The sequence below is a fragment of the Phoenix dactylifera genome, chromosome 2, assembly GCF_051530095.1.
Source record: "Phoenix dactylifera cultivar Ajwa chromosome 2, Ajwa_hap1_PhDact_Kaust_v1.1, whole genome shotgun sequence".
NCBI classification, from domain to species: Eukaryota; Viridiplantae; Streptophyta; class Magnoliopsida; order Arecales; family Arecaceae; genus Phoenix; species Phoenix dactylifera.
Genome location: NC_143191.1, coordinates 30,110,941 through 30,255,119, shown reverse-complemented (window position 1 = coordinate 30,255,119; position 144,179 = coordinate 30,110,941). Strand labels below are relative to the sequence as shown.

Below are 144,179 nucleotides of genomic sequence, written 5' to 3'. Positions count from 1 at the left end.
CCGTAAATCCTGGTTCGTTGTAAAGGATGGCTGTCGACCTTGCGCACTTATTATTTGTTTGAAAAGATTAATATTGGAAAACTGATAGATGAATCGATGGCTTCCGTGGGCATCATTAATTAATCAGACATTTCCAAGCCATTTGAATGTTTTGAGATCTTACAAAATTCCTATTAGTTAAATGAAGTTGCAACATTCATCACGCTGCATCTTTTAACTTGCAGATAGCAATATGAGGATGACCGATATTTTGTCGTGGTAGATCTCCACCTTTAATGGGGAAAGTGTTATGGATCGATTTCATAGTGCAACTCTCAAGATTTTTGAGAGAAAAAAAAAAATCTAGCTTCACGAAATCTCTTAAGTAAAATTTTCCAACCTTACAGACAGCAATCGTCAAGCAAGCCTTGTGTCTCAAGAAGCCTAGTGTCTGATCATATTCAACCTAACTAGTTGGCTGGATGTTGTTATTTGAGTTTTGCCAACGATGTCAGGCTACTTGTTATATAAACAAAAATGTATCCACACAAACAGCGTCCTATTTATAAAAAGACTAAGGACCCAACTTTGATGTAATACTATCATTTTGGACATGTGTATTGCTTAGCTACTTGTATTTTCTATCCTCTACAAACACTCCTTTCTCAGAGGGGAATCTGTGAAAAGTGCTTTGACAAAGTTCTCCATCTGCCTAAGGAAACAGGGTGTCAGGGCCGGCAAAATATTCAACCAAAAGAGATTTGTATAAGCCTAACTTTCAACTTTGGAATGAACCTCCAACTGTAAAATTTTGTTTTAAAAAAAAATCTAATAGACAAGTGAAAAAAAAAAATTAAGTGGCTCATATTAAACCACTAGATCATTGTACCTAGAGTGTCTTCCTTGGCAAATGAAATCCACTCATTCAGAACTAATATTTAAAAAAAGAAAAGAAAAAGAAAAAGAGAAAGACAATCATTTATCTTGAGTAGAAGATTGTGATAGACAACTCTGTAGCCAAGCTTCAAAAACCTACTTTTGAGTTATGTTTCAGTTGGGCCTGTGGAGTTTCAATTTCAGCAGTTTTGCTTCAAGGTTCAGAGTTTTGGTCAACAAATTCAAATAAAAAAACAATTAAAAGAATCAAAGAAAAATGAAAAGAAGCCAAGAAAAAATACTAAAGAACATTTTATTCTGTTTTATGAGTTCCTTATTCGTATAGTTTCAGTAGTTCAAAGCTGGAGTCAGTACTACAGACAGGTGAAAATCATAAACTGTACCGATGTATTAAACTGTGAGAATGTAAATTATGTACATATTGAAATTCAGCTGTTTAGCGTTTCTGAAGCTTCTAATGCTTACTGTATAGAAGTCTTTTTCTTCATTCTGGAGAAAATGCATATAGATCTTGCATTTGGCATCTCTGACATTATATAGATAAAGATAGGTATTATTTTCTTGCCATAGATATTATTTTCTTGCTATTTGTTTCTCCCAGAGACATGTATATACTAATAAGGGAGCACTACACTTTGAGTGGAACCCAAGAAAAACTGTAATATCTAAAATATAAATTTACTATTTTAAGTGTTAAATAAGCCATGCACATCCAAAATTCTTGATGTAATCCTTAACAACTAGCATGATGGACAACTAAGGACGCCTGACAAACTCTTATCATTTTTGCTAAGACAACAATGATACAAGTTCTTCTATCATCTTATTGTAAGTTCAATAAAAATTTAGTAAAAAAATTCATAATTTATTTACATTCACATATACCTTACGGTACATTAAGGGCCTGTTTGGATTAATCCCATGTGATCCAATGATGAAGCTGGGAGAGAGTGCGATATAAAAGGGCTGGGTCTTTTTTTTTCCCAGTGAGAATAGGATGACATCCATGCACACTCCCTCCTCTCCTGCTTTGTTCCATCCTTCACCATCATGCTATCTCCTGGCCGCATCCCATCGGATTGCACGGAATTAACCCAAATGGGCCCTAAGAATGTTAACTTACTGAAATAGTTCTAAATGCAATTATATAAGTAGTTGAATCAAAGAAAGCTTGATTTTTTTCTTCTTAGTTTGGCTCCAGCATGATCACCTAGGCTCCAAGCAACCGCCTGGGTTAGCAAGTGTATTGCCTGGGGTTGCCTAGGCTATGTGACAACTACAAGCTTGAGTTAGCTGGTATCTATAAGAGGGTGAAGGAGTGTCCTAGGTAAGACGTAGACTTGCCCTTTTGCAACCATGTCAAACTAATAGCACATTCATTTTAAATAAATATCAGAGCTCCTCTCTCTGGAACCGCAATGAATTTTGTGGGGTTCTCATAATTTCCTACAAGGATTTCAGACCTGCAGTACACTCATTATTGTAACAAGAGTCAACTTCCACTATCAGGCTTTTACAAGTTATACCCTAGCAAGCATGATACCTTAATGATTCTTGTACCGATTCATCTTAGAGTAATGGAGAATCTAGATGATAAAGATCATTACAAAAATGAAATAGCATTGCAGACCATCTCTCCTCCTTATTGCATGACGTTATACTATTTATAACAAAAATGCTAGTGTTAAATTTAACAGCAACGAGAATCCTAATTTACTCTCTTAACCTCTGGAGAAGATTGCCTCTACAACCTCTTTGATCCTGTTGAACAAAAAGAAAGTGAAAGCTGAGGAAATCAAAAGGTCATTCCTTCCAAGCTTAGCTGCATATGGACAAGCTTAGAAGATGGCCACATTGCAATGAAAAAATAAATTATAATGGCTAATTGAAAAAAATTAAAAATTTGGAGCCAAAGTGTTTCTTGTCCAAACTTGAAGCAGTGTCGATGTAACAAGTGTACCAAGTGTCGCTGTAATGAAAAAAATCCTAATTTGCAACAAAAAAACACCCCATTTCAGTGATGTTGCTTGTGTACCAAGTGTTGGCTAGGAATGCCTATTTAATGTTCCAACAAATAGTGCTACGCAAGACGAACACCCAAAAACTAACTAGATGGATATTAATGTACTTTGCGAGCTGAATCTATGTCCTTTGCAACAATAGGGAAACAAGTCTAATATGATGGCAATTCTGGGTCAGCAAAATACTGAATTAATGCCATTACAAGACCATATTGAAAAGATAAATTCTACTAAGTACAAATAAAATTCAGTTTCATGTAAATTTAAAATATCTACAAGCAGTCAGGAAGTTCAGATGGTAAAGTTCTTATATATGCAACAGATGATGAAGTGCAAACTGTGGAGTGATTGATTAAAACCCCTATTTGATTTTGATGAGCTCAAAGCATTTGAGTATATCTTATGTTTACTAATGAATTCAATTGAGTGTTTCAGTGAAAATCTTGTCTAAAGTGTTTCTAGACTTGGTTCATAATATTTTGGATAAGTTAAGAAGTCAGTTTGAACCAAAGTCTGAGACTCGAGTCGACTCCAGGATATTACGAGTCGACTCCAAGCGTATCAGAATCACTGGCACGGGCTCGAGTCGACTCCAGACCAGTACGAGTCGACTCCGATTGAGAACAGACAGACGAACAGAAAGCATCAACTCAAAACCTGTCAGCGAGTCGACTCCTGAAGTGCGCGAGTCGACTCCGATGCCTACCGAGTCGACTCCGGAGTAATATGAGTCGACTCCAAGAAGCTACAGGCAGAAAAGTTAGAGAGCATTTTTTCGACCCTGAGATTCGAGTCGACTCCTGTGGAACGCGAGTCGACTCCGATGGTTGGCAGGTCGACTCCAAAGAAAGTGAGAGTCGACTCTCAGTGGAACACAAGGCAAAAGTCAGAGAACCGTTTTCGGACTCTGAGATTCGAGTCGACTCCCGCAATACGCGAGTCGACTCCAAGACAGCGCGACCCAAAAAGACAGAAGATCAATTTGTTGTCTCTGAGAGCCGAGTCGACTCCCAGACAGCTCGAGTCGACTCCAAGGCAGCGGTACACCAAAAAGGCAGAAGACTAAGTTTCGGAAACTGAGAGCTGAGTCGACTCCGGAGAAGTTCGAGTCGACTCCAAGACTGGACGAGCCAAAAGACAGAAGATCGGGAGTTCGGGCTCTGAGCGCCGAGTCGACTCCCAGGATTGTCGAGTCGACTCGAGCGGACCAAATTGAAAAGTTGATCTACGGATTTCATGGGAGGAGCCGACTCCGAAAATGCCAAGTCAGCTCCAGAAGTTGGCGAGTCGACTCCGGGTCAAGACGAGTCGACTCCCAGTCGAAGAGGCTACTTTAATTCAAATCCGGAACAGTTGCCGAGTCGACTCCAGAAAAGCATGAGTCGACTCCCGCTACAGCCGAGTCGACTCCTGATCGCGCGAGTCGACTCCAACCCCAACGGACATATTGTCAGGTTGTGCAGAGTGTGCAGAACGGGCAGAAAAAGGTGTCTAACGGCTAGTTTCCGTGGGGGATGGCTTAAATAGCCACAGAGGACTGTAGCAAGGCAGAGAACTACCATTCCATTCAAAGAGATCAAGCTTTCATTCTCTGCAAGTTGGTTTTCAACGAAAAGAGGGAAGAGCGGCATTAACTCCATCCAACTTCCTCTTCCCAGCATTTAAAGAAGACTCCTCCTGCATTCAAGTCGACCAGACATTCAAGAGGAGACCCGAAGTTCAAGAAGTCCTACTCAACTCCAACTCAAACGTGTTTGAGGGCTTCTAACCTCTCTTCAGTTTATATTGTTATTTATCTGCTTTTGAGAAGCTTTGTTTTTCTGTTTGTCCTTTTTCTTTACATCTTATCTTTGCTTGGTTCAATCGGGGGATTGAATCAAGGGTGTAGAGGTTAGTTGGTGAGCCTAGGTTAAAACCAACGTGTAAGGGTTCGATTGTGATTCCGGAAAAACAATCGGGGTGGTTCTAGTCGGTGAGCCTGGGAAAACCGACCGAGTTCGTTGTGAGCTCGTAAAACAACAAGTTAGGTTGTGAGCTTGTAAAACAACCGGCTGTAATCCAAGGGGTTATAGTGAATTCCCAAGTAAGACTTGGGGAGTGGACGTAGGAGCAAGGGTTAGCTCCGAACCACTATAAAACTTTGTGTTTGTGATTGGTTGTCTCTTTCTATTTCTCTCATTTCATTCACAGCACATAGTAACGAATTAATCATCACGCTAAAGCATTAATTAGTCATCCACAAACGTTTCAAATAGCTAAATTATTTTAAAACCCAATTCACCCCCCCTCTTGGGTTGTCTATCTGGCCAACAAGTGGTATCAGAGCCTAAACTCTTCTACCCTAAGAGTCAAAGATCAAAATGACAACCCCATTTGGATCTTCCCACATCGAGGGTCAGTCCACCCAAAGACCCCCTTTCTTTAATGGATCCGACTACTCATATTGGAAGGTTAGAATGAGAATATTTATCCAAGCCCAAGATTATGAGATGTGGACCATTATAGTGAATGGACCATACATCCCATCCATCTATGTAGAGGGTGTCAATGTACCCAAACTAGAAAAGGATTGGGATGACCATGACTTTAGGAAGGCACAACTCAATGCGAAAGCAATGAATGTGCTTTATTGTTCACTAGATAGGAATGAATTCAATAGAGTCTCCACTTGCAATTCAGCAAAAGAGATTTGGGACAGACTTGAAGTGACCCATGAGGGCACAAATCAAGTCAAAGAATCCAAAATAAATATATTAGTTCATAAGTATGAACTATTTAAGATGGATTCAAATGAAACAATCACTAGCATGTTCACTAGGTTTACTGACATTGTCAATGGCCTAAAAAGCCTTGGCAAAAACTATACTAACAGTGATCTTGTCAGGAAAATTCTTCGCTGTCTACCAAGATCATGGGAAGCCAAGGTGACGGCAATCCAAGAAGCCAAGGACTTGAACAAGCTTCCACTTGAAGAGCTCCTTGGATCCCTAATGACTCACGAGCTAACCATGAAGCAACACAACGAAGAGGAGTCCTCCCATAAGAAAAAGGTAATAGCTCTTAAATCTACATCATCTAACAAGGACTTGTCTTGCAGTAGCAGCAGTGAAGAAGAGGATCATGAGGGAGATGATGATGAGGCTCTTCTAGTGCGCAAGTTCAGAAAATTCATCAACAATAAAACGTCCTTTCATCAAAGGAGAAGCCCCTCAAATTCCTACCGCAAGGATAAAGGTAAGAAAAGGGAAAGTGAGGGGATTGGGTGTTATGAGTGCAAGAAACCGGGGCACATCCGAGCTGAGTGTCCCTTACTAAAGAAGGGGAGCAAATACAAGAAGAAGAAAGCTCTCGTCACCACCCTATCGGACTCCGACTCATCATCATCATCATCGGATGATGAACAAGAAGAAAAGGCCAATTTCTGCTTCATGGCCAATGAAAATGAGGTAACGTCCGAATCGCATCTAGATTTTACATTTGATGAATTGTATGATGCATTTAATGAACTAATGATTGAATATAAGGCCATAAATCTTAAGAATAAAGAGCTAAAGATAGCTAATCAATCATACCTACATAAATATGATAAATTAGTTAAGGATAAGGACTCTATCACCAAAGAAAATTTAGAACTTAAGACAAGCAATCAACTCTTAACTCAAAAGACTAATACCTTGAGTAAAGATAATGAAAAATTAACTAAGAAAATTTCAGAACTTAAAAACAATAAACAAATCTTAAACGAGAATCTCATAAAAGATTTAAACATTCTAAAAACCGAAAAACAAACTCTAACTAAAGAACTTGAAAAGTACAAACCTTTGGTTGAAAAGTTTACATATAGTTCTGAAAAATTGAATATGATACTTAATAGTCAACGAGCAGTATTTAATAGAGCGGGTTTAGGGTATAAACCAAAAAATAAGCAAAAACTTCTTAGTAACTTCTTTGTTAAAGCTGGGGAAAGTAAAACTAAGAAAATAACCTGTTTTTGTTGTGGAACCTTAGGACATAAAGCAAATGTGTGCGATTATAGAAAAGGTAAAACTAAAAGAAAAATTAAAAGGGTATAGGTTCCAAAAGGAACCAACATGACTAACCATGAAGGACCCAAGAAAACTTGGGTACCTAAGATTATATGATCTGCTTGTGTAGGAGTGTCTTGCAGCCAAGGTCAACAAAAATTGCTGGTACTTGGATAGTGGCTGCTCAAGACACATGACGGGTGACAAGGATCAATTCTTCACCCTTGAAGCTAAGAAGGGAGGTGCTGTGACTTTTGGAGACAACAACCAAGGTCACATCATTGGTATTGGTAAAGTTCAAATTACCCCTTCTACTTTTATTGATAATGTTAGATATGTTGATGGTCTTAAGCATAATTTATTAAGCATTAGTCAATTATGTGATAGAGGCTATAATGTTATGTTTAAACCATCACTATGCATCATAACAAACCCAAACGACAATAGTTTAGTTTTTAAAGGAATAAGACGTGGGAATGTGTATGTTGTAGATCTTGAGGATCTTGCCAAACACAACCCATGCTTAGTTGTTAATGAAACTAAGGACAATGATGCTAGTTGGTTATGGCACCGTAAGTTAGGTCATGCAAGCATGGACACAATATCCAAACTAGTTAAAAGAGATTCTGTGATAGGTTTGCCAAAATTAAAGTTTGAAAAGAATAAAATTTGTGAAGCATGTCAATTTGGCAAACAATCAAGGAACTCCTTTAAATCTATAAATTGTGTCTCAACTTCTAGACCTCTAGAACTACTACACATGGACCTATTCGGACCAACTAGAACCACAAGCCTAGGTGGAAATAAATATGGTCTAGTTATTGTAGATGATTATTCTAGATACACATGGGTCATGTTCTTAGCTCATAAGGATCAAGCATTTTCTGTTTTCAAGAAATTCCATAAGGAAGTAACCAATGCTAGAGATACCTCAGTAATAGCTATTAGAAGTGACCATGGTACCGAATTTGAAAATCAGTTATTTGATGAGTTTTGTAGTAAAAAGGGGATAACTCATAATTTCTCTGCACCTAGAACACCACAACAAAATGGAGTTGTGGAGAGGAAAAATAGAACTCTAGAAGAAATGGCTAGAACTATGTTATGTGAAAGTAACCTCCCTAAGTACTTTTGGGGAGAAGCCATTAACACTTCTTGTCATATATTAAATAGAGTTTTATTGAGACCCATTATAAAGAAAACACCTTATGAACTTTGGAAAAACAGAAAACCAAAGGTAAATTACTTTCATGTTTTTGGATGTAGGTGTTTTGTTCATAATAATGGGAAAGACAATCTAGGAAAATTTGATTCTAAATCTGATGAGAGCATATTCTTAGGATACTCTACAACTAGTAAAGCCTATAGAGTCTTTAATAAAAGAACCCTAGTTATAGAAGAATCCATACATGTTGTTTTTGATGACTCGAGTGATATCTCCTCTAGTAAGAGAGTTAATTTTGATGATGATACGGAAATTCTTGAAGAAAAGATTGATGAGATGACATTACAAGATAACAATCAAAAATTAATTGAAGATGCATCATCAAGCCAAGAGACTATAGTAGATCATGGGCTAACTAAAGCTTGGAGGTATGCTCACGGGCATCCTAAGGAATTAATTCTAGATGATCCGTCTCAACCTATTAGGACTAGAGCATCCCTTAGGAACTTAAACACTCATCTAGCTTTCGTTTCACATTTTGAGCCCAAACACATAGAAGAAGCTGAAAAAGATGTAAATTGGATAAATGCAATGCAAGAAGAATTAAACCAATTTACTAGAAACAAGGTATGGAATCTAGTCGAAAGACCATCAGAATATCCAATTATAGGTACCAAATGGATTTATAAAAATAAACTTGATGAAAATGGAATTGTAATAAGGAATAAGGCTAGACTAGTAGCAAAGGGCTATAATCAAGAAGAAGGCATAGATTTTGATGAAACCTTTGCCCCTGTAGCTAGACTTGAGGCTATTAGATTATTATTAGCATATGCATGTTCTAAGGACTTCAAACTATTTCAAATGGATGTAAAAAGTGCATTTTTAAATGGGTATATTAATGAGGAGGTATATGTAGAACAACCTCCTGGTTTTGAAAATCATCAATACCCTAATCATGTATATAAATTGAACAAAGCACTCTATGGTTTGAAACAAGCACCTAGAGCATGGTATGAGAGGCTTAGCAAATTCCTATTAGAACATGAATTCTCTAGGGATAATGTAGATACAACACTGTTTCTGAAAAGGCAAAACAAAGATATGTTATTAGTACAGATTTATGTTGATGATATTATTTTCGGTGCTACTAACAATCGCCTCTGCGAAGAATTTGCTGATTTGATGCAGAGTGAATTTGAGATGAGCATGATGGGAGAGCTGAACTACTTCCTCGGGCTTCAAATCAAACAGTCCGAAGGAGGCATCTTCATCAATCAAGCCAAATATATCAAGGAGATGCTCAAGAAGTTTGATATGGAGGGAAACAAGTCAATCAGCACCCCCATGAGCTCATCATGTAAATTAGACCAAGATGAATCAGGTAAATCTGTAGATCAGAAACTATATAGAGGTATGATAGGATCTTTACTGTATCTTACTGCAAGTAGGCCCGATATCATGTTTAGTGTTTGCATGTGTGCAAGATATCAGTCTAATCCTAAGGAATCACATCTAATTGCAGTTAAGAGAATCTTTAAATACCTAATAGGAACTAAGAACATAGGTTTATGGTATTCTAAAGAATCTAGTCTGAACTTAATAGGATATACAGATTCAGACTTTGCTGGATGTAAACTTGATAGAAAAAGCACCAGCGAGTCATGTCAATTCCTAGGAGAAAACCTAATCTCATGGTTTAGCAAGAAACAAAACTCGGTTGCATTATCTACTGCTGAAGCTGAATATGTTGCAGCCGGGAGTTGTTGTGCTCAAATCTTATGGATCAAACAACAATTAGAAGATTATGGCATTAAACAAGATAAAATACCCATTAATTGTGATAATACAAGTGCCATTAATCTAACTAAAAATCCAATTCAGCATTCAAGAACTAAACATATTGAGATAAGACATCACTTCATAAGAGATCATGTACTGAATGGTGATGTGACACTACAATTTGTTTGCACTGATGATCAATTAGCTGACATTTTTACAAAACCCCTAAGTGAAGAGAGATTTAGTGTGCTTAGGAGGGGATTAGGAGTGATTGATCCATCCTAGTGGTATTTTCCACTAGTTCACTGATTTTGATGATTAGATTTTAGCTAATATAGAGTTTCTTTTCAATGATCATCAAATCAGGGCCTAATTTAGTGTTTTTCCCTCATTCGGCACAAATATAGCATGATTTTAAGGTGCGTGCCAGGGTTCGAGACGACTCGAGCATGTTTCAGAGTCGGCTCGTAAGGGGGAGTCGACTCGCGCATTCACGGGAGTCGACTCGAGAACGATGGCAGCAGAGGGGGAGTCGACTCGCATACAGTCGGGAGTCGACTCGAGGTAAACAGGCGCATAAGGAGAGTCGACTCGCGCATATTTTGGAGTCGACTCGAGGTCGAGTCGACTCGCGACTCAGTGGAGTCGACTCGCAGTCGGAATCCGACTTTTTAACCCTAACTCCATCGTTTAGAAAACACTTATTTTCACCGCCGCCACTGTTCAAAACCCTAGAGCCGACTCCTAGATCGTCTCCGGCCGCCCCTAGGTCTTTTTCCGTCGATCTTTCATAGTCCATTAGGTTTCTCATCCCATTCTAGGTCAACCATGCCTCGCAAAGCCACTGTCCCAAGCCGGAAGAGGCCCCATTCCGCGACCGGTGCCGAGCGGCGTTCCAAGGCTTGGAACGACCCCGTGAGGCCACAACCTCCGGCTCGTTCCCCGCCGAGGGCCGTTCCCTCGAGGCCGTGTGCCGGGAAGGCGGTCTCCACCGGGAGATACGTCGATTTCGACTATCTCTCCCGGGAGGGCTTCACTATAGGAGATAGACTTAGGGCCCAGGGTTTAGAGTACTTTTGTTCCCTAGACCTCCCCACATATCCTGGCCTGATTAGAGAGTTCTATGGTACTGTCCATAGGGGGGATGGGGGAATAGAGGGAACCGTAGCCGGTGTCCCACTGTTTATTTCCGAGGATTTCATAGCCCAAATCCTCCACCTTCCACAGTTAGGGGTGGCTCCCACACACCCCGAAGATAGGACTGAGGCCCTTACGGCCATTCTAGGGCATCCACCCCAGTCCCCTTTAGATGAGGTGTCCGCCAGCTCACTTTCAGTTGAGATGCGGCTCCTCTTGAGCATCATTTCTCGGTCTTTGTTCCCAAAGACCGGACGGTTCGACTTTGTGTCTGAGAGGGACCTAGCCCTCATGTACTACTTTCTCCAGGATACCCCCATAAACTTTCCCAAGATGATATATAGATACCTATGTGAGCCACTAGATAGACCTAGGCTCACCCTCCCCTATGGCATGTTGTTCACCCTTATCTTTAGGGAGGCCGAGATCCCTATTCCTGAGGGGGAACCCTCTCGCGCATTGCGATGGACAGATCGCATGCGTCCGGGGACCCTACATAGGATGGGGTTTCGGAAGGTAGAGGGGACCTGGGTTAGGAAGTCTACCACCTCCATACATACCACCAGACATTCCCCTAGTCCTGAGCCAGATTCTGACTATCCTGACTTTTCCTCCACTTCTGCTCCTACCACCTCAGTCGGACACTCCTCCTCAGCTCCACCACCCATGGAGGTCCGGATCGCTCCTGAGCAGCTCCTGGAGTTGCGGCAGGAGATTGTCCGAGACCTGCGAGATGATCTGCTTAGGGAGCTCCGAGGTTCAGTGCCTGCTCTCTCTCCTGCACCCACATCTTCTGAGTTGGTCCCTTCCTTGACAGCCGTGACAGACATGACGGCCCATGTACGGGAAGAGATCTACAATGTCCGGAGCTTGATCCAGGCCCAGTTCTCCAGTATGAGCGAGGTCACGAGCACCACTCGGACGATGCGCGATGACATCCGGAAGGACATGAGCACCACTACTCAGGGGGCCGAGCGCTTGTCGAATGTGCTCATCGACAAGCTGGACGCACTTCAGAAGTCGGTGACCGAGCTCTCCACTACACATAGCAGGGCCACTTCGTCCATTATCTCTCAGCTCGGGCATGTTACAGATGCGGTCACCCTCCTCATGGAGCAGAGCAGATTGAGAGGAGGAGCCACATCCTCGAGAGGAGGAGACACATCCTCGAGAGGAGGAGCTACATCCTCGAGAGGAGGAGTTACATCCTCGAGGAGACCTTAGCTGTTTTTGTGTTGACATGTATTGTTTTGCTTTACTTATTGTATTCTCAAATGTATTTACATACAAATCAATACAATGAGTAGCCATATTTTCTGCAATTCTGTGCCATTTGATCTATGATTGATTGTGTGTTCTGATTACCTCCTTTTTGATACGATGACAAAAAGGGGGAGAAATATTTAATAGATATGTAAATGGAATCAACATAAAAGGAATCAAAATGAAAATTAAAACATAATTTGTTCTTAGTGGATTTGGTACCTCGAGGCTCATTATCTCTCTGTTGGGGCTCCTAATGGAGTAATCTCCAGAATCTATTCAAGGGATATTCGGAGATTAGTTGAATCCAACTCAAGAACAAATTGACAGATTTTTCCTCTAAAAACCAAAAATTCATTTCAAAAACTTCAATGCATTAAAAAGAAATTCAGAGAATCAAAACAAAGTAGAATGCATATGTTGAGGGGGAGAATCTGAATTTTTAAGAAAACTAAATCATTAATTATATATAAGCCAAACAATTGATTGCATAATATGAAGGCTTATATAATTCCAAATGAAAGGGGGAGCTTTAACTCCAAAATTTATTGCTTCACACCTTTCAAGCTTGGATATATTAAATTACCAGACATTTGAATTCATTTATGGATTTTATTTCCTTGTTTATTGAGCAATTCACTTTACATATACTCAAAGTTTTGTCATCATCAAAAAGGGGGAGATTGTGGAGTGATTGATTAAAACCCCTATTTGATTTTGATGAGCTCAAAGCATTTGAGTATATCTTATGTTTACTAATGAATTCAATTGAGTGTTTCAGTGAAAATCTTGTCTAAAGTGTTTCTAGACTTGGTTCATAATATTTTGGATAAGTTAAGAAATCAGTTTGAACCAAAGTCTGAGACTCGAGTCGACTCCAGGATATTACGAGTCGACTCCAAGCGTATCAGAATCACTGGCACGAGCTCGAGTCGACTCCAGACCAGTACGAGTCGACTCCGACTGAGAACAGACAGACGAACAGAAAGCATCAACTCAAAACCTGTCAGCGAGTCGACTCCTGAAGTGCGCGAGTCGACTCCGATGCCTACCGAGTCGACTCCGGAGTAATATGAGTCGACTCCAAGAAGCTACAGGCAAAAAAGTCAGAGAGCGTTTTTTCGACCCTGAGATTCGAGTCGACTCCTGTGGAACGCGAGTCGACTCCGATGGTTGGCAGGTCGACTCCAAAGAAAGTGAGAGTCGACTCTCAGTGGAACACAAGGCAAAAGTCAGAGAACCGTTTTCGGACTCTGAGATTCGAGTCGACTCCCGCAATACGCGAGTCGACTCCAAGACAGTGCGACCCAAAAAGACAGAAGATCAATTTGTTGTCTCTGAGAGCCGAGTCGACTCCCAGACAGCTCGAGTCGACTCCAAGGCAGCGGTACACCAAAAAGGCAGAAGACTAAGTTTCGGAAACTGAGAGCCGAGTCGACTCCAGGGAAGTTCGAGTCGACTCCAAGACTGGACGAGCCAAAAGACAGAAGATCGGGAGTTCGGACTCTGAGCGCCGAGTCGACTCCAGAAAAGCATGAGTCGACTCCTGCTACAGCCGAGTCGACTCCTGATCGCGCGAGTCGACTCCAACCCCAACGGACATATTGTCAGGTTGTGCAGAGTGTGCAGAACGGGCAGAAAAAGGTGTCTAACGGCTAGTTTCCGTGGGGGATGGCTTAAATAGCCACAGAGGACTGTAGCAAGGCAGAGAACTACCATTCCATTCAAAGAGATCAAGCTTTCATTCTCTGCAAGTTGGTTTTCAACGAAAAGAGGGAAGAGCGGCATTAACTCCATCCAACTTCCTCTTCCCAGCATTTAAAGAAGACTCCTCCTGCATTCAAGTCGACCAGACATTCAAGAGGAGACCCGAAGTTCAAGAAGTCCTACTCAACTCCAACTCAAACGTGTTTGAGGGCTTCTAACCTCTCTTCAGTTTATATTGTTATTTATCTGCTTTTGAGAAGCTTTGTTTTTCTGTTTGTCCTTTTTCTTTACATCTTATCTTTGCTTGGTTCAATCGGGGGATTGAATCAAGGGTGTAGAGGTTAGTTGGTGAGCCTAGGTTAAAATCAACGTGTAAGGGTTCGATTGTGATCCCGGAAAAACAATCGGGGTGGTTCTAGTCGGTGAGCCTGGAAAAACCGACCGAGTTCGTTGTGAGCTCGTAAAACAACAAGTTAGGTTGTGAGCTTGTAAAACAACCGGCTGTAATCCAAGGGGTTATAGTGAATTCCCAAGTAAGACTTGGGGAGTGGACGTAGGAGCAAGGGTTAGCTCCGAACCACTATAAAACTTTGTGTTTGTGATTGGTTGTCTCTTTCTATTTCTCTCATTTCATTCACAGCACATAGTAACGAATTAATCATTACGCTAAAGCATTAATTAGTCATCCACAAACGTTTCAAATAGCTAAATTATTTTAAAACCCAATTCACCCCCCCTCTTGGGTTGTCTATCTGGGCAACACAAACCCTGATTGGCACAACAGCTCTCTATAGAAGTAAAGCATCCCATGCAGCATAATATAACTCATTTGCAACTCTTGTGGATGGCAAACAAGCATCCTGCACTAATTGTTCACAATTAAATTTATGCACATCAAAATAAAGTTGATTGGTAAAAAGGTCAAAGAATAAAGTCTGAATTACATTAAACATAATAACAGTACACGAGATAGGCATAGAGTAATAATATGTGGACACTAAATCAACTCGGTGTTCTTATGGTGAATATAACTAGTGGAAATCACTGTAAAGATAGACGCAAAGATCTGTTTTCTTTATATATGAATGAATGCAGGTTTAAGTTCATGCCAACAAGTTCTTTTTAAGTTTGCAATGCCACAGTGATCTTGAAGAAGGAACATATTGACACAGCAAAGAAAACAGTGCTAGAACAGAATTGTCGTGTCCACAAATTGCTCATGGATATATAAAGGTTATTAACAAAAAGGAAAAAGGAAAAAGGAAAAAGACAAACCTATGAACATATGATGGAGCAGCAGTTATCTATTAAACATTTTACCCAGCATGTTAATATAATAAATTTGAAATCTGCATAGTCACAAACCACAATTTAATCCTAATGATAGTGGATGGAGATATGGATAATTGCATTTATAGGAAAAGAAGTGTCAAATAAATGCGCGAGAAGCACTACTAGAATTTCGTGTGATCACTGCATGATCATGTAATTGTCACAGATTTAATCTGAAAGTCAGAAAATTAATTTTTTTCTGAAAAATTGTATGACAAATATGAGGGTGCATAGCCTTGGGTAACACTTAAGAAGATGACAATATAGAACTCATGCTGGATATGGTACAGCTACACTGAGAATTACAGCATAAAAGCAGCTTAGCAACGTAATTCTCAATCATGAATTATGACATGCCAATTCTTAACCAGTCAACAACAAGCAGGTAGAAGTTTTAGTGTCAGAATGTCAAACAACAGAACATGGGTTATTTGAGTATAAGAATCCCCAGCCCAAGAGCCAAGACACCATGAATCCGAAAGAATAAGGTGAAGGCCCCATTATAACATCCATGACAAACACATTCCTCATGATTTCTTGGACTATAACAGAGTTTTCTAATTTTAATCCAACATGGATGAAATGTAATTTAGGCAATTTAGTTTAATATTTATTTTTATTTTTTTTAAAATTTATTGCTTTTGCATGTTTTAAGTCTTACTGTAAGTAGGATTTGTCCAATCCCTCGGACAAGGCATCCGTCAACAGAGTGAGTTTGGTTCAAGATTATTAAGCCAGACACAAGCTCAGATTGATCATAATTTGAACTGAGCTTGAGTATGGCCTGATTCACTCGAGCTTGGGTTGATGAGACCCCTAGGCAGCTACCTCCATGCCTTCAAGCATGCATGTTTTGAAAGCAAAATACCTGTATTCTTGGTCATTCCATTCCCTTCTTTTGTCCCTTTTAACAATTTGACTACTAATAGCACTTACCTATTTTGCATCAAGACAGCCTCACACCACAAACAAATATCAATGGTCATATCCTTGGTTCTTACTTTACATGTTCTATATGTACATCAACTTTCACGAATCATTTTTCACTTGATCAGCTCACTGATTACAGATACATTTATCTGTTTGACTCTTCTTCTTTTTCTTCCTCCCAGGAGACTGATTAGGACACCATAGACATGGAAGCTTTTACTAAAAAGGAAGCTAAAAATGAACAAGTAAGCTTATGTTAAACAACATCGGAGTGCACCTCCCAAAATCAAAAAGTACATAGCTAAAGAAAAAGGTCACATCAAATGCACTGTGACCTGATAAATCACTATAAAGAGTATGCTATAAAATTTATTTGCTGTATGAAACTAACGATGACATACTTACAACCTATACAGCAAGAATATTTTAATAAACTTAGCAGTTCGAAACCCTGTAAAAGATAATGAGCTATAATCCAGGGTAAAACCTAGCAATACTTTACCATCCATATTTTCCCCAATAATAGATATAAAAATCTGAACAAAATATAACTAAATAGATCTTGAAGAGAACTTGTACAAAATATTATGACACTTGGACTACAAATGTAAAATATGTGTTACCATTCCGATTCCAAGGAGAAATGGGATTTACGCTCCAATCCTCCAAAATCCAATCCCTGCTCTCCTGCAATATTCAAATTTCATTCTGATAATTCTGATTATGGTCACGAACCAGATGCATTGGAGGATATAGCCATTCCGATTTCCATTCCAATCATTCTGATTCTGGTCGCGAACTAAATGCATCTTTAGAAGAAATGCCAATTCGTGGGATGTAAAGATCCATGCACTGTCAATGAGAGGAACAAAGGATGTGAATAAATGTCAAATATGGGTTTGCGTACAGATTAAAACCAAGATAATGCTATCAAAAGAGTAACCACAGTAGGTCAGCCGCTAGCGAAGGGTAATTAAAAGATTTGCTTTTCCCAAGTGGTATTCGAAAACTAAGAACGTATGTATTGAGGAAACTTACCTCCATTGCCTCCAATGCCCGATGGAGCTTTATTTCACCCATATCTCCAACGGTGGACCTAGACCTTACCGTAACTCTGTCATTCTCTGGTTCAAACTGGACAGAACTTTCTATACTTTTTGCAAGCACCTTTTGCAGCTTTAAAATTTAAACAGGAAAAAAAAAACTAAATTTCAACAAATTCAGGGAGACTTTAACTGAACCAACAAGAAATAAGTCGATAAAATGCAAACTCAATTTCTCCATGTCGATGCATCATTCTGACTACCAAAAAAAGGGAAAGAAAGGACTTTGAAGGTAAGTGTGAGAAATTGGAAGGAACCATGAAATCTTTTATACCTCATTGAAGCACTCCATCCACTCTTTCCTCAAGAACCCAAAGACTGCCGTTTCTTGCTCTCCGCTCCCACCCACCGTCCCGGAAACCAACAGTCCCACCTTCAAATCCTGCACGGCTTCGGACGCCCCACCAAACTCCCGAACCTGAGATCCTCCCTCGCGAACAGCAGCCTCTCCAGCAGCAGAGAAATGTTCCGCACCAGGGCGAGCGCCTCCCGCCGCTTGCTCCGGATCTCCGTGGAGATGTCCCGGATCTCGTGGTCGAGGAGGCGGTGGGAGAGGAGGCGGAGCGTCAGAGAGGGCGGCGGATGCCCTGGGAGCAGCGGGAGAAGATGTCGGCAAAATCTTGGCGGTGGAAGAGGACGTAGTCGCGGACCCTGTTCCTTGATGTGGAGGGATCGGATCTGGAGGCGGTCGATAAGGAGGCGGAGGTCGGGGGCGGAGAGTGGGGAAGACTCGTCGAGTTCCTGGGTCGAGAGGAGATCCCTCACGTCGATGGAGCGCAGGAGGACGTCCATGGTCCATCTCTTCTTCTTCGACCTTTCTTTCCTTCTTGTTTCTCTCTCGCTCGTTTCTTGAATTCTTGGTTGGAGATAGCGGAAAGAGGAGCCGAGCGTTGAAGGAGATCGCACCTCTCCGCCTTTTTACGCTGCATCGGCGGTTGGAGTTTTCGGCTTTGTGTCGCGGGATGCAAGTGTCGATGGTCCCATAACGGTTAATAAAAGAACGCCACCCTGGAGATATTGGCTTCGGCCAGTCCATCCTTCAATAATTTTTTTAAAAAAATCATAAATATTTTTCTAAAAATTTAAAATTATATAAATATTTTTTTAATATTTATATTTATTTTTTTTATAAAATACTGTTTTTTAACGCCCCTTTTTTTAATATCATTAATAAAAACCATATTTATTTAATTAAAAACAAAATAAAATTTTTAAATTATTTTTCTATCACGATCGTTTTATAAATATTTTTTTAGTTATTTTAATTTAAAATCGTTAAGTTTTTAACGGCTCTAAATAGCATGGGTACACATGCAAAAATAAGAATAAAAAAATACACTTGCAAACAATTATTTTATGAGGTATATATGCAAATATTAATTTTGGAAGAATATTTATGCAAAATTTGATATATAGAAGAGTATTTATGCAAAAAATAAAAATAATTTAAACTTTTTATCATGAATCGTATTAGAGTCGGGCCTGATATCGTGGTTATGCTTATAATTTTTAAATGGACATAGCAACAAATATTCTTTTTTTTGAAAAATAATGTGTTATTGCAATATATTGCTCGGGCTGAAGAAGGAGTCTAGCTTTCTTTCACAAAGGATATCACGTGATGGTACCTAATTAACGTCCCGAAGGAGGAAATCATTAAATTTTATAATATATGTGCATTCTTTGACTTCTTGGTGCACTGCACTGCATTAGTTAAAACTAATAATTAACAAAAAAGTAGGTGAGAAAAATAATTTGTTGACAAAATGATAATTTTTTAATAATTATACAATTTATCATACACGATGTTAATAATATACAAATAAATTATGATTTATAATAAACAGAATGTGTTTATTGGATGCTAGACATTTATCATAGATATACATCCATCAATTGTACTTGCTAAGTTGGCTGGTGCATCTTTTTTTCTCTCTCCATATTTGTTGCTTTTAAATCAATGATCACTATCATCGTCTAAATTTACTTTATTCGATAATTTAACCTTTTTTTTCTCTAGGAAAGACCTACTATTAGAATAAACATACATTTTTCAAGATTAAAAATAAATATTGATATTTTTTATTTACAAAGCTAATGAATGTACTTAAGACCATCTAAAAAAAGATATGTTATTGCTTACTATGCATCTAGTTAAAGTTATTTTTCTATACGTATTTTATGATAGCTGCAATAACTGTAAGGTGGGATAGTTTTGCAACTTAGATTATGTTTGGAGGTTTTAGATCTAAATTTCATAATTACATTTATTTAAAAAATTAATATTTTAAATTTTAAATATGATTTTTTAAGAAATGTTTGTTGTTAAAGATGGAAAGCTCGAAATGGAAAAATTCAAAGGCAGCTAAGAGAGAAAAATGTTAATTTGAAAATTTGAAAAGAATTTATTATTTCTTTTTTTTCAAAATATAAAATAAATATCTTAAACTTTCAAAGGCCATTTTGATTACTCCTCAACTTTGCTATCATCATCATCTTCAATTATTTTTTTTTTCTTTGACATCTTTCACCTTTTTAAAGTTCAAAACATTAGATAATAAGAGAGATAAAAATACTCTACCAAAAAAAAGAGATATAAAATAAATGATTTAAATAAAGAATACCGATATTTTATTTTCTTTGGTTTTGACTAATTTCTGATTATATATATATATATATGAAGAGAAAAACTAAGATCATTTTGTCACAAAATTTGGTAGATATAATATAAAATAGTATGCTTATCACTCATTTAGTAATATAATATATAGACTTTCTTTTAATGCAATTACAAGATTAACAAGCTCTTCATGCATTTTATTTTTTCCTTGTGCCACATCCACTCCTCAATTAAGCCAAATGCTTAAACTAATATGTTGTCAACTGACAAGTTGGGAGATCTTTGTTTGGCTCCATATCAAGGGAATCAACATATAGGTTGCATTATTTCCAACTATTAACTTTGATTTCTTGGCACCCATCTCTCCATTGTCAAGAGAACTTTGTGCAGAAAGCAAAAAATTTGGGAGAATGATCTTATTTCATTGAATGAAGAACAGCTTGTAAATAGCCTTACAAAATAACTGAAAAACAAAAAAATGCAGCCCACGTTTAACAAACCTAAAGACGTAGTAAATTACTAAGGAATAGGTCAAATGACAACACATGCCTTAACAATAGGGAAAGTAAAACAGAACAAATAACAAACTGAACAATAAACAATACTCTAATAACTTTAACAATCCTCCCTTAAACTGAATGCTTTAGTAATCAGTTTACACATGGATCTGAGCAAACACCCAATAAGTCACGTATCTTCAAGAATGCATCAAGCTTTAAAGGTTTAGTCATTATATCTACAAACTGTTCTTGAGTATGACAATGAACCATCTTCACAACTCCATCTTTTGTGAGCTCACGAAGAAAATGAAAATGAACATCAATATGTTTGCTGCGACCATGCATCATGGGATTCTTAGAAAGCTTAATTGCAGAACTGTTATCATAGAAAACTGTTATGGAATCATGTTGAGCATAGCTGAGACTTTCCAATATCCTTCTTAACCATATTGTTTGACAGGCACATGAAGTTGGAGCAATGAACTCGGCTTCAGTAGTGGACAAGGTGACTACAGGTTGCTTCTTTGAGGACCAAGACATTGCTCTTGAGCTCAACATAAATACATAACTTGAAGTACTTTTCCTATCATCCAAGTCCCCAGCATAATCACTATCTGTGTAGGCAATCAATTCCTCTTGTCCTCCCTTCTTGTAGAACACACCAAAATCAATGGTTCCCTTCAAATATCTTAGTAATCTCTTTGCAGCTTGCAAATGAAGTTCTGTAGGGCAGTCCATGAATCTGCTGATGAGGCTCATCACAAACATGACATCTGGTCGAGTAGCAGTCAAGTACATAAGACTTTCCACAATCTGCTTATAGAAAGTACTGTCTATCCTCACTCCACCTGCATCTTTCATAAGCTTGAAACCAGGAACCATAGGATTATAAACCGGATTACATTTGTCCATGTTAAACCTCTCCAACACTTCTTGTGCATATATTTTTTTACTGATAAAGATGCCATCTGCTCTTTGCATCACTTCAATACCAAGAAAATATCTCATTTTTTCTAGATCAGTCATATCAACCTCAAGCATCATGGACATTTTAAATTCAGCAAACATAAACTCATCATTTTCAATAAATATAAGATCATCAACATAAAGACACACAATCAAGATCTTACCTCCATTTCCAGTTTTGATGAATAAAGTATGTTCATGTTTGCATTTTTCAAAACCTTCTTTCACAAAATAGAACTCTATACGACTATACCAAGCTCAAGGGGCTTGTTTAAGTCCATACAAAGCCTTTTTCAATTTGTACACCTTCTGTTCATTCCCTTTCTGTTCATAGCCAGGAGGTTGTTCTACAAAAACTTCTTCACTTAGTTCACCATGTAAGAAGGCTGATTTTACATCTAACTGATAGATTGTCCACTCCTTTAAAGCCGCAAGAGAAATAATCAGGCTAATTATATCCAACCGAGCTACAAGTGCAAAAACCTCAGTATAATCCACCCCATGTTCTTGAGTATATCCCTTTGCTACCAATCGAGCCTTGTGTTTATCCATCTCTCCATTCACATTGAGTTTAGTCTTGTAAACCCATTTTACTCCAACCTTCTTTCCTTCAATAGGTAAGTCTGTCAATTCCCATGTATCATTCCTCTCTATAGTTTCTATCTTTGCATCCATCGCTTTTCTCCATTTTGCACTCTTCATAGCCTCTTTAAATGAGATAGGATCACAGCCTGCAAACATAGCTAGATGTGCAGTGTCTTCTTCCCCAGAGAGACCTTCTCCACTCTCATGGTCTCTCCTCCAAATGGGTGCCCTTCTGACTCTTGCTTCACTGGAACTAGGTGGATCCTCATTTGACTCATCCAAATCATCACCCTCCACATCTGCTATTGTGTTATCATGATGATCAGCTTCGTTGTTTCCTTCGGTATGTCCTCCATCATTATCATCTGTGATTGCTTCAGTGTCACTTTCTCCCCAGTCAAGATCAGCTAGAATGACTCCTTTGTGACTCTTGTCCCATTCCCCACTATTTTCTTCTTCAAATATCACATCTCTGCTTACTATTATCTTCTGTGTGACTGGATCATATAATCTATTTGCCTTCTATTCCTCGCTAAAAAATACATTTCACACTCTTATTATCAAGCTTAGTCCTCTTACTATCAGGAATATGAACATGCTCAATGCAACCAAACACCTTGAAATGATCCACTGATGGTTTAGATCCACTCCAAGCTTATTCTGGAGTCATGTTTTTTACTGCAAGAGTTGGACTTCTATTTAGAACATAGATAGTCCAATTGACTGCTTTAGGCTAGAAAGTTTTTGGAATCTTCTTCTCTGAAAGCATGCTTCGAACCATATTCATAATGGTTTGATTTTTCCTCTCCGCAACACTGTTCTGTTGAGGAGCATATGCAGCTGTCAATTGTCTACGAATGCCATTTTCTTTACAAAAATCTGTAAACTCATGTGATGTGAATTCTTCTCCACGATCAGTGCGAAGACATTGCAAATACGAACCAATTTCTTCCTCAACACGATTCTTATAATTCTTGAAAGTGACAAAAGCTTCTGACTTCTCTACCAGGAAATAAACCCAAGTTTTGCGGCTAAAATCATCAATAAAAGTAATAAGGTACCTTTTCTTGCTGTTTGAAGCGGGGTTAATTGGTCCACATATGTCAACATGGACCAATTGTAAGATTTGAGAAGCCCTCCATGTGCTCTTCTTTGGAAAAGAATCTCTTCGTTGTTTTCCTTTTAAGCGGTCTTCACATACCTTCGAAGGAGGTTTAAAAAGTGGCAGTTGTGGCAGTCCATTCACCATTTTTTTTTGTTGGAGAATGTTCAAGCCATTGAAGCTTAAATGTCCATATCTGCAATGCTAAAGTTGAGCTTGATCTTCTGTAAGAGAATTCAAACAGATCTCTTCTTCTTTTGGTTGTATCTGAAAGTGAATCCTAGGTTCTTCGGTGTTAAGCATGCTGATTTTTTTTTTTTTTAAAAACCATGGCTGAACCTGATCGGGTTGCCTACGTACCCCTTCATAAGGGGGATCAAGCCATATGTAATTCTTTTTAAGTTTTAAAATGCAGCGGAAAAATCGAATCAAACAATTTAATTCATGCATGCTTACAAGATCAAATCTAGAAATCAGCACCTTAAGAACACATAGGATTATGCCGGAATCGTTTAAACAATTATGCTAAAACTTTCATGCATGATTAACTATCAGATCTGAAACTTAAGAACTCTATTCCGATTAATCTCCGAATATCCATCGAATGGATTCTGGAGATAACTCCGTGAGGAGCCCCAAAGGAGGGTAAAACCTCGGGGAATCAGACCTAGACCCTGACTCCAAAATAAAATATTGATGTGGGATTAATACCTTTTATGATGGAAGAAACTTATGGATCTGATCCTTGACTTCGCAGCCACGCACACGAATGGCCTCTATGAGAAGTACACGCGAAGCCCTAGGTAGATCGTCTTCCGCGGGAGTGCTAGCTCGCGCAGGAACGCAGCAATGGCTGAAGCTTTCTCTTTCTAAACACTCAACCTTTGATTGTTCTTCAAGGAGATGGAGGATGGACGTGAGGAAGAAGGAGAAGAAGGGATGGAGGCCCTCAGGGAATTTTTTCAGAATTTTTTGAAACCTCTAAATATGGTATATTTTGAACCCAAGGCATGGGGGTCTTTTATAGCCAAAAGATCCCCCCACGTATCACACCTAATTTAGCCAATTAATTTGGCTGATAAAATTCCCAAAAAATTCTGGTGGTTTGACAGCTAAGAGGAGATAAACATATCCAAATTTCGTGCATTTTGGATCCCTAAAAGGTAGGAATTCATGCGTCCAAAGTTCAGCCGCAGACCACCCTATTTCATGCACCATGCAATCCCTACAAATTAGGAAATTCATCTAAATCTTTCTAGAAAGATTTAAGGCTCCATTTTTATAGGAATTATAGCCCCACGCCTCCTCTCTTCTCACGCCAATTTTTGGCCAAAAATAAAGAGGATAGGCGTAGAAAATATTGAGAATAAATTAAGGTGTCATTCTTCTCCAAGAAGATAAGGATGGGTTCCTAAAATTTAGGGATTCTTCTCCTTATCCAATTCTGATTATTTGGACTCATAATCCTCATCAAATAAGGTCTTCTAATTGATTTGGATCAAGCCCAATCCAATTGGGTCAAGTCCCATCAATTGGGTCAAGCTCAATCTACTAGGGTTGAACCCAATCCAATTAGGTCAAACCCTGATGCAGCCCAAATTGAATCATATTCAATTTGGCTCAACCTAAGCTTAATTACTCAATCAAATTGAGTTCATTAGCAATCTAATTGCTAATTAATCCTCAAATAATTCAATAATTATTTTAATGCAACTTTTGCTTAGGATAATTTGTCAATCGAATTGACCAAATTACCCCTGAATGATTCTTAATCATCAATCAGCCATTTGATCAACCTAGAAACTTCTATGCGTGTGACCTCATAGGTTCGAACCTAAGCCGGTAGTATAGGAACGTCTTCCTATACTAATCGATGTGACCATCTAGCAATGGTACCCGACGTCCGGATAGGCCGAATATATGCGAAGCAAATATTCTGGAACCCTGGACTATGGTTACTGTATAATTCAATCCCTTTGACTCCTAATGCCAGGATGACTTAGAGCTCACTGTCAACCCTATAATTAGTACATCCATTATGTGATTAACTTTAGATATCCCGTGACTCCTCACTGAGATTATCCTGGCCAAGGTTTTGCTAAATTAATCACAAGACATTATCTCCTGTTTGCAGGAGGGGTCAATTCCATCTCGACTCACAACTGACTACGCAAGCACTTGACTGCACCCAGTGACCTTCCGTCACTGAATAAAAAATTCAGGTAGTCCGGTACCAAAGTACAGTGAGTTGCTTGCTAGTCACAGGTTGCGATCTCAGGTCAGAGGGCCAAACTTATACCCATATCCACTCGGAACATCTCTCGACAGTAGAGCGTTCCGGAATTGGTCACATTCAGTGAAATGTACTCCTACACTTCACCTGTATGGCATACCAGTGTCTCCACACTCCTTGGTTAAGAGGACAACCAACGTATATGTCACACAACGACCTAATCTCGATAATGTTGTCGTCCTAGTAACAACATATCATTTGGTCGCGAACAAGTTTAAGGACTCAAAGATAAATCCTCCTTTATCATAACATAAGTCCTAAGGACTTCATCATATAAGAGTTCATTTGAAGATGAAATGATGAATAATGCCAAATAATACTTTATTAATTTGTCAATTTATTTACAAAATTCAATCATCAATATGCTGACGATTGACATTTAGGATACAATTCCCAACAGTATCTTATAGAGCAAGATGAACATTCTGTTTGAGGACATTGTAGTCACCATAATTAAACCTCTCTCAGGATGATAAATCTTACCCTTCCCATGTTGTATGAGAATTGTAAGTCCCTTTTCTTGTAGCTGTCCAACACTAAGTAGGTTATTTGTCAATCCAGGGACAGAGAACACCTCAATGATGGTCTGCATAATTCCATTCACCAGCATCTATATATTGCCTTTTCCTATCACAGCCATGCTTGAGTTATCTCCCAACTTCACAGAAGTGCTAAAACTTTCATCTAGCTTGCTGAAAAACTTCTTCTTGCCACACACATGATTGCTGCATCCTGAGTCAATAAACCATAATTCTTCTTTGCTAGCTTCCTTGACATCCTCATAGGCCATTAACAATATCTCTTCACTGACCTCAGTATAGTGTGCTTTCTCTGTCTCCTTGCTTGGACATTCATCCAGAAAATGTCCAAGCTTGTGGCAGTTATAGCACTCAATGGTAGACTTATCAAAGCTTTGTCTACTCCTACCTCGTCCTCGTCCCCGTCCTCTAAATCCGCCACGACCTCGTCCTCTTCCTCCTGATTGATCTTCATAAGTAACCTTCAAAGCTTGTTCTTTCACAACATGGCTATTCATACGATGTTCATGTACTAGAAGACTGCTCTGTAGCTCATCAATGGATAAGTTGTCTAGATCATTAGACTCCTCAATAGAGCACACAACATAGTCAAATTTTGGAGTCAGAGATCTTAGAATCTTTTCAACGACCACAACATCCGTCATCTTCTCCCCATGATTCCTCATCTTGTTTGCTACAGTAAGAGTTCGAGCAAAGTATTCATTCACAGATTCTCCTACCTTCATGTTGAGAACCTCAAATTCCTTTCGAAGTGCTTGTCGTTGTGCATGCTGCACTCTTGCGGTCCCCTGATACTTCTGCTTTAAGGAGCCCCAAATACTCTTCGCTGTATCCTTGTTCAAAATTGTTTCCAGAACTGATCGATCAATGGCTTGGAATAGATAACTCTTAACCTTCAAATCTTTCAGTTTGGCATCTTCAATTGCCTTCCTTTGTCCTTCAGAGGGTTCTACTTCTCCAGCTGTAGGAATCCCTTGTTCTATCAAGCTCCAATATTTCTTAGAGCGAAGAAAATTCTCCATGAGCATACACAATGATCATAGTGTCCATCAAGCTTTGGAATTGCTGGTTCGACAAAACTAATTTCACTTGCCATTTCCTTGCTGCTACACACTTAGAAGACTGCTGCTTCTCAGGTTTCGTTCAGACCCAGTTGTTGTGCTCTGATACCAAAATATCAAGAGAACTTTGTGCGGAAAGCAAGAAATTTGGAAGAATGATCTTATTCCATTGAATGAAGAACAGCTTGTAAATAGCCTTACAAAATAACTGAAAAACAAAGAAATGCAGCCCACGTTTAACAAACCTAAAGATGTGGTAAATTACTAAGAAATAGGTCAAATGACAACACATCCCTTAACAATAGGGAAAGTAAAACAAAACAAATAACAAACTGAACAGTAAACAATACTCTAATAACTTTAACATCCATAATCCAACATATTGCTTAGAAAAGGGCTTTAACTTTAATAATTTGGTCTCCCCCTTACTCAATATGTCTAAAGAAATAGAATATATTAATGATAGCATTAGCAGACATCTTGCTTCCATTGGCAATAGCCTTTTTCTTTCCCATCATATCATAGTTGCACACCATTAAACTTTCTTTGAATATGGACCAAATCAAAATTGCGAAACTTGAGTTAAAAACCTTGGACACATCAAAGGATGAAATAGCTCAATTCAAACTACAATGGTATAAAAGTGCAGCATAATTCTTGTTCACTTTACATCTACAAAATATGGATCTTTGAAATTTTCATCTAAGCACCATATGATTTTAATAATAAGGACTAGTAGCAAGAATAGGAAACCAGTAAATTTACATAGAAAATCACTACGGAAAAATACATGCTCTTAAACTAGTTCAAACATTTTTTTTTAAAAAAAAGGAAAAGAAGGATCAAAAGAGCGTATAAATTTCTAAAATGGGTGATGAAGAGATTATTTTCGAACCTATTTTGGAAACTTCTCCAACACCATTGAAATTTGGTCCATGCAACAAAAAATATTACCATTCAACTTATCAAATATAGGCTTGGCCTTTAAATGGCTATATAACAAAATTAAATGGAGACAAACCCATCTTTTTGTTTCGCTAAATGATGGAAACAATAATTTTAATGAGCTGCCCATTCTCCTAACATGAGAGACAGATTCTAGCACAGTCATGCTCACTTACGCTATGCACTTATACAACTCTAAATCACTCACATGCTTCATGTATTTCATAAACAAAACTTGACGCTTGGCTATATACATTATTCCGTTGATATGAACTCCTTTCTTAGACAGAGGATATTAACTTAATATATGGTTAAAAGAAATGCAAATCATAATTAAATGATAATTTTTTTAAAAAAAAATGGAACCATATGATTCAAAGTTGAAGCAATAATAAACAAAATATTCATAAAATCATGCTTTCTAAAAAATCACGGCACTAGTTAAAAGTGCATTCTACTTTTCATAATATGAATTATGATAGATTTTTAAAGTGAAAAAGACGTCGAGTCATTTTCTGACCAATTCAATTATGTTGAGTGATCCGTCTCTATCCTCCACGACTCATTTAGGCTAGGTGGGATGTTTCTAGCCTCAACCATCTTAGAAATATCCTGGGAAACTTGCTTCTTCATACACTCAACATGAAGGAACTACTCTGAGAATGAAGCAAATGTAGATGGCACGGTAAAACAAGAAGAAAAAACTCACCACAAGCAACTTTACTGCCACTGCATATCATATTTGGCTCGACAAATACATGCGCCCATCAATGGGAGAGGGTGAACGCTTGGGTGCCCACTTAAGTGCGCACACCAAGTATAGATTTATTTGGATTTGGATCATTCATAGAATTTCAAAAAATAAAAGAGCTAGTTTCCAAAACCAAATTGGAAAGGCAACCCTTCCCAAATCTTCAATACATACCTGACACTCTGTGGATAAGCTCACATCCATCCTCAAACATGGAAATTTAACATTAAGAATGATAACAGAAGATTTACCGAAAGCTACGTGGTAAAAATCAAGTTGTTACGTATCCATATCCATTTGATACTTGGCAAATGCAAATTCGACTTCACCCATAGATCGGGTACCAAAAAAAAAAATTTATATTTATTTTAAATAAATATAGATACACATGGGATGTTAAAACTATGGAAGTAGATATAGATAGAAGTGAGATAGCTAAATTTTATGTTCATAAAATAAAAAATATCATTGGATTGAAGATAAATTAAGTTAGTAATAAGTTAATATGCTAATTTATTATTTTTAAACGTTTATGAGTGTGATATAAAAGCATATAGAATTATGAAAAAAATTAGATATTCCATATGAATATAGATAAGATAGTTTGAATCCATATGTGGACTCATTTTTCTTTAATCGATATGGATATAGATATATATAGCAACGGGATGCTTAAATATATTTTTTTGTATTCGGATAAATTTAAACATAAAAATAGACCTAGATAGTTATTATTCAGTCCATCCCAAAATTGCTAATATGTTTCAGTAAAAACATATGGCATTACACGCTACATATTCAGACATTACGTATCGAACACCACAAGAAACGTGTGAACGTGGAATAATGAACCAGGCCCCGGACAAGAAGTGGGGAAATTTTCCTCGTGGCAAATGTCCATTTCTCCAATGCCTCACCGCCCGCTGGAAATAAAGCTTTATTAAGTTCGTCCACCGCTTCCATTCAACCACCAAAAAGCCAAAAAGAAGCTGAAAAGGAGCGAAGGGATCGCTTGATCGTCTCGCTATCGGTTAATCCGAGCGAAGAAGGAAGAAAAGAAGAGATGGCGGGGGTGGCGTCTTGGAACCCCTTGGCCCTGAAAGCCCCTCCGGCGGCGGCGGGACCCCTGAAAACCCCTCCGGCGGTGGCGGTCCCGCCGCACCGCCACCACCCTTCCATCCACCCCGCCTCCATCGGCGCCCCGTCGCCCCTTTTCCTGGAAGCCCCGATCTTGAGGAGCGCAGGGCGGCCACCGCTCGCCGCGGTGTCCTTCCGGCTCCGGGCGATGGCGGACGACGACGAGTGGGGCGAGGAGAGAGGGGAGGAGGAGGCGGCGGGTGGAGTGGCGGTGGCGGAGGAGGGGAAGGTGGAGCCGAGCGAGGTCGGAGAGCTGAAGCGGAAGCTCATGGATTTGCTGCGCGGGACGGACCGAGGGCTGGAGGCGTCGAGCGAGACGCGGGCGGAGATCGTGGAGCTTATCACCCAGCTGGAGGCCAAGAACCCCACACCTGCCCCCACCGAGGCCCTCACCCTCCTCAACGGCAAATGGATCCTCACGTACGACCCCATATCTAAATCCAACCCTCCCCTTTACATGTAAAATAGTTTGCTCTGACGGAAAAATGGGAGAATTGAATTGATTGCAGGTATACTTCGTTCTCGCAGCTGTTCCCGCTGTTGGGGTCGGGGAGGCTGCCGGAGCTGGTGAAGGTGGAGGAGATATCGCAAACGATCGACTCTGAGAACTTTACAGTGCAGAATTCGGTACAATTTGCAGGGCCACTTGCCACCACCTCTGTCACCACCAATGCTAAGTTCGAAGTCCGAAGCCCCAAGCGCGTGCAGGTGATGACCGACAATCTCCTAAGGAAATCATCTCTGATTACTATCTTTCACTAACTGCTGCTCTGTCTTCTGTGTAATTCTTGGGCTATTCCTAGTTTATTCAATCAAACACCAAGTAAATGATTCATGACTTTATTCCTATTGGACATACAGATAGTTTTAGTGCTTTCTTGGGCTGCAAATGAATTCAAGTTGTTCATGAGCACCTCAGGCTGACCTTGATAACATGTCTGTTCAAATTAGGGATACTCCTGCGCTTAATAACAGTATGGTTCAAGCTTGCTCAATTAAGAAACGAAACAAGCTTCTTGCTTTAGCTGATCGTGGCTTGAGGTGGCTAGATCTTCAACACATCTCTGATACAAAATGATGGTACTTGAACGATCTAAAGCTCCGATCAGCTCTGGTTGTTTCCCACCTTATGCCACACACCATATCTTGTACTTTGTTCCCTCAAGCTAGGAGCAATAGTGCCAGAGTTAAGCTATCGTGGCTTTGTTTAATTTTGTTGGATGGTATAGGCTGTGGGATGGTTATATGAGTCACCTATCCAAGTCAACTTCACTCAGGTTTTGACATGATGTTTATTAGTATGTGGATCACTCATTCAAGTCTAGTTGCTAGGTTTAACAAGTTGGCCTATCCTCAAAGAGGAGGGGGAAAAGAGGATGGTCAATAACTCTTTCAACTTCATTTTTTCAGTAATAACCACATTGCACTATAGTTTTTTTCTGAGGTGATGAGGTGGCTTTCCTTAATAGTGTTCTAATTATTTTTGACATGTTTTTCTGGCACAGATATTAGTGATTCATATCCATCTAATTATAGGAAACCATATCCTGTTGATGAATCAGTATATTATAATGAGTAATGATTACTTTGTAGTAAATCAAGTATTTTCTTGTTTATAGCTCAACTCCCATTGTATAGAGGCATCCAGAGTTTAAGAAGATCAACTAAATAGAACACCTGATGGGCGAATTGCTAGTATGGACAAATAATTGGAACACTGTCATTAGAAATCATGATCAGATTGGGCACCTACTTTGTGGAGGATCACAATGCTAACATCTAGTGGACTTCAAATTGTTAAACAATAAGAGGTGAATGAGAAAATAGGCTCCAAAGTGACCCACTTGGAAGGTTGCTTCTTAGAAGAGGTGTGTCTCTTCAAAAGAGTTGCATCAAAAGAGATACATCTATTCATTTGTATGGATGCATCTTTTTATTTAAAAGACATGACTATTCGTAGGGATGTATCTATTCATTTGAATAGAAAAGACATGTCTCTTCACTTGATGTCTGTTTTGGAAAGTTACCATGAATTCTATAAATAGGGCCCTCCTCCAACCATTTGAAAACTGAATTTTTCAATTCATTTAGTTCTCTCATTCTAGAGTTCTTAGAGAGCATTAGTGAGTTCATTCAAAGAGAGTACAAAAAGTCGGTATTTTGGTTTGCCGTACAAACAAATTGGTGTGCTTCTTTTGTTTGTGAAGATCATTGTATCCTAGGAGGCAGACACTCAAGAGATCCAAAGCACCTGTATGGAGGGTGAAATCTGCCTTAAGGACATAGTGTCAAACACTAGCCTTGATCTTACATAGTTGTGATAAATCTTCATTTGAGGTCATTTTTATTTATTCATCTATTTAATATTCAATTTATTTTACAAATTTACAATACACATAAACAACAATCTTAAAACAGACTTTCCCACTTTGTATATTGTGTATATTGTGATTTTGTGTTTATTTAATTTCTTGCAAATAGTTTTATATATACACTTTATAATTCTGTTTGCAAAATTTGTTCATTGTTGGTTTGCATTTATTTGACAAACTAAATTTTGATATTACTTATTCTAATTTGTGATTATTGATTTATTTAGTAATTTGAGATGGCTTTAAGTTCAAGCAATATGGTGCCTACCGCCATTCCTATTGCCTCACATGTGAGCCATGGAGAGAATTCCGAAAAGTTCAATGGGAATGATTTCAAGAGATGGCAACAAAAAATATTGTTTTATCTCATTACGTTGAATCTTGTGAAGATTCTTCGTGAAGAGGCTCCTATTCTTACTGAGGGTGAAGAGAATGCTCAAACTGTAGCTGCTGTAGAAGGATGGAAGCATTTTGATTTTCTATGCAAAAACTACATTCTGAATGGATTGGACAACACATTATATAATGTGTATAGTCCTCTCAAGTCGGCAAAGGAACTATAGGAATCATTGGACAAAAAGTACAAAATGGAAGATGCCGGAGCAAAATTCATTGTGGGCAAATTCCTGGACTACAAGATGGTCGACTCCAAGGATGTCATAAGCCAAGTTCAAGATCTCCAAGTGATCATCCATGACATTCATGCTGAAGGGATGGTACTGAGTCTTTTCAAGTGGCTGCAATTATTGAAAAATTATCACCACTTTGGAAGGATTTCAAAAATTATCTCAAGCATAAGCGCAAGGAGATAAAACTTGAAGACTTGATTGTTAGATTGAGAATTGAGGAAGACAACCAAAATTCTGAGAAAAAGGTTGGAAACCATTCCATGGAGTCCAAGGCTCATGTGGTGGAAGAGGGACAAATGACCAACAAAAGAAAAAGAAAGAATAATGATCAACAAGATGCCAAGAGTGGCAATGCAAAGAGGTTCAAGGGAAATTGTTATGTGTGCAACAAACCTTGCCATCGTGCTAAGGATTGTCGCCACCGAAAGGCACAAGAGAATTTCAAAAAGAAGTTTTCATAAGCTAATATAATCGAGGTGGACAAGCTAGCTTCGAATGTTGCAGAATTAAGTTTTTCTGCTGTCATTTCTGAAGCAAATTTGGTTTCCAATACCAAGACATAGTGGGTGGACACTGGGGCTACTCGACACATATGTTCCGACAAGAACATGTTCACCTCCTATGAAATAGTTAGTGGTAAAAAACTATTCATGGGTAATTCTGCTACTTCAAAAGTTGAAGGCAAAGGCAAGGTTATATTGAAGATGACTTTGGAAAAAGAACTCTCTCTAAATGAAATGCTGCACGTGCTTGATATCAGAAAGAACCTCGTATCTGGGTCATTGTTGAGTAAAAATGGCTTTAAGTTGGTTTTTGAGTCTGACAAATTTGTACTCACTAAGGGTGGGATTTATTTAGGCAAAGGGTACATGAGTGAAGGGCTCTTTAAGATGAGTATAATGATTGTTGTACCATCTATTAATAATAAGAATTTATCTTCTGCTTATATTGTTGAGTCCTCAAATGTGTGGCATGGTATATTAGGACATGTTAACTTTGATCCTATGCGTAGGTTGGTAGGTTTAGACTTATTGTCTAAATTTGATATTGATACTGTCATAAATGTGAGACTTGTATAGAATCAAAATTAACAAGATCCTCTTTTCATTCAATTGAAAGAAGTACCGGACCTCTAAAATTGATACATACTGACATATGTGATTTGAAAAATATTCCAGAGGAGGAAAAAAATATTTTATTACTTTTATTGATGATTGCACAAGGTACTGCTATGTGTATTTGCTTAGAAGCAAAGATGAGGCATTGGATATGTTTGTCCAATACAAGGATGAAGTTGAAAATCAACTTAGCAAAAGGATTAAGACAATTAGAAGTGATAGAGGTGGTGAATATGATTCACCGCTTAATAAGTTCTGTCAAGAACATGGCATTATTCACCAAACTACTGCGCCTTATTCATCTCAGCAAAACGGTGTTGCTGAAAGAAATAATAGAACTCTAAAAGAGATGATGAATGCTATGTTGATAAGTTCAGGATTACCTCAGAACTTGTGGGGGGAAGCTTTGCTTTCTGCAAGTTACATACTCAACAAGTTACCCCATAAGAAAACAAACAAAACCCCTTATGAAGCATGGAAAGGTAGAAGACCTTCCTACAAATATTTAAAAGTATGGGGGTGTTTGGCTAAGGTAATGGTTCCTACTCCCAACAAGAGCAAAATAGGACCTAAAACTGTTGATTACATATTTATTGGATATGCAAATAACAGCAGTGCATATAGATTTCTTGTGTATAAATCTGATAATTTTAAAATACATGTCAATATAATTATTGAATCTAAAAATGCATTATTTTTTGAGAATATTTTTTCATGCAAAAATACAAGTGATACAAGTTATCATAAAAGAACTTATGATGCTGCGACTAGTGAAATGGATCATGAGTCCACAGAGATTGAAAGAGGCAATGAAATTTGACGCAATAAGAGGGCAAAGACTGCAAAGTCATTTGGTCCTGATTTTCTAATATATTTGTTAGAAAATGAGCCTCAAAGCTTCAAGAAAGCGATGTACACTCCTGAAGCTCCTTTTTGGAAAGAAGCTATTAATAGTGAAATTGAATCCATTAGGCAAAATCACATCTGGGAATTGGTAAATCTTTCACCGGGAAGTAAACCTTTGGGTAGTAAATGGATTTTCAAAATGAAAATGAAAGTTGATGGATCAATTGATAAATACAAAGCTAGACTTGTAGCAAAGAGTTATAAGCAAAAGGAAGGTATTGATTATTTTGATACATACTCGTCTGTTACGAGGATGACATCCATTCGTATGCTAATTGCTATTGCGACATTGTATAACCTTGAAATACGTCCAATGGATGTTAAAATAGTTTTCCTAAATGGTGATTTAAATGAGGAGATTTATATGGAACAACCTGAAGGGACCATTGTTCCGGGACAAGAGAAAAAAGTGTGCAAACTTGTTAAATCCCTATATGGATTAAAACAAGCATCGAAGCAATGACATGAGAAATTTGACAAACATATGATCACAAATGGATTTAAAATCAATGAATGTGATAAATGTGTTTATGTCAAAAATGATGGCCAAGCCTATGTTATTGTTTGTCTCTATGTGGATAATATGATCATTTTGGGTAGTAATAATGAAATCATTAAAACTACCAAGAGAATGCTATCCAGTAAATTGACATGAAGAATTTAGGTATTTCAGATGTTATATTAGGAATTAAGCTTTCTAAAACATCTGATGGACTTGTATTATCTCAATCTCACTATATTGAGAAAATACTTGAAAAGTTCAACAAAGAAGATAACAATATAGCTAGAACACCTGTTGATATAAATCTTTATTTAGCCAAAAATACTGGAGAGTGCATTTCTCAAGTGGAATACTCTCGTATAATTGGTAGTCTAATGTATGTCATGAACTGCACTAGACCCGATATAGCATACTCAGTTAGCAAATTGAGTAGATATACGAGTAATCCTAGAGCTGATCATTGGAAGGCAATCATTAAAGTGCTTAGATATTTGAAATACACTCTCAACTTTGTTTTGCACTATACAAGATATCCAGCTATACTTGAGGGATACAGTGACACAAATTGGATATCTGATACCAAAAATACAAAATCCACAAGTGGTTATGTATTTACACTTGGTGGTGGTGTTGTGTCTTGGAAATCCTCTAAGCAAACTTGTATTGCAAGATCCACAATGAAATCTGAATTTATTGCTTTAGATAAAGCAGGAGAAGAAGGAAAGTGGCTTCGTCATTTTCTAGAGGATATTCCAATATGGCCAAAACCTGTGCCAGCAATATATATACATTGCGATAGCCAATCGGCAATAGGAAGGGAACAGAGTAATATGTATAATGGTAAGTTTCGACATATCCGTCGAAGACATAATACCATAAGGCAATTGCTCTCAAATGGAATTATATCCATAGACTACATAAAGTCTAAAGAGAATCTTGCGGATCTGCTTACTAAAGGTTTAACTAGAGAGCAAGTAAATTACACATTGAGGGGAATGGGATTAAAGTCTATAATTAAAGAGTCATTATAATGGCAATCCAACCGAGATGACTGAAGATCCCAAGATCTAGGTTCAAAGGGACAACTGAATTATGTGTGGCTTAACGTGAGCACTAGGGAGACAAAATCTCCAACCCATTTCTAAGATTAACTAGTGTTGCTTGTAGTGTTTATACGGGTAAGCTTTACTTTTAATGAACTCTTATATCTTGAAAATTCAAGTGGGATATAGCAGGATATTCCTAATAAGAGTCACCTCTATGAGTGTGAAGGGGCGCTTCTATAAGAATTTTTATAAGGCTGAATTTTCTAGAGCACTCATGAATACCAGGAGTTGTTTAGGGCCAAAATGAATACAATCATGAGAATCAACTATGCTAGAAAAGAGACTGTGTGAAGTCTATTCGATCCGATTTACTTAATCAGCTGAATAGTTCAAGACATCATGTTCACTATTTAGCCAGTTTATCCGATAATCTTTAACTAGAGAATGTTTAAGGCCAAAAGCTACCTATCTCGATGCAGAATCTTTTCGCAATGTACTCTTTTAAGTATCTGCATTGTCATTTATATACATTTAGCCAATTTTCTATTCATGTGGGGGATTGTTAAATAATAAGAGGTGAATGAGAAAATAGGCTCCAAAGTGACCCACTTGAAAGGTTGCTTCTTAGAAGAGGTGTGTTTCTTCAAAATAGTTGCATCAAAAGAGATGCATCTATTTATTTGTATGGATGCATCTTTTCATTGGAAAGACATGAACTCTATAAATAGAGCCTTCCTCCAACCATTTGAAAACCGAATTTATTCGTAGGGATGTATCTATTCATTTGAAAAGAAAAGACATGTCTCTTCACTTGGTGTTTGTTCTGGAAAGTCACCATGAACTCTATAAATAGAGCCTTCCTCCAACCATTTGAAAACCGAATTTTTCAATTCATTTAGTTCTCTCATTCTAGAGTTCTTAGAGAGCATTAGTGAGTTCATTCAAAGAGAGTACAAAAACTCAATTTTTGGTTCGCCGTACAAACAAAGTGGTGTGCTCCTTTTGTTTGTGAAGATTATTGTATCCTGGGAGGCAGACACTCAAGAGATCCAAAGCACCTGTGTGGAGGGCGAAATCTGCCTTAAGGACATAGTGTCAAACACTAGCCTTGATCATACATAGTTATGATAAATCTTCATTTGAGGTCAGCTTTATTTATTCATCTATTTATTATTCAATTTATTTTACAAATTTACAATGCACAAAAACAACACAAATTTCCCACATCAGTTGTGAGGTTTTGTTTTTTCTGATTCCACTGGATTTTTATGCTTTAGTTCTATGTAAATCATCTGGATTACCGAAAAACAAAAGAGATCATGCTCCGATGACCAATTAGAGGTTGCTGTTGTGTAAACAAAACCTGAGAGTCACAAGCAAGTACCATTTGAGTTGGAACTGGTGCTTCAACTTATTTTGGTAGAAAATTATAAAGATTTATCTTATAATGTTTTATGTTATTGTGAATCGAAATAGTGAGAGGATGCTGGAGAAGAGAGACTTTTCTTCAACTCCCCCCCTCCACACAGGCACACTCTTTTGTTTTCTGTGCGCACGCATGCATTTGCATCTGCACGCTTGCTGATGCTCATATTTGCCTATATATGAAACTTTTGGTATGGAAAATGAATAACCCTTTTTTCTTTGGAGTTAGGACAATAAAGAATGCTGGTATAAACACAATAGATGCTGATATTCCAGAAAAGCAACTAAAATATGCAAGTACAATCATCGAGTACAATAGCAATTACAAATTACTAGCTTTTGCTTCTGTATCATTTCTGATAAGGTATCTTAAACATTCAGCAACAGTAATCCTATGATAATGGATAACTGGTATTCTTTCCAGATAAAATTTGAGGAAGGCATTATTGGCACTCCACAGCTAACAGACTCCATCGTTATACCCGAAAAGGTGGAGTTCCTGGGACAGAATATTGACCTCTCTCCTTTCAAGGGTGTGATCACTTCAGTCCAGGATGCAGCATCATCAGTGGCTAGAACAATCTCTGGACAACCGCCATTGAAGATCCCAATCAACAACAACAATGCACAGTCCTGGTTGCTAACCACCTACCTCGATGAGGAGCTTAGAGTCTCAAGAGGTGATGGTGGCAGCGTCTACGTTCTCGTCAAGGAAGGTAGCTCGCTTTTGAACTAGAGGCACTCCTACCATTTTAGCTTCCTCAGAAAAGAGAGATGTCCTCAAGCCATGTTCATGGTGCATGAGCATACTGTATTTTGGTAGAATATAGTTATTAGGAGCCGTGCTCCTTTCCCTTGTGTGCGTGCTTTGATAGTAAAGTATTATACAATGAAATCTTAAGAATTTCTTGGTGAATAAAGGGGAAAAACTTATGAGCATTTCTATCCGAACTACTGATCATTTTTGAGAATTTCATGCCCTTCATTTTGTGTCACATGTATCTTGCTTTGTCGTGAGTCCGTCTTAAAATTATACTAGAATATATCATACGCATATGGATGAGAAAGTACAGGGTGGCGACACTTTACATCATAGGAAAAAAAACATAAGCATCCCCACCAAAATCCAAACCAGCACAAATTCACAGCATCACCCCTCAATAAAGGCAAACATCACATTGTAAAAGGAGTCTTTTTAGTTGATTTGTTTCAACTTGTATCTTTGTTATTATAATAAAAACTCTTGGTGTAGAACTCTTACTCCCTTCTAACTCCATCTTCAAAAAAATTACTGAGCTGCCATGTTACTCTCCTCATCTGCTTTAAGAGTATGTTAATGCTTAATTTTTTATTTCCTTTATATTTTCCCTTCACAGCTAGGTGCAACGCATGTGCCTAAAACTAGTTCTCTCATAATTGAGGAGCAAGAAGATATGATTCTTCTTCTTCTTCTTCTTCTTCTTCTTTTAAGCACAAGGGACCGAGGCCCCCATTCACATTCTCAAGTAGCAGAATCAGCAAAGAAGAAGCGGGGAAGCTTGACGTCCAGATTCTATTATGGGTTGAATGCAAGCTACTCCGGCAACCAAACCAGTGACTTGGTTCCCTTCCTGAAGGATGTGAGATACTTGACAATAAAGAAGACCGTTCCACAAGCTTCATAAATCTGGCAGGTAGGGATAGCAGCAATCAGAATATCTGACGGTATTCCGGGTAGTCCCTGTTGATATCTCCCGTTCATCCCACGCCCTATTTAAATGCTGTATAGGATAGATCAGACCTGCCCATGCTGCTGTAAGCTGTGTGTTAGGAACCAAAGTATGAGAGCCATTTTATTTAATATCAACTAGAAACTAAAGCATCTGCATCATGATAAAAATTTGATGGAGATAAGAGGATGGAAAAGGAAAAGGAAAAGGACATGCTTCTTTTTCCATGACCAAGAGAAAAAGCAAATGCACGAGGAGGGGCAAAGGACATGAGCTTGGCATGTTTCTGGTTTTCAGAGATTTCTTGGTGATGATAAAGGGAGACGATATGCCACCCGGCTTTTATTACTTGAAGAAAGTTTATTTACAGGAGAGAATATACAAGGGGTGGCATCTAAGCTGTTCTTTGAAAAAGCTGTTTACAGATCAGCATGGTCTAAATTGTGAGAACAGAGTGAAGAAACAGAACCAGCAAAAATAAAAACAGAAGCTATGGAAAGAAGAGAGTGCTCGATTCGAGTGCAAATCGAAATTAGATGTCAATCTTCTTCTCTATTTGGAAGCATCATCTGAAATTAGACGTCCGCCAGAATTGTGTTTACCATCTCGATTTCCGGCCAGACTGTGGTGTTGGCCAGGCGAAGCTAGTTGTTATTGGAGTTTTAATTAAAAAAAATTTAAATTATTTTATTTCTAAATCTTTAGATGTTTTAAATGCTTTAAAATATCTTTTTGTAAGGTGCCTCTATTTTCGAAATATTATGTATCTTCGGAACTATTGCATCTATTCGGTCTTCGGATAGAATCTATAAATACACTTCTACGGGATTAATTAAAAACCAAAAATAGAAACAGAAGCTACGGAAAGAACAGAGTGCTCGATTCAAGTGCGAACTAAGGTAGCAGGAACCTGCAGATAGCACTAACCGGACTCTCAATCTTCTCTATTTGGAAGCATCATCTGAAATTAGATGTCAGCCAGGATTGTGTTTACCATCTCGATTTCTGTCCAGACTGTGGTGTAGGCCGGGCGATGCTGGTCGTTATTGGAATTTTAATTCAAAAAAATTAAATTATTTTATTTCTTAATCTTTAGATGTTCTAAATGCTTTAAAATATTTTTTTTGTAAGGCGTCTCTATTTTCGAAATATTATGTATCTTCGGAACTATTGCATTTATTCGGTCTTCGGATAGAATCTATAAATACACTCCTACGGGATTAATTAAAAACCAATTCGATTTTTTTTCTCACTAGTACTCTGCCTACAGAGAGCTTTTCCATCCTTCAGCCTTCTGCTTTCTATTTTTTTTTATTTTTTAGACATCTGAAAGAGTTGGTCGAGTCAAATCTCCACAGTGATCGTGCTCGTTCGAGAAGAATCGGACTGAGCCGGATTGTTGTACCTTGGAGACGAGATCATTGTAAACCTGTATGTAGGAGGCGAATCATATTTTTAAGATAGTGTATATCACACGACTCGATCCAGGCAAGCACTTTTCAATCTTCTGATTTTATTGTTCTAGGTTATTTCTTTATAATACTTATATAAATAAAGATACAGCAATTTTTAGGTAAAATAAATTTCCAATGGTTGCGGTAAAGGATTGACCTTTGAGGAGGCTTAAACCAATCCCAACAATGGAAGCAATAGATGCATATTTGTTTAGAAATATCCTAGAATTTCTCTCTTTACAACAACAAGCCCCAAGTAAAAGAGTAGCGATTACCACCGAGGTGGTAGCACGGTTGGAACGGCGCTAAAATTTTACCGGAGTGGCCCAGGTTTGAAACGCGCGGGCATCGATAAAATGCGGGGACCGAATGCCTCCCACCTAGTTTGCCCAGTGGAGTCGCCATCTGATCTGTTAGTACTTAAGTGGTGCTGGTGTGACGTACTCACACGTGAAAGGGGCTGCCACATTGGTGGGGCTCCCCCGCGGGTGGAGAGGATATTCAAGAGAGAGGGGGCCCAGTGAGGGTTGCTATGCGGGTAAGATTTTCCTCACCCCTCTCTTTCCTTTTTCTAAGCAAAAAAAAGCAGCGATAAGCATGTGAATGATAGGTTGATGATCTTTAGGAAATAGGAAATAAGTGCACTGTCCAATCGAGAACGAGAGATTCAAACTTGGCAGGGGGTACATTTTGACATGAGCTTATAATAGTCCAGGTTTCCTTGGAGTTGGGGCAGGTGATGAAAAGATGATCTACCGATTACCCGGCTGCATTATAGAACATAGATTTTTTTCCCTTTTTTTTTCGAAGGTTGTATCTAGAACTTATTTTTCAGACAAAACCCAAGGAAGTCTTTGATCTTTGGCGGCACATACATACTCCATAGAGATTTGGCGAAGGCATAGTTAATACCCCTTTTTCTGATTGTGAATTGATAAGGTGAAGCCGAGGAGAAATTACTTCTGCTTATTTTTTCAATAATCCGATCATTCTCCAAATCTAAGGAGATGTCAGCTAAGAGTTTGTCCAATTCTACAAATTCTTCATGGGCTATTTGTGAGGCCAAGAAGGGAAGGTGGAACTGAAAAAATAGGCTACTGTACTGGATTTTCCCCAATTCAGACTGTATAATATGCGAATTAGTGACTTCACCGAAGCTTCATAGAGCCAATTTAAAGATTTCTTCATGACTTGCTATATTTGGATGTAATCAGTCAAATAACTAATTGAGTGTGATTATATTCTTCTACTGCATCCAAGTCCAAAAATGATAAAATATTTGAGGGTTAAATTAGTGCTAGCCATTTTTGGTACATACTTTTGTGTGTAATCAAAAACATAATAAATGCATCACTATAAGGAAAGAGGATCGTCGAAATATAAAACAATAAAAACAAATATATTTTAATGAACTGAGTTTGATTGATGTAGTGCGCTAAAATGAATGTCGATATAATATCATCGAAGCCAGTACTTAAAATATTGCCTTATATGCTTGTGGAATATAGATTTTGTAGGAAACTTGATTGCTACTTTAGATTCAAGTATTGATTAACATAGTGTAACAATCATTTTCCTACTTTTTATAAAATTTATACAAATTATATTTCCTTAAAAATATAAATAATAATATTTAAAAAAATCGTGCCGCAAGCGACTCTAAATCTAAAGTGGAGTCATCATCTAGAAAATAAATCTTAGTAAAATTTGAGGGAAAGATGGACAAGAATTAAATAAGGACCTATGTTGAGGGAGAGGAAAGGGTGTATAGGAATCTATAAATTCAAGTTACTAACTCTATAAATTAATATTTTGTCATTATTTTTGGATGTATTTATTAGGTGAGTCTGTATGAATTACATTATAAAAGTTAGAGATGATATCTGTAATTTAGTTATTTATATATAAAAATTTTAAATAAAAAATTTTTTTTTTTTATTGGAGGACTTTTTTTTTAATGGTTATAGCCTTTTATTTCAACAATTGTTTAACTTTAGTTTTAGAGAATTTCACTTAAATTTTGGCTTCAGTTTTTTTTGCTAACCATGTTGAATCCATTCTAGAAATATGGTGCATGTAAGAGTGAATGTAATTATGTAAGGGTACTTTCTAGAAAAGAAATCGGATAGCTTAGCAGGAGGGTACCAAATATCCTCAATGGCTGTATTTAAGAAAATAGGCTTGGGCTAACAGATGTGGAGAGATCTAAGTGTGCGTGTGGGTGCACAGGTCTAATAAGGAAACTCAGAGACTTGTTAAGGTTAACCTGTAAACTCAATATGACGTATTACGGGCATGCATAGATGATCTAGGGGATACTTATGGGTCTAGTTAGTGGGTAACTAGAATGGGTTTAGTTAAGATTTTTGGGTGCAAAGGATAGGATTTAGATCAAGTTTTGACTTAGATTAGGAACTTCTAATGAGTGGATAATTAGAATATGTTTGAAATGGATTTTGGGGGTGTTAATGACAAGATTTAGAACGGTATCAACTTAAATCAGGAACTCTATTACTAGGTTAGAAAAATTTATCCTAAAAAAGGCTAAACATAAAAAATCATGTTTTATGAGTTATGGATCACGGGCATCAAAAGAGAGAAATCTTTACTCCTCTCTCTCTCTCTCTCATTTAACTTCTTTGTAATTTAGTAGTGACTAAAAATGATATAGTTATATTTTGAATTCTTGAGAGCACTGCTCCAAGATGTAAATAAAAATTCTTAATTAGTTAGGGGTGCAAGTGGGTCAGGTCGGACCGGGCCATGAGTGACTCCGACCTAATCTTGTTCTTTGTTCGGATCCTAATGTTGGATCTAGACCCGGTTCTTTGTTTGAGTTGGATCCTAAACTTTTTGACCTAAGGGTCAGATCCATATATAACCCTGTCCCAATCCAAAAAATTTGGATCCAGCTCGGGTCTGGGTCGGGTTCGAGTTGGATTCCTATACTTGTATTATCTGTACTTTGTTTCTTTTGTAATGAATGAGAACTATAAAAAGTAGGTCACACGGGACTGTACAAGTGACAGTGTCTAAGCATCAAGGGTTGATGCCATTACAAACTAGCCTAATAATAATAGGCTCAACCTTATTAGCTTCAAAAAAAAAAATTTATTCGTGTATGTCATACTTTTTTTTTGAGTAGAAAATAATTGTCTATGCTAATCCTTTTTACTCGGTAACGATATCCCTTAAATTTGTTAGAATACATCTATTATTATTTTTTCTAAACATATTACTCGAAAAGCATACATGAGCCAAAATAAGGAATATAGTTTTGATAATGATATATGACAAAGTTCAACTGCTACAAAGGACTAATCATGAACCCATCTTCTTATGCATGAAAAATTAACTCTATTTTGCCTTCATTAGTTTGCACTTCCTTCATAGGGGAACAATGTTCTCATTTAATATAACCAATGTAAACCTTAATATAAAATTCATGCCATTCGATAGTATACAAAAGTCAATCTCTTCCTCAAACATAAAAAAACATTAGAAAAATAAAGAGTTAGAGACCCTTAAGCACCACTATGAGCCCTAATGGCGTACCGGATTCGAGTCAGGTCGGATCAGAATTTAGTAAACTCATGCCTGATCCAAAAAATGGAATGGGTTATTTTAGAACCCGACCCAACCCCATTGGTTCTTTAAATTAGGTTGGATCAGATCTAAGTAGGTCGGGCTAGGTCAGCTCACAGGTCACCCGACCCATTTGCGGCCTTATAATTAGCGTGAAATGAATTATATTTTTGCTACTATATCTTTTCTGCTATTATATCTATCAATTTAATTATAACCATTCATCATGATTTTCTTTAATTTATAAGTATCTATTGGTTACTATAACTTAGTGCTTCTTCCTAAACCTCATTATCTTTCTAGTCCCAGCTTTGCTCCTTGCCATCTCCTTATCATCCTCCCGGCTCTCTTCTTCTTCTCTCATCTCTTCGCCAGGGCCCCACCGACACCTCTCCATGTCTCTATTTCACTATTTGCCCCCCTTGCTATGAAATAATGCGGTTGTTAGATATTCCTTCCTATCTCATTACATTCTCTTTCCCAGTAGATGATTTTCTTGTGATTGCATGAGCAAGAATCACCCTAGAAAGAAAGTGATTGGAGCTGCTTACATTGCTTATCATATTTGGATGAATTGAAATGGTTATGCCTTTAAAGAAAAAAAATCTGTTGCCGACACTCATTCTTATGTGAGCACTGATGCAGGCTTCAGAGACATGCATGTTGATTAATGGAGGATCGAAGATTGCTGGGAAAATCTGGAATTTTATGTAGGTTTTGTGCTACCTCAGAGGATCTTTTTCACATTGGAGCCCCCATCCTCTAATTATCTGAAAATCAACTTTGATGGTAATATTGAGGAAAGAAGCAAATGTGGTGGAGCTAGATTTGTGATTAGAGATCTAAGCTCCTCATTTGTCGTAGCAAGAGGGTTCCACCTTTACGATATTTTTATTCTTGTTGCTACACTAAGAAGGACATGAGGGGGGATCTGATATACAACCACAGTTCTTTAGACTAATTGCATAATTCTGGAGGAAAACTCTAATATGATTAAGAATTTAATAGATTTTCAGGCGACTCAAATTTTTAAGAAGCCGAATGGTGCTATGGATTAGGTGGCCTCTTATACACACAATCTAGACATGCTATGAAGGAATTTGTCTACTATATCCATTCGTCTTTGGGATATTTTGTTCACGGACTCCCCAACCGTGTATGTATATATATATATATATATATATATATATATATATATATATATATATATATATATATATATATATATATATATATATATATATATATATATATATAGAGAGAGAGAGAGAGAGAGAGAGAGAGAGAGAGAGAGAGAGAGAGAGAGAGAGTAAATACATCATTAATCACCGCCGTCCATGCATAGAGAATGCAGCATCCCTCGTAATAACAACGACCTCATTATGCACGGATCCACGTCCATTCCCTGTGCTATCAAAAATCAAAACAATAAACTCGGACTGATTCGTCTGATCCGCACGTTCTGTTAATCTGGGACGTCCAGAACATAGCGCATCATTAGCCCTATAACAAAACGGCGGAACGATTCCCAACCCCTCTGTAATATTTCGCCTAAAACTCCACTTACCCCTCGTCATCGCCTGCCACGTACCCTAAATCGTCCTTCTAACACCTGATTTTTGTTGTCCCGACGGAAGGCTAGTAGTCACGTCTCCGATGGCTGGTCTTGGTGCTACTACTGCCGTTCGATTGTGGAGCCTCGGGAGAGTCCTCCAAAAGGCGGTTATTGGTGAATATATATATATATATATATATATATATATATATATATATATATATATATATATATATATATATATATATATATATATTACATTTTATAATGTATATATATATATATATGTATGTATGTATGTATGTATGTATGTATTCGATTTGTTTTACCAAATCAGGAAACCCCAATTTGCCACGTGGCGCCCTTCGAATAAAGAAGCCCTAATTTTCCTTGAATTCTAATATCTATAAATCCCCGTATAAGGACGTCACCAGAATTGTGGGCTCTTAGCTAGCTTTCGTTTCCCTCCCTTTGTTCCCTCCCTCCTCCGTCGCGGAGACCGAGAGATAGAAACAGAGAGAGCAAGGGAGCCGTAGAGGCCTTCTTCTTCTCCTTCGTCTCCTTCTTCTTGTTCTCTTCCGAAGGCGTCAGAGGATTCGATTTTTTCTCTCTCTGAGGTATTCTTTTATTTTAGCTCTTTCTCGTAGAACTTATGGCCGTTTGGATGAGACGTTTGATGCTTTTCCTTTTTATGAATCTTTTCAGTTTTCTTCCCTCGATCGATTTCGTTATAGTTTTTACTGTATTGATGGTGTAGATGGTTTTGTTCCGCGGTTTTGAAGCCATCGACGAGCCTCGCAGGATCGATTTTGTTTTCTCCTTTCTTTTCGTAAGGATTTCTTATTCATACGCTCCATTTTTTGCTTTATTTTTCTGTTTGATGATTAGGTCTTGGATTGCAAGTTTTCTTCCTTTGATCGCTGTGGTTTTCGCCATCCACATTGTTTGGCTTTTGCTCTTTTTTCTGTTTCTTTTTTGGATTGAAAGGGAGGTTAAGACCACCGTCTTTTTTAAGTTCAGAGTTTTCTGGCGGTTTGGACGCGTCGTTGTTATCCTATGCGCCTAGTGATATGTAAAGCTTGATATATGGATTTTTCTCTGTTTCTATCGTTTCTCTTGTTTTCCTTGGTGTCAGATGTATAGAGTCTAGATTCTCGTTTGCACGGTAGGGATTCGTTGTGGTTTTGGTCATGGAAATAACTATCTTTATGCGGATTTACTTCTATTTTATAGGGTGTTAGGTGGGTAGAGGCTCGACGATTTCTGGTTTGAACGTAGGGGCTCGTGGTGTTTTTGGATGATGCGTAGAACTTAGATGATTTCTGGTTTACACGAATGGTTTTGGTTATGGAAAAGCTATTTGTATGCTGATTTACTTCTGTTTTACGTTTGTAGATGAATAGAGCTTAGATCATTTCTGGTTTGCGCGCAGGGATCGTAGTGGTCTTGGTCATGGAAAGGCTATTTGTATGCTGATTTACTTTTGTTGAGTGTTAGATGCATAGAGCTTAGATGATTTCTGGTTTGCACATAGAGATACATGGCGGTTTTGGTTCCTTCTGTCTTACAGTCTGTTGAGTTGTTGTATGATTGAATTTTTTCGATCTAAAGCTTTAGAGATATACAGATCTATGTAATGTCGTTACTGGTTTTGGTTTTATTTTTGTCAATGTTCTTTTATGTCCGATGTCATCTTATTGCATGCAGTGATTATTAGTGTTTTCTTTAGAAAAGCTATTTAATGCTGGTTCAGCCCTGTCTTTCTTGTGTTTTCAATTCCTTCTAGACAGCGATCCTTTGATTTAACTGGATAGATAAATACATAAAGATTTTATGCATTTAATTGTGTTGTTTTATTTTATATTTCCTTTTCCTTTAGATTGTCTATATTTGCCTCAGTTGTTTTGTTAATTTTATCAGGTATGGTGGGAGTGATAATATAATCTGGTGTTTCAATGTTATCTTGTGGTATGCTTACTACCAGGGTTGTGATTTTGAAAACACTCTTGTGGCTCACTGCTCTATTTTCTAAAAATCTTGTAGCATGGCTTCATCTAAGGATGAAGTTGGGAAAGAAGGCTTGCCCCCTTTGCCACCAGGCATACCACCACATGTTGCCCCAATAAAGGCTGAACCTTCTCCAAGACCAGAACATCTGAAGCGCTCTCCGATGGCTAGGCGTGGTTTTGGCTCTGATGGACGGCACATCCAGTTGCTCTCGAATCATTTCAGTGTTAGATTTACTGCCCAAGATGCAGTTTTCTACCATTATAGCGTATGTCTGATATGCATCTATTTCTTTTCAAGCACTGCAGGTTCTTCTTCAGCTAAGTATGGTTGTACTTGTTTCCTAATCTTTGTAGGCTACTATCAAATCTGAAGATAAGCATGCTGTAGTGGCTAAGGGGATGGGACGAAAAATCATGGATAAGCTTTATCAGACTTACAGTTCTGAGCTTGCTGGGAAGGAGTTTGCTTATGATGGAGAGAAGAGCTTGTTTACCATTGGCCCTCTTCCTCAGAACAATTTCGAGTTCACAGTTGTCCTAGAAGAATCATCAGTGAGGTACATAGTTTAATTATTACTGCTACATTTCAGGTTTATTTATTAAACTGCTAGATCTTCTGATGATTGATTAGGGTGTTCTATTGATGAGGATTGCTTTTATCTCGTTATGTAGATGGTTGCTCTTCTAGTAATTTAAATGTGTTAATTCTCGTGCTGCCACATTGGCCGAGTGTGCATTATACTATAAACATTTGCATTGCATAGTCATTATTAATGAAAATTGCTGAATTTGGTGATAACATGGTAAATAATTAGATAAGCAAGAACTTTAATGTTGACTAAATACAGAAAAAAAACGTGGCTATGGTGCGCACTTCTAGTTAAGGCTGTGGTTGGCTGCGAACCAACCAGGCATGCTGCATTGTGCTAGAGGTCTACATGTAGTTAAGGACATGAAGAGAGAATTGTCGTTGAATGAGATGTTTCCAGATGATTCATTATTTTTTTCCCTTTCTTCCTTTTCTTTTATAGTAGGGTTGCTGGTGTAAGTTCAGGTAATGCTAGCCCAAGTGAAGGTGATCGGAAGCGATCAAAGCGTTTACACCTTGCAAAGAAGTTTAACGTAGAAATAAGTTATGCTGCTAAGATTCCCTTGAACTCCATTGCATTTGCTCTTAGAGGAAGCCAGTTGGAACACACCCAGGATGCTTTGAGAGTTCTAGACATCATACTAAGACAACAACAGGCAAACAGGTGCGCATTCACACACACACACACACACACACACATATATATATGTATGTTTCAGCTTAGCACTATTTGTGTTTTAGCTTTGTTCATGCTTGACATCTTTAAATTTTTAAAATTCTACTTGTCTGTTTACAGGGGTTGCCTCCTGGTCAGGCAATCTTTTTTCAGCGGTGAACATACAAACTTCTGTGACTTGGGTGGCGGCGTAGTTGGCTGTCGAGGTTTCCACTCAAGCTTTCGTACCACTCTATGTGGTTTGTCATTAAACATGGGTATGGTTTCTCCAAATGAAGTTTCACTACAGTTATATATTCAAATATTTGGTTTCTAATTCAGTTTGTTGCTTTGCTTCGCCCAGATGTTTCCACTACGATGATTATGAAACCTGGTCCAGTCGTGGACTTTTTGCTGGCCAACCAGGGCAATAAGGATCCTCGTCAAATTGACTGGGTGAAGGTATGCAAGTTCTCATCATGTAACAGTCTATTTCTATTGTTGATTGATGCATATGATTTCTCAAATGGCTAAGTCATGTTTCAATAATGGAGGTTTTGATCACACGTTCCCTCAAACTTTACAGGCTAAACGGATGCTGAAAAATATGAGGATCAAGACTAGACACAATAACTTGGAATTTAAGATTACAGGGATAAGTGAGATGCCATGCAACCAGCAATAGTATGTCTTTAGTTTTATTGTTGTCACCCGTCTGCCTCTTCATATCGTACTGTAATCATTCATTGTTTCTTCTAATGGTCATCCTCCCCGTCCGCCATTTGTAAGATATTAAAAATTTTAAATTTTTTCTTTTCTTGCACGTAGCTTTCCAATGAAAGTCAGAGGTGGCAGTGGAGAAGATGAGATCGTGGAGGTTACTGTGTATGATTACTTTGTCAACAGCCGCAAGATTGAGTTGACATGGTCAGCCCATGTGCCCTGCCTTAATGTGGGAAAACCAAAGCGCCCTATTTACCTTCCTGTCGAGGTTTGCAAGATGATTGCCTATTCATGTTGCTTCACCAAGTTTACATGGGAGCTCTGTTCTGAACTTCAACTGTCACATAAAAAAAATATTTATTTCAGCTTTGTCATCTTGTGTCGCTGCAACGTTATACTAAGGCACTGTCTGGTCAACAAAGAGCTTCCCTAGTGGAAAAATCAAGACAGAAGCCTCACGAACGAATCAGAGTAGTAACTGATGTGGGTTTATATTAGGACTTCTTAAAATCATATTGTTGCTATTCTAGAGTTGTCATGAATACTAACCATTCCAAGTGTGATAGGCTGTGCAAAACAATCGGTATGATGAAGACATGTTGCTGTCTTCTTGTGGTATACATATTGAGAAGAAACTCACCCAGTTGGATGGCCGTGTTCTTTCTGCACCAACAGTGATAATCGACATTTTCTTACTGTTCTTTTCTAATTACTTCTTCTATTGCTTTTGATTTACATTATAGTTCATGGTTTTGATTTTTTTGAATTTTCAACTAGTTATGGACCTCATTATCTTGTTATCTTACCACAGTTGAAGGTTGGTAGCGCAGAAGACTGTGTCCCTCGCAATGGGCGATGGAATTTTAACAACAAGGTTAGGGACCTCATAGCTTTCACCATGTTTTGCAGTTACTGAAAGCGACTCTTACGTTCCTTCTTGTCTCCTTTTCAGAGGCTTTGGGCTCCCATAAAGATTGAGCATTGGGCAATTGTGAATTTTTCAGCACGTTGTGATATGAGTCATCTTTCTCGGGAACTGATAAACTGTGGAAAGAACAAAGGAATTGTAAGTTATCTCATTGAGTTAATTATAATCATATTTAAATCTGGGTCCCTGGTTGAAGATAAATGGCTTCTGCAGCTTATTAATCGTCCATTCACTTTAATTGAAGAGCACCGTCAATGGATAAGATCCGGACCTGTGATAAGAGTTGAACGGATGATTGAACAGATAAAGGCAAGGCTTCCTGGTCCCCCTGAATTTCTTCTATGTGTCTTGCCAGAGAGAAAGAATTCTGATATCTATGGTGAGTGAATACATTCTTACCTTTTCTATTTTGCTTGTTTATTCATTTGTTTATTTCTATATTAACCATGTGATATATTGTTTGACTGCTGCGAAGGGCCATGGAAGAAAAAAAATCTTCATGAGTTGGGTATAGTTACTCAATGTGTTGCTCCTACTAGAATCAATGACCAGTATGTGACGAATCTCCTTCTGAAAATTAATTCTAAGGTATATGAGATTAATGTTCTATGTGTAATGTTAGCTTTTGTTGGTTTATATTTTTCCTATTATGAAGTATTTTTTCATTTCTGACTTCATTGGTGGTTCCTTTTTTAATTTTCCTTTCCTTATTTTGTCGTTCTCAGCTTGGTGGCACCAACACTATATTAGCTGTTGAACATAGAAATTGTATCCCCTTAATAAATGAGATCCCTACCATGATTTTGGGGATGGATGTTTCTCATGGATCTCCTGGAAGATCTGATATTCCATCCATAGCAGCAGTAAGTAATGTGTGAACTTTCCTATGTTGATACCATAGTGATACCATTTAGTGCTATTGTAGGTTAGTAATGGTTCCACATTTGCTTTAGCATATACCCCTTTTTTTATTTGGGAAATTTCTAGGTGGTTGGGTCTAGATATTGGCCGCTGATATCAAGATATAGAGCATCTGTAAGAACACAGTCTCCTAAGGTGGAATTGATTGATTCTCTTTACAAGCCACAAGCAAATGGACAAGATGATGGAATATTGAGGTGATGTCTTTGCAACCACTTAGAAAGATGCTATTTATTCTTTGATATAGTTTATCTTTGCCTACAATTGATGTGAATCTCAGAACAAATCATGGCTTTATTTTTGCATAACATTTTAAGCAGGGAACTATGAGACGAAATAAGTAGTTTCAGAAGATAACCAACATCTTTTTTTTAAGTAATTTTTTTTTTCAGTTGCAATTTAGCGGGACACATCATTGAGTTTTCCCTTATAATTAAGTTACCAATTCCAGTTTATTTTGCTTAACAAACTTAGTTCTTGAAAAATCAGGGAGCTGTTGGTAGACTTCTATCAAACTAGTGGTTGCAGGAAACCTTCTCAGATAATCATTTTCAGGTATTGTATACAATTTGGCTAACAGCAAGCTATTTCATTTTTTCAATATTCTATTAAACAAATATTTACGATTGATAGATCATTCAGTCCGATGCGAAGGTCCACTTTTCACTGATCAATTGGGAGGGTCTTGACTCCCAGGGCCCAGGTTGAGGGGATGTTTGCTTGTTCTATGCTTTCTGTTTGCAGTGGCTTGTCTTGTTTGATTCTGATCACCATGCTTGAATGTCTTGGTCGCATGTAATCCCCCTTAAGTATATTGAGCACAAATTTGCCTGAATTTCTAAGATAGTCATTCCACTTATTTTGGTGAATGATTTGTTTACCCTAAACTAGGATCACAACTGGATAAAGTTTCCTGTTTGCAACTGGATAAAGTTTCCTGTTCTTTATCCAGTTACAACCCTAAAATGACAGGGTCCAATTCTAACTGAATTCATTTGTATCACTCTTGGATTAAAAAAATATGATCTGTTTCGTTATTGGATTGTACATGGAACATGAGACCTGACCTGAATCTGAACCAATCTGAAACTAATATAATATGTTTCCTCACCCTCCCTGACTCTCCTCCAATTTAAAAAACTAATATGCTATAAGTTTTATGTGATTAGTCACTAAATCGTACTCTTGTATGATAACTTCCTTGTGGTTACGATAACTTCTTGAAATTGATTTTTATGGTATTTCTCTGAATCAATGCAAACTCAGAAAGATTTTTCTAGAACTTGCTTACATATGTGAAGTAAAATAGTTGAAATTCAGAAATTATGTATCATTTCATTCATAAAGACTTATGTCATTTGGTGAAAAGGATTTGTTATCAAAATACTAAATTTTTGGTTGCCCATCTAATGCATATTTTGTTTGTCATTTTTTCATAATTTTCTTTTGAATTCATTTTTTATAATCTCAAGAATTCTTAATAGTTACGAAATTGTTCAACCATCAAAATTCTGCATAATGTTATTAAAATTGCCAAATATATTAATATATTCTAAAAGAATATCTATCTGTTGCTTCAATTTTTGGATGTTCTATGGCTATATTATATGTTTGGTTAGATCTCCAACACTCAAATTGAAGCTGCCAAAACTGGCAAAATGAAAATCCATTTGGTCTGGTTGAAATTGAAACTGAGACCAAGATTTTGACACTTGGTCAGAACAATATTCTTTTCAGCCAACCCACATCCTAATCTGTTGTTAGGATATGAGCTGATATAGGTCCATATGTTATTAGACATGCTGGTGGTAAAGCATGGTATGGTACAATACCAAAGAGGCAAAGATGCTAATAGTTTTGACTTGCAGATGGTTGCAGTGGTACATTGGTTTAGATTTATTTGTATAGCAAATGATATAGTCATTGATGTGAATTTTAAGCAACTCTTATGAGAAATACGGTGGGAATTCCACCAGCATGGTTTGAACCCAGAGCTTCTTACTTAAGAAAACTCTTAAGGTAGGAGTTCCAACTACCGGGCCTAAGTCATGTTGGCATGTGGGTTGCTCTTATGGTCGAACATAAAGTTGAAGAATGCCATTTTACCAGTTGGATACCTTAAAACACTACATTTTTTGGAAACTTGCTCTCTTTTTTTTCTCCTTTCGCTGCCTAGCATGTTTGAATATTTGGCTGATCATGCATTGTTATTTTTTCAATAAAGGAAACTTTTCTTTGTTAAAGAAGAAATTTCCTATCTGAATTACTGATCTCTTGTTAGCTTAGTTTAGCTGCCTTTCTGTCTGATTGTCCTGTAGGGGCCCATGTTATTAAATACATATAGAGTCTTGTGCTTTGGCTGACCTCACATGCAAGTAGTATGCTTCAGCTGACAAATTAAGCTGAATACTGATTATTATCAGTTGAAAAGAAAATTTAATTTCTTTCTGGTCCATTTTCTCTGTTTGTATGCTTATGTTCCTGTACCTTATGCATTTATGGAAAATTAAAATTTAGTCTTATCTTTAAAAAATTCCAGGTGGATATTATATGATATGCTAATGACGCTTTTTTTGTGATCCATGCTTTGTAGGATTTACTTCATCTCATCTTTGAAAGTTTTTAATTCATTGGAATTTAATTTTGCAGGGATGGTGTGAGTGAATCTCAGTTCAATCAGGTTTTAAACATTGAGCTTGACCAATTTATCAAGGTGATGACATGTTCTTTCATATTTAGACATAGTTCTTTGGTTGACTAGAAAAAAATTATATATATTTGTTTGCTTAAATTCTTGTTAGGTTTATGAGCATTTAGGTGAGACTACACTTCCAAAGTTTACAGTGATTGTGGCACAAAAGAACCACCACACAAAACTTTTTCAGGCTGGTGGCTCTGAAAATGTTCCACCTGGTCTGCCTTCTGACCTATTCTTCTAATGTTACCTGAGAAGCATAGTTGCAACATGGCATCTTGTTATTTCTGTTAACTTTTGGTTATGGTGACAGGAACTGTTGTGGATACAAAGGTTGTACATCCGAGGAATTATGATTTCTACATGTGTGCTCATGCTGGAATGATTGTAAGTTTCCTTGTTTATGGATTGAATTTACGCAATTCTGGTGGGACAAATACACAAGTAGTGTGGATTTTTGGCGATGGGCAAAGAAACTTTTATGTTTCCCTCACTTTGTGATATATATACTTATCGTGATTACTTATAAATTGGTTGGTTCGTTATTCTCATAACAGGGAACCTCAAGACCAACCCATTACAACATCTTGCTTGATGAGATTGGCTTTTCAGCTGATGATCTGCAGAAGCTAGTTCATGCACTTTCCTATGTGTAGGTCCTCGATCTCAAATGCTCTTCCATGATATAATACGAAGTCGGCTAGTCGAGTATCTAATCATGATTAATTTCTCCTTTGCAGCTATCAGAGGAGTACCACAGCTGTATCTATCGGTAAGCTGGACTGATTCTCCTCTTTTTCTCCCTCCCCCCAACCCTCTCCAATTATTTGGTTCTTTATTTCCTTTGCATCAGTTACGATCACAAAGTTGCTTACACATGGTGCCATACTTTTTCCAGTGGCTCCTATCTGCTATGCACATTTGGCGGCAGCACAGATGTCCCAGTTCCTGAAGTTCGAGGACTTCTCAGAGACCTCTTCTGGACAAGGTCCAGTCACTGCATCTCAACAGCCTGCCATTCCAGAACTTCCACAATTGCATCCCAATGTGCGCAACTCCATGTTCTTTTGCTAAGGTGATGAGCACTACTGTATTGTGGTTTTTTCGTTATACGTGCACTTATAAGATGGTGGAGTAATTTCCTTGAACAGTTTGTGTAGGTTGCTCGTGATACTGGAATTTTATTTTGGTAAATAGCCGAGTTACAGGTTTGCCATCTGCCTTTAAATTTTGACTTGCAGACAACTTGGATTTGAGTGCCGGCATCTAATGGGTTTCAAACTGAACTTTATATTTTGCTACATTCAGCAAATATTTCCAATGGGTGATTTGTTTGATTAATCGTGGCACTTAGTTTAATGGACTATCTTACAGGCACCTTTTTGTTTTTGGTATAATACCCAAGCTTCTTTATTGTTGTATGAGCGATATGAAAGTGACACAATATTTGATCAATGCTCGAATCTTCTAGATTGTTTTCGAATGTATTTTATGTTAGTACTTGAGTATGGCCATTTAAATTCATTTTGCTCATTCTAACCTGATTGAGAACGGGGATGTTAAAGCAATAGCTATCTGCTTTGCTCTTTAGTTGTTCTGCTTTGCCATCTTTTCTTGATCTAAATGACCAACAGCATCTCTCCTTCTTGGATTGTAAATATTCAAACGCTGGATGGCTGCTATTTTAAGCCCTGCTGCGTCAAATGAACTTGAATGAGATTAAAGGGTCAGTAAGAGCAAATTTATCACAATTGGATTTCCAACAAATATCATAGCCAACGAGTGTTGTAATTAACGCTAAATCCCTTCCGTGGCATGATTGGGGCATACAGAAATGCTCTCCCTGTATTTGCTTGCTTTTGTGATGAGTATTGTATGCGGGAAAAAAAATGCTGTTCCATGCTTTGAAATTCCTTTCTTTTGGAAAGCCGTATATGATGCCGAGTTGCTCGTGCACAAAGATAATAGTGGGGCGCCTGTGTCTGGACTCACAGATCTCCGGTGCAAAAGATTGCAATGCTGAATGCAGTATGTGGGAACTGTTTGATCTTTTTGGTGCTTTATAAAGTCATCATTACCTGTGATATAACTCTTAGCACGTACTATGACCCCGATGATGATAGGGGTAATTTTCTGGTTATCCTTGCCGGTGATTACTGATTAATCGACCCAAGGCCCCCCTATTTGTGTAGCTCGAGGGACCATTCCCCATCCTCTATATCCTCCCTACCCTACTACTAGCCCGGGCACCGGACAAATCGAGCCACTGCTCATGGAACTGAAGCAAGGGCTGGCGCCTTGTGCAGTCGAACCTTGTCCTGGGCCCCATTCTTTATTCCCGAAGATGTGTGGGTTGGAATATAGCCTTGCTTGCCTCTTGGTGTACAGCAGGTGGATGTTTGATCCCACCCTGGGATCATCGGTCTGGCTAGAGCTAGATGTCGGCGCACGTAGAATCTTTATTTTTGAGGCTCGATAACAAAATATCAAGAAATTAGTACCTATGTGGAAGATGAGTTACGAAGAGGGTTCTGATACGATGAAACATAATAAAATTATATTATTATAAAATTTTAACTTTTGATCTTAGAATATTTACAGTATTGGCAAGCTGATAGGCTAAATGGATAAGAGAGAGATCTATATTTCCCCTGGTCTGATGCTAAGCAAAACTGAAGCCGAAGAGCTTCGCAGGCCTTACGGTGAAGGGAGTCCGCTGTAAGGGGATAGCTGGCCGTGTTCCGACTATAGTCCTTTTCGTTTCAAAACTCATCTTTCCTTAATTGGGTGGTTCGCGCGCGCCCAAACGAGCACCGGCCGCAAAAGTGAGGAACCATCCGTGCCCTGCCATGTCAGCTTGCAGTTCAATTCTCCGGGTCGGTGTTTGAGGTCGGTTTCTGCTCGTCAGGGATTAACAACTGAAACGATGCTATGGTTCATTGCCACCCTTCAACATTTCATCTACGCATAAAGAAGCCGTACCCTGTATCAATTTCGCCGGGCAGTAAATACTTGTTTCTTGTTTATGTGGTTTATTAACTTCAAAAGTAGCTGTATGGTTTCTTCCTTTTTTTTTGGGGAAATATATGTGAAATCACCCATTAGATTTGGCGGTTTTATATGCCCTGTACGAAGCAGTTAGGCAGTAAGTGAAGTAGGACACACCCAGATATTCCAATTAGTACTTTTGAACAAAAAGAGAAGTTACTGAATGAGAGTCATTAGGCCTCAGGCCTAATTTTCACTTTAAAAAAAGAGAAAAAAAGAAAAGTTCTACGAGTCATGATAGCAGTATATCAGCAATTGTCGATACGCTCCTCTCGTGTGTGCGTAATATATTCATACATACTCCTACAATCACATTAACATGAACTGACTTCACAAAATCAGCTCTTTGTTGTATTTCTTCGAATAAATAAGACCCAACCCTCAGCATCCTCAACAATTAAGATCTATCAGGCTAAGTATGCAAGTCACTTTCTTCTCTGGGATTGTTCTCTGGAGCCCGTTTTGGAGTTGCCATGAGATTCAAGTGAAAATGAAGTCACAAAGAGAAGCTCCAAACCAAATTTCCTACAAGCGGAAAATAAATTGAAAAACCTCAAAATTCTTGATTAACTACTTCGGAAGTTTCAAACAGCCCAAGCCATACAGTACAACCTTTTAGTTCATAGGTCCATGCAAATCTGACAGAAATGTTTTCTATCTGTGGTTTGTTTGAGAATCTATTTCCGTAACGATGGTCGAAAGTCCCATTTACCATCATTATTTTGACAGACCTGCTATACATTAAGTGTAGACAGAAATCGAGCTCGTCCCTCCAGCAGTCTCAGATTCTTCTCAGAAGAAAAAAACATCAATTTGTCGTATAATATCTCGACGTACATTCTTTTCAGCATTTTATTCAGCACAAAAGACCTTTCGCCTCCCATCATCACCCACCGTGTAAATCTTCGAACAGCCCAGCGCAGACTACATGGCCACTGGCAAAAATGGTGCTACAGGAGGCAGAGATGCCAAAATTTCCATTGAAGGAACTGATATAAATATAAAAAACAAAAGTTAATCAGAGTATTTTTCTGGGAACTCTGAATGACGAGCAATATGTGATGGAGAAGTTTGTGAAGAATGATTGCCATGATTGTAGTCATTTGAGTCCTGGGGTTCCTCACTTGTCTCAGATTTCACATGCTGATCAGGCAACCTCATTGTTTTGGAAGGTGAATCTTCTGATGACATCCACACGGCTTGTGAATTCCTTGGGTCGGGAAAGAGAACAGAGTGGTCTGGAGCACCAGGAATCGAGAATGCAGGCAAGGTGTAATTGTAGTAACCCATGAATGGGTGATCAAATTTGCAAGTTGAGCCATACTTGCAGCTTCCATACATACTGTAAAATGTGCAAACCGGCTGGCCCTTTTGTGGTCAAGCCATGAGAACACAAACCGAGAAAAGAACAGTCAGACACTTGCAGAACAGAAGATATTGGCAATGGAAAGACTAATGGAAAAGTAAAAGTAGGAATCCAACTTACTGGCCTTAGAGGAAGCCCAAGGGGTCCAATTGTGCACATAGCTACTTGGTTCCTCTCTTTGGGGTGATGGTACTTGCAAGAAGTTCCATATTTGCAGCTCCCAGTTTTCATGTAGTATTGGCATTCTGGCTGATCGGGCCTTTCAGGGAAATTAACTGGTGCGCTGGAACCTGATTGTGCATGATGCTTGGGGTTGGAAATCTGAGTAGATCCAACAACATTGGTAGAGGCAACATTGTTTATACCACCCTGGTTTATATCAAAAGTATATTCAGTTATAAATGGAATATAAAAATTCAGCTACATGAATACAATACTGCAACAAACAAATGGAAGGCATACTGCAACTACACCCATGTTTCACATCTGAATTACAATATGACCCATCTTTCACATCTAAATGACAATACAAGTCAAAATTATGAAGCTTTTCTTTTGTGAACAAGCAGCAAGTGCAGAAGAAAGTTAATTTTCCATATCAGCAAAGACATATTTAAGAAGGCACATATAATCCATCATTGAAAGAGAGCATGGATACCTTAGCAGAGAGGTAGACATCATTAGAATCGTCCCGAGTCCATGAAACAATCAATATAATGTTCTGTTGTCTGGGTGTGTTGTGAGATACTGAGATCTAGATGGATTGGGCTTGTAAAATCAGGAATCAGGATGTGTATGGTAGTCATTAAAACACAGAAGAAAACATGCAGCTTACACTGTTAGTGTGCTTTGTTTTATTTTGATGCTAAGGTCCAGAAGTCATAAACAAAAATAGTAACTGAAAAAAATTAAAATTCATGAATTATATCAGTAACCACTTTTTAATACCTCTAAAGCATCACTTATCTTTTTTGAGGTTACACCTTTTCAGCATGCTTGAGATAATCTTTTAGGATATAATATTACAGGTAACATTGACTTTACTTTGCTAAGCGTTTCTAGCACTTGCATATACCTTCTTTCACACTCATCAGCCATCCATTCGTTCATGTTCTTTGCATCAAGACCTTCTATGTTAGTTCTTATTGGTTTTGTTATCATGAGATATGACTCTTAGGCAAATAAATTCTACTTCATATACATCATACTCTCAAGTTTTGGCATTATTCAAATTCTAATCTTAAGATCTTGCAATAAGACTCAACAACCATCATTGCCTGTACGCTTGTATAAGCGATTTCTCTACCATCACCATTGTTCGATTGTTATGACATCATCTACTTATGATGCCAAATTTTCACTTCTACCATTTCAGACAAACCTAATAGTTTACTTCACTAATCAAAATGTTCTCTTGCCATTGACTTCATCAACAAGTATATTTTATTGAGATTACTATTTGAAGGGTTCAATCTGCATTATCACCTGGGCCTCCTATGTAGGCTGGAACATACTGTAGTGCATTCACCAGAGTTCATGTGTATCATGCACCACTTCACAATCAGGCTTTGTGTAGCTCTCAGTACCACAGTTAAGTATCCCACCTTCACAACTTTAGCTTATTAATACCTTTTGTGCTTACAATGCTCGTAAGTCATCATTATTAGTTGTGCTTATTATTGATATGTAGATGTATAATACTAGAGAAGCACGAATTAAGAGGGACTTGGGGCAAGTCATTTTGCAGATTCATGTAATATAAGAAACATGGATGAGTCAAACCATGTACCTTCTTGTTACATATATTATTAGTCATCTTGTTACTTATCTTGTGCCATTCTTTTCCACTTGCAGATGGAAGTTCTAGGACAAAATCAAGCATCTGTTTATAATCCCATAAACCAGTAACAGACCTAATAAATTAAAGTACCATGAAAGAATATCTTCTTTCCATTGCAATTATCTCAATAAGTCTAGCCAAGTAGGAAGTCACCAAGATCTATTTCTTGAGCTTTCCAATATTTCCATAAATTTCAGATCACATGTTGCTTTCTTTTCACAATATTGACACCAAGTCTGATCCATAGCTTATGCATGTGGTCACGGTAAGAGTTCAGTTCCAAAACACTGTAATTGTTTGCAGATTAGATCATTTGCATCATATACAAGATTTTCTGGAAGTGTTTTATATTCTAATTTGACAATTACAGGCAGTTGGCATCTTCTCAACAAATATGATCTATGTCTTCATATAACAAGCATGAGAATAACAAACTAGAAATTAGTGTTGTTACTAATACATATTATTGATACATGATATTGCAATAACTCTTCAATATTAGGAATTCAAAGATTTGGCAGATGCTATCTATTTCAAGTTTTCAACAAACAATCCTAATAGAGGAAAGACAAGGCTATGTAGGTCCAGTGTAAGTCAAAATTTAAAGCACATACCACACCTATAATGCATCTAAAGCGCTCAGAGTAAAGGAAACATAAATTATAATCATATAGTAAAACCTTTATATCAACATTCTATATAAAATTTAATTTATAAAATGTTTTATATAATAACATGATAAGATAATGTATATGTAGTCGCAGATAATAATATGAAAAGATGATGTATATGCAGTCACAGACTGGGGCATTATCAGCACATATAAGGTCAGAAAAACATTTTCACTAGCATCAGTCTAAACAATTGTCAATGAGTTTCGATCTGTATAGAGATGAAATAACAACACCTAAGACATCATGAGCTATGTAAAACTTTTACAAAGAATAATACTGAGACACCAACAGCAATACCCACCAGTCATACAATCTTATGAAATTTCAGCTTTCTAATATTAAATAATAGATGCTAACCGTGTCCGTGCTCCATCCCTGCTGTACAGGCATTGCACCTTGGGTGGGTGGAAGAACAAGAGACATGTACGGAAGGCCTTGTATATGGTGATTAGACATGCAAGGAAGTCTTGATAAAGGCCACATGGAAAGTCCAGCAATTAAAGGTAGCCCAGATGGAGTTGCTACAGGAGACCCTGTAGATCCATAGGATGAGGGTCCTCTTACAGGTAACATGGCTGCATGGCTGGTAGGCTGAGGATGATTGAACTTGCAAGCAATTCCAAATTTACAGAGTCCAGTTCTCATGTAATAGGGACATGACTTTTCATCCTGAGACATCAGAATAACAATGAACACACAATAAATATCTCACTAGTTAGCTCTTGGAAGAAAAATCATTATATACAAGACCACAATCAATTTTTGAAAAGTGAAGATGCTGATATTGAAGCTGCATGAGGGGAAATGGAAAAGCAGATACCTTCCGCATTGGTAACCCTAGAATATTCAGCTGAACTGGTCGTGGTTCATGCTTGTCTTGTGGATGATGATATTTACAGGTTGCTCCGAACTTACAAGTACCCGTCTTTAGGAAAAACTGCAAGAATAATGTGAAACAGGACTAGATTTTATAAGTGCAGGTCTTAAAGCATATTTGGCCCAATCATTTACGAGACAAGAACAGAACAATAAATTAAATTGATTTAACAAAACATGTTTGTTGCTTGACTCAATTAGCATCAAAGTAATAGCTGCTTTGGAAAACATTCATGAGAACATTAAAAATAAAACTGCCAAATCAAAAAAAAAAGTTACCTGATTATGAGTGTGTGTATAGAGAGAGAAGCTAAAATACTTTCAGTAGTAGCTGGCCTCTACCACTTTCACTGCAAATCAATGATTACCCTTGCAGAGATCTATGATGTCTATAATGCCTAGAAACAAGAAATCATGTACTTCAGAGGTCACTTATGTATGTGTTAGGTAAGATTTATATAAACAAATAGATCTTGATTTTCTTTTAACCAAGTATTTCTTATTTTTTATCTCAATCTGATTTCATTATTAAATTCAAAATCTTACAGATGCTTGAGTTTGTTTCATAAATAAGGTGGTTGTAAGAAAGATATTCTATTGGAGATTTGGATTAGAGGAAACTTTTCAAAATAAATTGAGAAAAATACGCTCATACCCTCTCAAGTTTACCCTTGTGACACATTAACCTCCCCATCCTTAAAAAGTCTCTAAGTAGCCCTTCAAATCACATTTTGTTTCAAAGTGGCCCCTTCTATCCAACTCCATTAGACCAACTTCATTAAAAGACTCGCATGAGAATCATGTGAGTCCTAAAATATCCAGAAATTCCCACATATCCTTGTCCATGCCAAAATCCCCTCTACATCTCCCCCTCTCATTGATTCCTCGTCTAGCCCTCCGGCAACCACCATGCTCACCATCACTATCATTGTCACCAATAGTAACTTTACTATCACCACCACCATAACTATCACTACCATCACCACAACCATCATCATCACCCCTCTATCCCCTACATGACCTACAATACCCACCATCACCATCACCATAAGCACCTTCATCACCACAACCATTGCTACCACCACCACCATCACCTCCAAAATCAACACCATCACCACAACAATCACCCTCTTGCCCTCTGGTAACCCACACACCCACAACCACCAACACTATCAACACTGTCACCATCACCACCACCACCACCACCATCACCTCCACTATCAACACCACCACAATTATCACCCTCGCACCTCTCTCCCCTTTTTCTTTAGCCTTGGAGAACTTCATCCCACCTTCACTCCTGAGTCTGCGACTAGCGTTGACACCTTTGATGGTGATTGTTGTGGCTATGGTGGTTGTGGTTGTGGTTGTGATTGTGATTCTAATGGTGATGATGGTGGTAGTGATTGAGGTGGTAGTGACCATTGTGATGGTAAACAATGGTGGTGGTGGTAAACCTTGTGGTGGGAGGGAGGGTGAGGATAAGGGAAGCGATGTTGTCGGCGGCAATTGGGGAGTAGAAGTAATGAAAGGAGGTGAGGGAGAGGGAGTGGGAGTAAGTAGAATGGGCAAAGGTGGGAATGTAGTGCTAGCCAATTGGGTACGCTAGGATGTTGGAGAGGCTATAGCTACAAGTATCCACAGATTAGGTTGGGTCGATTTGGAGATATACCCAAAACCGAACCGACTTAAACAAGTTTTTGAAAATCAAAATCAAAACCAAACCAAGCATATAAAAAAATTGCTTGAAACAGATCCGAGAAATTCTGTTCGATTCCGTTAGGTTTCGTTTATCGGGCAATAGATTGGACTAAATGAGCTGGGTTAAATCTAAGCATAAAAAATCTATTTTATACATAAAAAAATAAAAAAATAAAAAATTGAAATATATATATGTATATAAACATATGGGCCCAGTTGAGTGGTTTGAATATATATATATATACACACACATATGAGTCAGGTCGGTCTGTATAAATCGGTTTTCTAAAAACTCAAACTAACACCAAATTGAATCTAAAAAAAATAAATCGAATTGAAGAGACTAGTTCGTGGTGAGGCTGGTTTTTTGCACACCCCGAATTGTAGCACAAGGCCATCATCCCTTGCAAGTCCAATTTCGACCCACTAATACCCACGAGACAACGAAACAAAGAAATAGCGCGACAAGAGAAAGACAAAAGTATGGGGATCGAGGAAGTTGAAGAGGGATCACATCATAGGGTAGCTGAGAGATGAAGTGAGGTATATTTAAGATCACAATCAGATTGATGGATAGATCTAAGTTTCTAGAAAGGGATGGATGAAGATGAGATTGGAGAGACAGAGATGGAGTTGAGTGGAGTGGGAATCTTCTACATTATTTTTTCCCTTGTTTCTTTGTTGAGTTTTGCAAAGGGTTTTCTACATGAATTCAAGCTTGGAGTCGAAGCTAGTTAAAAGAAGAGGTCGCAGCAATTAAATGTGATGCAATTGCAGAATCCCAGGTGTGCCACATGCCTGAGCTAGGAGTCCACACAGTCAAAAAAGAGGCCTCATAACTAGAGTCTGTATGATGAAAGGCTACCAAAACTCGAAAAGGATCACATGGTTACATTGAAAGCTTGCGCTTAAGCAAACTTGAAGGTGGGTTCCTAAGCCTCATGTGAAAATCAGCTTTTAGAGGAAAGAACACGCTTAGGATGGCCACCCAATCCTCAGTATGATTTCACGGAGCGTTCCAACTTGACACTTTACTCTCAGGTCCAATGGGCTTGCAATTTTGAAGTTTTGGGCAAAACCGGTTCAAGTCGTAGCCAATAGAACATGCTACCGCACATCAATCCCAAAGATGACAGTACCAAGATCAGCATAGTTGGAGATTTCAGGTGAAACCACTTCTATTACGTCCAGCATCGAGTTAGTGTTCCAATGCAACTTGAATCACCTCAATTAGAGCCTGGATGAAAGAGATATGGCCAAATTATTGAAGCTATATCAATCAGTCCAAAACTTGAATTGACAGCCAAAAGCATGCCATCAATAGAATACGAATGGCTAGAAACGTGACATTAGTACATTCTGTCAAACTATCAGCTCCAGCGGATGATGAACTAACACACCATCAGTTCAAGTTTGATCCAAGTCCGACCTTGTCTAAGTTTGGGATGTTTGGACAGTGCACTAATTGCCGTCTGAAGGTATCTGACAATTTGTTTATAACCGTCAAAAGAAAGTTTTGCTTCTAGAAGCTATTTTGGCAAGAATTCTTAGGCTCGTTTGGCATTGCTTTTGAGGGGCTAAAAAGTGTTTCTTAGAGGATCAAAAGCTCTTTTGGATGATTTTGAGGTGCTTGGTAAAAATTTTGAAACAACTTTCTAGTTCATCCAAAAGCTCAAAAAGGTCTACTAGGTAAAAGCTCATTTTGGAGCTTTTGGGCAGAAGCTCTACCTAAGATGTGTCTGGATGCTTTTTTCTTGGCAACAGCTTTACCCTAGATACTTGAATTTGAGTCCTAACAATGATTTTTTAAAAAAATAATTTAAAAAATTTTTTATTGCAACAATCTTTTAAGTTGGTGTCTTTTTTATTGCCATAATCATTCAATTAAGGATTTTGAATTTAACCTTATGATGATGAGGACGATCTACATCAAGGATTGCTGAACCAAGCCGTACCGGCCAGTTTAGTCCGAATTGATCTAACTCGGTCTCCGACTGGGTTGGTTCCCCAATGAAAGATGGTTCCGGCCCCCTAGAGGCTGAAAACTAATTGGATGTGGCCGGAACGGAACTAGCCGGAATCGTTCGGTTCGACGAACCTTGATATACATCTTCCTGATTGTTTAGAGATTGATGAACCACGAGTAGAAAGGAGCACAAATCAAAGCCATATTGAATAATCGTGAGATGGATGCTTTGCGTGATTGTATTGCTTCTTATAAGTTATTGACTTGTTTATTTCGGATATTATGCTTGTCACATGGATATTGAGAAATGTTGGTGAACATTTATATTGCTATTATGGTTGTTGATATATGAACTATATTGTTGTTTTGTATCTGAATGAACAAAGTCAAACATTTATATTGCTATTAGAATCAAGAACTAACTGGTTTGTTATTATGATATTCATTGTTACTTGGTAATTGCCCATAAAAATAGTTATATTATTCATTATATTATCTAGAATAAAATATGAAAATGATTTATAAATTAATAGATTCAAGTTCCAAGTGACCTATACGACTTTCCTTCAATGCAAGGGCCCTAGAGCTTATAAATACTCCTATGTATCCTTTTTTCATCATAATAATATTAATAAAGCCTTCATGAGATTCTTCTCAATTCTTGTCTAGCATGGGATTGCTTAACAGCTTGTAGTGAGAGGTCATCGTTCGGGAGAGGATATGGATAAAAGGCCAAGATTGTTCCATCGACGTCCTGTGAAGATCGAAGATGCAAGACTGAAGGTCCAACAACAAGGGAAGGTGCAAGGCCATCTAATCATCTCTTTGGTTTTAGTTTAGCTTCTAGTTCTTAATCTCTCTCTTCTAGTTATATTTTCGAGTTCTTTTCTTTATACTTTTGTTTCTAGTTTGATCTTGTTAGCTTCTAGTTTGAATTTTAATTTTAGTTAGTGCTTTGCATTGTGTAACTTTGATCTTGTGTTGACTAAGGATTCCCATAGGGTTCCTTACCTATATCAAATTGGTTAGTAACAGTGATCGTTAGGGCGGAGAGTGGGGTAGGGGCAAACAATGGCATAGATGAGGCCTTGGATATATATATATATATATATATATATATATATAGAGAGAGAGAGAGAGAGAGAGAGAGAGAGAGAGAGAGAGAGAGAGGACGAGGGTGATGATGTGGGAAGAAGAGGAAAAGATGAACTAGTGGGGGTATCTTGATCATTTGTGCATAGCCATCAACAACATCAATGGAGTAATGGACGAAGGGGGCCCCTTTGAAACAAAACATAGTTTAAAGGGATGTGTTAAGAAGGACTGACGGTATTTTTTGAAAAAAAAATAATCTATGCTTAGCTATCCATGTTCCATTTATATCCTTCTAAAATATCATTTTAGTAAGTTTTGTTAATAAAGTTTAATCACATTTTGGTTAATAATTTTAACAGAGCGAGCCTTTCTTTTTGCATACTCCTCTCTAATTTTATAATATATTATAGCAAACTTGTGAAGTAGTGTACGATGATGAAAATGGGAGCATACTTATTGCACACTAGAATTAAAAATCCATGAAATTGACAATGAATGAGCTTATATTTGTAGGAAGGATAAGACTGGATATGTTAATTGAGTATAGTGTAAAGATATAAAGGTTAAAATTGTACATGATAGAAGAATACATGATAGATTACTAGCTATTGAGTTGGTGGCTACAAAATTGGAGATAGATATGTTAATTGAGTATAGTGTAGTTAGTGCTTATGCACCACAAGCACAATGAATTGAACGAATTAAAAAGAAACTAAAGGAGATGAATACTAATGCACTAAAGGGAGAAACGACTTAATGGTCAATTTGGAAGAAGTAGCACAACATATGAGAGGAAACATGGTGGATTAGAGTTTAAAGATAAATGAAGCTAACAATTCAATAAATAAGCATTTGTTGCCAATTACCTTGCATTTCAATGGCTTCTTTCAAAAAGAGCAATAATCATATTATTCAAAGAGCAGCTCAGATGTGTTATAGATACAATTTTCCCCCAAAATTATGAAAATGGACATCAAATGATTGCCAAGCAATACAATAAGCATGTCATAACATGAGCTAGTAATTATGCATATACCAAAGCCAAACCACAAGATGCTCTAGAATAGGATGGTGAGTACAAGAGGGAAACTGAACATCCTTTAGAGAGTGAACTTTAATTAAAGGTATTGGAACTTGACAATTGCACCAAATAGGATCTGATATGTGATGGTAAATTGAGTTAGCAAGTGCATAATGTACAACGAAAAAACTTAATGGTAGAATTACAAGGTCCAAAAAACAACCAAGAAGAAAAGAGAACTTGCTTGAAAGGATGACAAAAAGGAATGGTATTGAATTCTTTTAACATTTCACAAAGTAAAAACGGTAGAAGAAAATCTGATCTAGCTAAATGCATAGACTAATATGCTCTATAGAATAAGGTTTGGCTAGGAAGAAAAAACAGTAACAACAAAAGTTTCTACATGGACATGAAAACTACAGACACAGATCAAGTTAGGCATATTAAGTGTGAGGACAATATGATTTTAGTTAAAGATGATGATGCTAAAGAAAAAAAGATTACATTGGAAAAGTGGGGCCAGTTTCGCATGTTAGGTTATACAATAAGATCTTGAAAAGGAAGAAGTAATGTCTTATACATATAGAATACAACTGAGGTATGAAACTGCATCAACAACAATAGTTTTAAACTTATGAGTCATTATGAAGTTATTGGAGAGGATATTGGATTAAAGATGAAAAATAACAATTTAGAGATCCAATCTGGTGGGATTACGGTAGAAAAGCATATAAAAGAAATATATGAAAATTATTTAGGACATGTGCAAAGGCATGGTGATAAGTGCTGAAAATAGTTGTGTTAAGAACAAGGTCTATTGTGTCGGTACCGGGCACCGTACAGATTGCCTGGCAGCACAAGTCGGTATGAATCGTGCCGGGCCCGTACCGAGAGAGAAAAGCAATCGAATCCGGAGAAGGAGAAGAAAAAGAGAGAGCGGGCGGGGAAGAGAGGAGGGAGGAGCGGCCGCGAATGCCTACGGAGAGCCGCGGAAAAAAAATTGGAGATTTTTAAGTGAATTCAGTGAAAGAAACAGGAGATGCGGCTGCAACCTCGGCCTCCCCCGCGGCCCTCCGCAGGCGTCCGCGACCGCTCCTTCTCCCTCCCTCCCCCGCTCGCTCTTTCTTTCTCTTCTCCTTCTCCTTCTCCGGCTCGGATAGTGAACCGTTTTCAAAGCCGGAACCGTACCGGTAAGCCAACAGTAAGGCTCGGAAGAGGTTGGTTCGGGACGGTTCCGCATTCCTTGGTTAAAAAAAGCAAACGTCCATTTTTGGTAGTCCAGCACCAAAATTCCACACCATATGTTATCTCTTTACCCCTAACATAAGCAAGCTTAAAGCTAATATGTAGGTAGAGTTACCAATGGTCATATTTTTTTTGCTGCAAATAATATATCATAAAATAAAAGACAAGAATAGTGTTGCACATAAAGCTAGAATTATAGAGGAAAGCATCGGATGATAAAGGCACTAAAAAGGAACAACAGCATTACAACAAAGTACACAAATACATTATTGGAAATGAAAAGGAATCCCACTAGATATAGATGGCTAAGAGAGAATGCCATAATCATTCTCACTATATCGAATCTATTATATAGAAGATCAAAGAAAAATTTGAGGATAAATCTAATAGAATTGAGCCAAGTGGGTAAACTGATAAGGTGCCTCTAGAATGTTATGCAATTAATGAATGTCTTTGAAACTTATAGGATTCACAATGCTATATGATCAAGAAAGATGACCATTAAAGAGGAGTCTAAGCACGTAGAAGAGTGAGATGACAATGTTGAGATGATGTGCAGTAAAATTAGGAAGGGCAGGATAAAGGAATATGTACATCAAGTTAAGCATACGAGTCAACAATTAAGAACAAATTGGTCATATCATTATCCAGTATCAGTTTCCATGCTTCATAGTGATTACAGTACTGGAATTTAAAATGACATTCATACTGATCACCCAAATGTCCTCATATTGATTGTGACAAAGTTTAAAACCCCATGCTAGATATGAAGTTTCTATTATGGATAGAGAAAATGACTCCTAGATCTTGTAAATACTCCCCATTTACTATTAATTGATTTATGAGAAGTGATCCAATTTTGCTTAAAAATGCCAACATAAATTAGACCAGCTGTCAGCAACCCTCTCCTAAATGGTGAGGTTCCATGCTCGATTCTAGATAGTGAAACCGTTACTATGTTTCTCATAAAGGAAAAATGTATAGTTCAAACACGGACTTTCCATACTAGGCCCTCGAAGGAAGGTAATGTTTAATTGACTAAGGCCCTGTTTGGGGGAGCTGTTGGCAGTAGAGCTTTTAGAAGTAGAGCTGTTGGAAGTAGAGCTTTGTGAAGTAGAGCTTTTATAAAAAGTTGTTTGTTGTCTAATAACTATATTTCTAAAGTGCTGTGGCATTTTAATGTGTTTGGTAAATAAACTGAGAAAGTACTTTTGTATGACAAAATGACCATAAAAGGCATTACATAGTATTATACAACAAAGCATAATAAAATACAATATATATTAATACATAAATATATGATATAGTATAATATTATCATAATGTAATATAATATTATTATAATATAGAACTATAACATTGTATACTATAGGATAATAATTTAATATAATATTAAATTATTTAACATAATATATCAATGTATTATGATATAATATAATATAATATTATATTTATAGTATAATACAATAATAAAGATATAAAATATTATAATTATGAGCGTAAATTAATTTTTCATAATATAACAAAATATTAAATTATTTAACATGACATATTAATATATTATGTATAATATAATATTATATTATATTTATAGTATAATACAATAATAAAGGTATAAAATATTATAATTATTAGCATAAATTAATTTCTCATAATATAACATAATATTAAATTATTTAACATAACATATTAATGTATTATGATATAATATAATATAGTATTATATTTATAGTATAATACCATAATAAAGGCATAAATTATTTTAATTATTAGCGTAAATTAATTTTTACTCTTATGATGACCATTTATCTCTCTAACAAATTTTTTAGCTAGATGATAAAATTGGTTAAACAATTACTAATATTTTTATTTATTTATTTATTTTATCTTCTCTATTTTTTTATTTCCTTTTCTTCTTCTTTTTTCTTTTCTTTTATTTTTCTTTTCTTTTCCTTCTCTTCTTTCCTCTTCTTCCTTCCCGAAGCTTCTCCCCTCTCCCTTCTTCTTCCCTTGCCTCATTTCTCTCGCGCAGTCATGGAAGGGGCGATCAAGCTCCCGGCGGCGTGACGATGGGAGGATGGGCGGCGAAGCCGGAGGGAGAAGCTTCGGGGGAGAGGGAGAGGCAGTCGGGGGAGGGAGAAGAGGCGGAAGGCGTCGGAGTCGGCGGTGGGGGAGAGGGAGCAGCAGAGGAGGATGGAGAAGACGAAGAGGGCGTCGGGGGCGGCGGCGGGGGAGAGGCAGCGGCAGGGGAGGAGGGCGTCGGGGGTGGCGGGGGGGAGAGGCAGCGGCATGGAAGGAGGGTGTCGGGGGCAGCGGCAGGGGAGAGGGAACGGCAGAGGAGGAGGGAGAAAAGGCAGAGGGTGTCAGGGGCGGCGGTGGGGGAGAGAGGGTAGCGGCGGGGGAGACGGAGCGGGAGAGGAGGGAGAAGAGGGGGAGGGCGTCGTGGGTGGCGGCGGGGGAGAGGGAGAGGAGGGGGATGGGTGGGAGAGGAAGAGGAGGGGGATGGGGCATTTTGGGAGAAAAAAAGGTTTTTAAATAAAGGTGTTTTGGTTAAAAAAATAGCTTTCCGACAAAGCTGAAAGCAGCTTTTTTGGAAAGCTCCAAAATAGAGCTTTTCCCAAAAAGCTATTTTCAGCTTTCGAAGAAAGCTAAAACAGCTTTCCGAAATTTTTACTAAATATCCTTTTTAATCCAAAAGTACTTTTGGATAGGCAGAAAGTGCTTTTTGGCCCTCCAAAAGCTCTCCCAAACGGGGCCTAAATTTAAGATGTCCCTAAAAGACATTTTTTTGTGGGGCAGAAGTTCATCACAAATTTTAGTACTAGTTGGACAGCATCATCATCATCGTAGTCATCGTCGTCGTCATCATCATTATAGTCATCGTTGTCGTCATCATTGTTGTCATCATTATCATTGTTGTTATTATCATTGTCATCATCATCATGATCATCAACGTCATCATCATCATCGTCATCGTCATCATCATTGTTGTTGTCGTTGTTGTCCTCATCATCATCATCATTATAATCAAGGGTTTAGATATAGTGGGCAAAGGTGTCCCTATTTCTCTACAAAATGAGACGCCATGCTGTGCCGCCCCCTCCTGGTGGTCGTCCCGATAGATACCCCCTATCTTTCTCCCCTTCTTTCCTTTATTTCTTTCTTTCTTTATTTATTTCTTTTTCTTCTTTCTTTTCTTTCCTTTTTTTTGTTCTTCCTTTGTTCCTTTCTTTCTTTTTCTTGTTCCTTTCTTTCTTTCTTTTTTTCTTTCTTTTTCTTCTTCTTTCTTTCCCTTCTTCCTTTTTTCCTTCCCTTCTTTTTCTTCTCTCTTCCTTTCTATCATTCCCTTTTCTTCTTCTTTCTTTCCTTTCTTCCTTCTTCCTTTTGTTCTTCCTTCTTTGTTTCTTTCTTTCCTTTTTCTTCTTCTTTCCTTCCTTTCTTCTTTTCTCCTTTTTCTTTCTTTCCTCTTTCTTCTTTCCTCATGTGAATAGGTTTCAGAGTCCTAACCCCATCCCGATCCCTTTTTCTCACGCAAAGGGACAGGCTGGCCAGGACACTCATCATCCCACTAGGGTTCAAAACATTGATTATGATATGAAGCAAATATCATACTAGTTTTTCTAAAGACATGCTAATCATATACATCAATATGCCCAAATTAATCTAAAGATGACAGAAAATTGCTTTTTCTAAATAGGCCTAATTACAGTCCAAAATCTTCCATTATTGCTCATGCAATTATTCATTATGTACCAACGGAAAACATTCTTCACTACACAAAAATAGTAGTTGGGGGGTTGATTTGCTTTAGATAACATATATTAGCATCCTACCATTAAGCATAATGTGGAAACACTACCATAAGAAATGTTCAAGTTTGAGAAAGAGATTGGACAAATGATAATTGTAATGCTTACAATGTGGATGTATTCATGCACAACATGCTCTACAATAGGATATTTATGATCATTCATAAATGAGATCCACCCAAGGCTTGAGGTGATTCCTTTAACCATATTCATTTAAGAAAATGGAGAATTTATATATCACCTCATGTCATCTTTGATTAGCACCTTGTTCAGCATTTTGAGGTAACAACATGAATGTCTAGTTGCTCTTCTAGGCAACACTAGTTGAAATCCTAGGTTGAAGTAATGAAATTAATATATTATATCATATCAAGCACCTTCTTTTAGAGTTGAAAGCATAATAAACACCATAATGTATTTTTGAATGATAGCACACTGGTTGTCGCACAATGAAACGGAGTAATTGCAAAATAAGATACTTATTCTACAAAAATTTTGGAAAGTATACCTTAGTACGATTTTTTTTTGCCCTGGTAGTGTTGATATGACATGAGTTGGTGGTTTGTGGTGGAATATTGTTATTGTGGTCTTTATATCAGCTTGCGCTAGTAAAAACTGTGACATATGTATGTGTCCATATAAGATGAGAAGTTTGAATCATAAAACCATTTAGGACTATTAATTAGTAAGAAGTGGTTAATTTGGGTAATGTATTGTTTCATCCAGCACCAAGCACAAAATGGCCTGGTATGCCTATCATAGCTTGATTACAACCATTACTGAGAACTTTAATTTGTGGGGCAAACTCTTCCTAGTCTTCTTAATGCATGTATATTAGGACAAAGGTTCTTGGAAAGCACCCAAAGAATCGTATGTTTGCCATCTCATCTGACACATGCATTATTTTGGATTTTCATCTTCTTGTTTACGTTATTAGCATCAACCTCTTTGTTCTTTTACTACTTTCTTCTTAGAATTTCCTTCATTTCTTTTTCAAATTTGTCTAATTATATGTTTCTTTTTTAAAAAATAAAAGCTGCACACCGTACCAAATTTTATAAGTTTGATAATAAAAACTTTCTATAAATTTATCACAATTATATTAACTCGAGAGATGTACCCACGTTACTGATAACAACCTTGGAACAAGTATCTTTAGTACATGACAAAAAAAAAACACAAGTCGATCACCTTCAACAGTTGGCATGATCGAAAGTTCATCAATAGCAACATATCGGCAATTAGAAAAATATAAGGATTAGGCTTAAAGAATAGAGATTATTTTATTACTTAGATCATCTCTTAAGTATTAATCTATATTAGCAATGCCAAACAATAACTCGCCGTTTCAGTCACGTCACATTGTTACATTTTATTATCCTCAATGTATTCTTCCCATTTTCGTCGATCTCTGGGACTATTATAATGTGTTTCCCTTTTAAATTTGTTGCTCCACATAATTGAGACAGAGGTAGTTGGCTGTGGTTATAGTTTTGGCCATGAACTCGATTGCCATAATCAATTCATTGCCTAACCTAATAAAATGGGTAATTGTCAATCTGAAAACCGCCTGAATATGGTAGGGAAACTGAACTAGCTACTATGTGAAGTTAAAAAATACCTGGCAATCAGGTTGACCATCTCTCTCCGGGGGTTCACCACCACGCCGACGCCCCTACAAAAAATCATTATAATTTTAGCAAGCTGATCCACTCAACACCTCAATAGACAAATACGAAGCACCGATTCTTTCCAAATATCATCAACTCAGATGAGGACAAAAGCACAGGATTAAAGCGTTTCAGCACAATTAACTACACAAAGTGAATCTACTGCTCTCACCTGCCGAATGTAAGTAGGATGATTGTATCTGCAGTTACTCCCATAACCGCATAACCCCGTCCTCAAATAGTAGATGCAGTCGGGCTCGCCAGGGCGATCGGGGTATGGATTCAGGCGAGCATCGTCTCCCACCTTGCGATCCTCGACTTTTAGCTGCCACATGGCTTCTGCAACCAAAAACGATGCTAATCTTACTCCACAACCCATTACAAACTCTGCCAAAAATCGGTTGCCTGCTTGCTTCATCAAACAAAGTTCTTCCTTTTTTCCAGAAATCAGAACAATTTAACATGGCGATTACTAATCATACCGATCGAAAAAGATAAAGATGGAGAACAAAATCCACGATTGGAGCATGTAATTAAAGAAAGAGAGAGAAAAAGGAACAAATACGGATCCAACCAAAATAGAAACTACCTTCGCGGTTATCCTGGCAAGCATCGGAGGAATCGGCAGCGGCATTGCTCAGGACCGGCATGGTATCCGGCATCTCTCCAGGCGATGGAATCAAACCCTATTATTGCTATTAGTATTATTATCTCCAAAGGAGGCACCAATTTCTCCGACCAAATTTAATAATTTTTTGACGAAACAACGCTCTTTCGACTGGCGGAATCTCCCTAGATCGATTTGAAGCAGGCGATTTGCTCGTTTCGCAAGAAGAACTCTCGTTCCGGTGGGATTTCGCGGCGAATCTACCGATTTGGCTCCGAAAACCATCAAAATTGGGGGAAGAGGGACCAGACTAGCTTCCCGACAGAATTTTTTATCTCCATGGATGGATCGATCGATTGATGGCTCTTCTTTCCTTTCTTTTTTTTTTGTTTTTTCTTCGACGGATTCAACACGAGGAATTTGAAAGACCGAGGCTCTGCTCCAGTTTTCTAATATTTATGAGACATTCGAAAGTGAGAGTTTTTCCTTTTTTAAAAAAAGAAAGGAGAAGAATTAAAATAGACTAGTTTTAAACTGTCGTTGTGATATAATTTTTCCGCCTATTTTTTAGCTTTTCCTGAGTTGGCACAGGATCTACTTACGATAGAAATATATGGATTGCCGTTTTTATAAAATATATATAATTTTTTTGTTTAATTAACGTGAGGGAATTGGTACGATAAATAGTTTAAAACGGGGAAGAATAATAAATAAAGCCAGAGGGGTGAGGTGTCGCCGTAATGGCGCGCAAAAGCGCTCGGGAGACGGGAGTCGGGCGGTGCTTGTGTTATCGGAACTATTCTGATCTACTATCTGGCTTTGAACAGCAACTGACCTGCCCCGTACATGGTCTGGAAAAAAAGAAAGAAAGTACCTGTATAGTTGTCACTTGATGCTTACATTTTAAATAACAGCTGTTATTAGAGTCTATAATGTTAACTTCTATGATACATAAAGATGTATCTGATTCTCCATCTTTATCCTTTTTTGCTATTATAGTTCCATGTGTATATTTCCCCTCTAGCCTCTCTCTCTCTCTCTTCCATATTTTAACCATAAATTAAATGTTTGAGCTATTTATTAATCAAATTTATTTTATTTTATTTTTTATTTAAAGGTAAAGTAACAATACGCATCATCTGCTATACTCATGGTAACCATCAATTTTCATTTACACCTTTAAAGATTAATAGGAAGATATTTGTCACTTGAACAAAATTATACTGTTACTGATTAAACCTAAGAGTTGTCGATTTCGCCATATTATTTATAACGGTCCATAAAGCCATCATATAAATAATTTTAAAATATACCATATGAGATAGATAATGGCAACCCTAAAGGATAGGGAATAATAGTTTCAGCATAAATATGTTACAATGGAATAATGCGATTATTAATCGATGTACCTTGAAACCGACCACAGTCCATACAAAAGGTCCGCCACCAAACCAGAAACTTCTAAACCAATAATCGGAACCTGCCATGTGGCAAACCTAGAAGTGCATAGGTGGCTCTCCGAATTTCAAAACTCCTATAGCTAGCAACACTTTGGCCATAGTTTTGGGTAGTTTTCAAAATTGCACCTACAAAACAGGCGGAGCATGTGCGAAATATCCGCACCTAATTCTCAAAATGTGCAGAGGCCTGTCAATCACAACATGCCCACGTGCCCAAATTTCTGTAGATAAGTGTTCGAGTGTCCTGATAGACCATTACACTGTCATTTGCTGAGAATCTTTTTTATTCTTGGAGTATCATTCCGACTTAGATATCGGAGAGTTCTTTGTCAAGTACATTCCGACTAACTTTTTCGTCTTTGATATTTCAAGTCGAAGTTCGATTGCGAATTAAAACTTCGGGAGTAACTTTTCATTCTAAACTCGCCATCGAGCTTTTTAGTACCTCTGCTGCTCAGTGTCTGAGTCAAGCTGATCCGCAGCAGCAACATTAACATCTTGCGTGGAGGTGCCACAATGGAGGCACGCCGCTATCATCTCTCCCATGGTGAGGTCCGGGAAGATGTTATCAACCGCATCTTGGATGCAGGTTTCTAGTTTTTGGTCCTACTCCGTGCATGGCGGGTGGCAAAACGACAAAGGACAAAGGTGGCCATTGGTACTTAATGCCGGTGAATAGTTGACACGTCGTCGGAAAAAAGGCTGTTTGCCGCACGAGACTGGACAGCTGAGCCCCGGCCAACTGACGCCCTGCTCACGGAGCGCCGCGGCGCAATGTTGTGACGCCGGAACATTTTACGCTCGAGAATCGTGAGTGCGACGTTTACTTGCCGCTTGCCTGTAGACTAGCACTGGGCACGTGCACGTATGAGGAAGAATTATTGCATGCAACAAGAAAGAAAGCGGGAAGACGGAAGCAATATATGTGCGGTCCGATACTGCCGCTTGTCCCTAGGTTTTCAATATATCATCTTGTTTAACTAAAAGTCTTTAGTACTAAATTTAATTTTTACTGATGTGTAAAAAAATAAAGTGTTTGGGCTGTTGCCCAATCTTTTACCAAGGAAGAAAAATTATGAGATAAATTAGGAGAGTGTCAATTAAAATTATGTGGAATCACAGCCATTGACTTTCTCTCTTGTGCATGTCTATGGGTGATGTATTTGGCATTTTTGTTTATTTTTTTCAAAAAAACTGAAAAGAGAAATTTTATTTTTATTTTTATTTTTTGATTATGGAAAATATATTTGACTCTTTTTTTTTTTTAACAATAAGGGCCCATGATATGGCGAGCGAAGAAGGAGAAGAAGGTTGGGGATGGAGCCGATGGCGTGGTTGAGAATAAAGAAAAGCTCTACATAGGATGGAGAGGCGATCAATAAAATTGTAGATGGAGAAGAAGTAGGGATGGAGCTAGCGATGCAGCCAAGGACAAGGAATACCTCAGCAAAAAGATGGCTGGCAAAATATGAGGAGCTGGTATGGTTGGGCTAAGGTGACGAGCCTAAGGATGAGATTAGGTAGAAGAAGAGGGGTTGGAAGGAAGAGGATGAAAATCCACTTTTAAATGGAAGTAAATTTTTTTTATTTCTATTTTTTAAAAAGGTAATGGAAGCTGTTTGAAAAAAAAATAGAAACAAACATGTACAAAATAACCAAATATGTTTCGGATTTTGTATTCCTGTTAAACATAACAAGAAACAGGAAAAACAAGATGGCTCCAAACAGTCACTGTTTTTTATTGATCAAATCTTTGGGAGAGCGCTAAATAGACATAGAAGGGGGCAATAGAGTTCTAGTTATGTGCATGGTGAGTCTCTGTAAGGCATTGATCTGATCTTCCTGGCTTGAAGACACCCATGGCTACTATTCTATGGCTCTCATGGAACTTGCTAACACTGATTTTCTATGAGTATGTTTAATGGAGAAATGTTGTGTGTTGAGTTTGACGGTGGTCTCATGATATATTTCTAACTAGTTGGCTTCTTCCATCTTACATCATGTTTCATTCTCCTGATGAAATATGAAGTGATTTTGTACTATTTTACTTGACTAAAATACATCATGTATCCAATGCTTCTTTCGGGTAAATAAGCTCATATAACATGTATGATTTATTTAGCATTTTAGCTAATTTATCAGATGGATATGATTCTTTGTTGGGAAGATATATGCACCGTATCAAATGTGCATTATATATATATATATATATATATATATATATATATATATATATATATATATATATATATATATATATATATATATATATATATATATATATAGGGGATTGATAACCTACTCTCTATTATGGTAGGTTATCAATCTACCCATTTTTTATTGGACAAAAAATACTCTTACTTTTTATAACTTTTAAGGGCCTTTTATGTCTTTTTATATATATGCATGTATATATATACATGCATGTAGGGCCATTTTGGGCGAAGCCCTGCAGTTGTGTTTCATATATGAGGATTATGATGACCATGCACCTTGCAATATTGGCAAGACAATGAATGGAAAGGCATTTGCAAATTTTGGTTACATCCCTCTATGGCATGGTCCTAACTCATTACAAATCCACTGCCATCTTTCGTTACAACTCTGTTCTTTGCTATCACATTTTATATACATATTTATCTGTATTATATACAAAATCCTTTTGGTTGCAACTCTTAATCTCTTGGAAGGAGATACAAAAGGGTATCATTATGTACACATGTGCCAAACAGGAGTATCATTTTCTAAATTATGATAAAAGCACAAAATTTAATGCATGCTGATAATTTGAAAAGTCTGCTCTTTGATAGGACTGATCTAAGTTTTAAAAAAACATTGTTGTTTCAATTACATGGGACAATAAAGGGGGACAAGAGAAAAAGAAATAGCTTCTAACCAATCCATCTGCCTTCTCCTGAACATCACATTTATTTTTCGAAAAGAACTTCCTTAACTCTCTTTATAATCTCTTATGAATTTGGTAGGGCCTTCCATGAGACAACTGAGCCTCGAGATTTGCTCCTCTTCTTTATCCAAGAATAGCTTTTGCTTTCTTTCCTTTTTTTTTTTTTTTTTTTCTTAAAAAAAAAAGAAGGGAGGAGAATTAACTCCACCTACGTAGCAGTTCTCACTGGGCCCTCCTTCCACCAAAAAATGTCCGTAGATAATATACTCATACCCTCTCTGACCCGTGGCTACCCACGTGTGAGTACGCCAGCCCAATACCACCTCAATACCAGCGGACCAGAAGCGCTCACACCGAGCGCGTCTAGGTGGGGGGCATCCGGTCCCTACATTTAATCGATGTCTGCGCGTTTCAAACCTGAACCACGTTGGTGGAAATAGAGCTTCGTTCCATCTGTGCTACCACCTTGGTGGTTCTTTCTTCTTTCTTCCTTGTTTATATTTTTCCACTTGGAGGTCTTGGCTTACAGCAATGCCATCCAAGCAAGCAGCTTGATGAAGACTGCCGCAAAAGTTTAGAAGCGTGTCGGCTGAATAGGCTGCATGTTATCCCAAATGCTGGACTTTGTCACAATGACTCCAAAACCGTAATTGTAGACTGATGTCACTCTTTTCTACTAGCGAGGATCCTTGGCCTAGCAAGTGAGGACCCACCATTGAAGCCCTGGACGGTGGAAAAGTGCCTAGGCTTATAGAGCCATGACTCCGGCCGGGAGCCAGAAGTCGCCATGAAGTTTCTGATGCTAGTGTTTGACACTGCATATATATGATCTTGGCAGCTGGATTTGCCACCCTATCCATAGTTTTTGTTACATCTGTGGTTGTGTAATTGCACAAAATGTATTTTTTGAAGTATTTTGACGGCCATTCTGACAGTTTCAACAGCGTATGAGATGAGTAATTGGATATTGTCAGTGGTGTAACTGTTGTTTGAATTCTTTCTTTCTTTTCTTTTTTTCTTGAGAAAGACTCCTGGAATCCCAGGCATAACCTATTCGTGGATAAGTTGGATTTCTTGGCCGATGGCAAGGGAATAAGTAGCAGAGAAAGGGCAATCCCAAGTTATCCTCAGTGGCAACCATGTTTGAGAAATTATTCGGACATCCAAACAAGCACGAAATAAAAGTTACAGAGTACGTGCACAAGGTAAGAAGAAACATAACCCTTGCTTAAGTAGTAACTCAACAAGTTTCTGAATGCCAATAGAATTCCAGTCTTTGGCGAGTTCAAGCTTGCTTTGCAATGTTAAGCTGGGGCTCAGGGGAGATGTTTCAACCCAAAAGTCAATTAAAGTTTAGACAAGGCAAACAACAAGGGGGGTTATTATAATGAAAAAGTGGTGCTAATGGAAACCTTTTGCTCGAAGGTAGGAGAAATTTAGCGAGATTTGATTGGCGTCTATCATGTTAGTCAAAGTTTCCAAAAGGAATCTTCCGGGAACGATAGCTGTCAATGTTGAATTTAACTACTTCGATAGATCATAATCGTAGTCACAAGGTTATTGAAAAAACAATTCTATTTTGAAGAAAATATTTATATAAAAAAAACTATATAAATTCCTCTCTCTCTCTTTTTCCATGATTTGGTACCATTTTTATTTATGTATTTATTTATTTATTTGCATACGCGGCATAAAATCTGGCAACCTGACAAGAATGCCCATGCCCCCTTTCACCTTGGTCGCAAGCCTTGCCGTGTTGGGTGTAGACACTTGGTTTCTTGCTCGCCTAAATCCATTTGGGCCATAAGGTTCGTTTGTGCATGCGTCGTAGAGAGGAAAACTTCTCCTGCTTCGAGATATTTAAGCTATGGTAAATAATGGAATGACTTTTCAGGCTAGACATGTATTTAGAAAGTCTAACGAAGCCGCGAACTGGATGGCTTCCTATGTAGCCTGTGGCTCTGGAGGCACATTGTGGGCCGGAGAGTAGGAGTTGCCCAGAGCACTCCGAAATTTGTTGTTGTTAATTTTATAAAAATAAACAGCCATCACAAGGAAAAGGGGAATACTTATGGCAATGAGATCTTTTTGTTTCTAGCCGCGGAGGATAGGAGAGGAACTCCTGCTTTGTTCTTGCTCTTCTTCTAATCTTATAGCAATCATAAGATAATTTTGTAAAATAATCCGGTCAAGAGTCTGAGCAGGGCTGAAATTGCCTAGCAAATCACTAAAGTTAATAGAACAAAATTGCATTTACATCAAATTATCCAAATAAATGAATGTTTCTCCGACAAGACATGGAACTAAAATATCGAATCTCAAAACTTTATAAATTCATAAATTGGTAATCCAAGCAACTGATTGAATCCAAATGTTTACTTCAACTGTAATGTAACAAGACATAGAGACTTGGAATTGACCGAATACAGTAATATAATGAGTTAGTTTATTTTCAATTGATAAAATCAAGATTACAAAATGACCAAATTAATTTGATGGAAATGAATAATAGAATCGCCAGGAATAATCATAATGAAGGTGTTTTGGGTTTTCATCATCATTGGAAAATGGTGTAGCCAACATCATGAGTGCATATTTACTCATGCACCTTGCCATTTACATAATTACAAGTATCAATATTAACATATTCGACTCATTTGATTCGCAAAATTTTTTTTCTTCACTAGAATATTTTTTTCTTCTGAAAAACCAATATCTGAATATATAATGTCTGAAAAAATAGTTCTTGCATGTTTAATTAACAATGAAAAAGTGACATATTATAGAGTGGCTTATATTTGGTTGAGCATTTACTTTCTTACAAAAATTATATAAAATACATATAATATTTTAAATAAAGAGAAAGATCTTACCTCATCCTGTCTAGAAGTTTAAAGCTATTTTTAATAAAAAAATATTCTAATTTTTAATTGGTGGAAATTACATTTTTATATTCTATATAAATTTTAATTTCCTATCTATCTTTTTTTTTAAAAAAAATTAGATTAGATATAAAATATATATGTATTTTTTAAATTTTTATTGACCATATTTTTCTTTTTCTGTTTCCTGAGAGTCAGGTCAGTCCATTGAGTACCATTCATGGATTATGCGCGCCTTAAATGGCATGTGAGATTTCATGTACCGACTAGGTTTTTACACCACACCAGTGAAGCAACAACTTTAAAGCTCGGGTAATCATGGTTCTCTATTTTTACTTTTTTTGATGGATATAATAATGGCTCTCACCAAAACACATTAATATTTTGTATATCCCTAGAAAGCCATCAAATGCAAAAGTCGGCAAAAATCTTCACATATAGAAAAAAGAGGTTCTATAGATACCTCCACATCCATACGTGTAAGTGTAGGAAATTTGTAATATTAAAATTTATAGCATCCTATTTTAAACTTACTTACTTAGATTAGACAATGATTCTTTAGTAGCTGATTTAATTCCCTAGATCAATACAGTTTACTTTACTGGATCATGCAAAGGCAGCTCAATAATCAAGAACAATATATATCAAGTGAAGCAAGGCACCATGCATTTCTCCATAACTAAGAACTACTTTTTCAAATGTCATAACAATGTTGATATATGTATCTCGGATTTGTTTCTTTCAAATGTAGATTGAAAATTAATGCTATGCCATCAAAAGAAATCAATGTGGAAGAGTTCAATTTGACACTTCAGTTGAGATATATCTTCTCTAGCATAATTAGCATACGATCTTTTGGTGTAATACAATCAATAACCTAATTAGTACTAGAGTGTATGTTTAATGTATTATTTAATTATAAATGCACTACAATTTGCTTTGAAGTGTTTTTGGTTAGTTTTTGTTGTATGGTGAAAGTGTCCAGATGCTTGACATGCAGACCTACATTGCATTCATAGTTGCCCACCTTCTTGCTCCTTTTGTTCATATCCCTCTTCTAGAGTTTCACAATAGTAGACAGCCCTGCTAGATGAAGGTTCTTTCATGTTGTCAAAGTTACACGAGCAATCGCCTCTGCAACTTTTTTCTTTTTTCTTTTTTTACCTCCTTATAAGATTCATGGTCATCGACCGAGCAAGCAACCCTAGAATTTTAATGATCCCTAACCCAATCCATCCCCAATCTAAGCATGATCTAACTTTAGCTCTAGCTCGATCCCGGCCTAGTCCCATTCTAAGGCTGGATCCTAGCTAATTTGACCATACAAGTCTATCCGAGCAAGCCCTAACCTTCATGCAGTTCATGAACCTTAAGCTAAAACTAGGATTATTTAATGCATTTGGTAATGCAACGCTATTCCAATTCCACCTCTAAATGTTGACCAAAAATCCAATGAACCATACCGATCCCTGGAGTGCCTATTCAAGCCCTCAGGTATTCAATTCAAGCCATTTACCATCTTATTTAGTTAATCAGGCCATAAATGTCCACAGACCCAAAGAAGGCCGACCCAATCGATCATTGCTGACTCACAGCTAGACTGGAATTCAACTCAGACCAACCCAAAATTCCCAAGACACACTACCAATATCTTTGGACATACAAAGCGATTTATTAAACTTACAACTATCATATCCTAATTTTAAAAAAACCTCGTTGATCTATTAAGTGCTTCTTCATGTATTTTTCCTGCCTTCTTATATAACTAGAGCAGAATTATGGCACCTGCATACCTCATGTAAATGCACAACTGCACATCGATGTCGAGTTGGATTATCGATAGTAACAAGCTGCCCATTCCTTTTCTTGGAGCAAAACTATGCTGTATGAGTTACTTCGGCTTACGACCCCATCGGATGGGAGTGCATCAACTTTAACAAGAAGATTTAATCTATAGCAACTTAAGCTTTTGGGTTATGAGTCTGTGACACTTTGCAAATTAAAAATAAAACTCTCCGCATACGTCCAAAAGGCCAGGCCACAGGCCTAAGAGAGGCTATAACTTGGCCCATCTTATTCGTACCGTGGCCCATCTTTGTCCTTAGCGTCGCTATCCTCTTGGCCCATTGTCGCGTGAAACGACTTGCAGGTTCTTATCACCGGTCGCATGCGGCTTCGTCCTTCGGCAGCCTGAGCGGGCTTGGCAGCTTTCGCACGTATTATCTGGAGCTCCAACGACCGGTTACAAATCTTAACTCCCACCAAAATTTTGCTCAAATTACAAGTGACAAATTAGAGATGGAGATGGATCTTTAGATACCCGTCCCCTTTTTCCCTTATAGCATTCGCACCTCTACATAATGAAAACACAAGTGTGAAATTTCAAGTTAAAAAATATCATGTTACTTGGATCATGACCGGAGAAGAAAATATCGCATAGTGCATTGCAATCGGTAGAAGCTATTTAAATTTTCGGTAATTTACATGTCTGTTAATATATAATGAGAACTTGGACATTCAAACAAGTATGCTCATGTGATCTCGAATGAAGTGATAACAAAATGTATTTGAAAGGGACACAACTCTATTTCGTCTTCTTTGTATTTTTTTTTTTTTTAACTTTATAGGCTACACTCACACTTGTTGTGTGCGAGTCACCGATGTACCCCAGAAAAAAAAAAAAAAGAAAAAGTGATAACGAAATGTGGAAGCAGATCTCTTGTTAGGTTGCTAATTAGGTATGCTTTATTTTTCCTTCATCGATAAAAAAATTATACTATCGAAATCCTCAGCATCTTTGCAATGATTGTTAATTTCTAACAGGTTGGATTATTTTTAATCAGTGGGAATTAAGACCCATATATAAAGCAAGCTCTCCTTTGGACCTTTTGTCTGTAGTTCAGTAGAAAATCTGCAAGAGATGATAATATGCAATCCTGGCAATAAAATGAAATCAAAGTTGACTACTTGTTTATCAGATTAAAATGTAACCCATAATTAGATAGAGACATGATAGGTCATTCATTCATTCATGTCCCAAAATCAAGTCCGACTGTATCCCGTTGTAAGGGCCATCATCTTGAAACACACTCCCTAGGAGTAGCTTTATGGAAGCTTGGCACCTTAGCTCTAAAGCTATGCGGAGGAACGAACTACGGTGATGGCCGAGCTAGATGACAAAAGCAAGGAGTACTATAGTACAAGAAATTATTACTTATACTATATGCACCACATGGCGTGAATGCAGCCAATAACAATCGCTGGTTTCTACGGGCAATAACTTTACCTATGGCAGAGCCGGTCTGCCTTACTCCTCTTTTGGTGCCGATGTGGCACCTTCCTATACGCCCATCAACCTGCCACGTGGGACAGTAAAAGTCCCGGCGACGGAAGCGGGTATGCTCATGGGATAGCGTGTCCATTTCAGGCGGGATCTATTGGCGGGAAAGCGGACCGCCTTTGCTTTCGGGCGCCACTCACGCTGCAGCTGGCAGCCACGTGGCGATCCGCCTCAATCCGCGCGCCGCCTGCCGGTTCTTTCTTTATTATAATTATTTTGACCTCGCGGCGTCCGGCACCCACGATCCATCCCCTAGTTCCAAACCGGGAAGAAGAAACCGCTATTTTTTCGATCCCGAAGACCCAATAATAGGCAATAGAATACCGAAGGCTCCGGTGGACAGCGAGACGCCGTTCTCCGTCCTGCGAAGCAGAAGGCGTTGGCCGGTTTCCCATTCCTATAACCCACTAACGACATCAAGAAGGTATCCATCATTATCCTCAGCTCTTGTTTCCTCTTCCCTAACTTGGATTATTGCTTTCGAGTTCCCCATTGGTTTTGCTCCATTGGCTCTGAGAACCTAAACCCCAACGGAGAGGTGGTTAGGTAGTTTTGTAATTAAGACCAATAAAACCGCATCAACTGTTTTCGTTTCTAGCGAGTTGGTTTATACCGTTAGCTAATCTTGGTAAGGTACAGGGAATCGAGGATAAGAAGGAAGGGGGAGGGGCGTGTATGGAAAGAGGGGAACGAGGGATGGGGGCCCGGCAGCGGTGGAGGAGGTTCAAAGACCGGCTGCGATTCAAGGGCGTGGCCTGCTGCGGCAGCCCCTGGGCCCGCTCCCGGGCGGCCCACATCGATTCCCGCTCCCCCTTCGACTTCTCCACCGCCTCGTCCGGAGAAGACGCCGGCTCCCCCGCGGCGGCGGAGAGAGGGGGGCCGAGGTACCGGCGGGAGGCGGCGGCGGCGGCGCGGAACCGGAGGGAGAGCGATCAGGATTTCGGGTGCATCCTGGACCAGGCGCCGGCGGGGGACGCGGTGACGGCGATCGAGGAGGAGGAGGAGGAGGAGGAGGAGGAGGAGGAGATGAACCTGGCGATGGCGCTGGCGGCGGAGCGGCAGCTGCGGGCGACGGAGAGGGACATGACGATGACGCCGTTCTCGGAGAGGTCGTCGCTGATGAGGCTGATGAGGGAAGGAGAGGAGGAGAAGAGAGAGGAGGCGGAGGAGGAGGAGGGGAGGGAGTGGTGGGGGTGCTGCGTGTGTATGGGGCGGCGGAAGGGGGCGGCGTTCATCCCGTGCGGGCACACCTTCTGCAGGGTGTGCGCGCGGGAGCTGTGGATCACCCGAGGATCGTGCCCTCTCTGCAACCAGTCGATCCTCGAGACGCTCGACATCTACTGATGGATCGATCCTTGCTTCCAACTCCGGCTTCGTGATTCTGCTCCCTCCGTCCTTTGTAATTTTCTTTTTGCATTGAATTCGAAGCTATTTATGATTCATCGAACGGTGCGAAGTCCTCTCCTTTTGTTTTCTTCCTCTTGTTTTCTCGCTCTTTACTTCGTTTTCAATGAGGGCAGGGGGCCGTTCTCCCCTCGGGAACTCTGCTATTTTGAATCTTTCATGGATGCTCTGTAGCTTTCATGCGTGCGAGCAGGATCTACACTTCAACCGAGCGACAGCCTCCAGTTTAATTATTAGTAGATTATTAGCATATAGAAAGATCTTTTTTAACTATCTTCTCAAAAAATAAAAAAAAAAAAAAGCCTTGCAAGGGGTAGAATCAAATGCTCAAGACATTATATATTACTTACAAGGGGCCTGTAAAGATTTTGGATAATCATAAATATATATATATTTTTCTAAAACAAATTTTATGAAAAAAAGGATAAGATTTTTTTTTTTTTTACGGAACTCATTGATAAAATTTATCTTTGTTATAGAACTTACTTTTTAGATGTTATCATTTGTTAGTTTTGGCGAAACAAGATTTATAAAACTAACATAAGAACCATTTTCCTTTAACATTTATTCATCCTGAATGCTTTATCTATTTTTGTAAAAAATTGTTAGTCGAATAATGTTTTAAAAATTCCATTAACGGATTCATAGTATGACCAGAAGATGTACAATATGATGTATATTAGAAAGCCCAATGTGACGCAGTTCGTATTATTAATTCCTGATTCTGGGATTACATTAATCATGACATGCCCTTAAGAGTAGTTACCTCTCATGTTGAGCTAGGCTATTTGTAAATATCCTCTTATACATGTGGAAAATGGTAGACAAAAGATGAAACAAATAGAATAACAACTAATTTGGGGCCAAAATGTCAACTTAATCCTTCAAAATGTCTTGGGAGAGACTAGTTATTTTCTGTTAACAAGTCATGGTGAAATGTGATTGGAGTCTCTTAACTCTATTACATTTGTCTGAAAATAGTAGAAAACGGTCATATATGGGCAATGGAACGGTATTTTGTTTGCAAAAGCAAGCTCTTCAATTTGCCTTGTACAATGAAATTTCAGCTCGATATCATTCTCTTTTTTGCGCAAAGGGTTTTTGGGTTTTGTATATCATTTTATTCATGCTCTTTCTTTTCTCGAAAATCCTCCTGATTCTCTTTTCATCATTGGATCCATTTCATTATTGTAATGTAAAGGGGGATTTCTATTCCGCTATTTCATTAAAAAAAATAGAATTCTCATCTTACTACTCGATGCAACCAAACTTATGGACCTGCCACCATATATTACAAATCTGATAGGAGACCAAGAGAACCCTAGAGATATATGGTTTGAGCCCCACTTTTATACAAGCTACTTCATAGTTAATATTATTTTCTAAGAAAAATCAAATGATCAGATTGATCGGATGAATTTAGTTCGGTATCTTAAAATTAAGGACTTAAAATCTCTAGTGGAAGCAAAGAAGCAAGGAGACGAATAAAATGCAAAAGGCCAATAATAGGGGAGAAAATTCAGGAATTTAATTGAGAACGAAAATATACTATTTACAATGAAGAGAATAAGCCACTGGATGGTTGTTCAGGCAAGACATGTGTTTAGGAAGGCGAATGGAGCAGCGGACTGGGTCGCTTTCTTTGTCGCCAACCACTCAAGGGACCATCTATGGGTTGGAGAAGCGGAGTTGCTTAAAGCCCTCCATGATGTTTTGCTTTTTGATTTTTTTGGCTGTATCCGTACATATTATGTACGATACTTTCGTTTTTAGCATAAAAAAAGCCACTCTCTGTATGTATGAATTCTACGATTGGATGTAATATGCTAGCTAAAGTTTTGGCTTCCTATTATTACTCTCTGAATAAGAAGCCTATATAAATTAAGCATTGGCACTGCATATCAAAATTTTTTGCTATTCTTGAACGGCAATAGGTCTCATCAATGAGACTAGACAAAGTGGTGGGTTAAAGCATAACGCACGTAATCCAACCGACCATGCCTTCTAGTGTTCATAGCCTGACAGCCTTTAGGTGATGGGCTGCAAGCGCTACATGCATGGTCTGCATGGATCCCTAGCATGGCCAGTCACATGCTGCCATGACCATTTGCAAGGTTATGTGCCATGCAGGCATACTGGTCTTTTTCAATGTCAGCTGGTTTAGAAGCCTAGCTACATGCTCATGGCAAAAAGATTACGATTGGCTGCAAGATGATCATGCTGTCATGTGGTCCCTTGCATGATCACATGCCGCCATGACATAACGCACTTAATCCAACAGACCATGCCTTCTAGTATTTTATCGCCCGACAGCCTTTAGGTGATAGGCTGCAAGTTCTTTGATTCTGTATAAGTACATAAAATCTATCCAGCGAATGATCGATGTGAGACTAAACATACATCCAGATAGGCTCTCACATACTTTTTCCATTTTAGCCCTGATGTCCTCGTCAAGCTAAAAGTTCAAATTCATTCAAATCTAATCACAAGCACCACGATAGGCCGTGGTCAGCCTTACTGAATTTGTACTGTAGTGTCTCCTAGTCAACATAAGTTATGGACCAGGTCCGCTCTGATACCATTTGTAACAATTTAGGATCTTATCCAAAAAAACTTTCCGAAAGGTATTATTCGGGTTTCTTGATCCTGTATAAGTACCTAAGATCTATCCATCGAATAACCGATGTGGGACTAAATACACGCATGTCTTCATACCTAATATGGCCAATCACATGTTGCTATGACCATTTACAAGGTCATGTGCCATGCAAGCATACCGTCCTTTTTTTTTTCAATATAAGCTGGTTTAGAAGCCTACATTCTCGTAGCAAGAAGACCAAGTCGGCTGCACGCCGATCATGCTGCGTCCAGGTTTACGTGCTCATTTAGATATCGCATTTCTTTCTCGAGCGAGCTGGTTCAGAATGATACGAGTGAATTGGAATCTTGCCACCTTTTTTTGAGCCCGAAAGCGTAAGACATGCAATCAGGCCTGTTTGCGTGATGTATGATGCTTGGTAAATCATGTATGAGGGAGTATCTAAGTTTCGCTCGTAGTTGCATAGATTTTAAAGGAACTTGATAGCACGCGGCTCGACCAGTTCAGATCAACTTTTGGGTCGTCATCAGCTGGCGTTAGTTGGGCCAAAATGTGTCGGGCTAAGCTTAGGCCTGTGCATCACAAGACCTGGAGACAAACTTTGACCCGCCCCATCATATCTGAGAGATTCCTCTCGAACGCCCAGCATGGTGGAGCAGAGGATCAGGGCGATCTATTTGGCTTATCACTATTGGCTAGATAGGAATGCTCGAGTCTTTGAGCACAAAGGGGCGCAGCTGAGGTTGGTGGTGGACAGGGTACTTTTTCATGCGGCGGAGATCCTTGGCATCACTGCGTTGTCGTCCCTTAGGTTAGCTAGAGAAATCCGGGTCTCTTATCTCGCTCTTGTAGCGTTCAGGACCACAGTCGTCTTCTGAGAGCCCCCACCTCCTAGTTTTCTTAAGGTGAGTTTCAACGGCAGCGTCAGGGAGGGCGGTCATACCTGTGCGGGGTTTATCACCAGAGATCAGAAGGCCCGATTTGTGGAGGCTGAGGGTTGAAGGATTTTCAATTAGAGTGTGCTCGATGCTGAGATCAGAGCAACGTGAGAGGGCGTCTCCTACATAAGGCGTGTGCTGGGTGCAAACTGTTTTATCTTGGAGGAAGACTCAGCCTCGGTGATCGAGGGGATCCAGGACTTCGGTCATGTGGCTGCCGGACTGTGACTGATACGCGACATTCGCAACCTCTTGAGGAAGTGTGCTTTCCATCGGGTCACCCATGTCTACCGGGAGGCGAATAGTGCGGCGGATTGGGTGGCGTCCTATGCGGCACACCATTCTAGGAATTTTGTTTGGGATACTTATAGAAAAAAGGGGTTCTATAGATACCGCCACACCCATACGTGTAAGCGTAGGAAATTTATAATATTAAAATTTATAGTATACTATTTTAAACTTACTTACTTAGATTAGACAATGATTCTTTAGTAGCTGATTTAATTCCCTAGATCAATACAGTTTACTTTACTGTATCACGCAAAGGCAGCTCAATAATTAAGAACGATATATATCAAGTGAAGCAAGGCACCATGGATTTCTCCATAACTAAGAACTACTTTTCAAATGTCATAACAATGTTGATATATGTATCTCAGATTTGTTTCTTTCAAATGTAGATTGAAAATTAATGCTATGCCATCAAAAGAAATCAATGTGGAAGAGTTCAATTTGACACTTTAGTTGAGATATATCTTCTCTAGAAGCATACGATCTTTTGGTGTAATACAATCAAAAACCTAATTAGTACTAGAGTGTATGTTTAATGTATTATTTGATTATAAATGCACTACAATTTGCTTTGAAGTGTTTTTGGGTAGTTTTTGTTGTATAGTAAAAGTGTCCAGATGCTTGACATGCAGACCTACATTGCAGTCATAGTTGTCCACCTTCTTGCTCGTGATAGCACGCGGCTCGACCGGTTCAGATCAACTTTTGGGCCGTCATCAGCCGGAATTAGTTGGGCCAAAATGGGTCGGGCTAAGCTTAGGCCTGTGCATCATAATAACAACGCGTATCTGGAGACAAAGTTTGACCCAGCCCACCGTATCTGAGGGATTCCTCTTGGAGGCCTGCCATGGTGGAGAAGAAGATTAGGGCGGCCCACCTGGTTTATCATTGTTGGCTAGATAGGAACACTCGAGTTTTTGAGCACAGAGGGGCGCAACCAAGGCTAGTGGTAGACAGAGCACTTCTTCATACAACGGAGATCTTTGGCGTCATTGCGTCGTCATTCTTTGAGTTGGCTAGAAAAATATGGAGCTTTCATTCTGCTCTTGTAGCATCCAGAACCACGATCGTCTCTTAGGAGCCCCCAGCCCCTAGTCTTCTCAATGTGAGTTTCAATGGAAGTGTCAGGAAGGGTGATTATGCCGGCGCAGGGTTTGTCATCAGAGATCAAAAGGTCAGATTTGTGGCGGCTAGGGGTCAAAGGATCTTTGATAAGAGTGTGCTCGACGCTGAGGTTAGAGCTACATGGAAGGGCATCTCCTATGCAAGTTGTGTGCTGGGCGTAGACTGTATTGTCTTGGAGGGAGACTCAACCTCGATGATCGAGGGGATCCAGGACTTCGGTCATGCGGCTGCCAGATTGCGACTGATATTCGACATTTACAGCCTCTTGAGGGATTATGCTTCCTATCGGGCTGTTCATGTTTACCGAAAGGCGAATAATGCGGTAGATTGGATGACGTCCTATGCAGCCCATCATTCAGGAGATTTTGTTTGGAATACTCATGTCCCGGTCCCGGCTACTTTATATTCTCTCATTCTTTGACTTTATGGGCTGCATGCATCCACATCCGTCACCAAAAAAAAATAATAAGATACCCTACCCAAAAAAATTTGGTACACTGAACCGCGATGCAACTTTCATGATCTGGGTACAGATGCACTGGTTTCCAGTGGGAACGTTACCTTGATGCAGAATAAATCACATCCTTTTTTATCATACCAGCAGTCAAGCATCGTATCATGCATCTGTACTTTAGGAGAAAAAAAATGCTTCACTGCACCATTCCCATGCCAAGTTCCCCATGCAGTGATTGGTGGGATGATGATGGAGCCTACCAGTTACCTATGCGAACCCATGCCATGTACCATGCTAATCCCTGACTTGCCGCAATAAGCTGGTGCTCTTGCTAAGGGAGTGGAATGGTGCTTGGAAGCAGTGCTCTTTTTGTTTAAGCCATGAAAGTTTATGTATAGATTTTTTTTTTTTTTTGATGGAAAGGGAGGTAATGAGTAATGACCACCCGGCTTTTATTGAGTTAAGCAATGAATGCAAAGTTCATGTATAGGTTTGGAGCAATGCTTCCGTTGCACCAATCACTTTGTTTCACCAGAGTGACTGTTTGATTCTTTTTTTTTGGAGTTAAGCATTTCTTGTAGATTTTTAGACCAGTCGATTCATTGAAATGAACTAACTATCTAGCTAATTAGGCTTCGATTAAGCTCTATAATGGATGAATGGATGTGTTTCCGGCTCATTCTACCTGTTTGTGCCCTAGACCATGCACATTTAAGGCTTTAACTAAATGTTCTTTTGATCCCAGGAACTTAAATTAACAGGAAATGGGTCAAGTTTAGAATTACCAAAAACCTGTAGTGAAAGAATTCTGTGCCGATCACACCATAGATTGTGTCGCTATGCTTAGAGTGAAAATGGAACATAATTACAGACTTATCTCTATCATTTTATGTTGATGAACATGAATTTGGAACATGATATATTAAGAAAATTGATCTTGTAACATGCCGATGTACAAGGTTGATGATGCGGGCCCAATCCAGCAATCATGTAATCTAGGCTCATGCAACATTCCACTAAAAGCTTGGCCCAACTCGGTTTAAGATCAGCTGCTTTATGGAAGGCATAATGTATAGCAATTTGTAGACATGTTTTTGACTGATCCAATTTAACTCAGCAATTTTTGACATAAGTTGATGTATAACAATGAGGAAAACTGAAAGAGAATGGCACTTTTGAGGATTTTTTTTTTTTAAATTTCAAGATTTAATTTATTGATAAAGGTCATCACGTTGATCGAGATCATATACATAAAGACCAGTCCTTGAAAGTTTTAATTGCAGTTAGATATTATTCTTTACAGTTTGGATGCCAGAAGACCTCATCCAGTGAAGTATGATCGTCTGAAACTTTCAGCTGAAATAGGCGGAGAAAAAGGAGTCCAAGAGCAGCAATTGGCCAAGAAACTCATCCTCGCCCAATACATTGCTCGATGCATTCGCGAACTTAAAATCTTGTCAATAAGAGTTCACTAATTTCTTTTACAAGAAATAGGAAGTTATCTAGATCAATAAATTATCATCATCTTTTCAATCAACAAGGAGATCATGATAGACCCTCCGAGCGATACTCATCAAACTACATTACCAACTTACAATAAAAAGTAGAAGCAGACAGCACTAATTGAACCTATATATGGTTTAGAATAGGCGTGAAGGCAGTAAAAGCCCTAAAACCTCTACGCTAGCGCAGCGAAGACCATTTTTCTTTTTTTTTTTTCTTTTTTTTATAAAGCGGGTCGATCATACCTGACGAGTATGGATATACCTAATAAAATTAAAAAACAAAATACCTCGGAGTGCTAGGGGCAACTACTCATTATTAGCCCACAGGGTACTACTAGAATGACCAGCTACTTTAGCAGTCTCCCAGTCCACAGCTCCATTAACTTCGAAACATATTTGATCTAGAAGACCCCTCTATCCCTCACCATTGTCCAGATATCTCGAAGTAAAGGGTGGACGCAACCATTACCCCTTGGACCCCCACGGATCCAACTGATGACCGTGGCCGAGTCCCCCCTCCAAGACGATGGAACTACCCCGTAAAATACACCGAGCGTGACGAAGGCCCGCCCACGCGGCCCTCAGCTCCGCACCCAGAACTAATATATCGAAGAATTGATTGCCCCTGCAGCCACGACTGTGGCAGATAGGTCTCGAATAACAAAACCCGCGTCGCCCCTCGTACCTCTGTCCAAGATAGAGGGGTGGAGGCTCCCAGGTGAAAAATACCATACGGGATGCTGCCGAAGCAAAATAGGAACTTCAGATTTCCCGAGCTGTCAAGGTCTCTTCAATGGGTATGATGTGACTAAGCTCCGCCGCATATACACGAGCACTCTCCACCACAAATCTCGGCGACATATTGCGTTTACCAAAAGTTCAAGCGTTCCTAGCCAGCCAGATCCGATAGACGAGCAAATTGCTCGAGCCGCATTCTGGCGAAGCAGTGGGGACTCCGAACATCAGCACATGGCCTGTAAAAACTGGTCCCTCTGGCCCCAAACTTTCCGCGGGATCCTTTCCAGTCGCTAAGTCGTCCTAGCCCATGTGCACTGAAACAAGGCATAGTCCACTGTCTCGTCCACACCGCAATCCCCATATACCGGGGGAATCCTCAATCCTCATCTACTAAGTACTGCTCTCGTCAGAAGACGGTCCTAGACTACCTTTCAGAGGAACAGTGATACCTCGGGTGGAGTCCCAAGCATCAGATCCAGGCATAGTCTGGTCCAAGCTCGTACTGCCGCCGAGGTCGCCCACCTTGACTCTGGTCCTGGTAGAGGTGCTCCAAACCTACACATCTGGACCAGCACACCCAGGTAACGGGAGGGAACGGATCCTCTCCGCTAGATGCCCCTCTAAAAGCTAAACCAGCCTAGTCTAGTCCCATGCAGCCCCCCCTCTGGGGATGAGGAGATCACAGACCCGCAAGCCCTCCGTATCCTCGACACTAACCACAGTCAGCCAATGCCGCAAGAGAAGGGCATCTACCCACGGGTCTCCAGCCACATCAATACTGCGCCCATCATTTATCAGTCATCTAGTGTGCATTAGCACAGTAAGCAGGTACCTCGCAATCTCTCGCCACAGGAAAGAACATCTCCACCCTCGTGCCAGTGCCTCAGGGCCCACCCGCCCATAACAGGCTACCATGGTTTGGCTCCAGATCCCCTACTGCTCCAAAAGGAACCGGACTGCATACCGGACAATGAGCACCTCCCGTCTCTTTAGGAGAGACAGAATCCCAAAACCACCCTCATTGAATGGGATGCAGATGTTCCCCCATGCCATCAAGTGCACCCTCCGTCCACCACCATGCGAGCCCCATAAAAAGCTCCGAAGTAGCCGCTCAATCTTCAGTAGCACTGTTCTTGGCACCACCGTGTTTGCCATGAGATACAAGGGTATGGATTAAGTACAGATCTGATCAGTGTCAATCTATCCATCATAGATAAAGACACTGTCCGCTATCCCTTCAGCCTGCTCTAGACCCGTTGCACCATCCCGGTGCACTCAGATACATGCAGTCTCTTATATGTGAAAAGGCCATTTTCAGCAGAGATAAAACAAAGAGAAGGAAAATCTTACAGATGGGAGAAGATTGCTTAGTCATACAAAAAGAAAGACAAGAGAAAAGGAAATATCCCCTAGATTTACTTGCAGGTCATAAAGGGCAAAGATGGAGTGTCTCAGAATCTGTTTTAAAACTTGTTCTCGTATGTGTCTGTGTCTATATCTATAATTAGTAAAATTTTTTTCAATGGTACCTTACACTATGCGCCTATGAGTATACCCATAAGAGTCATAGAGAAGGAAAAGACGAAGGAAAAAAAGATGAATTCAAAACTCTCCTATAGGAATTCTTCTCAATGGTGTGCTGCAAAGGAGTCAGCCCAATCTGCTGCACTATTTGTCTTCCGAAATACATGAATAGTGTGCCGGTCAACACTCTACTGTGTTCGGCCAATCACCTGATATCTTCTGCAAGGCATGCAGATGGGATCGCAGCTACTCGCCAATGTAGGCAGCCGTGACGCATGTCACATGGGATTGGGGTCAAGTCCGATGCCCATCACACGTAGAACAAGGCATTATTATCCATGGGCCATCGGATCCGGCTCCACCGCGCATGTGACGTGCAGCACGGGGTCAGTAAGTAGCAATCCAGGTCACCTGTCTCCGACTGCGGAACAAATGCCTCACCTAACACGGTTCGAGCCCGAAGTCCATACGGTGGGTGGTCAAGACTTTGGTCCCCCACCCCACCCCTATCTCTGTCATCGCCGGAACACAACCTAACTATCTAACGACGCGTCGGAAAAGCTAAGGATCCTTTAAAAAAAAAAAAAGGTGGAGTGGTGGTTGCCAACCAACTTGTCCTGTTGAATTATTTCACTGTAACTGTCGTTTGTAAATGCGTGAAGTTATGGCAGGAGATAAAAAAAATTAAGGAAGGAAGGAGGCGAGAGGTGGTGGTGAGATGAAAGCAATGATGCGAGAGTTAAATTGGGAGGTGGCTTTACAGCTCGCCGCTGCAGTTGCCTTCACGGGACATAAGGCGGGGAAAGGTGAACTTTTCTATCGAAGTGTTTGGCACTAATAAAGAAGACAAAAAAAAAAAAAAAAGGAAAAGAGAAGGCGATTCCAGGAGATGAGCAGGAGAAATAGGAATTAGGGGAGTGGGGACGAGATGCCCCCACTCACCACTCTTTTTAACTCATCTCCCAAGGCCCCAGTTCCAGCTCCCACAGCAGCTAAATTCCTCTTTCTTTGCCATGTGATGTGAGCTTGCAGTCGCCCCTTTGGGCCCCTCGGCATCTGCCTCTTAGCATCTATCTCTCTACCCTTCCACTTCCCCCTCTCTCTTCCGCTCTGATATCCTTCAATTGTCTCTGGGAGACTGGGATTAGTGCGTCTGCATCGAAAACTAACAAAGACAAGGCTAATCTTAGATCCAATGATGACCGAGAATCCAGCGTGTCCTTGATGCATGACTGGTTCCATGCAGGCTTAGAAATAGATTCATATAGTGATTTGAAGGGTGCTTTTCCTAAGGAGAACTAAAACCGGCTTCAATAGAAAAGAAAGACTTGGGAAGGGCTTGCACGATTGCTATGTTAGGTCCAACCGCATTGTTGACAATAGAAAAGCAGCATATGCAAATAACTATAGTATCATATACAAAGACAGACTACATGGACTAAACAGTTCAAAGATTGGAGTCAATCGAACACACACAAAAAAGCAAGACAACCAGATAAATACAAAACAAAGTCTATGGCCAAAATCTGCAACACCGGCCATACACGGGGAAATAGTAAACAAGACCCACATGGCTCCTGCCAGTCCTTGTGGATCAAATCAAGGCAAACAAACATAGCCAAAAAAAATAAATAAATTAAAATAATAAATAGCACAAGGATACTTCCTAAAACTCCGCATCCAGGCTTCTCTTTTGTCACTGTACCTAAAGACACCAAATTATAGTCTATTTGCAACGAAAACTCCCTTTTTCTTTTGCTTTCTCGTAACTCCTATCATTCTCATATTCCACTTGTTCTCTATTAATTTAATCATTTTTCTTCGTCTCTCCAACAGTTAGCCTTCCCGCCATCAGCGCCTGCGTCCAATCCCGAACAAATAAACTAAATTAATCCAGACATCTTATTAAAATTAGGTAAGTAAATTAACCCAAGCTTTAACTAAACCAAGTCTTGCCTCCACGGCGGATCGGGTTAGTTACTGTGGACGTAGCACTGTTCACTCCCACCAAGCCATGGAGAAGAAGCTCTTTAGCCGGCTACCGGCGATCTTTTGCAACGCCTTCTTCGCCCCGGGGACTTCGGCGTCGGCGAGCTTCTGGAGGTGCTGGCAGGCGCCGGCCTCCGTGATCCTTCGCCGGGAGCCTCGGCCGCCGCCGCCGGCGAGCGCCAGCACCACCGACACCGGGAACTTCTTGCCTACCTCGACGTTCTTTGGGTCCAGCATCTGGACCAGCCTCGTCACGCTCTTCTCGTCCCTCGATAGCACCTTCCGGTTCGATCGGACGGCCAGCAGCGACACCAACACCCGGGCGGCCACCTCCTGAGCGCTCGCCGGCTTCGAGGACTCCAGCATCTTGACGAGCGAAGCCATGCACCCTGCCATGGACCGCTTGACGTCGTCGCCGGGAGAGAGGTTGCAGAAAACCGCCGCCGCCGCCTGCTGGGTGGCGGGGCTGCCGCGGCGGATCAGATCGGTGAGTTGGGCAAAGAATCCCGGCGAGGAGGAAAGGGCTCTGGCGGCGGCGGGGGAGGTGGAGAGGGCGTCGATCGCTCTCAGGGCGTGCTCCGTCGCTTCCGGATCCGATGCCTCGATGAGCAGCTCGATAAGCCGCTGCAGGCCCCCTTCCCGGACGATGGAGGCCCGGATCTCCTCGCCACCGGCGGAGGCGAGGGACCAGACGCAGAGGGCGGCGTTCTTCTGGGCGTCGAGGGTGCCGGAGAGGAGGAGATCGACCAGGGCCGGGACAGCGCCCTCCTCAGCCATGGCGCTCCGGATGTCATCGATGGTGGAGATGTTTTTGAGGGAGCCGGCGGCGAGGGCCTGGACGGCGGGGGATCCGGATCCCGACCGGCAGGCGGCGATCAGGATCGGGACGCCGCCGTAGGCGGAAACAGCCCAGGCGTTGGGGGTATCGGTGGTGATGGCCTCGATCGCGGCGGCGGCGCGCTCGCGGACGGCGAGGGAGCCGGAGTCGAGGAGGCGGAGGAGGGGGCCGAGTGCGCCCTCCTCGAAGACGGCGCGACGGGAGGCGTCCGAGGCGGTGGCGAGGAGGGAAACGGCGGCGGCCGCCTGGTCACGGATGAGTGAGTGGGCCGAGGGGTCGAGGAGGCGGACGAGGGAAAGGAGGTCGCCCTCGGCGGCGACGACAGGGGCGAGCTTGGGGGGATCGGAGGCGAGGAGCTGGAGGAGGGAGTCGAGGGCCTTGTTCTTGAGGTCGATGGAGCCGATCTGGAGGCGGGCGAAGAGGTCGCGGACGAACAGGTCGAGGTCGGCGCGGGAGGCAGAGGGGCCGGGGAGGGGGAGGACGATGGCGCCGGCGCTGGGGAGGTGATGGAGGAGGCCGGAGCGGAGGAGGAGGTCGAGGTCGTGGAGGTGGAGGGAGAGGGCGGAGGCGGCGATGTCGAGGTCGCTCTGGAGGAGGAGCTTGCCGGCGGGGAGAGAGGGGTCGAGGCAGCGGGCGGAGAGGGAGTGAAGGGAGCGGAGAGTAGACAGAAGGGGCGGGAGGAGGTCGACAAAGAGGGGGTTGGCCGGCCAATGGGGCGAGCTGGCGGCGTCGGCGAGGGAGGACTGGAAGAGGGAGAGCTTGGAGTGGAGGAGCCGCCACCGGCCGACGAAGGACTTGACGGAGAGGGCGGCGACGACGAGGACGGGGAGGAGGTGGTGGAGGATGAGGTCCAGCGTCTCGGCGGGTGTGGCGGCGGAGGCGGAGGACGGCGGCGGAGGAGAGAGGGGAGTCATGGGTTTAAGGCCGAGGGGCTCCGGAAGGTGGGGAAAGCAGGTGGAGGAGCATGGAGTGGAACCGAAAAAAGGGCAAGGAAAAGGAGGGGTTAGCGGGGTTGATGAGATGCAATGGACGGACAGGATTGCTTGTAAGGAAAGGAAAGGAACATAAAAAGTTGTTGAAGAGCGCGGGTGGAACAAGTGGGGATGGTTGCTGAGGAGGATTACAGGATCGTGGATTTATAGAAGGAACGTAAAAGACTTGGGAAGTACCCGTGCGTTATAGCGACGGCGGCCCGGGGAACAGGGATTTGATAAATTCCATGGAATCCACTTAATGATCTTATACCCTACAGAGTAGTGGCATGTTCAACGACCCAAGTGGAAGACAGCAACGAAATTTCAAGTTTTCTGATCTGGAGTTGGATATATCTTTCTTATCTTATAAAACCAACCAATCCTACCCCACGCCCAATGCAGATGATGATTAGGATTGATGCCATAAATGAAAGGATAAAATATACCTAGGAAAGCATTTTTGAAGACAAAGTGGGCAACTTCTGCATGGAGTTTACATGCATGCTATTGGAAAGATAAATGTGTTTTGAAAATTTGATGGGTTAAATATTGCATTATTTTGCGGACGTCGGTTAGCTGAGAAGATCGTACAACCAGCTCCTCGCAGGAAACCAACAAGAACAACCAATCACGCATCCCATCGGTAGCCGCTTGGAAGCCGTTGATCGAGCTAATCGAGTCCCGCCTTTTCACAGATCATTACGATTACAATCTCCAATTATTAAGGTAATAAAATATTCTCCGATATATTCCTTAGAGAGAAAAATGTTTTGGGAAGTTTGCTATGGTATGGGCACATGGAAAGTTTACCGGACCCATTGGCAAAGGCATAAGCTAATATCCACTTGAATCGGCTCCAGATTGATTATGGCTAGAGGCCGGCGTACATTCGGTGGATCCGTTCTTGTGGCGGAGCTGCACGCGGCATGGAAGAATCTCATCTGTGCTAGAGAACATCTGGATGTTCAGCGGATATTTTTAGAGGACGACTCAGCCACAGCGGTTGACTGGATCCAGTGCTGGCAGGCAAGGTTGGATTTACACCCACTACTCCAAAATATTTGGCGCACAGTAAAGAAGCTTGATTTGTTCCGAATCTCCCATCTATTTCGGAAGGCAAACAGTGTTGCAGACTGCATCGCCTCCTATGCAGCCCACCACTCCGAGTTTGTATTATGGAGTTTGTCCGATCGTGTGCCGCAGACATTTGATCGTATTTTGTCTCCCATCTATTTTGTCTTGTGATTGCTCTGAACCTTTTCACTGTGTATAGTGAGATGCTGGTTCACTATTAAAAAAAAAAAAATTCCGCTACATGGATCCCAGCAGCATACTATCACGCTATGAAATGACCCTATAACCAATTGACCATATACGGCTACCAGTGAGAAACCAGAATGCCAATGTATCGAACAAAGTACTCAAGAATTTTCCGAGCTAACAGTTCCAGCACAAAACAGGTCTGCAGATGTTGTGACCTCAATTGGCGATAAAGATAACGAGTTTATAGAATGTTCATATGAGAAGGATCGCATGCACTTCACTCAAACTGATGTAGTGAATGTTATGAGGAAGCACTTGCAGCAAATATACATCGCAGAAGGGATAGAACCCCTCATCCGGGGGAAAAATCCAACAGTTAATCAAGGATTATTCGAGTTACTTCATTCTAGAATGCTTGTAACTCCTGAAAATCTCACGGTGAGATGAGCAAAAGGAAAAGATGAGAAATAGACATAGCTGTTCCTTACATATTCGAAAAAGGATCTTTTTAAATATTACAGCATCAATAAGAGGGACAAAATTGAACAGAATTCCTGCAACATGACATCAATAAATTGTGACTGAGATTTACATCTTGCAACCGGAGAATGTTCATTATGCAAGGGATCCAAAAAAAAAAGTCGCAAAAGAACTGAGCATACCAGACTGATGGACTACAAAAATGAACTCAATTAGCATCACTACTTATTCCAAATAGTACGCAGTTCAACATTCTTATCGTGAAGAAGAGGATTCTTTCCTAGCTTACCACTATGCCAATGGAATGCCATAATTCTCTATCATCCAGGAGACTGAACTAATTATTTGTCCTGATGAAGAACAGCTGGCCTTCCTATGAGCTTTTAGAACATGAAAATGAAGGTGATAAATGTTTTAAGCTAGAGATGTCAAATAACTCCATAAACCTCTGATCAGAAACCCTCGCTTTGGCAGCAGCAAAACGCTGGTACTCATCAAATATTGAAGAAAGGCACCAACGCTGCAGTTTTCTCAAGCATCCTACTACACAACCGGTTCGATGCTGGACAAGTTCATATTACCAAAGATATAAGAGTTCTTCAATTTAGTAACCGTACAGGCAGACAATGAACCAGTTTCGCTGCTTACCTTTCCTCGTTTGCAATGAATAAGCAGTGGGTGATTTCGGACATCTGCAATTAAGAATTGGACGATATAAATCTTGAACAGAAGGAATTTAACTGAATTCCATCCAGCAAGCAAGAAAAAACAGATCATGCATGATTGATACCAAGGACGACTTTGAGAGCCTCACGAATTGTATCTTCTGGGATGTTGACAAAAGGTTCCTGCAAGGAATATTTTCTTTTAGTGTATTCTTTATAGTTTAACCAAAAAGAAGCACAAAGTAGCAAAAGATAAATTAAGATGAGAAAAGTAATTAGATCATGAAATTGCATAGAAGTTTCCTGCAAATTATCCCAGCGATGACAGTATAAGATTTGGCCTGTGGCCGGTAGGTCGCTCAGCAATGAAGAATGACATCAGGTGACTGCTGTTCACTGGTCGAGCAAAAAACTCAAACTTAACCGCAAAATGATACACGAACCCAACGAACACCACGGATTCTAAGAAGTCGATACATTTAATTTGGTTCTCATGCTAACTGAAGTAAACCTCTCAATCCAAATGGAGAATCATTCCAAATTTTGTTAATCACAGTCTTTATCAACTTCATCACTGGCTTATGATTGGTGCTGAAAAAGATGAATATAGTTGCATAACAAATCTCGCCTTTTCTGGCCCACAAATGAACTTTACAGGGTTGTTGCCAGGTTGAATTGTAATTTTCTGGCTACACAACCAGTGAGGGAGGTCTCTGATCCCCCAACTAGCCCTTCATGATTCATGGTCAACAATCTCTTATTCCCAGCTGTTTCAGTCAAGTACTCTCAGTGCTGATTTACTAAAGGTTGACGTCACTTGCAAGATACTTGTAATAGTGTTCTACATGTACTTGTTTCAAAAAGTTAACCTCGTATTGATGGAATAAAATTTGCAGGTTAAGTTGATTGATTTTCGGCACTATCGTAGATGAATTGCCTGCAGTTGATTCCTTCAATGCTATATGACCTTGAATAAAAAAATCAAGCATTGCTACAATTGATATAGAGAAGACTTTCGTAACTTATCATGAGTTAAGAGTTTTGTGCATGCAGACACACAAAAAAAAGGAAGATAAATACAAACTCTATGGTCCTTGTCATAATTCATTTCTAGACTGAAAGACAAGGTCGAGAGAATCCACCAAACTCTATGCTCTGAGTTTTATGCAAAATAAAACCACAAAATGCCACATATTCCAACAAGCAGCTATCATTCCATCATAATTTATAAATTAAACAAAGCTTCCACTGATCTGAAAACTATCCATTTATCCACTGCATCTGGATCTTCACTCTATATGAGGCATTTTGTACAAAATTCACCTACCCAATTACATCCTCATATTCTGTGTAAAAATCGCATCACCAGAAAACCACCTACAGTTTCCTTTCTTGAAACGCTCTTTAATATTAAAATTTAAGAACTATAACCAAAACTCAATAAAAGTGCAAAAAACATCGAGTCAATTCACATAGTAATTAAAAAGAATCTATTTTTGTTCAAAGTTTAAGCACCTCAGACACTAAGTTGTATTAAAAATCTAATTTTGTTAATTCTGGAAAAAATAATTCCAAACCAATTGTCAACCTATAGAACATCATATTGAATGAACATTCTTTATTTTATAATCACTCTGCAGACATCCTTCCTTGGCCAAATTGCAAATTGATTTTTCTTAAACTACTCAGAAAATGCCACCTCATATTTAACCATAAACCCATTTAAACCTGCAATAGTTTCCATGGACTATAAGTACCCAATGCCAAGAACAAGCTGTTTTGGGATATCATGGAGCATCATAGAAGTTCTATGGTACAATAGGATTCAATTCTTATGTACAGCAGGTCTATTTCTAATAATCCAAGAACTCATTTTATCTGACACATTAAACTTCTCTCTCCCCGATAATCTTCAACAAATGCATTAGCATCGAAGGCAACCACAAGCAAGCAACTTAGTAGAGATATTAAAGCACAAAAATGGCAAGTAAAATCACCAAGGATTTGTTAATATAGTAGCATTCCTTTTGCCTCTGGCCACCTTGATTGTAATTTCTAGCCAACAGTAACATTCAATTTGGCTACTCACATAGCTGAACACTCTTCACATGGAGCAAAAGGATACCATTCTTAACATGAAAATACCTTCTTCTTGAATTTGCTAATGTCTTTAACCACTATAAAAGTTGAGAAAAAAACAACATTATACTGAGACCTATCTAACCCTGTGTATGTTATTCAAGTAGCATGTGTACATACTACATACAGATGCTAAACTGAAATTGGCATTATTTAAAGATAGCTTATAGTATAATAATTTATTTTTATATAAAGAAATTTGTCATCTATTCTAACAACTTGCTTTCTGTAACAGATGGAAACCTGTTTTCAGTTATTTCCAAAGACTGTTCATATGAATAAGCAAATATATATTGGTCCTTAGGGTTGTCTTTCAGAATATATTTACAAATATGTATAGATAAAAATTAGGGCCTCAAAGGACATATGATATAGATTCCATATGCTTGACTACACTAGGAATATCAAACTAATTGCTTACCATATGTGTATCTAATTGTGGTACATGAAAGCTATGCATATGTTGCCGAAATGTTTCATGTCATACCCCATACATCACCTCATTCCTGTTCAATTTTTTTACCAGGGCATTATAAATGGAACCTATATAAGTCCAATCATATGCTTTTGTTTTGCCATCAATGTTGTCATTCATCATCAGTACAAATAACTTTTCACATCTCATGGGAACTGATCATATTTTCACCATTTTCATGTTCCTCGTGCCTAGACATCAATTCTACCCTAACAAATATGCAAAAAAAAAAAACTATATGCATGCCCAAATTCTCCATCTATCTAGTAATGCTACTTTGATATATTAATTAATTGCATAAATCAATAGTATTCTTGTAACTTTATTCTCCTTCATGTGTAGTCAATATAGCATGTTGCAGCAGCAGCGTTTGGGAAATGCTTGGAAACTATGGAAGGCTGTTGACATATATGAACAGGATTGCAATGCAGGTCTCCAAAATCCAGTTGAACAACTAAGGTTTTCCAGCTTTACCAACTAGTTTTATCCTCTATATGAGGTCAGTAATATGGACAAAGGTATTATGAAACTTAACAACTAGTCTCATCCCATCTATATGGACTCAGTTATAAGGACCAAAGTATGATATAATATAGACCCTGTTGCATGGGTAGCACCCGACCTAGCAACAATCATCTATGGTTTGAGGCTCAAAAGCTAACAAAGCCGAGTGTAGCAACAAAAGGCCCCGCTGTAATACACATACTTCATGAAAGCTTGTTAGGAACATTGGACTACTGATCTATGGGCATCTGGAAATGGCATGACCTACCATAAACCGTTTCTTTTTATTCTAAATTATTGCCTATGTCAACTAATCTGGAGTGTTTAGACAAATAGCCCTGAAATTTTCCGTAGTTCTACATAGGAAAGTCCAGAAACCCCAAGAAAAGCAACACAAAAACAGGAACATAGAATGCTAATAAAATGTGGCATTAGTTTTTCCTATTTCTGACTACCTGAAGAATTACATCAATACATGACATCATTATTAAAAGAACATATGATAAAGTTATGCATCATTGCACACGTGAAGATTCTGAGATGTTAGACATATGTTAAAAGGGAGTGTAGCTGTTGGATAAATATCAGAATAGATCAAATCATGGAGTCTAAATATCAAATATACAATGCTATAAACTTCTTCAAAAAGGTGAAAGTAGATTATGCTAATTATTTATGAAAAGAACAATTTGACAGATCCTATAACATCAATGAGCAACACAAATATCCAGGGAAGTATGATAGCAGATCTTGTCCAGTATATTAAAACTAACAGTTGAATATGAGAGGGAAAGCCAAGGATTGTCCAACATTGATATGATAATGAGAAAAAATTAAGACAATAATCACAGACCATTACACAGGAAAAAAAAATACAGAACCACTAGGAAAAAAGAATGAGCATGTCATCAATAATTCTGTATCTTGAGAAAAAACCCTGTTTTCTGATAGAGGAAACTATGAAGCTTATGGGAAGAACCCATAAGTTTACACACTAATTCAGTCCAACATTATATTTACAACCTTAAAAAAAAAGCAAGGGCTGCCTGACATCAACAAGATAAAGAAAAGGTCATAACAAAATAAAAATAGGACTTTTCAACCAAAAGAAAATAGCAATTCATCATAAAACACTGACGTTGGTGAAACTAGTTAACACCTATACTGTCCCCTGGTCTGTCCTGGGATGTACATCCTTTACCCTAGTTACACCAAAAATTAGATGACTTACAAATAGAATGCAGCAATGGACGTCTTCTTTTATGCTTGATATCACATAAATTATGCATATAGTTATGTGTTTGAGAATTAAATTTCACCATTGATGCAGAGCCATTTAAACTGCCAACATTTTTCTGAGATGCTAACTCCCCACTATAAATGGCTTTGATATTAGCGCAGCATTTTATCAGAGCACAGCATTGATAAAATGCTGTTATTTTGGACATACATGACATGACTTCTAGATACTAAAAATTTGCCATAGTATGTTCACTAGGTCTTGGGTAAGCCAAATTTAAATATGCAGAAGAAGATCAATAGGTTTCTGTTTATTGCCCACCATGAAGCCACTTTAGCTACTCTGACTAATTCTTTTGGACATCTCCTTTCACACATGCATGAAAACATACATACACCCAGAAACATAGCAGAATCATTTTTGCATCAGTGCAATCATGTCTTTAAATCTACACACCTTTATACCGTGTTCCTCCCCCAAATTAGTTGGACCATAAATGATGAAATCAACAAAATTATCTAATGTGCTGTTACATTCACTGATTTTGTATACATCCTTTTATGTCAACCAAACATCTCCCTTATTCTATCAAAATGTCATAATGTCAGCCGATGTGCATTTGTACCCCGATGCACATTCCTCTAAAATTTAGGTATTCAAATTTCATTTCTTAAACAATAAACTGACTACATTTTAATCAACATAACTGTTTAGCCATTGTAGTTTTCCCTAATCCTTGAAACCATACATGGAGAAACAAAGCCTATTTAGAGGAACAGAGGACCTTGCAATATGTAAGGCACAGTCTCTTTAGAGAATGCTTTTATCTAGCAAGGAGGATCACATTAAAGCTCAAGAATATGGCAAGGCTATCAGTTCTTTAAAAGAGGCACCACACTTCATACTATTCCTAATACAGTAGTTTCTTAGATAGCTTGATGTGTTGGTAAGGACTTTCATGATTAATAATCCACAAAATTTTAGAGCCACAAAGTGATTTATTGGTTAGATTGTTTTTCTTTCAGCTATAAACCATTACCTTGGTTTAGAGATTTTCCTATATGGACAGAAGGATGGCCGCTTGGTGAAAAAAATCTCAGGTCGTCCTGTTGATTTTTCACCAATATAGCATCAAGAACCTTCCATGTCAGTGATCTTTTACAGATAATATAGAACATAAGACCTAGACCTATTTTTAACATAAAAAAGCAACAAACTCTGCAATTTCATTTTGAAGTAAGAAAAAATTTGAAAAAGAGTAAATTGGCTTTATTAACTCGATGTCATGCTTTACATGTAACAACTTGCATAAGTTGTACATGTGCATGGTATCCAACTAGAATTCACAGTGTAAGATAGCAGAAAAATCCTACGTAAAGGTTATTAAAATAAAGGATTTTGGGCAATGCCAAGATTTTTATTATTATTATGTTGACAATAACAAGGATATTAGAGATTCATTCTCAGCTTATGACAAGAAAGCTAAGCCATCAAAGTCATTCACTTATTCAGAAGTTTGAAATACAATAATGAGGAGGACACATTTGAATATATTTCTGACTGGTTCAAAAACTAAAATGATAGAATAAAGAATGAAACAATAGAGAAAACAACATTGAAGGATATATTGGCAATACCAAAAGTCAAAAGCAGAACCTAAGATAATTTGAGCAGAATATGAGTTAAACTCTTCTTCAATCATCCACGACCTCTTCATATTTTTTGAGAGGCAAAAATACTGTCCGCATTTATACAACACCAAGAACTAATGTTGCATCCAAAATATACTGTTTCAGACTTTCAGAAGGTTGGGGGGAAATCACAAACACCAAAAACCATGATGATGGGGAAACAAAATATGCACCTTCTGAAAAAAAAACTGAAAAATAAGAAGACTTCACCTTAACCAGCAAATGACCATTCAAACAGGGAGCTGAAAATTATACAGCCCATCACCTAGCCATGGCAACCTTTGGTGATTATGGCTGCAGTTGCAGTCATATAAGATTCGGTGCACCACGGAGAATCCACAGAGATCTTTGCTCAAAAGAAACAGTCCCAGCTAAATACAGAACCTAAACCACTCAATCAGGAATTCATATCAACACAGAAGAGAGGTCATATTTGGCCTGTCAATGGCAAACCATGCCCCCAAGGCCCATGTAGAAAGGAATCATTATATATGAACAACAACTTGTAATATTTGGGGAAACAAGACGAGATGACAACAACTCGCAAGCCCCAATTAGAACGAGTTCCTGATCTGTATCAAAAGGTGAATCATGACGAGGATAAGAACTAGGCTCATAATTGGCAAAGAGCAAGGATTCAGAAAGCCGACCCAAAATAGTGGCAACAAGGCTTGATGCTGATAGTTCTGGTTATCATCATCTACTGCTAGTCGCGGCACAGAAACAACTCCAAGAAACGCCCTTTATTTTATCATATACAAGAACTATAGAAAGCCAAAAGAACAAATGCTATACCTTACAACCATCGATTCCAAACTGGAAGAGCTTAATCCCATGCGACCGGAGAAACTCCGTATTGGCCTCCGGGTAGGGCTCCGGGCAAAGACACCTAAAAATCCACACAAGAACCACCGGAAAGAACGCGAGATGAGCAATGCCAAAGGGCTTCACGAAAATAAAACGGTATGAGAAGGGAGGGGGGAAACGAAAACTTCCGAGATCACTCACAATATGGAGCGGAGTTTGAGGGTCTCCAAGAAGCTGAAATTGGCGGTGTCCGGAAACCCCGAGCGGAAGACGCCGTGGTCCACCATCGCGAAGTTCAGCGGCGGCACGAACAGCTCCTCCCCTCCCTCCCTCATCGCCGCCGCCGCTGCGGCAGAGGCCGCGTCCGGGGCCTCGCCGCCGACATTGGAGAACAAAGAGTAAAAGCACGGCCGGGTCTCCGCCGCCGCCTGCACCACCACCTCCTCCGCCTCGTCCTCCTCGGCGGTGGCGACGGCTCGCTTTCCCATCTCCAGTTTCATCCCTGAGGGTATATTCCTTCTCGCTCCTCCTCTCTCAGTCACGGAATCTTCCAAGATCTTCTTCTCGGGATGAACAGTCTAAAGGGCACGGAGCTTTGGAATCGGGTATAAAAAGAGCGCCGAGACACTTTGGTTATTTATAAACCGCCAAAGTATTTCCTTCCGCTCTTAACTGTTTTAATAATATTTTTAAGATATTTTGCATAAATACCCTTCTCAATATCAAATTTATATAAATATCCTCTCCAAATTTATATTTACCTAAATACCACCGTAAAACACTTATTTTACTTTTCTTTTTTTTTTGTGCATATATACTCATACCATCTAACGCCGTTAAAAAATTAATGGTTCATATTAAAATAACTAAAATATTCTTAATAGATAGCTTAAAAAAATATTTATAAAACAATCATAATAAAATAAAAAAAGTAGTTTTAAAATTTTATTTTATTTTTAATTAATTGTTATAAAATAAATATAAATTTTAAGGAGATGTTCACGCAAATTTAAAATTTTAGGAGGACATTCATAAAAGAAAAATATGTTTTTATTATTTCTCTTGATATTTTGGTCCTTTTTAAACATATAGCAATACCAAATAATAAGGTGTAATTTTCTTCGGCTGGGGGGGAAAGATGGGATGACCAAAAAAGAGCGAGCAAAGAGGGAACTGAGAAAAGGTCCCTGGGGGGAAGAGAAAGAGGGAGACGGCAAGTAAAAGAAGGGGGAAGGGTTGGGAAAGCGTAGCGACAAAGGGGTTTCTTTCGTTTTGCTTTGTGACACCTTTCACGGTGGGAGGGACCTGGGGGTGGCAAGCAAATGACTTTTGAGGCATGGAGATGGGATATAATAATGAGGGAAAGCTTTCTTGGGTCAAACGGCACAGCTTCTTGTACTGCCAACGTTGGACGGTTGAATGAACTTTTGAATGGCTCTCCTAGACTGGTTTCAAAGTCATCGTAGAGAGAGTCTATGGAAAGAAGTTTCGAGGAAACAGGTCTGAGAGCAGCCTCCTATGGATTACATTTTCCCAGTCTTTTACAATATGCAAGTTAAAAAGTACGTAACTTTCTCCGGAAGGAAAAATAATAATAATAATTTGGCTATGAGCATATACTGTTGGAGTATATTACAATTCCCAGAGTTTCAATTAGTATATAGCTTTCTTGGTGAGAAATGCTGACTGTTAAACAAGAGAAAAAAGTTGTTCATACAAGAACATAACACTACTACAGCTTTGATATTGCCTCGCATTATGCATGCATATCTATAAGAAGATTTTCTCACAATAATGTTTAACATGTCATAAATTGCTGCTACGTACGTAACTACTGAACTTAATTTGGATGGCACCTCCTCCCGTTCCAAGCTTTTGTTTTACGAGCAGTGGCTTTCTGTGCCTCGGCGGCTGAGGCTTCGACCTAAGTGGAGTGAAGGAGGTATAGAATAGTGGACGGGGGATTAGCCTCTCATGATTTTAAAAAGAAATTGCTCCTACATAAAAAAAAAAAAAAATTCCTAATTTGATGAACAAAATTTAAGAAATATTCTTTCCAACAAAAAACTTCTAATAATATTGTCCATGTTTTTTCCCTACCTAATTCAGTGATAAATGTAAAATAAAGTAGAAGATACATAGTTTGCCAACTTGTGAAGGAAACTTTCCATTTCAACATAGATATGATTTTTTTTTTCTTTTTTTGTTCATTTTTGGCAAGATCTCAACCCTTCTAACATTATTTTTTCTGGCATGTATATCAAATTTCAGTTGTGTTTGGATCGTTTTTGAAGTTATTGTCCCATTTTACAACCCAATAAGTCGTTCAACGGAGAAAATATTGCCAGGAACCAAAATTAAGTTTTTTGAGACTATTGGAATGCACCTTCAAGCAAGCAAGTCATGCAACTTTTGGTTTTGTATGCTATTATAATTTATTTTTTTTTGATTCGGTCGGTTGAACCACATCCCGTCCCATCGCCCCATAAAAAAAAGAAAAAAAAGAAGAAGAAGAAAATGAGCCTCTTGAATGCCAATAGCAACATGCTTATTTGTAGCTAAAGTTGTAACTAAAGTTGTGTTAGCTTTTACTCGCCATCTTTGACTTCTAATTTCTTCAAACTTTATCATACACATGCCATAATTTGTATACGATATAACTGCTTCGTACGTAATCGAGCTCATCCCTGATGTAATAATAATCAGATGCCGGGGTGAGACCTTGTCATCTGGACTGGAAAAATATTCATGTGAAATGCAGGGTCTTTCTTCACTTTAATAACTTCATATTCTCTTTCTTTAGAAAATATTTTCCAACCGTTTTCTCTAATTGAGTTATTGTAGCCAAAAAAAAAAAACAACCGTTGTCTCTTTTTGATATCAAAAGGGTCGTTATCCGAGTTGTTTTAAAGTTCAGGTGAGCAATCAGTTTCTTAAAGAGGATAAAGGAACATCCCATGGAATATGCTGTCCAAAGGGAATTCTTTCACGCTTCCTCTCTCCGCCACGTACCCACTCGTGGCCAAACTATTTTTTAAGTAAGGAGAAAATATGCTAAAGGCACACAATATCGTGCCCAAAACGAGACCCAACTCACAATGCCATGTACGTGTGAAGTTTTGGCACGCACGCACGCAAATTTGTTTTGTTTATGAGATTAATCCAGCATCTCGATACCTGTAGGTCTTATTTATAATGCACTTGTCTCAAATTGCCGCCCCACACACCTCATTTTTGTCTGTTATTATGCATTGCTAATGTGATGCATATAGTGTAGGATATAATTTCTCTATAAAAAGATCCATATGGTCCCATAAAGGTGTTACTAAAGTCTCATTAGAAGCGGTTTTCATGAATTCCATCTAATGCATAGCTTTTTAACCACTTGACAAGCAGATTCAAGGACAAAATCTGGTCCCCTCAAGCTACCATTTAGTTGTTTGTTCTTTTCGTTGGATTATTGCAGCTTTTCTGGCCAAGAGGATGAAGGCCCATAGGAACCACATGCAGTGAATTTAAGCAGAATTTGCTCATTGCCGATGCATGGGCATGAGCATAGAGAAAAACATAAATTTGAATTCAGTAGGCACCAACTTAGCCTATGGTACCAAATTCGTCTATCGCAGAAAGTTGTGAACTTGAAATGCTTAAATTCATCTTTTGAGACAAAACTGTTAAAAAATGGATGCAACTCTTCATTATTATGAGATTAAACGTATCTACAGAAAAGCTAATAATGCAGTAGATTAGATGGTGTATCATATATTGCAAATCATATAGGTTCTATTTTGTGGACGACTATAATACCTATTTTTTTGAGTTGTTATATATTTTATTTTCAAATCATCATGGGTGTATTGATTTTAGGTTAGTTTGATAAATTTGGTTTTCCAAAAAAAATCATGAAAAGAAAAAATTGGTCTTACGGAATATGAAGACTGAATATTTCAGCATGCTATTGGGAGTAACAAAAAAAAGAATGGTTTGGCCTCGAAACCAACTTCAACTCCACCTGGTTTGCAATAAAATAATGAAACTACAGATATACACCATTTATGGGGTTGGAATGCCAAATGCATTGATTGATCATGTAGCTAACATTCCTCTATTTAATGATTTCTTAGTTGATTTGTGATGCATCATATATTTCAATAACAGGATATTATCGAAGATATATATATATATATATATATTGTAAGTGAAAAGTTGAGACATCCATCCTACTCCCAATAATTTAAAATGAAAGGCAAATTCTTGGTAAAACAAGATCAACAAAACTATATTTAAGGTTTAAAATTCCAGCCTAACACCTCAACCTTTCCTTGCATGCCATTCTACATATAGTCTTTGCACAGTTGACATTTTACATTTAATATTTATTGATAATTAATTATACTAGTTTCTTGTGCACCATATGAAAACGGACTGCAGACTGAATATAAAACAGCCATCGGAATCAAAAAGGGGGACAAAAAATTTCTAGTCAATGATGATTAAATATAAAATTGTGGTCAATTCAAGGTGGCGAATCTAAACTTCCACTAAACACAGCTGAAAAATATAAAATGATCGTACTCTCTCATGCAAGAGGTTGATCGGGTTGGCGACATCAACTGTCCAGTTCTTCACGAGGGCGGCCGTGGTCCGGGCTACGTCGTCACACTTATTATTTCATCAACTTTTTATCTGAAGGATACTCATCAAAGGATTAAAACGAGGATCGTCAAACTCAATGCATGCCCCAAGTCGGCATAAGGAAATTTATACACGTAAGTACTGGAAGAAAACAAAGACTGAACTTCTCTATGTATGTTCTTGGTAGAAATGATTCATCATAGTAATAGACTTCCCCATTCAAGCAAGTCATAAGAAAAACTACGCACGAAGCAGTGAAAAGCAAAAAAAAAAAAAAAATCTAGATGCTTTGACAATGAGAAAAGCCAGGTAGAATAATTCAGATGTTGTGATTGAAGTGGATTTCACAGTGCAGAAAGTTTTGGGAAAATGAAGTCATTCCGGAAGGAATATTTTTCAGGCTGCGGTCGATGCTGCTGGCCAAATCATTCAATTTAGTCAGAGGTAAAGTTTGAAGATAAAATGGTGCGCATGTTCTTACTTCTTCCTTTCTTTCTGAACCATACGTTTGGACCATACCGAAAAGTTCTTGAATTCCCTCGGTTACATGCAATCTATTGGAATCAAGCAACTGAACCATGGAAAACATGGCCCATAATTTGGGTTGGATTGGACCAACAAGCAAGGCCGGCCCAACCCTTAGACGATTGAGGCATTCGTCTAAGGCCCCAGCCCAAAAAAAGCCCACCACAGGAAAGGCCTCCAAAACAAAATAGAAAGAAAAAAGGCTTCCATTAGTGAGTTCACCTTAAACCGACCCATTGCAGGGAGGGTCTCAAAGACAAAACGGAAAGAAAAAAAAGGCCTCTCTTAGTGAGTTCGCCTTAGGCCCCCAAATGTATTGAGCCGCTCCTGTCAACAAGTGAGGCAATGCAAGCCGAGCTAAGTAGGATTGAGGCTCGATTGAACCTTCTAGATCCATACCCGACCGAGTTCATAATGTTTAGCTTTGCTCGCTAAACATAGCAATACCTACAGTAATTTTTTTTTTTTTTTTTGCTACAGTGGATGGCTCATATACTTCTAGTATAGATACATCCAAAAAGTCAAAAAAACAACACATCATAGAGTGCTATAGGCAGCTCCCTTTTTTTGACCCATAGAGTCCCCCCAGAGTGATCAACCACATACGAGATCATCCAATCTGCGAACATATTAGCCTCTTTATAAATATGCCCGGCCTGGAACACAACATGTTGCCCAGATAGACAACCCAAGAGGGGGGGGGGGGTGAATTGGATTTTTAAATAATTATTGCAATTAAACGCTTTGTGAGTAACTAATTAAATCTTTTTTCGAGTAGATTAATTAGATGCTATATGCAGTGGATGAAGGGAAAGTAAGAGACAATAAAGCAATCACGAACACAAGCAAATTTATAGTGGTTCGGAGCTAACCCTTGCTCCTACGTCCACTCCCCAAGCCTCACTTAGGAATTCACTATAACCCCACGGATTACAGCCGGTTGTTTTACAAGTTCACAACCCAACTTGTTGTTTTACGAGATCACAACGAACTCGGTTGGCTTTCCCAGGCTCACCGACTAGAACCACCCGATTGTTTTTCCGGGATCACAATCAAACCCTTACACCGTTGGTTTCAACCTAGGCTCACCAACAAACCTTAACACCCTTGATTCAATCCCCTGATTGAATCAAGTAAGGAACAAGAGGTTTGAAAACAAACAGAAAAAGAAAGAAGCTTCTTAACAAGCAGATATTCAACGATATTAATAAGGAAGAAGTTAAGAGCCCTCAAACAAATTTATGAAGATGTAGAGGAGGGCTTCTCGAACTCGGGGTCTCCTCTTGAATGTCTCGAAGACTTGATGACTGATAGAGACTTCTTGAATGCTGGAAAGAGTTGGTTGGTTGGAGTTTAATGCCCCTCTTCCTTCTTTCACTTGTATTTGCTTGAAATCCTTTGGTAGGTGGAGATTACTTGTTTTCTTTGAATGGAATGTCACTTCTCTACCTTGCTACAGTTCTCTTTGGCTATTTAAGCCATTCCCCACGGAAACTAGCCGTTAGACCCAAAGATCTAGCCGTTCTGCACATTCTGCAACTCCTGACAATGTTTCCGTTGGGATCGGAGTCGACTCGCGCGATCTGGAGTCGACTCGCCTGTTGCAGGAGTCGACTCATGCTTTTCAGAAGACGGCTCGGCAACTGTTCTGGATTTGAATTAAAGTGCTGTCTCGACTTGGAGTCGACTCGCCTGAACCTGGAGTCGACTCCCCAATGTCTGGAGCTGACCTCGCACTTTTGGAGTCGACTCGTTCCAAGGAATCCTGAGGTGTATTTTTCAAGTTTGCTCACTCGAGTCGACTCGAAAATTCTGGGAGTCGACTCGGCACTCAAAGCCCGAACTACCGATCTTCTGTCTGTTGACTTGTGCCGTCTCGGAGTCGACTCGAACTGTCTCGGAGTCGACTCGGCTCTCAGTATCCGAAAAACAGTCTTCTGTCTTTTGGGGTCGCGCTGCCTTGGAGTCGACTCGAACTTTGCGGGAGTCGACTCGGCTCTCAGTGTCCGAAATTGGCTCTCTGACTTTTTGCCTTGCTTCTCTCTGGGAGTCGACTCTCGCTTCCTTAGGAGTCGACCTGCCAACCATCGGAGTCGACTCGAGTTCTTCGGGAGTCGACTCGGCTCTCAGAGTTCAAAATAGCTTCTCTGTGTTTCTGTCTGTTACTCCCTGGAGTCGACTTGTACTATGCTGGAGTCGACTCGGCAAGCATCGGAGTCGACTCGCGCTATTCAGGAGTCGACTCGTTGACAGGTTCTGAGATGAATCTTTCTGTCCGTCTGTCTTTTCTTAGTCGGAGTCGACTCGTAATGTACAGGAGTCGACTCGAGCCTGTGCCAGTGCTTCTGATACGCTTGGAGTCGACTCGTAATCTCCCGGAGTCGACTCGAGTCTCAGACTTTGGTTCAAATTGAATTCTTTACTTATCCAAAATGTATTGAACCAAATCTAGAGACACTTAACCATAAATTTACAAGTATTTGACTGAAACACTAGATTGAATTCATTAGTATAACATAAGATATACTCAAATGCTTTGAGCTCATCAAAATCAAATAGGGTTATAATCAATCACTCCACAATCTCCTCCTTTTTGATGATGACAAAACATTGAGTATTTGTAAAGTGAATTGCTCAACCAAAAAGGAGATTTATAGTAAAGTTTTAAAATGAATTCAAGTGTCTAGTCATTTAATTTATCCAAAAGTGAAAGGTGTGAAACAGTAAATTCTGAAGTTAAAGCTCCCCCTTTCATTTGAAATTATATAAGTCTTCATGTCATGCAATCAATTGTTTGGCTTATATATATTTAGTGAGTTTGTTTTCTTAAAATTTCAGATTCTCCCCCTCAACACATGCATTCAACTTTGTTTAGATTCTCTGAATTTTCTTTTAGTGTATTGAAGCTTTTGAACTTAAATTTTTGGTTTTAGAGAAAAAATCTGCCAATTTGTTCTTGAGTATGATTCAACTAATCTCCGAATATTCCTTGAATAGATTCTGGAGATTACTCCTTTAGGAGCCCCAACAGAGAGATAATGAGCCTCGAGGTATCGAATCCACTTAGAACAAATTATTTTGTGTTTTAAAAATTTTCTTTTTATTGATTCCCTTTACATGTCTATTCAATATATTTTCTCCCCCTTTTTGTCATCATAGCAAAAAGGAAGAAAGCACATCACAAAAGCAATTAGAGATCAAATTTGCACAATTTGAAGAGAAATGTCTACTCATTGTATTGATGTAAATTCAAGTACACTTGTAGATACATCAAAAAGTATAGCAGTAAGTACATATCAAAAAGAGAAAACAAGCTACACTAGGATTTCTTTGTGGAGGATGTGGCTCCCTTGCTCAGTCTAGATTGTTGCATAATTAGACTGATCCCATCTGTAATGTTTCCTAGCTGCTTTATGATCTCCGAGGTGGTCCTACTCTGGATTGAGGTAAACTCAGTCAGATTCTCCTGGAGGGTATCCAACTTGAAGATCAGTACATTGGCTAGACGCTCGGCCCCCTGACTCTGGCTGCCTAAGTCCTGTCGGATGTCATCTCGCATCTTTCTTGTGTTAGTCGTGACATCGCTCATATTTGAAAATTGGGCTTGAATTAGGCTTCTTACATTGTAGATTTCTTCCCTCAGATGAGCCATCATCTCGGTCACGGCTGCCAATGATGGAACCAGAGCAGTGGAGGGAGTAGTCGCTGGACCTCGGAGCTCCCGCAGTAGGTCGTCTCGGAGATCCCTCACGATCTCCTGTCGCAACTCCCGGAGCTGCTCAGGTGATATCCGGACCTCTAGTGGCTGAGTAGGTGGTGCAGTGGAGGGTCCGGCTGAAGTAGATGGTGCTGAAGTGGAGGGATAGGTGGGAAAATCGGAGTCATGATCAGGGCTGGGGGAGTGACGAGTAGTAGGGTCAGAAGGTGTGGAAGAGGATGGTTTCCGGACCCAGACTCTCTCAATCTTATGGAAACCCATCCTGTGTAGAGTCCCCTCACCCATGCGATCGGTGTATCGCAGTGAGCGAGAGGGTTCCCCCTCAGGAATGGGGACCTCTAACTTCCTAAAGATCAAAGTATAGAGCATGCCATAGGGAAGAGTAAGCCTTGGTTTGTCTAGAGGCTCACATAGGTATCTATAGATGAGTTTTGGAAAGTTGATTGGGGTATCTTGAAGAATGTAGAACATCATGGCTAGGTCCCTCTCAGATACAAAATCAAAATGGCCTGTCTTAGGAAAAAGGGTCCTAGAAATGATACTCAAGAGGAGCCGCATTTCAGCTGATAGCTGATTTGCAGACACCTCGTCTAGGGGGGACTGAGGAGGACTCCCTAGTATGGCCGTAAGGGCCTCAGTCCTATCTGCTGGGTGAGAGGGAAACACTCCTACTTGGGGAAGATGGAGGACTTGAGCAATGAAATCCTCCGAAATAAATAAAGGGACACCCGCTACGATTCCCTGTATCCCACCATGACCCCTAGCTATTGTACCGTAAAACTCCCTAACTAACCCCGGGTAAGTAGGGAGATCTAGGGAACAAAACATCTCTAACCCTTGAGCCCTTAACCTATGCCCTAGGGTAAAGCCTTCCCGGGAGAGGAAGTCAAAGTTGACATACCTCCCGGTGGAGACCGCCTTCCCGACGCACAGACGCGAGGGAACCGGCCTCGGCGGGGAAGGAACCGGAGGTTGTGGCCTCACGGGATCATTCCGAGCCTTTGACCGTCGCTCGGTGCCGCTCGCGGGTTGGGGCCTTTTCCGGCTCGGGACAACAACTTTCCGAGGCATCCTAGACCTAAGGAGGGGGAAAGGACACGAGGAATGGAGGGAAACTCGACGGAAATGCCCTAGACAAGGTTGGAGACGAGGTCGGAGACGACTCTAGGATTTTTTGAACAGTGGAGGCGGTGAATAGAAGTGTCGATTGAACGCTTCGATTAGGGTTAAAACATCGGATTCCCGACCTCGAGTCGACTCCAGTAAGTCGCGAGTCGACTCGACCTCGAGTCGACTCCAAAATATGCGCGAGTCGACTCGCCCTATGCTGCCATCGACCTCGAGTCGACTCCTATCTTTGTGCGAGTCGACTCCTCCATGAGCCGACTCTAAAATGTATCCGAGTCGACTCGAACTCTGGCACGCACCCAAAAATCATGTTATTTTTGTGCCAAACAAGGGATAATCAAAAAGTTTGTGATCTGAATTGATGATCATAGATGAGAAACTCTATATTTAACACAAGCTAATCATCAAAATCAATTAATTAGAGAAGAGAATATCACTAGGATGGATCAATCACTCCTAATCCTCTCCTAAGTACACAGAATTGCTCTTCACTCAAGGGTTTTGTGAAGATATCAGCTAATTGATTATCAGTGCAAACAAATTGAAGTGTCACATCACCATTCAGTACATGATCTCTTATGAAGTGATGTCTTATCTCAATATGTTTAGTTCTTGAGTGCTGAATTGAATTTTTAGTTAGATTAATGGCACTTGTATTATCACAATTAATGGGAATTTTATCTTGTTTAATGCCATAATCTTCAAGTTGTTGTTTAATCCACGTGATTTGAGCACAACAACTTCCGGCAGCAACATATTCGGCTTCAGCTGTAGATAATGCAACCGAGTTTTGTTTCTTGCTAAACCATGAGATTAAATTTTCTCCTAAGAATTGATATGATCCGCTGGTGCTTTTTCTATCAAGTTTACAACCAGCAAAATCTGAATCTGTATATCCTATTAAGTTTAGGCTAGATTCTTTAGAATACCATAAACCTATATTTTTTGTTCCTATTAGGTATTTAAATATTCTCTTAACTGCAATTAAATGTGATTCCTTAGGATTAGATTGATATCTAGCACACATGCATACACTAAACATGATATCAGGTCTACTTGCAGTGAGATATAATAAAGATCCTATCATACCTTTATACATCTTTTGATCTACTGATTTACCTGATTCATCTTGGTCTAGTTTGCATGATGAGCTCATGGGTGTGCTGATTGACTTGTTTCCTTCTATATCAAACTTCTTAAGCATCTCCTTGATGTATTTAGCTTGATTGATGAAGATTCCTTCTTCAGATTGTTTGATTTGGAGCCCGAGAAAATAGTTCAGCTCTCCCATCATGCTCATTTCAAATTCACTCTGCATCAAGTCAGCAAATTCTTCGCAGAGGCGATTGTTAGTAGCACCGAAAATAATATCATCAACATAAATCTGCACTACTAATATTTCTTTGTTTTTCTTTTTTAAAAATAGTGTTGTATCTACATTTCCTCTAGAGAACTCATGATCTAGTAGAAATTTGCAAAGTCTTTCATACCATGCTCTAGGTGCTTGTTTCAACCCATAAAGTGCTTTGTTTAATTTATACACATGATTGGGGTATTGATGATTTTCAAAACCAGGAGGTTGTTCTACATACACCTCCTCATTAATATACCCATTTAAAAATGCACTTTTTACATCCATTTGAAATAATTTGAAATCCTTAGAGCATGCAAATGCTAGTAACAATCTAATTGCCTCAAGTCTAGCTACAGGAGCAAAGGTTTCATCAAAGTCTATACCTTCTTCTTGATTATATCCCTTTGCTACTAGTCTAGCCTTGTTCCTAATTACAATTTCATTTTCATCAAGTTTATTTTTATAAATCCATTTGGTACCTATTATTGAATATTCAGAGGGTCGTTCAACTAGGTTCCATATCTTGTTTCTAGTAAATTGGTTTAGTTCTTCTTGCATTGCATTTATCCAATTTACATCCTTTTCAGCTTCTTCTATGTGTTGAGGTTCAAAATGTGAGACAAATGCTGGATGATTATTCAAATTCCTAAGAGATGCCCTAGTCCTAATAGGTTGAGATGGATCATCTAAAATTAATTTCTTAGGATGCCCATGAGCATACCTCCAAGCCTTAGTCAGCCCATGATCCACAATTGCCTCTTGGCTTGATGATGCATTTTCAATTAGTTTTTGTTCATCTTCTTGTAATGTCATCTCATCAATCTTTTCTTCAAGAATTTCAGCATCATCATCAAGAACAACTCTCTTGCTAGAAGAGATATCGCTAGTATCATCAAAAACAACATGTATAGACTCTTCAATAACAAGGGTTCTTTTATTAAAAACTCTATAGGCTTTACTTGTCGTAGAATACCCCAAAAATATACCCTCATCAGATTTAGAATCAAATTTACCTAAGTTATCCTTCTCATTATTATGAACGAAACACCTACATCCAAAAACATGAAAATAGTTTACTTTGGGCTTTCTATTTTTCCAAAGTTCATAAGGTGTTTTCTTTATAATAGGTCTCAATAAAACTCTATTTAATATATGACATGAGGTATTAATGGCTTCTCCCCAAAAATACTTAGGGAGGTTACTTTCACATAGCATGGTTCTAGCCATTTTCTCTAGGGTTCTATTCTTCCTTTCTACAACTCCATTTTGTTGTGGTATTCTAGGTGCAGAAAAATTATGAGTTATCCCCTTTTTACTACAAAATTCATCAAATAGATGATTTTCAAATTCTGTTCCATGGTCACTTCTAATAGCTATGACTGAAGCATTTCTAGCATTAGTTACTTCCTTATGAAATTTCTTAAATACTGAAAATGCTTGATCTTTATGAGTTAAAAACATGACCCAAGTATATCTAGAAAAATCATCTACAATAACAAGACAATATTTATTTCCACCTAGACTTGTGGTTCTAGTTGGTCCGAATAGATCCATGTGTAGAAGTTCAAGAGGTTTAGAGGTAGAGACACACTTTATTGATTTAAAAGAACTCTTAGATTGTTTGCCATATTGACAAGCTTCACAAATTTTATTTTTCTCAAATTTTAGTTTTGGCAAACCTATCACGGAATCTCTTTTAACTAGTTTTGATATTGTATCCATACTTGCATGACCTAACTTACGGTGCCATAACCAACTTGCATCATTATCCTTAGTATCATTAACAACTAAACAGGGGTTATGTTTGGCAAGATCCTCAAAATCTACTACGTACACATTGCCACGTCTAATTCTTTTAAATACTAAACTATTGTCAATTGAGTTGGTTATGATGCATAAAGATGGTTTGAACAGAACATCAAAACCTCTATCACACAATTGACTAATGCTAAGTAGGTTATGCTTAAGACCATCAACATATCGAACATTATCAATAAAGGTTGAAGGGGTGATTTGTACTTTACCTATACCAATGATGTGACCTTGGTTATTGTCTCCAAATGTCACAGTACCTCCCTTCTTAGGCTCAAGGGTGAAGAATTGGTCTTTGTCACCCGTCATGTGTCTTGAGCAGCCACTATCCAAGTACCAACAGTTTTTGTCGACCTTGGCTGCAAGACACTCCTACACAAGGAAATCATACAATTTTAGGTACCCAAGTTTTCTTGGGTCCTTCATGGTTAGTAATGTTGGTTCCTTTTGGAACCCAAACTCTTTTAATTTTTTCTTTAGTTTTTCTTTTTCTATGATCACACACATTAGCTTTATGTCCTATTGTTCCACAGCAAAAACAGATTATTTTCTTAGTTTTGCTTTCTCCTGCTTTTACAAAGAAATTACTAAGGAGCTTTTGCTTATTTTTAGGTTTATACCTTAAACCAGCTCTATTGAACACTGCTCGTTGACTATTAAGTATCATTTCTAATTTTTCAGAGCTATATGTAAACTTTTCTACAAAAGGTTTGTACTTTTCAAGTTCTAGTGCCAACTTTTGTTTTTCTGTTTTTAGTGCATTTAAGTCTTTTGTGAAATTACCTCCAATAGTTTGTTTATCCTTTTTAAGTTCAGAAATTTTCTTGGTTAGTTTTTCGTTATCTTTAATTAAGGTATTAGTTTTTTGAATTAACATTTGGTTGTTTGTCTTAAGTTCTAAATTTTCTTTAGTAATAAAATCCTTATCTTAACTAATTTATCGTATTTATGGAGGTGAGATTGATTGGTTAGTTTTAGCTCTTTATTCTTAAGGCTTATTGATGCAAAAATAAAATTGTTCTCCCAAGTGCAGGAGAATCGCACAAGTAGTAAATTCTCGGAAGTCCGAGGTCGAATCCTCAGGGAAGAAATGTATATGAGATTATTTAATATAATTTTAGATTAATTAATTTAATAAATTTGTGGATTAAAAATAAGTTTTGATTTTCAGAAATTAAAATTGGAGAACAATATAGCAATAAACAAAGTTTAATAAAATAAAGATGGTAGGGATCTGGAATCCCCCTTGACGATATTGCATCCAAGAAATAAACTCTATGGTTCTTGATTAAAAATGAATGGTAGGATAGATCTAATCATGGTATATGTTTCATGAACATATGAACTCAATTTCTAAGCATTCGTCGTGCTTTCTACGTCTACGACGAATCAAATACTAAAGCAATCCATATATCAATAATCATAATCCATTAAAGAGCTATCTACGAAATAACTATGCATGGATCAAAAACATATCAGTAAATATAATTCATTCAAGGCAAAAGTTTAGAGTTTACTTCAAAGAGTAATACATCAAAGGTTCCTCCATCTCCCTCCCTAAGAATTCAGCCACCCATTTTAAAAATTAGTCCCCCTTTCATTTTCCCCTTTTCCTTTCTTTCTTTTTTCTTTTCGGAAACAGGGGAGGCCCTGTTTCCCTTTCTCTTTTTTTTTTCTTTTGACAGAGGGCCCTCCTCTGTTTCTTCTTTTCTTCCGAATGAGGGATACCTCCTCCCAGCCGAGAGAGCCCTCCTTTTAAAATGCGATGAGTCCCTGATCTCCCGGAATACGTGGAGATGCCGAGTATCCCGGACGCGAGAAGCTCGGACGTGGATGGATTGCGATCTTCGCGGGATGCACGCGGACGCTGGGAGCTTCGCGGGTGGATCGTTGGAGATTCGAGAGGACCTGGGATGCGTGGACTGCTGAGAACTGGGAGAACCTGGGACGCATACGCTGAGATCACGGACGCGGGATGTCTGGGAGAGGCTGGATCGCGGTGGATTTTTGCACGCGGACGGCCGGGACTTTGCTGGGATGCGGGATCTTCGAACGCGGACGGCTGCAGGATGTTGGGAGGTTGGGTAGCGAACGGATGAGCTTGAGATGGAGCTAGAACTCCGAAGAAGCTGGAACGGAAGCTGGTTCGGACGCGGAGGATCGCAGATGCTGAGATGCGTGGGAGAACTGGGATGTATGCTCTGACTTGCGGGAGAAGCGGAAGGAAGCTGAGATCTGGGACTCCTTCAGGATCTGGTGAAGGCTGAAAATCGTGGTGGATGCTGGAGCTGATCACACGCGCTGGGACGCGGCGGAATCGCCACGGACGGCCGGATGTTGGACTCGGGATGCTGAATGCTTCGTGGACGCACGAGAGAAACACTTGATCGCAGGTTCCAAGAGCTGGGAGAAAGGCTGATCGCGGCATGATTTGATCACGGATCCTGAGACGCGGACGGGTCTTGAGAGGGCTGATGTGGCTCACGGATGCGGACGTGGAAATGCTCGAGATGCATTGTGGATGGCTGAATCTGGGCTCTGTTCTGCAGTTAGGAAGATGCATTCTTTTAAGATGAATTTATATAAAATAATGATAAAAATTATAATAAGTGCTAAGGATAAAATATTTAATCATGCAAATGTTAACACCTATTATTTATCATTATTTTGCTAGCATTAGGCTAAGTTAATGGGTATTTAGATCGCACTTTTGTGCTCTCATCACTTATTGTCTTATATTCATCCATTAATTCATTAAACGCATCATATAACTCATCAAAGGTAAAATCTAAATGCGTTTCAGATGTTACCTCATTTTCGTTTGCCATAAAGCATAGATTGGCCTTTTCTTCTTGTTCCTCATCCGATGATGATGATGATGTATCGGAGTTCGATAGGGTGGAGACGAGGATCTTCTTTTTCTTGTACTTGCTGGCCTTCTTGAGCAAAGGACATTCTGCTCTGAAGTGTCCCGGCTTCTTACATTCGTAGCATCCGATTCCCTCATTTTTCCTTTCCTTACCTTTATCCTTGTGATAGGAACTTGAGGGGCCTCTCCTTTGATAAAAGGACTTCTTCCGGTTGATGAATCTACGGAATTTTCTTACAAGAAGAGTCTCATCATCCTCTCTCTCATTGTCTTCCTCTTCACTGCTGCTGCTGCAAAATAAATCTTTGTTAGTAGAAACAGATTTGAGGGCTATTACCTTTTTCTTGTGAGAGGACTCTTCTTCAATGTGTTGTTTCATTATTAGCTCATGCGTCATGAGGGATCTAAGTAGCTCCTCGAGTGGCAGCTTGTTTAAGTTCTTGGCTTGTTGGATTGCCGTTACCTTGGCAAACAACGAAGAATCTTTTTGACAAGGTCACTGTTAGTATAATTTTTGCCAAGGCTTTTTAGGCCGTTGACAATGTCAGTAAATCTAGTAAACATGCAAGTGATTGTTTCATTGGAATCCATCTTAAATAATTCATACTTATGAACTAATATATTTATTTTAGACTCTTTTACTTGATTTGTGCCCTCGTGGGTCACTTCAAGTCTATTCCAAATCTCTTTTGTAGAATTGCAAGTAGAGACTCTATTGAATTCATTTCTATCTAAAGCACAATAAAGCACATTCATTGCTTTGGCATTTAGTTGTGCTTTCCTTATATCATTGTCATCCCAATCCTTTTCAAGTTTGGGTATAGTAACACCCTCTACAAAAATTGATGGGATGTATGGTCCATTAAGTATGGTGGTCCACATCTCATAGTCTTGTGCTTGGATAAATATTCTCATCCTAGCCTTCCAATATGAGTAGTCGGATCCATTAAAGAATGGAGGTCTATGGGTGGACTGGCCCTCAATATGAGAAAATCCAAATGGGGTTGTCATTTTGATCTTTTACTCTTTTGGTAAAAGAGTTCCGGCTCTGATACCACTTGTTGCCCAGATAGACAACCCAAGAGGGGGGGTGAATTGGATTTTTAAATAATTATTGCAATTAAACGCTTTGTGAGTAACTAATTAAATCTTTTTCCGAGTAGATTAATTAGATGCTATATGCAGTGGATGAAGGGAAAGTAAGAGACAATAAAGCAATCACGAACACAAGCAAATTTATAGTGGTTCGGAGCTAACCCTTGCTCCTACGTCCACTCCCCAAGACTCACTTAGGAATTCACTATAACCCCACGGATTACAGCCGGTTGTTTTACAAGTTCACAACCCAACTTGTTGTTTTACGAGATCACAACGAACTCGGTCGGTTTTCCCAGGCTCACCGACTAGAACCATCCGATTGTTTTTCCGGGATCACAATCAAACCCTTACACCGTTGGTTTCAACCTAGGCTCACCAACAAATCTTAACACCCTTGATTCAATCCCCTGATTGAATCAAGTAAGGAACAAGAGGTTTGAAAACAAACAGAAAAAGAAAGAAGCTTCTTAACAAGCAGATATTCAGCGATATTAATAAGGAAGAAGTTAAGAGCCCTCAAACAAAGTTATGAAGATGTAGAGGAGGGCTTCTTGAACTCCGGATCTCCTCTTGAATGTCTCGAAGACTTGATGACTGATAGAGACTTCTTGAATGCTGGAAAGAGTTGGTTGGTTGGAGTTTAATGCCCCTCTTCCTTCTTTCTCTTGTATTTGCTTGAAATCCTTTGGTAGGTGGAGATTACTTGTTTTCTTTGAATGGAATGTCACTTCTCTACCTTGCTACAGTTCTCTTTGGCTATTTAAGCCATTCCCCACAGAAACTAGCCCTTAGACCCAAAGATCTAGCCGTTCTGCACATTCTGCAACTCCTGACAATATTTCCGTTGGGATCGGAGTCGACTCGCGCGATCTAGAGTCGACTCGCCTGTTGCAGGAGTCGACTCATGCTTTTCAGGGGACGGCTCGGCAACTGTTCTGGATTTGAATTAAAGTGCTGTCTCGACTTGGAGTCGACTCGACTGAACCTGGAGTCGACTCCCCAATGTCTGGAGCTGACCTCGCACTTTTGGAGTCGACTCGTTCCAAGAAATCTTGAGGTGTATTTTTCAAGTTTGCTCACTCGAGTCGACTCGAAAATTCTGGGAGTCGACTCGGCACTCAGAGCCCGAACTACCGATCTTCTGTCTGTTGACTTGTGCCATCTCGGAGTCGACTTAAACTGTCTCGGAGTCGACTCGGCTCTCAGTATCCGAAAAACAGTCTTCTGTCTTTTGGGGTCGCACTGCCTTGGAGTTGACTCGAACTGTCTTCGAGTCGACTCGCCTCTCAGAGACGAAAATACCGTCTTCTGTCTTTTGGGGTCGCGCTGCCTTGGAGTCGACTCGAACTTTGCGGGAGTCGACTCGGCTCTCAGTGTCCGAAATTGGCTCTCTGACTTTTTGCCTTGCTTCTCTCTGGGAGTCGACTCTCGCTTCCTTAGAAGTCGACCTGCTAACCATCGGAGTCGACTCGAGTTCTTCGGGAGTCGACTCGGCTCTCATAGTTCAAAATAGATTCTCTGTGTTTCTGTCTGTTACTCCCTGGAGTCGACTCGTACTATGCTGGAGTCGACTCGGCAAGCATCGGAGTCGACTCGCGCTATTCAGGAGTCGACTCGTTGACAGGTTCTGAGATGAATCTTTCTGTCCGTCTGTCTGTTCTCAGTCGGAGTCGACTCGTAATGTACAGGAGTCGACTCGAGCCTGTGCCAGTGCTTCTGATACGCTTGGAGTCGACTCGTAATCTCCCGGAGTCGACTCGAGTCTCAGACTTTGGTTCAAATTGAATTCTTTACTTATCCAAAATGTATTGAACCAAATCTAGAGACACTTAACCATAAATTTACAAGTATTTGACTGAAACACTAGATTGAATTCATTAGTATAACATAAGATATACTCAAATGCTTTGAGCTCATCAAAATCAAATAGGGTTATAATCAATCACTCCACACAACATCACCCTCACATTAGCTCAGATCTCCTGAAGTAGGGGGTGGCGCCTATCCGTGCCACCAATGCCCCCCTAGATCTAGGTAAAGCTTTCTTTTAGTTGAACATTTTCTTATCAGTTTGGATTTGGCTCTAGGTATTGACACTTCAGGTTCTATTATTGGATTGGGTAGGATCTTTTGCTAGTTGGGTTAGGCCGAGGTTGGTACTTAAATGGAAACCAATGATCCAACCCCCACAAACCATCTTGCAGCGTTGGCGACAGGCCTCTGTGCTACTTGAGGCTTAAGGCTTAAATTAAAATAGTGGCTGTGTTCGAGAAAAAATGCCCATAGCTTTTCTAGGTCAAAGAAATTTCAACTTTGGCCGCACTACTAATGTATTCCAATGGTTATGGTTATTATTCATGTTGGGGGGAAAATGGATTGCCCCAAAGCACATAAACGCATCGCCGGCACGTGACAAAGGCACCTGTTGGGAACCCGCCCATGCCGCTGATATTTCAAAAATTAAATCAGATGGCAGCGGAAGAGGCATGTGCGGGATCGACGTTCATCGCATGAACGTTGTTTCGAGACCTTTCGTAATTAGGTAAGAATTAAAACTTTTAAAACTAATAGGAAGATCAAATCTTCACCTTGCGCGGGTAGATGATCACCGCAAATCTGAATTCGTGGTTTTGGAAGAGGGTTCGCTTGAAGCCGTTCAAACGTCCGGCCTCTACGGGTATCCACACGAAGCAGGATCCGATCCAAGCTCTCTATCTCACCGGGGTGCTAGCTCCCTTGCAGAGATAGCTTTGATGGCTGATGTCCTCTTTTTCAATCAACTCTTGATTGCACTTGAGAGGAGGAAGAAGAAGGATGAAGAAGAGGAAGAAGATCAAATCCCTTCGCAGCCTTCTTCTCTTCGCACGCGCTGAAGCCAAGGATGAAGACCAAGAGGAGGGAGACGCCTCCTCTTCTTTTCCCTTTGCTGATGGCGGCTGAACCAAGGGAGGAGAGGGAGAGGGTGGCCACGGTTTGGAGGAAGAGGAGAGAGCTTCTTGCTTGGGGCCGGCCCTAGTCCTCTTTTTATAAGGAGTGGAGCTCCTAACAATTAGGAGCTCCAAGACAATTTTCCAAAGAGGGGGCGCCGGCCCCCTCTCTTCATGTTGCCCTAGCCATGTGGAGAGGGGCTGATTCCCCTCTTACTTGGTTAACCTAATCCTCTTCCAAAGAGGATTAGGTGCCTCTCTCATGGTTTAATCCTAATCTAATTAGGATTAGCCAATTTTGGGTTCAATCTATGCTAGTCCTAATCCAATTAGGACTTGGATGAATCATGACTCAATTGAACTCTTCAATCCTAATCCAATTAGGAGTCATTTTGATTCATTAGATTAATAATTAATTTAGACTTAAGAAATCCTAATCCAATTAGGATTTGTTTAATTCTAGTCCTAATCCAATTAGGACTCTAATTTGAATCCAAAGTCCTAATCTGATTAGGACTCTAGGAATCCTACTCCAAGTAGGAATCCGATTTTGATTCTAAATTCCTAATCTCATTAGGATTGTAGGAATCCTATTCCAAGTAGGAATCCCAGTCCTACTCCAACTAGGATTCCCAGTCCTAATCCAATTAGGACTCTAGGAATCCGACCCGAAGTAGGATTCTTGTTTCAAGTCCAATTAATTTATTCCCTTTCCTTCTTCAACTTCTTATCAATCGAATTGATTACTCGTGATTCATAATCACTTTTCAACCATCGGATCGGTCAATACTTCTAGTGTGTGTGACCCCATAGGTTCTACTCTGACTGGTAGTGAGATATATTATGATCTCTATCACAATATCATTGAAAACTCCTTTCAATGGGTTGGAACGATTCCAACTCAACTCATTAGGGTTTATCGATCATCGAGATAATCCCTGTGAGTCCCACCATCCACCAGTGACACCTAGCAGCATGTAATGGCTACCCAGCAGAATGGAATGATGAACCTCTAGGTGCAGTTAACATGTGATACAGTCCTACTATCGTGGATCCCTACAGGACGGAGGTCATGGACAACTCGTCAAACCCCATCGTCTGTCATATGTCAAGATTTATTCGACTTGAGTTCGATAGTGGAAAACTCTTTTTCCACTTTATATTACTGCCCTGGCCAAGGTCTTAGAACTCAGTCTAATAAATCACATAGGATCACTCCTCTTCTATCAAGGTCGATAGATTCCTTATAGGTGCATACCCTACTCCTACAGTGAACCTACTGCAGCCAATCTACACTGCATGGACCCATATGGCTAGAGACCATGTATGTGTGTAGTCAAACTACAATAACCTCACTGTGAGTAGCCGAAGCACCGCAGGTCAAAGGACCAGTCACACTACTGCAACATCAAGCAAGTCACTGACGAGTGGATAGACATCCAAGTGACTTCTTGTCTTGGTCACGCTCAGTACCCTTGTTCTCTAACAAGCACCTGCACTATCACTTCAGTGTCCCCACACTGTGGACTCCAGCCTCGTCCATCCAGAAGGAAAGTGATCTGTGCACTGATCGGATCGATCACCGTCCTCGTGATGATCCATTGATCAGGAGCATTTAGAAATTAATCACCAATGATACATGGCTCAAATTCTCAACTCTTGAGAATATGTATCATCATCTTATTAATTCCTTGGACGATTCATAGACACATAAACAATATGAATGAAAAGATGCCTTTTATTTATTCAATAATAAATAGTCAAGTACAAAATTATGTCCCTAGAATCAACAATGTGTCAGCCAAATTGGCTTCTAGGGCATACATCTAACAGCACCCAACCTGAAGGCGCCCGTCCTGAAGGCGCCCGATCTCGATGTCTCCGACTTTAAAACGCCGAGCCGACCTCAGAAGGCTGATTTGGCCGTTTACACGCTGAGGCCACACCCTGCGACGACCTCACCACGTCACGCTCCACCCGCCGACCATGCCCTGAGCGACTGTCAGCAATGAATGCGCATGACCCCTGCAGATCTCCGGTGTTGCCCAGTAGATACAACCCAAGAGGGGGGGTGAATTGGGTTATATAAAACTTTTAAGCTACTTCTAACACTTTTCAATTAATTATGCTAAGTTGTATAGTTGCACAGTGGAATTTAAACTTAGGAATAGGTTGATTTATCGAATGAGACTTGATTAAGTAAATTTAATATGCTTGCAACTAAAGGATGCGCGGATAAGAGTTAAGCATGCAATTTATCTAGGTAAGTAAGTGAGCAAGATAGACAATGACAAAAAGCATCACAAACACAAAGGACATATAGTGGTTCGGTGCACCCTAGCACCTACATCCACTCCCCAAGACCTCTTGGGAATTTCACTATAATCCTACCGATTACAGCCGGTTGTTTTACAAGCTCACAACCCAACTTGTTGTTTTACGAGCGCACAACGAACTCGGTCGGTTTTCCCAGGCTCACCGACTAGAACCACCCCCGATTGTTTTTCCGGGATCACAATCGAACCCTTACACGTTGGTTTTACCCTCGGCTCACCAACAAACCTAAACCCCGTTGGTTTTCCCTTTGGCTCACCAACAAACCTTACACCGTTGGTTTTCCCTTTGGCTCACCAACAAACCTTTAACCCCTTGATTCAATCCCTTGATTGAATCAAGTTACAAGATATTAAAACAAAGAATAAAAACAAATCAAAGCTTCTTAAACAAGCAAATATAACAATATAAACAAATAGAGTAAAGAGAAGCCCTCAAACGAATTTTGAAGATGGAGGAGCTCGACTTCTTCTTTACTTGACCCTCTTCTGATTTGGCACGAAGTAGAGGATCACCGAGGCAGCACACGGATAGAGAGGAAGCTTTGGGATTCACTTGGATGCTCTTCTTCTCTCTATTTTACTTTGAATGGCCCTTTTGTGCTTATGGGAGATTTCCCTTGTAATCTCGTTGGAATCTCTTTCCTAAATGATCTCTCCCACTTCCATGAGTTCTCCCCTAGCTCTCTTCTTGTTTTTATAGCTTTAGATGGCGTGGAAACAAGAATATAGCCATTAGAGACAAGAAAAAGAGCCGTTGGACACAGTCTGCATTTCCTGACAATGTTACCGTTGGGATCGGAGTCGACTCGCGCGATCAGGAGTCGGCTCGCCTGTTGCAGGAGTCGGCTCGTGTTTTACCGGAGACGACTCGGCCACTGTTCCAAATTTGAATTAATGTGCTTGCCTCGACTGGGAGTCGACTCGTCTTAACCTGGAGTCGACTCGCCAACTTCTGGAGCTGACTTGGCAATTTCGGAGTCGGCTCATCCACTGAAGTCCGTGGATCCAATTTTGAATTTTGTCCTCTCGAGTCGACTCGACTGTCCTGGGAGTCGACTCGAATCTCAGAGCCCGAACTCCCGATCCTCTGTCTTTTGGCTCGTCCAGTCTTGGAGTCGACTCGAACTTTCTTGGAGTCGACTCGGCTCTCAGTTTGCGAAACTTGGTCTTCTGCCTTTTTGATGTGAAGCTGTCTTGGAGTCGACTCGAGCTGTCTGGGAGTCGACTCGAATCTCAGAGGCAGTAACTTGGTTTTCTGTCTGTTGATGGTCGCGGAGTCTCGGAGTCGACTCGTGCAATGCGGGAGTCGACTCGAATCTCAGAGTCCCAAAAATGCTCTCTGACTTTTTCTTTGTGTTCCGCTGAGAGTCGACTCTTGCTTTCTTTGGAGTCGACCTACCAACCATCGGAGTCGACTCGCGTTCCACTGGAGTCGACTCGAATCTCAGACCCGAAAACTGCTCTCTGACTTTTCTGCCTGTGACTCCTAGGAGTCGACTCATACTTCTCCGGAGTCGACTCATACTTCTCCGGAGTCGACTCGAATTCCACTGGAGTCGACTCGAAGACTGTTCTTTTGAATTTTTCTTTTGATTTTACTCCTCCAATTTGAATCTTTTGAACTTTAAACTTTGGGCCAATAAATTGTAGCTTTCTTCCAACTTGAGAGCTTTGGAGGCCTTCTTGTGTTCTTCCAACTTGCTATGTTCCTTGCAAAATAAATATCTTTCTCCTTGCAACATAAACATTAGTATCTATACTTCAAGGTTTTGTGATCATCAAAATCAATCTATGAATCAATCTTTGGGTCATCAATCTCCCCCTTTTTGATGATGACAAAACTTGGAGTATATGCAATATAAAAGATATCGATTTCTAGAAGTAATACATAGCTAAGTTGCATGAAGTAGAAAACATATATATTTAAAAACATACTTCATGATAATGCTTTAGATTTAATCAGCTTAACACAATCAACATATTTAAATTTTAAACTGATTTGTATTCAATTCAAAGTAATAAAGCATTCTGAGTATATAGCATATACTTAGATATTTCTCCCCCTTTTTGACATCATCAAAAAGATAGTGAAACATTAAGTACAAAGATCAGAGCAGAACACATCGAGTGTGAATTCAAGAGGTTTTTTTAATTTGATACCACAGATAGTTTTCTAATCAAGTGTAGGTGGAATCGTCCTTAGGTTAATTCAAGAAGTACCACAAATGATATTCAAGGAAAAATATGAGTGGAAATCTAACCTCTCTTCACTAAGTATGAAAGCTTGTTCATTTAAGACCTTTTGCCCAATCTATTAAGTATTTTATCAACATGAGAGCAATTTAATTAATTTTCAGAGTAAAAGATCAAAACTTATATATTTGGAAAAACATATCATCATGTTGGATCATTAATTCTTAATGACTTCAAAGTTCTTTTATGATAAGAAGAGCATTGGGGCACAAATACCAAAATATGAGTTTATGCAATTTTTGATACATCTTTGAGCTCTTTTAAAGACTTTCTTTTATTCCTTTAGAAAATAAGCACAATTTGATACATAAAATAATGAATTGGCACAAAATAGAAGTTCTAAAGAGCAAGCCAATTAAAACTCATTAGTGAGGTTCAAAATAGATTTTCTAAGAGATACTCAAGAAAATTTAATACATTGTTCTCCTCCTGTTTTATTAAATTAGAGGCTCTTAAGATTTGTAATTTGGTTCATGAGTGATGCATAAGATATACTAACCAAATAACACGCCTCAAGGTGTATTATAAAGATTTTCAGATTTAAATATCAGATGATACATATTGGAGAGTATTAGGATCACTTTTCATTTAGTATTCTTTCCCTCTCCTATAGATTCATGTAATTAAGTTCCATAAGACCTCTTTTTCTGAAATTTTCTTTCTCCCCCTCAATTGATCATTCCATTTAAGAGTTTAAAATCCTAAGATAATGTTCAACAAAATTGTCAATCTCAAAAAAAATATATTTTTTATAAGTTTCAGCTTATTTTCATAAGACTCAAGGTTTGAGATAAGACAACCTTTATAGAACTCATCTCAAGGTATAAACTTATAATTAAAGCAAGTATTGTAATATAAGGAGGTTCATCAAAATCAATCCATAAAAATCAAGGTATGCATCAAAATAAAGTGTCTTTGGGATAGGATACTGAATATCTAAAGCTCCCCCTCAAAAGATGCATACTTCTTTAATCATTCTTTTCTTTTGTTGAATTTCAGATTTTAATGACAAACGTGAATAGAACTGAAATTCTATGATATCGAGAATGGAGAGTGATCAAGAATTATTCAAAATTTATAGCAATCACCCTTTTTAATCTATCAAGAACAAGTTATGCTTCCTCTTAATCTTTGAGAAAATGTACTGAAATATTAATCAGAAAATGATTCATTTGACGCTCAGTTTCTTTCAACAGCATTTACATTTTCTTTCTTTTAGAGTCATTTGAGTGAGGTGAAATATTTCTAGCTTTTAGATCATTCGCTCTATATATATTCTGATGGAAATCTTTAAGAATGTAGGCGAGAAAAAAAAATATAGATGATCATTGAGGTATATATATTTTTAGAACTCAATTTCTTAATCATAGTTTTTCAGCGATGTATACATGAAGCTCAATAAATTTTTAAATATTAAAATAAAGTCATATATTTTAAAAATATTTACTTGCAATCAAGATCATCGTAAGACACATCATTTGAATCAAAATTAGTATACTTTGAAGATAAGAAATGATATGTTTCGGATGCGTATCGGAGCAATCAAAATAAATTCTGTTTTTTTTACATTAACATTTTATTTAGTAATCATATGGAGTTTAAACTTTTATACAAAATCGGATTCTGAATTACATAGGATTTTTAATAGAAGCTTTCTAAGTCATAATATGAGATATGTATCTTTCACAATGTAGCTCATCTTAAATTGTTACGATTGAAAAATACATATTTCAATAACATTAAAGCACTTTCAGAATCTTTGTGTTTAATTTTGAGTTTCGATACAAAATAAAGGATATTTTAACAAGTATTAGGACATTATGTATCAAAGTTAGGCAAGTAGAAAGATAGATCAATATCAATTTTTTTTTCCCTAAATAGAGATGTTTTTCTCTTCTCCTTTCTACAATTTTATTTAGCTTTCAGATTTTAACAATGATTGTGAATGACAAATCTGAAATTTCCTTTCAATAAAACTAAACAAAAGATGTTATGTAGCAATTCAACCATTCAATCAAATTGTCCAAGTATGAAACATTACAAAATATTGAGAACCCATAAATCAAGACATCATACCATATGCAAAATATACCATGTGTTAAGTCATGCATTAAAATACTAAGAACAAGAATGTCAAGGATCAAAATTAATTCTTTTCAAATAAACCCCCCTATTTAAATATAATCTTGCAATGATTTCATCCTTAAAGTGTGTTTTCAAGTGATTAAAAATTTGACTTAATTCTACTTTCATTTACTTTGTTTTTCATTTATAACTTTCTTATGCTCTATACTCTATTTGCTCCCTATCCGGTGGAGTTGGGAAGGGGCACGAGGTACTACCACTAGCCTCCCTCTTGTGCCGTCCCTAATATGCCCTACACCGAATAGTTGGGTCAAATAGTGCCGGGTACTACCACTAGCCTCCCCATTGGCACCATCCCTATGATGAGCAATATAGAAAGGATAAACTATTTACTTTAAACTCTCCCTCTATTTAAGTGTAATTCATTACGGATTTTATCCCTTTCACAAGTCAAATATATTATGCTTGTTTTGCTTTTCCTTAAGATGAAGTATTTGCCTTTACTTAGATTTTACTTCTCTTGAATAATACCCATTTTCTTTTCTTTATCTCTCTCTCTTTTTGTTATTCTCAAGTAATTTACATGAAAGAGCAGAATAAAGAATTAATCTTATGTATCATATGTACGTATATCATGCAAACAACATTTTCATTATGCTCAAGGATTCATAACTTCTCACAAGTTATTTTACATCAAAATTTTAAGCATATACTTGTGTATTTCATGGTTATGACATAGGCAAAGATATATTTTAGTTTGGGCAGACCATGAAATAATTTCTAAAAGTGTAAGTCAGTCAATACACATATAGACATGATATCAAAAATTAATAATTAAAGACCTTAATCATGCCATAATAAGATTTAAGTTATTGACTTTGCTCAATTAATTTACGAGAGAAGTATCTAGAATTACCAATTCATTCTGCATTCTTCAGTCAAATACCTACTAGATTTCTTATGTATGAACTTTTGGCTGAAGAAGGTCCTCTCTCTTGTTTGCATGTGAATGTTTATTGTATCTTACATGGAGATATCCTTCAAGTTGAGATCTCTCATTTTCTTGCTCAAGGATCCTGCATTAACAAACTCCTTTTCTTTCTTGAAAGAAAGTCATTAGTTTCTTCAAGATACAAAACATTCATCCAACATATTTTTTAACTAGATGACTCAATATAAGATATGATAATCATTGAATGTTGAGTCACTTTACTCAAGAGATTGCCTAAATATAAGCAAACATATGTCACTTGAACTAAAGAGATAGTTTCATTAACCAAGACTGTTCAAGGACAAGCATGTGAAGCAATAGGAAGATTCATCAAGGTCAAATTAATTTCTTATTTTCAACATCAATTTAGCTTAGATTCTATTTGCTTAAAATAATTATCAATAAGGCATGCTAGCTAAGTTTTGATCAAATTGCCTTAACCAATTGTTTCTATCAAAATTCAGATTATGATTCATTTGTCATCAATAAATTATGATTCATTAGAGTTAGATTGAAGTCTTGCACAAGGGCACATAATGATCACACAGTCTGGTCTATTAAATAATTATTCTATCATGCTTTTGATGCTTGTTCCAAATCACAAATTGCTTTATCATATTTGTAATGAGTGTTTTCAAATAAGGTGGTTATTTTACATAGATCCCTTTTTAATGAAATAACCACAAAAGAGTGTATTCTACACATTCATTTGACAGAATATAAAGCTCATAAAGCAAGCAAATGATAATGGTGATCTTTACTTCTAATCATGCAAGAATTTCATCAAGATCTAATTCATCTTTTCTTGATTGAATCTTTTAGTAGTCACCAATTTTTCTTCATTAAGTGCATTTCTGAAAACTTAATTTGGTTCTAATTATTAACAAGTTTTCAGATTGTCATATGTAAAAGATTAAACATATTCATATATAATTTGATTTTAGTATCTTGATAATGAATCTTTAGTCTCATAAAGAATAAACTGAATTGATATTTCTTTAACTAGAATCTTTTCATTGAATATTCTATATGCATTGCTTGATGAATGATATCCAAGGATAGAAATATCTTTATCAGATTTGGCATTATTTTCATAAGAACATATCAAGCATAGTATGTACGACTGAAAAATATGAGAAATATGCAATAGTTCATTTTCTATTTTTCAGAAGATCAAAAGAAGTTTTCATCAAAAATAGATCTAATAGAAGTCATATGTATGACAAGCAGTGATGATAGCCCTAAAAAAAAATTATTTAAGTAGATGACTATCATACACAATTGTCTTTTTCATTTCTTCAAGAATTCTATTAACCCTATTTTACTTAAGGTGTCCTTGGTGCTGAAATAATTAATTTCTGTATAAACTTTATCAGAATTTTGGTTTTCAACACTGTGCCATGATACTCTTTATCTTCACAGTTTGGAAACCTTTATCATTTGAAACATTTTTACAAGATTTAGCAAATACAGAAAATATTTCAATTTTATTTGCCAAGAACACATCCAATGTAAGCTTTTGAAAACTTAGTGATGGAAACAACATCTTTAGATTTAGAAATTGATTTTTGTTTGTTTCCTTAGTTAGCATGCATAACAAAACTTTGACCTTTAAGTAGATAATCTAAGTAAGCCTATGGCAAGGTCTTTTGAGATTAAGTACATACTAGCATGAGTTGATTCTATGTGCCAAGGATGGTTTCTTTAATCTTGGTATTCATAGTGCATATATTCATAAGCATACCAAGTACACATTATCATATCTATGATCAATAAACAATAATGCCATGGATAAAAACTCTCAATCAAGCATATAGAGAATTCATAGAGTTATTCTTAATAAATTGATTAATCATTTAGCAACTTATCCAATAGTGAGTGGAGCATACTATAAAATGAAGTGATTTGAATATACCAAAAAAAATATCACTTATATCACAAAAATGATTAATACGTGCAAGTTATGTTTTAATCAAACACTAAAGCAAAAATAATGATGAGATGCAAGGATTACTGATTTCATTATAATTATTATTTAAGATTACTTTTCATAAGTATATTTTAAGTTTCAATGTGTCTAGAACACCCATTTGTATGAATCTATTTGTTTTATGGGTATCTTGGCACATCTAAGTCTACATCCTCATATTTTCATTTTGGGTACCCAAGCTTGCTTGGGTCCTTGAGAGTTAGGCCATATGGTTCCTTTTGGAATCCAAATCTGTTTGATAGTAATAACTTTACCATTTGATTTAATTATGTTAGAACGATAGGTAAAGTTGTTATGCCCATTCTTTTCCTTTTTGTAATACGTTATCTTATTTAATGATTTGCTTGGTGAATTGATAACCTTTTTCTCTAGAGATTTATTGTTAAGTAAAGGAGTTAAGCCAAGTTTTGATTTATCATAAGCAACATATTGGCTTTCAAACATCATTTTTAATCGTTCTGAACTTACGGTGAATTTGTTAATAAGAGATTTTAATTGATTAATTTCTTTACTTAAGTTTTGATTTTCTTTAATTAAGCTATGATTTTTCTGAATCAATTCTTCTGAAAATGACCTTAAGCTTTCATTTTCAGAATTTAGTTTCTTAAGATTTTTATTCTTTACAGTTAATTTTCTACATTCACTATACAACTCATGAAAAGCATTTAATAATTCATCATAAGAGAATTCTTCTTGAAAATCATTTGAGGTAAGAGTAGATTCAGATTTTACCTTGTCTTCTTGTGCCATAAAGCACAAGTCAGTTACCTCTTGTAGTTTCTTGGAGCTAATATCATCATTGTTGCTCCTAACCTTTATTTTTTGGCTTGACTCTTTCTTGGTCAAGGCTTTCTTCCTTTTTATCTCTTTCTTCCTTTCTTCTTGCTTCCTCTTTTTTCTTGTCTTTAGGAAGCTGATTTGCCTCGGAGTCGACTCGGACCTTATTGGAGTCGACTCGGCTAGCTTGGGAGTCGACTCGGAACTACTTGGAGTCGACTCGTTCACAGGGTCTTCAAGACTGTGTCTCTGCCTTTCAGACTGTTCTTCTCTAGGAGTCGACTCGGACAAACTGGGAGTTGACTCGGCTACTGTGGAGGATTCTGCAATCTCATTGTTAGTACGCAATTGAAGCACATGTGAGCTAATCTGAGATTTATCATAAATAGTTTCTAAAGTATCCCAGATCTCCTTAGCAGATAAGCATGCAGAAATTTCATTAAACTTCGTTTCATGAATAGCACAATATAATATGTTCATAGCATTAGCATTCAATTGTGCTAAGTCCTTTTCATTAATAGTTTTAGAGAGTGTATGAAGGTCATTTATTATGATTTTCCATAAATAATAGTTTTGTGATTGAATAAAAATGCGCATGCGTGCTTTCCAATATGTGTAGTCTATGCCATTAAACAGTGGAGGCCTATTAATTAACTGTCCTTCTCCTAGAAAACTATCTATTTGAGTTGTCATGATCTTTGGCTCTAGTCGGTTAAGACTACAAATAATATTTGAGCACCTGCTCTGATACCACTTGTTGCCCAGTAGATACAACCCAAGAGGGGGGGTGAATTGGGTTATATAAAACTTTTAAGCTACTTCTAACACTTTTCAATTAATTATGCTAAGTTGTATAGTTGCACAGTGGAATTTAAACTTAGGAATAGGTTGATTTATCGAATGAGACTTGATTAAGTAAATTTAATATGCTTGCAACTAAAGGATGCGCGGATAAGAGTTAAGCATGCAATTTATCTAGGTAAGTAAGTGAGCAAGATAGACAATGACAAAAAGCATCACAAACACAAAGGACATATAGTGGTTCGGTGCACCCCAGCACCTACATCCACTCCCCAAGACCTCTTGGAAATTTCACTATAATCCTACCGATTACAGCCGGTTGTTTTACAAGCTCACAACCCAACTTGTTGTTTTACGAGCGCACAACGAACTCGGTCGGTTTTCCCAGGCTCACCGACTAGAACCACCCCCGATTGTTTTTCCGGGATCACAATCGAACCCTTACACGTTGGTTTTACCCTCGGCTCACCAACAAACCTAAACCCCGTTGGTTTTTCCTTTGGCTCACCAACAAACCTTACACCGTTGGTTTTCCCTTTGGCTCACCAACAAACCTTTAACCCCTTGATTCAATCCCTTGATTGAATCAAGTTACAAGATATTAACACAAAGAATAAAAACAAATCAAAGCTTCTTAAACAAGCAAATATAACAATATAAACAAATAGAGTAAAGAGAAGCCCTCAAACGAATTTTGAAGATGGAGGAGCTCGACTTCTTCTTTACTTGACCCTCTTCTGATTTGGCACGAAGTAGAGGATCACCGAGGCAGCACACGGATGGAGAGGAAGCTTTGGGATTCACTTGGATGCTCTTCTTCTCTCTATTTTACTTTGAATGGCCCTTTTGTGCTTATGGGAGATTTCCCTTGTAATCTCGTTGGAATCTCTTTCCTAAATGATCTCTCCCACTTCCATGAGTTCTTCCCTAGCTCTCTTCTTGTTTTTATAGCTTTAGATGGCGTGGAAACAAGAATATAGCCGTTAGAGACAAGAAAAAGAGCCGTTGGACACAGTCTGCATTTTCTGACAATGTTACCGTTGGGATCGGAGTCGACTCGCGCGATCAGGAGTCGGCTCGCCTGTTGCAGGAGTCGGCTCGTGTTTTACCGGAGACGACTCGGCCACTGTTCCAAATTTGAATTAATGTGCTTGCCTCGACTGGGAGTCGACTCGTCTTAACCTGGAGTCGACTCGCCAACTTCTGGAGCTGACTTGGCAATTTCGGAGTCGGCTCATCCACTGAAGTCCGTGGATCCAATTTTGAATTTTGTCCTCTCGAGTCGACTCGACTGTCCTGGGAGTCGACTCGAATCTCAGAGCCCGAACTCCCGATCCTCTGTCTTTTGGCTCGTCCAGTCTTGGAGTCGACTCGAACTTCCTTGGAGTCGACTCGGCTCTCAGTTTGCGAAACTTGGTCTTCTGCCTTTTTGATGTGAAGCTGTCTTGGAGTCGACTCGAGCTGTCTGGGAGTCGACTCGAATCTCAGAGGCAGTAACTTGGTTTTCTGTCTGTTGATGGTCGCGGAGTCTCGGAGTCGACTCGTGCAATGCGGGAGTCGACTCGAATCTCAGAGTCCCAAAAATGCTCTCTGACTTTTTCTTTGTGTTCCGCTGAGAGTCGACTCTTGCTTTCTTTGGAGTCGACCTACCAACCATCGGAGTCGACTCGCGTTCCACTGGAGTCGACTCGAATCTCAGACCCGAAAACTGCTCTCTGACTTTTCTGCCTGTGACTCCTAGGAGTCGACTCATACTTCTCCGGAGTCGACTCATACTTCTCCGGAGTCGACTCAAATTCCACTGGAGTCGACTCGAAGACTGTTCTTTTGAATTTTTCTTTTGATTTTACTCCTCCAATTTGAATCTTTTGAACTTTAAACTTTGGGCCAATAAATTGTAGCTTTCTTCCAACTTGAGAGCTTTGGAGGCCTTCTTGTATTCTTCCAACTTGCTATGTTCCTTGCAAAATAAATATCTTTCTCCTTGCAACATAAACATTAGTATCTATACTTCAAGGTTTTGTGATCATCAAAATCAATCTATGAATCAATCTTTGGGTCATCATCCGGCTTACTCAACAATTAATGCGCACGAGCTCTGCAGACCTCCGACCTACTCAAAATCTCAGGTCATACACGACAACTCATTAATGCACACGATCATGCGGAATTATGACGGTAACTCGCTCAGTCACATCTCAGGTAACTCCATATCCACCTATAAAAGGAGGACTTCTCTCCCCTAAAAAGGGTCTTCTTCCCTCCGTCAATTTTCAGGGTCAATATACTGGCCATTCTCCTCCTTAGCCCCCTCTAACTTAAGCATCGGAGGGCCGGCGCTGGAAACCCCGACCACCGGCTTTTTGCAGGTCCTCCGGAGGTGCACCGACGCACCACGCCACCCGTAGGAACTCCTCCTTCTCAACCGAGCGGTCTCCCCCGGGTCCACTTTCCAGCAATAATTGGCGCTAGAGGAAGGGACCGAGTTGTGGCCATGAAGGTGAGAAGCAAAGGAGCCTTCAACGCCTCCCGGCGTCCCCCGCCAAGCCCTGGGCACTCTGTCCAGAACTCACCGCCAAGACCTCCGACGGACCCAGTCCTCCAAGTCCAGCCAGAACAGTTCAACATTATGGTGCAACAAGTTCAAGCCTTGGCCACGGCGGTCCAAGGCCTGCAACGTGTGGAGCCCTTACCGCCTCCGCAAGTCTAGGTCCAGTCAGTACTCCCCCCAGACAGACTGGTACCCCAAGGCCAAAACCTCCATGGCTCCTCGAGGGCCAACAACAAGGAACGATACTGCTGTCAAGGTTTAACTCGAGCGTCTCCCCGGAGAGAGCCACCAAGGAGGGGCCTAGGCAATGGGCCGTAGCTATCGAAAGCTGAGTCAGCCCTGGGGCAGCTCGCACCAGAGTAGACTACCGTAGCGATCCCCCAGGATGGAAAACTCGACAGGAAGGTCGAGAAGCTCGAACGCCAGATTGAGGCGCGCCACAGCAAGAAGGCAAGGCGCAAGGGTGACTTTGAGTTTACCACTAAGTCCTTCTTTTCCCGCCAGATTGAGGATAAATTGG

The 144,179-nt window shown here is 39.0% G+C and overlaps 7 protein-coding genes across 18 annotated transcripts; 3 read left to right on the top strand and 4 right to left on the bottom strand.

Annotated features, from left to right (window-relative positions):
* Positions 1 to 2,467: 2,467 nt before the first annotated feature.
* Positions 2,468 to 18,488, bottom strand: LOC103717052 (uncharacterized). 5 transcript variants are annotated; one of them, XR_015975264.2, is made up of 4 exons: positions 17,616 to 18,372; positions 17,277 to 17,414; positions 16,862 to 17,090; positions 2,468 to 2,637 (listed from the first exon to the last, which is right to left on the bottom strand). XR_015975264.2 is itself a non-coding variant. In XM_008805286.6 (3 exons), exons 1-3 carry the CDS (start codon positions 18,375 to 18,377, stop codon positions 2,621 to 2,623), a joined length of 843 nt encoding a protein of 280 aa, XP_008803508.4. In that variant the 5' UTR covers positions 18,378 to 18,466; the 3' UTR covers positions 2,468 to 2,620. The 5 variants fall into 5 exon arrangements, 2 of the variants coding, with proteins under 2 accessions (XP_008803508.4, XP_089784993.1); XM_008805286.6 differs by lacking the exon at positions 17,277 to 17,414 and having other exon boundaries at positions 16,862 to 16,925; positions 17,616 to 18,466; XM_089928867.1 differs by having other exon boundaries at positions 2,468 to 17,090.
* An 11,038-nt stretch (positions 18,489 to 29,526) lies between these two features.
* On the top strand, positions 29,527 to 38,777 carry LOC103717053 (putative plastid-lipid-associated protein 2, chloroplastic). Its single transcript, XM_008805287.6, has 3 exons — positions 29,527 to 30,260; positions 30,350 to 30,548; positions 38,263 to 38,777. The coding sequence occupies exons 1-3, from the start codon at positions 29,767 to 29,769 to the stop codon at positions 38,572 to 38,574; spliced, it is 1,005 nt and encodes a 334-aa protein (XP_008803509.4). The 5' UTR covers positions 29,527 to 29,766; the 3' UTR covers positions 38,575 to 38,777.
* A 7,802-nt stretch (positions 38,778 to 46,579) lies between these two features.
* Positions 46,580 to 56,185, top strand: LOC103717054 (protein argonaute 16-like). Of its 5 annotated transcripts, none has more exons than XM_088715828.2 (24): positions 46,580 to 46,758; positions 48,185 to 48,374; positions 48,505 to 48,707; positions 49,182 to 49,403; positions 49,536 to 49,672; positions 49,759 to 49,856; positions 49,981 to 50,078; positions 50,223 to 50,385; positions 50,484 to 50,600; positions 50,684 to 50,791; positions 50,929 to 50,991; positions 51,070 to 51,183; positions 51,259 to 51,424; positions 51,521 to 51,633; positions 51,771 to 51,908; positions 52,033 to 52,163; positions 52,456 to 52,521; positions 54,616 to 54,679; positions 54,768 to 54,879; positions 54,975 to 55,048; positions 55,219 to 55,313; positions 55,402 to 55,433; positions 55,560 to 55,736; positions 55,813 to 56,185. In XM_088715828.2, exons 2-23 carry the CDS (start codon positions 48,186 to 48,188, stop codon positions 55,733 to 55,735), a joined length of 2,679 nt encoding a protein of 892 aa, XP_088571954.2. In that variant the 5' UTR covers positions 46,580 to 46,758; position 48,185; the 3' UTR covers position 55,736; positions 55,813 to 56,185. The 5 variants fall into 5 exon arrangements, 4 of the variants coding, with proteins under 4 accessions (XP_088571954.2, XP_026664236.3, XP_088571953.2 ...); XM_026808435.4 differs by having other exon boundaries at positions 46,615 to 46,758; positions 48,185 to 48,416; XM_088715827.2 differs by having other exon boundaries at positions 46,618 to 46,758; positions 48,185 to 48,416; positions 49,185 to 49,403.
* Positions 56,186 to 58,248: 2,063 nt separating this feature from the next.
* Positions 58,249 to 76,421, bottom strand: LOC103717055 (zinc finger CCCH domain-containing protein 66-like). 4 transcript variants are annotated; one of them, XM_088715831.2, is made up of 8 exons: positions 75,562 to 76,421; positions 75,145 to 75,311; positions 74,924 to 74,977; positions 62,410 to 62,550; positions 61,947 to 62,258; positions 59,196 to 59,444; positions 58,834 to 59,077; positions 58,249 to 58,698 (listed from the first exon to the last, which is right to left on the bottom strand). In XM_088715831.2, exons 1-8 carry the CDS (start codon positions 75,632 to 75,634, stop codon positions 58,634 to 58,636), a joined length of 1,305 nt encoding a protein of 434 aa, XP_088571957.2. In that variant the 5' UTR covers positions 75,635 to 76,421; the 3' UTR covers positions 58,249 to 58,633. The 4 variants fall into 4 exon arrangements, with proteins under 4 accessions (XP_088571957.2, XP_008803515.3, XP_088571955.2 ...); XM_008805293.6 differs by having other exon boundaries at positions 62,410 to 62,526; XM_088715829.2 differs by having other exon boundaries at positions 58,522 to 59,077.
* Positions 76,422 to 86,468: 10,047 nt separating this feature from the next.
* On the top strand, positions 86,469 to 87,641 carry LOC103717056 (uncharacterized). The gene has a single exon (XM_088717228.2). It carries the CDS (start codon positions 86,842 to 86,844, stop codon positions 87,508 to 87,510), a length of 669 nt encoding a protein of 222 aa, XP_088573354.2. The 5' UTR covers positions 86,469 to 86,841; the 3' UTR covers positions 87,511 to 87,641.
* A 10,496-nt stretch (positions 87,642 to 98,137) lies between these two features.
* Positions 98,138 to 100,677, bottom strand: LOC103717057 (uncharacterized). The gene is made up of 2 exons (XM_008805295.6): positions 98,701 to 100,677; positions 98,138 to 98,602 (listed from the first exon to the last, which is right to left on the bottom strand). Exon 1 carries the CDS (start codon positions 100,483 to 100,485, stop codon positions 98,743 to 98,745), a length of 1,743 nt encoding a protein of 580 aa, XP_008803517.3. The 5' UTR covers positions 100,486 to 100,677; the 3' UTR covers positions 98,138 to 98,602; positions 98,701 to 98,742.
* Positions 100,678 to 102,270: 1,593 nt separating this feature from the next.
* Positions 102,271 to 110,414, bottom strand: LOC103717058 (inositol diphosphatase DSP4-like). The gene is made up of 5 exons (XM_008805296.6): positions 110,011 to 110,414; positions 109,798 to 109,891; positions 103,079 to 103,136; positions 102,937 to 102,980; positions 102,271 to 102,850 (listed from the first exon to the last, which is right to left on the bottom strand). The coding sequence occupies exons 1-5, from the start codon at positions 110,307 to 110,309 to the stop codon at positions 102,662 to 102,664; spliced, it is 684 nt and encodes a 227-aa protein (XP_008803518.1). The 5' UTR covers positions 110,310 to 110,414; the 3' UTR covers positions 102,271 to 102,661.
* Positions 110,415 to 144,179: the final 33,765 nt, after the last annotated feature.

Coding starts and splice junctions, on each gene's coding strand:
- LOC103717052 (XM_008805286.6), bottom strand. CDS start 18,377: ATGGACTGGCCGAAGCCAATATCTCCAGGGTGGCGTTCTTTTATTAAC. Junction 16,926..17,615: donor GGATGGAGTGCTTCAATGAG/GTATAAAAGATT, acceptor TGAATATTGCAG/GAGAGCAGGGATTGGATTTT.
- LOC103717053 (XM_008805287.6), top strand. CDS start 29,767: ATGGCGGGGGTGGCGTCTTGGAACCCCTTGGCCCTGAAAGCCCCTCCG. Junction 30,261..30,349: donor AACGGCAAATGGATCCTCAC/GTACGACCCCAT, acceptor AATTGATTGCAG/GTATACTTCGTTCTCGCAGC. Junction 30,549..38,262: donor GAAGCCCCAAGCGCGTGCAG/GTGATGACCGAC, acceptor TATTCTTTCCAG/ATAAAATTTGAGGAAGGCAT.
- LOC103717054 (XM_026808435.4), top strand. CDS start 48,186: ATGGCTTCATCTAAGGATGAAGTTGGGAAAGAAGGCTTGCCCCCTTTG. Junction 52,522..54,615: donor TCTCAGATAATCATTTTCAG/GTATTGTATACA, acceptor TTAATTTTGCAG/GGATGGTGTGAGTGAATCTC. Junction 55,314..55,401: donor GTTCATGCACTTTCCTATGT/GTAGGTCCTCGA, acceptor TCTCCTTTGCAG/CTATCAGAGGAGTACCACAG.
- LOC103717055 (XM_088715829.2), bottom strand. CDS start 75,634: ATGCCGGATACCATGCCGGTCCTGAGCAATGCCGCTGCCGATTCCTCC. Junction 74,978..75,144: donor ATCCTACTTACATTCGGCAG/GTGAGAGCAGTA, acceptor GATTTTTTGTAG/GGGCGTCGGCGTGGTGGTGA. Junction 62,551..74,923: donor ATGGTCAACCTGATTGCCAG/GTATTTTTTAAC, acceptor TATAAAATCTAG/TCCTGTTTCACATTATTCTT.
- LOC103717056 (XM_088717228.2), top strand. CDS start 86,842: ATGGAAAGAGGGGAACGAGGGATGGGGGCCCGGCAGCGGTGGAGGAGG.
- LOC103717057 (XM_008805295.6), bottom strand. CDS start 100,485: ATGACTCCCCTCTCTCCTCCGCCGCCGTCCTCCGCCTCCGCCGCCACA.
- LOC103717058 (XM_008805296.6), bottom strand. CDS start 110,309: ATGAAACTGGAGATGGGAAAGCGAGCCGTCGCCACCGCCGAGGAGGAC. Junction 102,981..103,078: donor GGCTCTCAAAGTCGTCCTTG/GTATCAATCATG, acceptor TCTTAATTGCAG/ATGTCCGAAATCACCCACTG. Junction 102,851..102,936: donor TTCATTGCAAACGAGGAAAG/GTAAGCAGCGAA, acceptor GAACTTGTCCAG/CATCGAACCGGTTGTGTAGT.